The sequence below is a fragment of the Citrus sinensis genome, chromosome 3, assembly GCF_022201045.2.
Source record: "Citrus sinensis cultivar Valencia sweet orange chromosome 3, DVS_A1.0, whole genome shotgun sequence".
In the NCBI taxonomy this organism is placed as follows: domain Eukaryota; kingdom Viridiplantae; phylum Streptophyta; class Magnoliopsida; order Sapindales; family Rutaceae; genus Citrus; species Citrus sinensis.
In genome coordinates, this window is record NC_068558.1 from 30684500 (window position 1) to 30800081 (window position 115582).

At 33.3% G+C, this 115582-nt stretch overlaps 8 protein-coding genes, 2 long non-coding RNA genes, 1 other non-coding gene and 2 pseudogenes across 13 annotated transcripts; 7 read left to right on the plus strand and 6 right to left on the minus strand.

Annotated features, from left to right (window-relative positions):
- The first annotated feature begins 5010 nt into the window (after positions 1 to 5010).
- On the plus strand, positions 5011 to 9716 carry LOC102626499 (RING-H2 finger protein ATL7-like). Its single transcript, XM_006478285.4, has 4 exons — positions 5011 to 5941; positions 6037 to 6119; positions 8093 to 8517; positions 9210 to 9716. Exons 1-4 carry the CDS (start codon positions 5717 to 5719, stop codon positions 9230 to 9232), a joined length of 756 nt encoding a protein of 251 aa, XP_006478348.2. The 5' UTR covers positions 5011 to 5716; the 3' UTR covers positions 9233 to 9716.
- A 409-nt stretch (positions 9717 to 10125) lies between these two features.
- LOC102626801 (phytolongin Phyl1.1) lies at positions 10126 to 12173 on the plus strand. Its single transcript, XM_006478287.4, has 2 exons — positions 10126 to 10289; positions 10657 to 12173. Exon 2 carries the CDS (start codon positions 11024 to 11026, stop codon positions 11855 to 11857), a length of 834 nt encoding a protein of 277 aa, XP_006478350.2. The 5' UTR covers positions 10126 to 10289; positions 10657 to 11023; the 3' UTR covers positions 11858 to 12173.
- A 5047-nt stretch (positions 12174 to 17220) lies between these two features.
- On the minus strand, positions 17221 to 19764 carry LOC102627270 (putative anthocyanidin reductase). The gene is made up of 5 exons (XM_006478288.4): positions 19519 to 19764; positions 19255 to 19421; positions 18908 to 19123; positions 17877 to 18253; positions 17221 to 17483 (listed from the first exon to the last, which is right to left on the minus strand). The coding sequence occupies exons 1-5, from the start codon at positions 19640 to 19642 to the stop codon at positions 17342 to 17344; spliced, it is 1026 nt and encodes a 341-aa protein (XP_006478351.2). The 5' UTR covers positions 19643 to 19764; the 3' UTR covers positions 17221 to 17341.
- Positions 19765 to 22576: 2812 nt separating this feature from the next.
- On the minus strand, positions 22577 to 23655 carry LOC127900730 (monooxygenase 1-like). Its single transcript, XM_052435933.1, is given in 4 exon segments — positions 22577 to 22848; positions 22851 to 22950; positions 22952 to 23437; positions 23608 to 23655. Coding segments are annotated over 4 exon segments (777 nt in total). The 3' UTR covers positions 22577 to 22705.
- Positions 23656 to 24627: 972 nt separating this feature from the next.
- LOC102627555 (uncharacterized) lies at positions 24628 to 34907 on the minus strand. 2 transcript variants are annotated; one of them, XM_006478289.4, is made up of 18 exons: positions 33956 to 34907; positions 33773 to 33854; positions 33564 to 33674; positions 33289 to 33470; positions 32992 to 33187; positions 32186 to 32443; positions 31077 to 31223; positions 30339 to 30417; positions 28905 to 29012; positions 28640 to 28812; positions 28430 to 28548; positions 27418 to 27541; positions 27272 to 27343; positions 26966 to 27092; positions 26693 to 26807; positions 26202 to 26401; positions 25999 to 26111; positions 24628 to 25588 (listed from the first exon to the last, which is right to left on the minus strand). In XM_006478289.4, the coding sequence occupies exons 1-18, from the start codon at positions 34249 to 34251 to the stop codon at positions 25322 to 25324; spliced, it is 2769 nt and encodes a 922-aa protein (XP_006478352.2). In that variant the 5' UTR covers positions 34252 to 34907; the 3' UTR covers positions 24628 to 25321. The 2 variants fall into 2 exon arrangements, with proteins under 2 accessions (XP_006478352.2, XP_024954283.2); XM_025098515.2 differs by having other exon boundaries at positions 28640 to 28741; positions 28891 to 29012.
- Positions 34908 to 35030: 123 nt separating this feature from the next.
- On the plus strand, positions 35031 to 42033 carry LOC127901048 (probable beta-1,3-galactosyltransferase 8). The gene is made up of 5 exons (XM_052436915.1): positions 35031 to 36040; positions 36167 to 36254; positions 41418 to 41543; positions 41668 to 41777; positions 41867 to 42033. Exons 1-5 carry the CDS (start codon positions 35800 to 35802, stop codon positions 42013 to 42015), a joined length of 714 nt encoding a protein of 237 aa, XP_052292875.1. The 5' UTR covers positions 35031 to 35799; the 3' UTR covers positions 42016 to 42033.
- A 177-nt stretch (positions 42034 to 42210) lies between these two features.
- On the minus strand, positions 42211 to 51614 carry LOC127901049 (uncharacterized). Its single transcript, XR_008053012.1, has 4 exons — positions 51204 to 51614; positions 50772 to 50895; positions 42729 to 42974; positions 42211 to 42436 (listed from the first exon to the last, which is right to left on the minus strand). It is a non-coding gene; the product is annotated as an uncharacterized LOC127901049 (long non-coding RNA).
- An 11646-nt stretch (positions 51615 to 63260) lies between these two features.
- Positions 63261 to 72384, plus strand: LOC127900731 (probable beta-1,3-galactosyltransferase 8; annotated as a pseudogene).
- LOC127901613 (small nucleolar RNA R71) lies at positions 70113 to 70219 on the plus strand. The gene has a single exon (XR_008053857.1). It is a non-coding gene; the product is annotated as a small nucleolar RNA R71 (small nucleolar RNA).
- Positions 72385 to 76261: 3877 nt separating the features above from the next.
- LOC127900732 (F-box protein At2g26160-like) lies at positions 76262 to 77503 on the minus strand. The gene has a single exon (XM_052435934.1). It carries the CDS (start codon positions 77501 to 77503, stop codon positions 76367 to 76369), a length of 1137 nt encoding a protein of 378 aa, XP_052291894.1. The 3' UTR covers positions 76262 to 76366.
- Positions 77504 to 80165: 2662 nt separating this feature from the next.
- Positions 80166 to 82376, plus strand: LOC127901261 (uncharacterized). Of its 2 annotated transcripts, XR_008053407.1 has the most exons (3): positions 80197 to 80913; positions 81422 to 81464; positions 82117 to 82376. It is a non-coding gene; the product is annotated as an uncharacterized LOC127901261 (long non-coding RNA). The 2 variants fall into 2 exon arrangements; XR_008053406.1 differs by lacking the exon at positions 82117 to 82376 and having other exon boundaries at positions 80166 to 80913; positions 81422 to 81561.
- Positions 82377 to 83280: 904 nt separating this feature from the next.
- On the minus strand, positions 83281 to 86620 carry LOC102609661 (WD-40 repeat-containing protein MSI1-like; annotated as a pseudogene).
- A 3368-nt stretch (positions 86621 to 89988) lies between these two features.
- On the plus strand, positions 89989 to 93425 carry LOC102631056 (protein BEARSKIN2). The gene is made up of 3 exons (XM_025098513.2): positions 89989 to 90530; positions 91632 to 91903; positions 92570 to 93425. Exons 1-3 carry the CDS (start codon positions 90368 to 90370, stop codon positions 93206 to 93208), a joined length of 1074 nt encoding a protein of 357 aa, XP_024954281.2. The 5' UTR covers positions 89989 to 90367; the 3' UTR covers positions 93209 to 93425.
- Positions 93426 to 115582: the final 22157 nt, after the last annotated feature.

Here is a 115582-nt window from a genome sequence, read left to right on the forward strand (position 1 = left end):
GTTCCAAACAAGCATTATCAGCTTCTGTGTTGTTGGTGTCATAACCATGATCATCATAACTGCGGCACTCATTATTATGATATGGAGAGTAATGTTGCCCTAACGATATCTCTAATGGTAACACATTTTCTTCAACATCCACTAACGTAATGTCATTATCATCAATAGTGTCATTGTTTTCGTTGACTGGTGAGTAATGTTGCTGGAACGACATTTGTTGTGGTAACACCTCTTGTTAGAGTGTAATTTATGCACTAGTTTTGCATTGTTTACTTCCCTTAATATCGATGTTTTGCACTTAATAATAATGATTTACTTGTGTTTTCCTTTTGTAGGTGCAATTCTATTGATTTGTGATAAAATTGAGCTATAAGATGATGTTTAAATATGATTGTTTTCTTGGAGAAATTTAGAGCGTCAGAAGAACTTTGTTGATAAGGTGTGGGAGCGTGCTGTCAACTGCGGACCTGCAGTTTTTAGTTTAACGTGTTTTGTATTTTTGGTTATTTTTGTAATTACAAATTTAATATTTCAGATATTAGTATTTTATTTTAACTAGAACTCTAAAAGAGAAGAGAGAGAGAGTATTTAAGGGAGGACTCTATTGTGAAAAAAAAAAGCGAGAGATTGGAGAAAAGAAAGAAACTCTAGATCTAAACTTTTCTCTTCTCTTTATGAAGAACTAAACCTATTTTTCTGGTTGAAGGTTAATTAAGCTTTGATTCATCACTACTGTGAGATCTTTCTTATGCTTTAATTATTTTATTGCTTTTTGGGTATTTGTTTATTCTCTGAATTATTTTCATGATTATGTTTGTTAATTAGGTAATTGGCCACTATTTAATTATCAACTTATTCTATTGTCAATTAAAGGATTCATCGTATGAAGATTTTAATGTTTGTGACAAATAACATAGCAGAGAGTTGTGTTATGAGAATAAACAATCTAATTTAACTTAACCATCGTATGTGTTTGTTGATTAGGATTTTGGTCTCTCTGGTTTTTCAGGCTGTCAATTGATTAAATCCTATGATCGTATCTAGAGTTGTCTATTAATTAGGGAAATAACCAACGGTCGTACTTTGGTTATCGACTAGTTAAGAAGAGATTGGCTATTAGAGGGTCTCAGTAGCTATAACCGGTTTATTTATAAGTAATAATAATTTATATTTGAATCAATGATCAGTAGTCGAATCAAGCTGAGTTAATTCCTTCAACCAGAGCTTTCTCCAATTTGAATTACAACTTTAATTTGCATTCTAGTTATTTTAATTTGATTTCTATTATTGTCAACAATTCCCCCATTTTACGTTTTACATTTTAAAAGGATTTAAATAATTACCGATCTCTGTGGACACGACCCTGCTCAATCATTATACACAATTTATTTAGAGTAGGTATTTATTTTTGCTGGCTTCGACAACCATCACCTCTTCCTCAATATCAGGGATAGACTCGTTTGCTCTAAACGAAGTTTCACTTTCCACAAGTGGTTCAGGATTTTCGGCCGGAACTCGAGGATATATGGTGACAAATATAGGGAGGCATCCATAATTGACCACATCAGAGGCCATGTGCAGCACAACATTAACCATTTCATCATTAAATATGTCCATAGGTAGTGAACATGCACGATACATTGTGTTACTAGACCTCAAAGTTGTCTTCATCGTCAAACTATATTCATTAGGATTTATCTGTAAAATTTCATACACCCTTGCCAGAAATTGCTCAAACGTACAATCTTTCCGAACTAAAAATGTTGTATTCTTCGCATTCACATACTCCGTAAGACCATCTGCTAACGTCTCCCACCAACAGTCGTAACATAATTGAAGTGCAACGGAATCCATTAAACCTAAAAATTATTAAAAAAAAAAAGAGATAAGATTCCACGCTATAAAACCTAGTAAAGTGAATATGCAGTACATTTATATAGATGAAATAAAGTATACAATTTTGGATTTGCTTCATCTCATCGTAAGTTTCGAAACGATATATTATACACCTAAAACGGACACATGTAGCCCAAGTTATTACTTTCGGAAAATAACTCAAATTTAGTGAGACAGACAGTGGGACAGGTGCCTGTATCACATAAAACCAGTGGGAACAAGTGAGACAGACGCCTGTCCCACTTGCCTGTCTCACATAAAATTAGTGGTAACAAGTGAGACAAGCACCTGTCTCACATAAAACTAGTGGGTTTATATGTGCGACAAGAGCCTGTCTCACTTGCATGTCGCACATATTTTGGTGAGACAGGCAAGTGGGACAGGTGTCTGTCTCACATAAATCTGTTGGTTTTATGTGAGACAGACGCTTGTCTCACTTGTTCTGGGCTCATGTTTTGCCCGATTTTTCAAGGGTTTCAATGATTGATCTTCATTTCTCAACTCAAACTAACTACTTTAACAAGTCACATTGTTTTGTTAATGAAAAATAACAACGTTTGTAATAAAAACTCACTTCAATTTCGAACTCAAATGATAAAATCAATAGATTAAAAGTTTAGGTTATGGTAAGAGTATAAACTAACCTTAAGAAACTCTCTAATTGATAATTATATCTTCAATTATGTAATGCTTATTTGATGAAATTTATTAATTTATTGAGAGTGATGGAGTTTGTTGAGGGATGAAGTTTGTTAAGTTGAAAAGGGAAAAGTGACATGCCTTTGTAAATTTGATGAAAGTGATGAGGGTAATGTAGTAAAAAAATAGTGTTTAGCTAGTTATAATAAAAAAAATTTTGAGGGGTTAAAGTTGAAAACACGCTTAATTTTTTTTGTTATTTTTATAAATTTCCCGTAAAACACGAACAAGATAAATTAAAAGTCGTAATCAAAGAAGACTAGAAACTGGTCAATTAAATTAGATTCGTCTAAAGGCTGCTAAAAGAACTAAACAGAATAATGACAATGACTGAGACGTTTTATTTAATTTTAAATGTTAGGTTTAGGTCAGAAAGAAGGTTAATTTGATAATCCAACTGAAACAAATTTTATTTTTGTTTTTAAATGAAAATGATCACATCACCTAAATCTTCATTGCATCTTTTCATAAACTAAAATAATAACTTTGCAAGTGTAAAATGTGGCGGATCGATGGTGTATACGAGGGAATATAATTAGGGATATTCTTAAGTTTAACTAATTTTCTAACTCTATTAATTCAACACTAAATAATTGAAAATTGATTTTTATTTTTATTTTTTATTATTTAAAGGGATTTTGATGCAAAATATTTGGTGGTATTGTGCCATGCATCTCTTTACTTTATTTTTTAGAATGGGAGTTTAAATATTTTTATGTATTGTGAAAACTCGTTCTAAATCTAAATATTCATACTATGCTATTATATAGTTTATTTAAGAGTCTAAAAGTTAATTTTATATAGAGTGAAATTATTTGAACCCATTAAATATTCATTAAATTTATTTACTAAATAAACTCACTGCTAAAATTTAAACTTTTCAATTTTCACTCTAGAAACCTACCTAAGTACCTGATATAGTCTTACTGAACATAATTATAATTAAACAGAATTCAAGAAAGCCCACCATTTTGGTCTCTTCTTCTTTATTTATTTATTTGCTTTTTTATCCCGTATTTTGTATTCTTTAGTTATAGTTATGAATGGCCTAAAAAGGGAGTAATGGGATCAGCCACCATCGATTTGGTGTTTGCAACTATAATGGTATTGAAAGTGTTGTAAATCTATTGCAACACAAAGACTTGATAAGAATAGAGCACTGGTTACCAATCAAGCACCGTTTCAAATTAACCATACAAGGAATTACATAGCCTGGGCAAAAATGTTTATTGCTTGCATCACAACATCAGCGAAAGAAGAAATTCACATTATATTCATCAGGCCAATCATACAACATTAGTTTTCGTCCAAAAGAACAACAAAAGCAAGTACCCTTAATCTATATAATAGATCCTAAATGATCGAATAAAATTCATTTTTTAACTTGATTTTAATCATTTTTTGTTTTAGCAACTCTCATGATTCAAGAGTAGTATCTAAAAATCTATAATTATTAATTCTTTTTTTAGATTTTTTTATCCTTAAACATAATTGTGTTAACAGATATTTTAGTAATAAAAATCTTTATAAACTATTGGGTGCAGAGAGTATTTTGATGAGTTCGAATATTTCTATTCTTTTATATAGGTTGAATAAAATTAACATCCACGCAAAAACTATTGAGGAAAATCAATTATAAGAGTGAGTGTGACATTAATACCATTTTATTATATTGACTAGAGAGTCTTCTTTAATTGGATTTAACGTTTTATCCACAATAGTCTAAAAAATTACTGTACAGATTGACACAGAAGACAAAATAAATAAATATGACCAAAAAAACCTAAATCTCCAATGCATCACACGACACATGTGACATGTAATACTAACATTGAGCTAACAACACATGCAAGGGCCATCTCTCAAAATTAAGCATGCCGTAAATTGATACTGAAATAATACTCTACTATTGTTGCATATTATGGATGTGTTTGAGAGTGAAGTACTGTAGTTTTTAAGCTGCAGTTGCTGTGGAGTAAAAGTTACAGTTGTGAAATAGAAGTTAAGAAAAAAAAAATTATTAAGTTGTCAAAGCCTAACTATAAGTGTTACCAAACACCTTAATAGATAGACTTTAACAGCTCAACTACCTCACTACATTCCTAAACGAGCTATATAATATAAGGGTGAGATTATTTAAACTACTAGAATTATTTTATAAACTCAATTATTTTATAAATTTATTATTAAAATTTAAAAAATTACCTTTCAATCAATAAATCCAATTTAATACTAAAATACCTTTATTTAACTTAATATTGTGTTAACCCAAAGAAAAAAAGGGGGAAAAAAGAACTAAACCAAACTAATATTGGCCGTCTTTATCTCTTAAAGTTAAGCCTTTCTCTTTTAGCTCTTTCTGAATCGGGCTTTAATAACAACCTAAATCTATCTGTAATTCATGCTAAAAGCTAAAAAGACTGTCCTGGATCGTTTCTAGTTTGTCTCCACATACACATAGCATGTAAAAACAGTCTCATTTTATCTTTTTACCTACCAAAATACCTGCCTTAAACTTGTGATCAATCTTGTCCTTTTCACTTCAACATCAGTTCCTCACTCCCACATTTGCCTTCAAATTGTTTATCTAATTTGACTTTTCAATCTTAATATCTGATTCACTCATCTGGATTTTATATTTTAGAAGAAAAAAATCTCAAAATTTTTTCCCCATCTGGGGCCTCTTCAAAACTTGCATTTTCATGCTCTTTGCAGCCAAATTACCACATCATTCTGCAAAATTTCAAAATTTTCTCATCTGAGTCTGTCCGGAAACTTTCATTTGTTAATTGGTGCTGTCACCCTGTCAAATCGTCTTATTTGTGTAAATTATCGTGCAAATGGCCAAATAGAAAGCCACCTTCGGCTATTTCAGTACCTGTTTAAAGCCTTTCTGTACCTCATTGTCACATCACTACATTTGCATGACTTTTTGATTTGCGTTATTTTTTCTTGTAATCAAATGAAATCAATCTTAAAAATTTCATTTTCTCATCTGGGTTTCCTCCAAATATTTGAAAGCTTCGATCTTTGAGGAAATTTCCATTTTTTCGGTTGATTTATATGCATAACCGTGTGGTGAATTTGTGGGGTTTTTGGGTTGAATTGGAAACAATTGATTATGTCTTACTATACACCTAGCTGCTGCTCTTCACCACCAAAATCTTCATCTGTTTCAGCTGAGCTGAAGGTCTATCAAGCTTTCATTTTTTCTGTGCCAATTTTCTTCACTTTCATCCTTCTTTTGCTCTTCTACTTGTTCTATCTTCGCCGCCGGAGAGTTGATTGGTCTTCTCTTCGAATGAGAACTTCTTTGCATACCAACAATGTTGATGAGATCTCTAGAGTAAGATCATTCTTTGGCTTTCATTGATTTATTTTTTTTTTTTTTTAATTTTATTTCTGTGTGCCTATGCTTATGCTTGTTGTTGTCTTTTTAAGGCTGAATTGGGATTGAAAAAAGAGCTGAGGGAGATGTTACCCATTGTCATATACAAGGAAAGCTTCTCTATTAGAGATACGCAGTGAGTGAGCTTTCTGTGAATTTGTTTGAATTCTAATTTTGTTTCATTTAATTTTGGCTTAGATTTATTTAGTTTATAGAAAGTGTGGCATATCCTTGTTGCTATATCTATGGGCATGTAGGAATTTTAAGCTTTCTTGTTTGTTTATGTTTTGCTTACAGTGCATGTTAAACCCAGTAAAAATTTAAAGAAATTGTCAATATTGGTCCAATCAATTCAGTCTTTTTAAGTTTTGTGAACTCACCACAGTGATTCGGACAATATCTCAAAGATTTTGAGAAAAACAATTCAGAAAAGAAATCATTGTGAGAAATTTCCCGGTCAAATTTGGAGAAATCATATTCATTTTTTTTTTATATATTAATAATAAAAGGAAAAATGCAAACTATTTTGCTCAGTCAATGGCCTATTAGTTTTACATGATTTTATTTGCTTGGATAGTTTACTAATAAACTTTTGATTGGACTGACTGTTTTCCTTTTATCCAAGAAAGAATCACTGGTCAATGGTATTGGAATGAAGTCAAAAAAGAAAACTTGTGCTGAAAATAGAAGTAGAAAGTGTATCTTGACTGTATTTTGGTCGTTGTAGGTGACTGATGAATGCAATCATGTTGCATTCAGTTCAATTAGAATTTTCAGAATTTGCCCTTTTTTCACCTATTCATTGATTTATCTGGACACTGGGCTTCTCTAGTTTCCGGAAGGAATAAATTTGTGTTGTTGTTGGTTATCTAGAGGAATAATTAATATGGGTGTAATGAGACAGAAACTTCAGTGGAAATTGACATGCAAAATGTATCTTGACATTATTTTGTTTATTGTTTGGTTGACTTTTGAATCACGTAATCATATTGCACCCAGTTCAATTAGAGATTTCAGGATTTCAATTTTTTAATTTTATATTTAATCAATGACTTATCAGGGCACTGTTCTTCCCTAGTTTCAAGCAATATTTTTGTGGTGTTGTCGACTATCTATAGGAATAATTGATATGGAAAGTATAATGAGACAAAATTATTTTCTATATTGAGGTCCTGAAGCTGAAAGCAAATTTATATCAGAATCATTTTATGTGCACGGAGTACTGCAGCTAAATGGTTCTGTAATTAACTAGTGGATGGTGGTTTAATGAACTCTGAAGTGTGGTTTAATGATTCCGAAAGGGAGGGAATGGTTTACTAAAATATCATCATATACAGAATCGTGGGAGAGCTACTACTTTTGATAATTTGTGGTTAATGATGCACATCCCAAGACAAGTTAAGCTCCACAAGCGCGAGTAAGCGGACATAGGTTTCACAATAGGTTTGAGAAGTTCTTCATCGAACTTTTAATACGCCTGGCGGTACCCAAAATGGAAGATTTAATAATTGTAGTTAGCACCATTCCTGTTCTCAAGGAGGAAGAATTTGGTGATTCTCCAGGGCATTCTCCACGGCAATGAACCCAGTTTATTATGACATAATTCTAGTAGCCTACATACAATATGGATAAGCTTTTAGCCTGAATGCTGAATGTACATAACTTAAGAGTCTTATAAATCTTCATTTAGAGAGCCAAGAAAGACTAGAGTTAAGCAAGACTAGTTTTAAATACAGTTCCTACTCTAGATATAATGAAAATGTAGTTATCTATTTGCTGCAAACTAACAGTTCAACCCCGATTGTACGAAGTAAGAACTATCACATGTGTCTAGCCAGGAACTAATTTAGTCAATATTAAAAAATAGGAACAAAGAAAACAATTGAAGACTCTTCTTTTATCTTGTGATACTTGAGACTGCCCATGCTGACAAATTGAGCGTCCTCGTGTTATATCTTCATGATTAGATAATTGTTTCTTCAAATACTTTATGCAATCAGTTAGAGCTGTGACCTGTGGTAATTTGTCAAGAGTACAACATGTTCCACATATCATGAACTGGACTTCAATTCTTTCGTTTTGTCATGAGACACCTTGCTATATTTGCAGATGCTCTGTATGCCTTGCCGACTACCAAGCTGAAGATAAGCTTCAACAGATACCTGCATGTGGCCATGCATTTCACATGGATTGCATTGACCACTGGCTTACCACCCATACAACATGCCCACTCTGCCGCCTTTCTCTCCTTGCTCCTGCTAAAGCTTCCAGTGAATTATCTGACATCCAACAAGAAACAATTCAAGAATCTTCTGTCACAGAAAATGCTGATGGTGCATCTGATCAACAAAGGTCTGAGGCTTATGAAGAGCCACAGGCTGTAGAACATTCAGAGTCAAGGAATGAAGATGGGACTAATCTCCAAAATAGTCCAAAAGAACAAGGAAGAAGCTCTCATTCTCTTGATCATGAAAGGGAAGTTAGGGACACAACGAATGAAACCGGAGAGCATGAGCAGAGCAGAAGAATCCCAGGTAATTTGTAATTCTTATTGCGTACGCGTAACTGACTCCTTTGCCACAACTACTACTTTTGAAGATTTTTGTTTTTGTTTTATTTTTTCAGAAGCACAAATTTTCTATTATTATTAAATCAGTTAGTTTTGATTTATGACTTGCTACTTAATAGACATCTTTCTGTGTTCCTTTTATTTTGTTAAATTGTAAATATTTTGATGGCTGATGTGAAAAGTGTGGTTGTGGTTTAGAAGTAAAAAAACTGATTCTGAAGCTAAATGACGTTGAGATGTTGACATTATGGTGAAACCTTGCCAGTTCAAGATTCATGGGACTAATGTATACTGAATGGAAGTGGGATTCTTAGTTGCTAATATTTTTCTGCAATTATAAGCAAAGATCATCATGCAGAAACCTCGAGTTAGTGATTAATTAACCATATGCTTCTCATATCATAAGAAAGTTTTCATGTTTGTCGGTAAAGAATGGTAAATCATGAACACACCTGAGAAAAAGAAGTGGTGAATCATGAAGGCCATTTTCTCACTTTATTTAATTCTTCAGTCCATTTGTCGGGGATTCAAAAAGCCAAAGCCTTTTAATTTTATTTTTTAATTTAGTTACACACGTCAGTTATCATACACTGAAATATATAGTTATAATCTGTGGCACTTTGTGTTAATGACATGTTTTGCTTTTGTGTGAACCAGACTTGACACTGAAGTCCCCATGATGGATCCAAACACCATCGTGCATACCATTCTTTGCCCCGGCACTGGAACAGCATGAAGCTTCAGTAATAACAAAGTTTCGCAAGATTTCCATGTCTAATATTTGTTTAACTGGGAAATGTGAAATAAACATATCATCACCACGCAGCTGCTTCTTTTGCCTTTACCATCCCCATGCGCAACTGCTGGAGAAATGAGTCAATGGCAAGGAGTTATGGATGAAAATTAGTGTCCAAAATTAAAAGAAGATCCCAGATGAATGCTTAAATATGATTCTGGGTTACCAGTCTTCCTTTAATTCAGCATAGTGAGTGACTTGTAGTGTTGTGTTAGTGGAACCTCTTTTGGAGGCAGTAGGTGCATTCTACACTTTGTAATTTATATGTAACGTGAGCGCTATACATAATTAAATGAAAGTATAGACTGAACTTTCTTTTAGAACTTTGAAACTAGTTGGGAATTTATCAACTTCTTGCCTTCAATTCAGCTTATTTTATATAATTTTATTTTTTTTTATTTTTTGCATCAACCGTCCTATGATCCTACAATCAATTCTGTGAAAGTATTTACCAGTAATTTTTCTCATGGATTGTACAAACTTATATTTGGACAATGATTTTTTTAACATAAAATTTTACAAATTTTACATGTCATGTTAAAATTCTCACGCTAGGCTCAATACCTTATAAAAAAAATTAATTTTGTTCTTCATACATTAATTGCTACGCGTATTTTCCTTTTTATGTAAAACAAGAAAATAAAATGATTTTTTTTGCCAAAATAAAACTGACAACTAAAATTTAAAAATTGACAGCTAAAGTTTACTGATTGGTGAAGTCAAAGGGTCAACACAACACTCGAGCAATATTATCTATATTTTATTTTACAGTGTTAAATTTATTTAAGTACTGTATATCAAAGTCTTCTCTCGTTTGGAAGCTTTTTTGTTTCGTTGTTTGTACTCTGTAGTTTAGTTTAGCTTTGGTTTCGTTTCATTTTGTCTGATTCTCAAGATCAGTTTCTTTTATTTTGTCATTTTCGGAGCAGAGGCAGCAACAGGTAATGGTTCTTGCAAAACCCTTTTCAGGATCTGTTTGTTTGCTGATAAATTTGCATATAAAATGAACATTCAGCTTCTTTTCTTTGTTCGTACGGTCGATTTTGATTGTTTTTCCCCAAAAAAACTCGTTTTCTTTGCTTGCGTCACCATTGATTTTGCGTTTTTTATATCTGGATCTTTGATTTTACTTTGAATCTTATGTTTATTTTGATTTCTGGATGGTAATTCAAGGTGGGTTTGGGCGTTGATTTCAAAAGATTTTGAGTTTAGCTAGAAATTCAGCTGATAGATTATGATGGGTTTGTGCCAGATTTGAAGATGGTATCATTGGTTGTTTGATTTTTCTTTTAATTAATTGTTTTGCAGTGGCAGAAAAATGCAAAGTGGGTGTAGTTCAGTTGCTGTGTTTTATGTGGTTGATTGTGAGAAGCCCTAGAGAGGCATGAGGGACTTCATTCTTGAATTTGAAGGCTTAGCTGAAGGGCTTTGCTGGTATCTTCTAGGGGTGTTTGAATTTGTTGCTGATGAATTTATTGCATTTTGTTTAGTCTTGGGCATACTGATTGAGGAGCTACTCAGGTTCATTTTTTGCCAAATCTTTATATCAAAAAGCTGAACTATAGATTGAAGAAAAGAAAACTTTTGTTTTCAAAGATGAAATGAGTGAATTTGTGTAAAGAATCTTGTTTGTTCGACTGAATTGGTTGTAGACTTAGTTTTAGATATCGTAGTAATGGCTTCTATTCAGAATACTGTGCATTACTGTTCTGTATCTAGGGGTAACCGTTCTCTGTATGTATATAGTGGAGGCGATCATGAGATTGAGAATCTAGCTACCTTGTGCCTGGAAAGGACTCCGCCTTTCCACAAGTGGTATTTTGAGACCATTGGTAAAAGGATTTATGGTTTTTTAATTGAAGATGGGTATGCTTATTTTATGATTGCTGATGAGGGCCTAGGAAATCGGGGTGCTTTACAGTTTCTAGAGCATTTGAGAGATGAATTCAAGAAGGTAGCTAAAAAAGGTTCGAGAGGAAGCTTTTCAGGGATGAATGCGATTGGTGTACAAGAGCAGCTGGTGCCTGTTATTCGCCGATTGATTACTTCATTGGAAAATGTTTCCCAAAGCAGAGATGATTGGAAAGCTGAAACTCCCTTGTCTGATCGTGTGGGCCTCTCTCCGTCACCAAATAATGCCAATGGACAAACAGAAGTTGCCACTTCTACAAAAGCCCCATTGTTAGGAAAGCCTGGCAAGCAAGAGAAGAAGAAGGCAAAGGATCATGTGATTGCGATGAGAGATGTTGAGTTGGAGGAGCACCGGAAATCGACAGATAGAGTCAAATTTGATTCAGCAGCTTTGGAGTCTAATAGCCAGAATGGAGCGGGTTCTTCAATCTCATTGCAGAAGGATTTGGGTTCAATGAGGATAAGATCAAGTCCGCAGTGCATTCAAAAGAAGTGGTGGCGCCAAGTAAGGATTGTTCTCCTCATCGATGCCGCTGTCTGTTTGATATTATTTGTGATTTGGTTATCCATCTGTGGGGGTGTTGCGTGCTTTCGTTGATAATTCCAAATTAAAGTCGTCGGTTTGAAGTTTAATGACTCTGAAGACTGCATTCCCGTGAAGGAAGTACGGCAAGTTATCAATCTTTTGATGATTTAAAAATCCATCCGGAGGTATGTTCTTCAAATTTACGCATTCAGCAAGCATGATATCTAGGAAATTCACTGTATAGTTTCATCTTGTTAATGCATATGTACTCGGAAATCTTTGTGAGTTTATTAATATCTTGTTGAGATGTTCTGTGCTGCTTCCTACACTTGCGTGGATTGTGCTGTTGCCAATACATTGTGAGATTTCTGTGGTCTCTTTATCTCTATCTTATCTTGGTCTTTCTCTTTTCCATGTATAAAAATTTACACCTTCAAACATCCCTTGTATAACGTGTGTAATGTTTACCAAATCCTTAGTAGCTGTTTTAATCACTTATCATCGTTAACAATATGATTAACAGTATGATCAAATCTCCTTCAAATGTGGTTTTTTATTTTTATTCTTCTGGCCAAAGCCATAAAGGCATTTGTTTGCAGCGTGCCGTGTAAATCATCAGCGATCTTCAGTGAATAAGAGCACCATTGATATGCATAATAGCAAAGATAAATAGCATGCACACTCATGTATATCTCCGAATTTTTTATTTCCTAGTTTATTTACTCTCTCTCTCTCTCTCTCTTTAGTTCTTTATCTGTGTGTGTGTTTCGAATTTGTCTATCTCATGAGTCACGTGTCTAGCTCTGTAAATGGGTCGGATTCGAATTGAACGGTGGTTTTCTCAAACCCTTATCCACTAATGCCCATTACCTGTTAAATTTGGGTAAATACCAAACCCGTTAAATACCCGCCACTCGCTTGTTCAAGTTTTACCGTACGAATTTGTACATCGTTATATAGAAATCAACATCATAGAAATCGACATCAAGCATAACTCTCAACTTTAACCTTCACATATCTTGCATAAAGAAGATTAGAAAATTATGTGAAGAAAAACTCTCTTTGAAAAACCACCCCAAAAAAAAAGCCACATATTAAGATTTGTTTATTTCAAACGAATCAATGTATTGGTTCTTATGGTTTCTCTCATAAAATTAATTTTTTTTAAAAAAAATTATTAATTTTCTCTTAGTTCTTTCCGGGTTCCCGCCAAGAAACCTGAAAACTTGAATTTGTTCTTAACTCTTTCTGATATCTCATGAACAATAATATAACAGCACTTCTTTTTTTTTCATTAATTAATTAATTAAAAAGAAAGAGCCATAGAAGCCTCAATTAGAAAAACAAAAATAAAAAATAAATAAAACGATGTCTAATTAGATAAAAAAAATTGTTGGCATGCACTTATTAGAATGGTTGCTGTGGTTTTAGTACTATTCGGCACTGCCTCTTGGAAATCTCATCAATTTTCGCCTGCAATCCGTCCGCTTGTTTGAAGCATTCTCTCGAAGCTTTTCTATTTCCTTCATCCGAATGTTTGATAGCCTCTTCCGTCGTCTCACTCTTCTGCTTCTCGAGTTTCTTCTTGCTTCCCTCCAACGATTCAAACGTCTTTGGCTTGAAAATTTGTTTGAGCTTCTCCATGTTTGATTTTAACTGTGTTTCCCTTTTCCTTTGTTTATTTTGAAAGAAAAGATAAAAAATATATTGTTTGTATTATTATGTGCGTTCTTCAGTCAGTACAGTGTTGATTATTTTATTTATAATATATAGTAGCGGGATGAGTCCTCCTTATCGAACTAGGATAGATTTTAAACATTGCATTTAGATTTTGTTTAGGAAAAGTCATTATCTTCTTTAATGTCGTAATTTTTATTGTTAAAAATGAAAGATTGGTTTCCACAATTAGTGCAGTATTAAGGAAGCTGAATGTTTATAGAATTATTTTGTCTAGAATGGCCCCAAACAAAAAAAGTTAATATATCTTTTTGTTATTTAATGTTGTAATATTTATGTAAATGGGATTGCTGTTTAGGGAAAATAATAATTTTGTATTATTTAGCACAAGAATTTAGCTAGGCAACCATGCAACTAAATTAATGTTTATGTTTAATGTGCATGTGTAAGTCCTTTTTCACGCCCATCCTAATCCTGACATTAAAAAGCGGTCTTGGTGAATTATATAATTCAGTTAATGTGATAGAGCAAACTCAAAGTATTATATTACTATTAATGAGCTGAGTTGCGCTGAATTTTTTAATAGTAATTTATCACGCATGAATTTTTTTATTTTATTCAGTGAATTTAGAATATATTATAAAACATTTTCTACAAAATTCAACTTAATACCAAATCCAAATTCATAATAATTTACTTGTAAAATTGATTGCATTTCATGAAGTTTCCCCAAGACTATTAAGAGAATCGGTGCCAGATGAAGCCTCGGGCTGAGTTGTTTATCTAAATAATAATTGGACAATCCCATCAAGTGAGAATTTTATAATTTTTTTGATTAGTTTTGTTGTTATTTTTCTCAAATATTTGGCATAACTATTGGCAATTTATCATGCACATGACAAACAATGAAGGAATGAGAAATAATTTTGGAGCATTAAAGACTCTCTTAATATTCAAATCCAAATACTAAACACATAATAAAATATTTTGTTGATCAAAACATTAAAGACAGCAGAATTTACATTTTAAAAAGTGTATGCGTCCACACATAATACAATACTTTACGTTTTAAAAAGTGTATACATCCAAACACAATACAATACTTTTTAATAAAGGATCACTTATTTAAATATACTAATGACAATGCTAAAAAAATAAAAAATACAAATTCTAATGTGATACGAGATAAAATAACTATATTTAAAAATACCCTTTTAAATTTTTCTTAAGCAATATCTTCTTTTTTTATTTTCCCTCTCTTTTATGAGTTGTTAGAATCTATAAATATCATAATTTTAGATTTATTAGCGCAAGGGATTTAGCTGAATAGTTTTCAAACAGCTTTCTTTAGTTGACCACTAGTGTTTAATATTCTAGAGAAGGTATGGAGCTAAAAAATCAATCTGTGGCCTTTCGCACACCTCACACTACTACCTTTTTCTTTTGAAAAAAATTAAAAAATAATACGAGATTTAGGGTCCTAGGGATTTAGAATTCATAAGATTAAACTACAATCCAGAGATCATTGAGTTTAGCTCAAAAATTTGCAACAACTAGGGCTGAGACCTCTTGTACTCTACCCCACATGTACGGAAATATATCTATGCCATCCACATTTGTGGGAGGCGTATTAATTTACCTTCAACAACTATTAGGCCGAAAAACTCAAGTGAGCTAAGATCAGGAATTTCAAACTTATTCACCTTCAAATAGTCATTATGACAAGGAAAGGGGATGATTAAGAAGAGTATAAAATGTTTCATCATTGACGTCCTTGTAACCAGCAAAGCCATCTTCATTGAGTGGTGAAGATGAACTGGGCAGAATTTTCTCGACCACAGATGTGGTATTGACAGTCGTTCTAACTATAATTATCCTTTTTTTTTTTTAGGTGTTTGACTTTCTTGAAGCTTATGCACTCGGAAAAACCCAATACTAATTTTCAGATCTTTCAATAAAATATTCAATGGCGCTTATGTTATATAGATTGTAATATTATTGATGACAAAGAAAATTAGATTTTGTAATAAAGTAAACTATGGTTGATCAAATGGTGTCGTGAATTTGAATTCAAAACTTTCGAAGCGAATCATGCAATGAATTTTAATTTAAGGAATCAATTAATTTGTAATTGATTTTCCATGAGTTAAACTAAAATGAAGAGTTACAGTATTAGCTGAAGTACTATATACAGGACTTTAATTTCAGTTCATTAGTGCCAAGAGAAAAAAGTAAATCATTCCTTGATATTTGAAAGCATTTCCTTTCGCCCTCATTCCCAAAATAGCTTACATCTTCTTGCTCCCATGTGCGTGATCCTAGTGTTAAACATCAAAGTGTTCTTTTATCAAGAAATATGTGTATTTAAGGGAATTGGTGTCGAAGGAAGCCTTGGACAAATGACAACCCCATCAACAGTATTCTTTATCAAGAAATATGTGTGCATTTAAAGCTTATGAAAGTTTTGAACGGATAAAATAATCTAGGTTGTAGAGGTTCATACATTTTTATTTTATTTTGTTGTTTTTTCCCTTGTATATTTTGAATGGAACAACCTAGGTTGTAACAATAAATGAATTTAATAAATATTAAACACGAGTCAAACTGTTTGTTATGCAATCCTTAATATTTATATATTTTAACCAATCATCATAATATTTTTTTCAGGTACATTAAACATTGGTATCTGAAAATCACATTGTACTCTAATTAATCCAGAGATTTTGGTTAAGTTAGAACAGTTTCATACTAGTTAAGCTATGAACTCACTGGTATCATTATAATATTGATCATACATGTAGTAACCATTGAATGGATGAGTAATAATATAGTTGAAGCACCAAAGACTAGTTATACAGTTCCAAATATTAAACACATACGAGTGAATTTAATTATTATTAGGAATAATAAATATAGGAAGAGTAAAAATATTGTATTGATTAAAATATTAAAAGGATGAACGGATAAGATACTGAATCTGCATTTTAGAAGTGCAAACATGCAAAGTTGTTGATAACATCAGGAGGTCCATTCCAGCCAATAGAAAAACTTGTGCAATGTAAACGCAAATTCGCCAACTTGAGCCGCTTTTAAACATGTTTTAGGATATACAATTATTAAAGGGTTCGGTTATGTTGGAGTTCACTTATAGTGGAACATGAATTTCAACCACACACGTAAAATAATAAATAATAAATAATGAGTTATAATAAATTTTTTATTATTTATCATTTTATATGTGTGGTTGAAATTCGTACTCTACGATAGGTAAACTCCAACATTGCCACAACATAGCCATAGCCTTTATTAAAAATTTTTGTCCCTTTGCCTTAATTATCCTGCAGCTGCAGAATGTTACTATATTTTTTATTTTGGAGGCTACGATTGCCAGGCACGGGATCTATCGATAGATCACAGGTTGCAAAATGTCGAGGGTAATATAGTAAAATAATATTTATATTAAATCAATTCGAATGGTTAATGATCGTAAAAAAAAATAAAAAATTATTAAAAATATTTAATTGATTAATTGTATAAATATTTTTATTAAAAATAATATGAACTTATTGTAAATATTTTTAAGTGGTGGGTGGGTTTATAGAAACAGTGGGTGAAAATATCTCAACCTAGTCCAAAATCCAATTTTTTTTTTTTTTTTGGTGATCCTCTAGAATTCATATATATCACTAATAATTGGAAGATTCTAAATTCTAATTTAGCCAACAAAAATATAACTTCAACGGAACGAAGAAACACCGTAAGGGGAAAAAAATAATAATTATTTAGCACAAGGTCCTCTTTATGGGCAACAATTTTGCGCACTCCATCGATTATTCATTGTAATCCTTCACATTACATAGAAACAAATAGGAGACTTGATTATTGAGGGAGATAACCCGACTTCCTACCACACTTGATTGAATCATCTAATATCATTTTCAAATCATAATTGTATTCAAATCCCTTCTCTTCAAGCTTCGTTCCACCCCATTTAATTTCCCTTTTTGGCACATCCAAATACCTGAAACAAAATTAATTTTGTCAATTAAATGCTGCACTTAAGTGAAGTGAGACCTAAATGTCAATTCTTTGTGGACTAAATAAAAATGGTGATGTAACACAGAGGTCTATACTTTACAAAATAGAGACTTTTGCATAGTTGATTCCAGTTGGCCGCTAAATTGCTACAATTCAATGCTATATACTGCTAAGAGCTTTATTGGTAATATATACTTATAGGTTTTATATAATTGCCATACACCCACCCACCAAAGTCATTTAACATTGTATGAGGAGAATCAAATAATTTTTTATTGGCTTTATCTATCCAAGCAGGAAATTGGATATTGAGAGCTAAAGGGAAAATCAATTTTAATTTGCAGATATATGTGATAAAAATTAATTAGCTACTTACTCTTGTTTGATGTGAAACTCAGGATAATTCTGTTGGAGGCAAGAGGCTATTTCCGCTGATGAAACAAAGACGTTTGTACAAAAGAATCTACCACTCATTGAAGGTTTCTCCATGCAGAAGATGTGGGCTTCACAAACATCATCAATGTGTACAAGTGGAAGCTTTCCAAGTATCTCTTCTGTATCCCTGAGGGTTTGATAAACGTATTCATTGTTTGTAAGCTGACACAGGCCTCCAATTACACTTACTGGGGTGCTACTGTAGGGTAGATTTGTGTCCCCTGCAACAACCCCCAGTGCTAGGGCTACCACCTCCAATCCACTGCTTCCATAACTCAGTAGTTCCTTTTCTGATTTCATCTTTGACTCTATGTATACCTATGATGATAACAATATTCTCCAAAAGTTAAATCTAAATTGATCTCGCTTTTTGAAGTTCAAAAGTACAGAAGCAAAATTTTGTGTTTTAAATAAAAACAAAATCATAAATATTATAATCTAGAATTTAGTAGCCTCTTGGACTTGGCCGAGTGATTTTCAATCAGCTTTCTTTAACTGGCCACCCAAGTTCAAATCTAAAAATACTTAAAAAAATTAAATTGTGCTTTCCCACACCTAAATTTTCTTTTAAATAATAATAATAATAATAAGAATAACATGGGATTTAGAAAGTCAAAATTCATTTATTCATGATTTCAACCCAGAGATCTAATCTCAAGGTGTGGCCGTCTTCATTTTTCTCATATAGACAAATTATTAAGTCATATGATTTAATAGTGTGTCTACGTTAACTCTATTAAACCATATTACTTATTAACATATTCGCATGAAAATACAAATACGAGAGCGTCATATCTATCCATACCACATCTATGGGAGAAAGATTAATTTATTTTTTAATCTCCGTGAGGGGACTCACGTTGGTGCGTACAACAACCGTTAGGCCGAGGTCATCATGGCCCCTTAAGTAAAATATAAGCACAAAATCTTTAAGAACTCAGGAAAATTAAGATCTGTAGCAAACTTACGAACCCTCAAATACTCATTATGACAAGTAAGTGGATGATCAAGAGGAGTATAGCATGTTTCATCGATGGAGTCCTTGTAGCCAGCAGAGCCATCTTCCTTGAGTGGCGATGCGCACAATACGCTGGCAGTGTATATTAGTCGCTTCACAGTTCCTGATTTTACACAAAAGCTTGCAATCTTCTTGGCGGCACCCACGCAGGCTTCAACAACGTTTTTGTACTGTATGAAAAATCGTCATCAAATTTGACTAATTGTAACAGTTAGATTCCTAAAGTTTTATATAATTATTTTACAGTGGCAATATTGAGAATATTATTACTTGTGTGTGTTGCAGGAGGCAAGCTAATTACCTGGTAGCCGTCAATGTGTTGCAAGGGAGTGGCCACATGGAAAACAAAATCACAGCCTTGGATTGCATTTTCAAAAGTATCAGGATCATATATCTCAGCTTCAAAAAAAATTAATCTTGTCTCGGCACCAGGGAGGCTCTTAAGTAGATCAACTTTAGATTTATCTTCTGTGCAAATTAATATTGAAATTAAGTTTAATTTAACCAGGAATTAATGTAATTGATGAAAAAAAATTAAGAAAGAAAAATAAAAAAAGAGAGATACCCAAGTTTGGCCTCAGTGTTGTATGGACAATATAGCCTTTATCTAAAAGCTTTTTGATAAGCCAAGAGCCAACAAAACCTTCACCTCCAGTAACACAAACCTTGAAATTGCTTTTCTGATCCATTAATACTGCAAATTAATGATCTATTTGTGTGCTTCAGCAACACTCACGTTTAGAAGCTACAATTTAAATTATATATATACGAATTATTTCAAAGGGCCCATTACTTATGATCACCATGTTTGAAATTATTATATATAGGAGGTTCATGCATTCCATTTGCTCTTAATGGAAATGAAATATATTATTTTTATTTCTTGTACAATTTTGACAGAGAAAGCAAAAAGTAGTCTGTCCAAGTAATGAAATATTATAATCTTATATTAAAAAAAAAGGATAAATCAGCAAGCAACTTTATATAGTGTATTTTGGTGCTTACAATAAAAATGCATATCCTATTGGGTAGCAATCTTGACTTAGATGAAAGTAGCGGCATCTTAATTTTTGCGCTATCTTTTTTTAAGAGTGTGATTGCAAAATTTTTAGATAATAATAATGTAAATTTAACTGAAAGGAAGATGCCCTTAGTTACTGAATTTGAGATAGTTATTTAGTTTTATTTGTTTTGTTTATTTATTTTATGGGGAAGAGTGGGTAAAGTAGAAGTCATTTTTTTAGTCCCTGCGTTTTTTAAAATTTAGGTAGTGTTTACTTTTTGGATTGGATTGGGAATCCTGAGGAGTGGGAATTCTAGGATTGAGAGTGTGGAGTGGGAGTGGGAGTAGGTTGTTTACTTACACTGGAATGGAAGCATGGAATAGAGATCATAATCCAATTTATGTGTTTACTTTGTCTTGGATTGGGAGTAAATAGTTTCAAATTACAATTTTATCCTTATTTAAAGAATTATAGTTTTTAATTACAAAACTAATAAAAAATATATTTAATGAATAATATTTATTTTATTATATTTGTAAATTTATTATAATTATTAATATTCTTAATTATGAACAATAAATTATTATTTTAATTTTAATATAAAATGAAAACTTATTTTATTTTATTTAATATAATTTTATTTAATTTATTATTATATAAAATAATAATATAATATTATTTAGTACAAAATTAATATTTTCTTAGAATAAACTATTTATTATTATTAATATTAAATAAATATAGTACTATTATTTTTAAAATAAATATAATAATATTATATTTATTAATTCTCTATTAATATAATAATATTATTTTAAAATAATTTTAACTTAGAATGAATGCAAATTATTATTTAGTTAAATATAATATTATTATTCAAATAAATATAATATTATTTATTTTATTTTATTAATTATAAAATATTAAATTAAATTAAATAAAAAATAAAAGGGTAAAAAAGGGAGAGGTGGGGCCCTCGGAGTCCCACTCCCACTCCCACTCCCCACTCCAAAAATGGGTGGGGCCCTCGGAGTGGGATTCCCAATCCTTTCCCATTTTGAGGAAGTAAACGCTGGAGTGGGAGGAATCCACACTCCTCACTCCTACTCCAATAAGTAAACACAACCTTAAATCCAAATAATCAACTAAAAAATAAAGTTGCCTGAAAATTATTCAGTCAAAATCTTAACCATAACATGTTACTCAGTTAGTCCTTTTATTTTCATTTAAGCCTATTTAATTATTTTCCAAACTTTCACCTATTGCGATGCTCGCTCGTACTTCCACATCAATACCCACAAATAAGGCCCAAAAAGCTCTGATCCGTACAGAAACATAGATAGGGATGGCAAAAATCCCCACGGGGACGGGTACCCTCGGGGATTTTCCCTATTCGGGGAGGGTATGGGGATAATTTCATACCCAATTTCTTATTCGGGGAGGGGACGGGGAAATTTTTTTACCCAATTTCTTATTCGGGGAGGGGACGGGGATGAGGTGGAATCCCCATCCCCTACCCATTTCCCCATTTTAATTTTTAATTTAATTTTAATTTTTTAAAATTACTAGTAAATAAATTATAAAATTTAAATTATAAAATTATAAATATTGGTAAAAATAAAAAATATCAAAATATTTATATTATTAAACTTTTAGGCCTAATTAGCTAATTAAAGTTCTAAATTTTTATTTAGGACATTAAAAAGACTGAGTAGATCCTATTAGCCAAATTTTTTTTAATTTTGATATTCTTTAAATATTTTAAACTTAAATCTATTTTTTATTTAATTTTAGATGTTATAATTGCCCACAGCGAATCACAATTTTAATATCTAATCTAATCTAATCTAATATTTACTTTTGATTTGCTCCGATTTAACTATTGTGTTGTAAAGGGAATAGTCCACATTTATAAAGTGCCCACGCCACCATTGAAAAAGTTAATTTTGAATCTAAATTTGATTTTATTTGTAACAATTTTGTATTAGACTATTAATTTGTTCATGATAGTTTGTAAAATAAGTTTGTATCTCTTGTATGTTGCGTTACTTACTAATTTAATGTATGTGACTTTTGTAATAGATATTAATGTAAGATATATTTCGAACTTTACTTTTATTTGAATTTTTTATTTTAATATGATTAACTCAAAATCGAAAAAAAAATGTATTAGTTAATCGGGGATCGGGGACCCTCGGGGATCCCCTGTTATTATTCGGGGAGGGAATGGGGATTCTCTCAAGTAATTCTGACGGGGACGGGGAGGGGATGGGGACATACGTAAAATATCGGGGATGGGTACGGGGAGATCGGTCCCCTCCCCTCCCCTCCCCATTGCCATCCCTAAACATAGACATCTAGGGGCCAACTAAGTTCTAGAGCTTCACTTATGTCAAAATTAACTTTTAGTTAGCTACAGATCCTTTTTTTCTGTTTTCAAATAATGACGTACGTACAGTAATTAGTATAATCAAATAATCAATAGTAAGAGGAAAAAAACTCTTACAGTGAAATTTTCTTGTCCTACAGTAAAATTATTTTATTTTGATGGTGTACTAACCATAGTAACAATATTGTTACTATTATTTTTTCGATTTCAATCATATCAAGGCTCTTAATCTCAAACCAATCTAATAAAAAAAAAAGAGAGGGAACATTAATACTACTCTCACTTTCTCACATTACATTACTATTACATAACCATAACCGACGAAAGTTAACTTTAGTTCCAAGCAACAAGCTCTTAAGTTAGAGGCTGCCACAATTGTAGTGAGTATGACCAAAAGGGTCCCTATAGAGAACAGCCATAAGGCCAATAATAATGAGTTTCATTAACATTGATGAAGTTTCCTGAGGTGAACCAATAAGATAAGCTTGAGTAGCCAATCCAACAGCCTCATTCTTCTCTCCTTTATATATTCATCCAATGCTTCTCCAATTTTCTCATATTGCGGCATAGTATTTCGTGCCAAGCATCTAGCTAAAACAACTCCCATCTTCAATTCCGGCGGAGCCACCCCTGCCGAGAAACGGAGCCATCACATGCATGGAGCCTCCGGCCACCGTCACGGTACCTTTTCGGAGCCGGCCGAATAATATGTCCCATGGTGCGCGGTACCTAAAATGGGTCAATGACAATGAAGAAAGGTCACAGTTCTTTACCATTTCTAATTTTTCAACTGGAAAATTCTTGATTGTTTCTAAAGTCAAGCTTCTGATTAACTCTGGATCTCTCAAAGCCATTGAGTAATCTTTAGGATCCCATCGATGTACTACAAACCAAAATACCAGCTTATCATTAATTGGGATAGTTCCACACAAGACGTGGTCGTTTCTCATTCGGACAATTTCTTGGGGAAGTCCGTGGCCATTTGGGTAATCTGTAAATGCTCTCACGGCACATGATGCAAAAGCCTTCTTTGGCTTCAGCTTCAGAAAATCAGCAACTACTGAGCTGGCTCCATCACATCCGATCAGTATCTGTCACATGACTACAAAAATAAATCATGGATAGTACGGTCATACAATGTCCAATTATGAAAAAAATATTAAAGAGACAAAGGGGGTTGACAGAGTATTCGTAGAAACAAGGTAAAAACGATACTATCCGATTTATCTTAGTTAAGTGAATAAAATGTCATTAATTTGACCTTATTTTTGTCAACATTGTATCGAATTTTTTTCTGTGTAAATATCATTGATCAAATTACAAGTAAATAGTATAGTACTTCAGAAATGTTCTAATTCTTCAGAAACGTTCATTTCTCAGCTGATTGCACACTACTCCTGCTAGTTTTTCAATTTCACTTGTTTTTAATTTGCATGAGATTTTAAGGCAGCTAGCCTATATTTATATGACGATGATATATTATTGTATTGAGGATAGGTATGTGTGTGTTTCCTCGACACTTCTTACGCTTTCAATATCGTAAGCACCAAGTAACGACGTCCCTATCTTCCTCTCCACTTCAATACAATTTGTTTGATGAAAATGTATCGTCTTCCAACCTGAGATTTTGTCTTTTTTCTTTTTTCTTTTTTCTTTTTTTGTGAAAAGGCATGGGTCACAAACAATTTTAAATCGAAAAATAATAAATGAAAAGATAGGGGTGGGATGTCAGCATAACTCGATTGTATTTAAGCTTCTATTTTTTTATTATTCAAACCCGGATGGTTGGTCAAAAAACCTACTTGACTCGTCAATCGACCAGAAATTTGATTTAATTAATTTGGCTTACATGGAAAATTTTGATTGGTTTGATTATGTCATGTTACACATTTCTGTTTAATTTCTTTTTTGAATTTTTTTTTTATTTGTCAAAATATTTAAAATACTCAAAGCTGGCTGAGACAAGTTGAAAAAACAATAATAACATAAAAGTAGAATTTTTTTCATATAAAGTTGGCAATATATATCCTTATTACACAACAAATCAGCGTGTGATCTCATGTGCAATGGGGCGCTCTCATTGGAGATGCCAGCTTGTGAAGCCTATCGACTACCAATGAGAGCGGACCACGTTATAGTCGTTGTTATAGCGTGCAACGACGCGCATTGGATCGGTCTCGCAAGTCGCAACAAATCATTGATTAAAATAACATCAAGAATAATGTAGAAAAAACGAGATCTCTTTTGACTGTGGGTGTGATGAATCAATGGAACGCTCGTGTTTTGTAAGATGCAGCTGTTGGTCGACACGCTTACATTAAACTTGTTACATGAAACCATAAACTTTTTAAGTATATTACCATAGTAATACAATAAAAAAGAAAAAAAATTACAAGTATTACTCAAATCACTAGGAGCACCTTACTTCACGAACACTAGGGAGTTCTTCTCTAGTGCATTTGCTCCCACCATAATGACGATGCAGACAAGCTTCTTTGCACGATTCGTGAATTTTTGTCTTTACAAATTATTTGTACAAAGAAATCGATGGCCACAAGACAAGTCCTGATACAATTGTTACTACTAAGGATGAAATATAAAAAACAATTAAAGATGGACGGCTGATGTTCAAACTTCAGGTCTATAGGGGCCATCAATGCAAACACCAGCAAAATGGGATAAAGTCATAAAAGAAATAAAACTGATCCATATCACAATAGGCTAACACTGGGCTGAGTGCTGGAGCATAGGAAATTATTAACTGGGTTTGCTGTCTGCTTGTGCACTTGGGGTTCTTCCATACGAGGTTTTTCTGATAGCTATACTTCGTCGAGGGTTTCAAATGGTGGTTTGGCAAACTGGGTTTAGAAGCTAACTTCGAATGCAAATTGCATAATCAACAAAAAGAATATATCCAAGCAGGAAGGCAAGATACGCAAGCTAAACATGGTCAAAAGCTAACATAGTCAACTCTTTCAGAAAGTGCAATAATCTTTCAAGAGCTGCCTAGCTAGATCAACCGCTCCACTATTTTTGTAGATCAGGTGCAAATTGTAAGCAGCCTCTCTTTGAAGATCACAGTAACCAGATTCCCCACTTTCCATGAGGTCAGGTCTTTTATCATTATGTTTTGGGATCGGGTAATCTTTCTCTTTAATTGCAAGAACCTTTTCATAATATGAAGCTGCCAAAGAGACAAGTCCAACATGATGACATGCCCGAGCAATATTATACAGAGCCTCCTGAACAAAGTTTATTGAGGAGAATCAGTTAAGATTGAAAACAGCTGAAATAAAGTGCAGCAATCAATCCTCGCCTATGCTTAGCAAAATTAGAGAAAGACTATACAAAATAAAAATATAGATGAGCCCTGAGCAGACACAGGATAATCGATTACAAAAGATGGCATAATTCTGCAGTTATACCCCTAATGTGCCAAGAACTATCTAAACCCAACTTATAAGAAAATATGTTAGATTAAAAACAGATGAAAATTTATGCTGCTGATACCAAAGGGGGAACAGAGCAAATGCACAAAGTTCCTTATTTGAGAATCATTAAAAGCAGTGAAGTATGTGTTAGTGCATGATCAAATACAATAAATATAATAAAAATAAAAACAGAGAAGGAAACTATGAGAAGAAAAGCATACCTGGCTGTGTTCACAAAGCCGCAAATTATTGTAGAGAAAAGCGAAGCCTTGTGCAAGGCATTGATGCTTGTTTTGAAGTCTAAATCCAAGGGCTAAGTTAATTAAGGCGCTTCCTGCAGGGAATATTACAGATAAGCTATCAAATTGATTCAGTGAATTATACAAAGATGCATTCAATGAAACTAGAGGAAGAAGGAACGTACCCACACACAGGTTAATTAATGGATTCTCAGGCAACAATTTATAAGCTTCTAAATAACATCTTGCAGCATCCTGATGATGGCTAGCCATAGTAAACTGGTGCCCAGAAATGATAATGGGGGGTACACAATCTTTGTATTTGGCTCGCAGATAACGAATAAACTTAGAATGCTTGGAATGCTTGGAATTGATTTTTCCCACCCTACAGCATTAGAAGCAGCCCATATATTAAGTGTAAGAACAGAAGTTTAAAAAATCAACATGATTCTGCTCAATTTTTGACGATGCTCCTCAGCAAAGACCATTTATAATAACTTAGTCTAGATGCTATGTTTTTCCATGAAATCTCTATTTGAAGCAATTGCTACAAAAATACTCTCAAAAAATCCAAGTGAATGAAACTGGTCATGAAGTAAATAAATAGTGTTAAAATTATGAGACCCCTCAGGAAAGTACCAAGCTAGCTCAGAACAATGTATTCCTATACGTATACCTGGAGAGCACTTTATAATAGCAATTCCAGGCAGAAAGACTGTATGGATGCAGCTGAAGAATGTATTTTGCACAGTCAAATCCATGGTTCGGATCAGTGCTGTCATATGCCATTTCTGTCAAATCGCAGAAAAAACATTAAACACAAACAAGACCTCAAAGTTTCTCAACTTAATGAAGATAATGACGAAGCAAAAATAGAACTGTCTTTTAAGATGGAAGATGGGAAGGTAAAAGTAATGCAAAAGAATCAATAAGAAGATCCATGGATTACTGGCGCCAAGTGACCGAAGCTCCTCCTTTTTTTCAAGAGGCAGTATGTTGTAGGCCAATCTCATAGAAAGATTAATGATCTCTGATGCTTCCTCATATCTTTGCAAAGATGCCAACGCCTTGCACAGCTATTAAACATAGAATTAAAATTTCAGAAGCACAAAAAAGCATATGAAAAACATTAAAAAAAATTGTTGAAAGAAGCCAAAAAAAAAAACCATCAACACACTCAAATAATGAGGGGAAATACTATCATCGCATTACCAAGATACAAAGAAATAGTCGAGAGAAAGGAAATGGTACTGACATCTATGATGAGACATTGATTCTCTTCATTTTTCAAGAGATTAGGCAGGGGAGGTTCTCTGAATGCTTCTTGCTGAAGACATTTGAAATTTTGTCATGTTAGAAAATATTTGAAAAACAGAATGCTTACGATCGATCACAATTTACCTGAGATTCATCATCTGTATCATCACTATGCCACTCAACTCCTGCAGCCTTTGCCAAAGCTTTCTTTTCTTCCTTTAATGCTTCCTTCTTTTGAATCTTCTTTCTTGCTCTAGCAGCTACCAACCTTTTCAGAAAAGTAACCATCAACTAGTTGACAGTCCACAGCACGATACAAAAACAAAAAGAGATGAAATAAATGTTTTCCAACGAGACTAAGAAACAAATGAACATATGAAAGCAGTTAGATGATTAGTTCTGCCTTTTCTGTCACCTTATCATTATATGGCTTTCATCTTTCACTACATCATGACAACCAAATGTCGGAAAACATTTAAACACATACAAGAAAAAGGTGTTAAGACTTGTCTTTAATACTGTTGTTTGACCTTTACCAATTAGCTTAAGTTTTGGGTCAAAGGTTTATCAAACATGGTATCAGAGCCAAGGTCTCATGCTCAATTTCCCCCACGAGCAAGCGCTATTTGAAGTATTTCAATTTCTTCACTACTGGAGTCATCTCACAGCCAATCTACGAGCTTGTCTCATTCCACATTCCATGTGAGGTCTCAATCCAAATTTCACATGAGAGAGTCTATATTTAATACTATTGTTGGGCCATTACCCTTTACTTAAGCATTTGGGCAGTTTGTCTAACACGAGGTTGTATTAATCAGATGGTTCAGAGGAAGAAGCACTAGAAAGACTCAAAAGAGGTGGTAGTCTCAAGTAGACTATTCCAATAACTAAGATCTAAATTCAGAACTACACATCCCTTATGGGCGTGGTGGGTAATTCTTTGCTACCCTCTTCATGTAAACAACATAGATGATTCTGAAGAAGGTAGGGGAACAGAACCATTTTCTTTACACAAAATCATCAACCATATTTTCCCAAGGTTGATCCCAATATTAGTGACTGAAATAATGCTTTTGAAGTCAAAACCATCAAAACAATTGAATGCTGAGAGCTTTTACATTTAAGAGTCAACATAATAAAAATTAGTAAAACTCACAATTCTGATTTCGGAGCCGCTGGTCTAATTCCACACAGTATGCTATCAGTTGGCAGATTATTATATATTTTGGTTCGTTGTTGCAGGATACCTTTTGTTAGCCTTCTTTTCACTTTAACCTAAATCAAGTGCAGCAAAAACCACATAGATTGAGCTCAGAAAAACACACAAGACTTAAAACTAACATGGTTCCTTAGGAGCCTTTCTTACCTTTTGCCGAAGAGCTTCAACACAAAGTGATTCACAAACCAAGGGAAAGATTGCATCAACAAAGTCCTCAGGCATCCCTTTAGCTCTATAAATGTGGCAAAGCTTCATTATTATTTTTTCATTAAGCCACCAAGGATTAGATTTATCAGAATTCATATCAAGAGAATCTAGATCTGGAGGCCACACAAGAACAAAAAGGAAAAAAGTTAAATATACACAAATATAATTCAGCATAAAGGAGTGAAATATACAAGGATGCCTGAACCTTTTGGAGGTGATAGCAAAGTTATTGCTTCTTCTTCTTTAGCCTCTTCAAGCAGGAGAGATGCCAAAGTTAATCTAGCATCAATGTTATCCTCAAACCTATCCAAAGCTGAATTAAATGTCCAATTAAAGACCACAAATACAGGCTGATAATTAGAAGATGCATACATAACTTACTAAGTTAACCTACAGATCAATGAGCACCCAAATCCAAGTGTTTGCTGGATTATCTTAACTACAAGTCAATTCAAATACAGTTCATGATAGTAGCAAGACAAGATACAATTCAGTATACAAGAAATTTATCAAATAAACTTTCTATGCAAGTTGCTGCATATCAAAATATAATTTCTGTAGAACATTTTCACGAGAAAGTGAAGATAGCTGCCCTGATTCGCTATGCATAGGTATAAAATAAACGAAACTCAGTGAGTATGTTTTCCTTTGATAAACAAAAAATTCATGTAAAAACAAATCAAAAGGAGCCTCCTACAAGCACCAATCATCAAATTTTCTTTTCTTATTTACTTTTGGGTGTGTGTGGAATGAGAAACAAGAGAACATCATTAAAATCACAAACAAGGGTACTAGCAGTCCGGTAAACTTCATAATACAAGCAAGAACACAGTTCCCTATCTCTAAATTTCCCAGCAACAACCTTCCCGTAAACTCATTAGAAGCTCATACCCAAAGAGAACCCAAAAATTTTTGTCTGCACAGGTGACATCAGAGGAATACTACTTCGTAGCGATCAATGACTCGTGTGTAAAAAGCAATCAAATGGAAGTCCAACATATCAAATTCTGAACAAGCAGAATATCTGAGTAGAACCAGAACAAATTCAAAACTAATACCAGAGATTAATGCTCAGGCATAAGCTGCTGTAAAAAATAACAAAGTCAAGGGAAACCGCCGTAATGGTTGAAGACATAATAAGATACATGGAGAAGGGGAAAAAACAATACCTGCCATATATTATTTTGTAGCAGACTGGATATTTAGGACCTCAACTTATTAAAGATCAAGTACATAACCAATTCTAAGACCTCTAACGGGAGACATGATTGTGTTTGAACTAAATAAAACAAGGTTATGAGATGAAAGGAAATCATCATGAGTTTGTCAATTATTGAATGAACCCCGCCACTACTCTAATGTATCAATAAAAATCACTCTTCTACCATACAATTTTAAAAATTTGATTGATTTGCCAATCAAAGAGAGCCATTCATATTTATGTCAATTAGAACTCCTTTTTCCGGAATTCAAAGAACATATTACATTGGGCAGCTCATAGAGACCTGACATTCTTCATTTCCAATAGTTCTGCCTACATTAATATGATGCTAAAGATGATAATATCTACTAATTGTGTCAGTTTTAAATTGTGCATCAACTAATTTAGTAAGAACTCTATCTCAGGGGTGCGCATCACCTTTGTAGAAGAACATAATCGCATGTGCTGTTTCTTTCAAGAATAAGTAACACTCAGCAAGTTTTAGATATAAATAACCCTGTTAAGAGAGAAAATGCACCATTTGTCAGCAACTAATTTTACACCAGTGGTTATGTTTTATGTACAGCAAGCAAATACATTAGTTTTAAAAAAGGTGGGAAGAAACCCAAAATGAGAGAAGGAGAAACATTCTACAGAATTGTTATAATCCAATGGGGACACATTTCATACTGCTAAAGTTAAATGGAGCTTTACGAGTAACAAAGGTCCAACCCTTCATATCAAAACTGAATAGCTCTGAGCACGTCCATTCAAAACCTTGTTTTGAGAACAAACACTGTTAATAAAGTCAGAACAGCATCATACTTCTATATTGAGTCTAAGAGGACTTTTTATCCAAAAAAAGTGAGAGTCTTCCAAGATACAGAAATGAAACTGTACTGCAAGGCCTTTGTATGCAAGATATAACATGTGGAACCTGACAATACAGAAAACAAAATCCAGAATGTATACACTTATAATGGAACAAACTAGGCTGACAAGTGGTGTTCATTGTGTGGAACACAGGGTTTAATCATTGGATAACATAGTCTACCATAAATACCTAACATCACTTTCAACTAACATAAACATGAAGAGACATTACTAGATAAAGAGGATATTTTATTTCTGCAGTTAAGTAGAAAAAATCAATAGAAACATTACAGTTTGCCTTACATTGTCAGTTCCAGCATTCGTTTCCAAGAAATGATAGTACTTCAATGCAGAGTTAGAATGCCCAAGACTCATCAATGTGTCGGCAACTTCGGTAATCAGATCAGCATGATCAATTGCATTCTTCCATTGCAAATCAGCAAAGAGAATCTAGATATCATCAGAGAGAATATTTAATAACAAGAATGGTTAATGTAAAGTGAGGACAAGAAAGAATCGACATAATAACTGAGAGAACACTAATTATTTAAGGGGAAAAAGTTCACAAATTGAGATCACAGAGGAGACCACCAGCATCCCTTTTCAAAGGACATGCATTTATAGACATATTACCAAAAATAAAATAGAAAATAAATACACAGCAGCACCAAATTACCCATTCGCAAGTAATAACCTTAAAGGAAAAACTGAATAATTTAGTATAACTATACACCATCCACCAATGATTTGCAACGGAATTTACAATTGTTTATGAGGGCAATATATCTAAGATCATTTAAAACTAGAGATCATACGAGCAGGCAGCTAATGCCTCTAGGGCGTTAGCAAAACAATTTTAATAGCCAGAGATGCATTATGGAGTAAAGATAGTCGAACTGATACATTATGCAGAATTGTTACGTAATGAAGAAAATGTAAGCAAACAAAATCTGATCTTGCAGCAAAGACAAATCAAAATTAAGTGTGATCTTAATTATATTGGGCATCAAAAGAGTGCCCAGGAAACAGCCAGAAACTCAAAAGGATTAGCAGGCATTTTCCAGTTATATTGTTACAACATATCGAATAGAATGTGAGATGGACTCATCCGACACCTACTGAATCAGACCAACAAGCTAGGTTGCAAATATATTTTACATAGAAACAGCAAGGTATACGAAAAAGAATTAGAATTTCCAGCCAAATCAATTACAAAATCCAGGGTTTCTCCTTCAGGAAGCCATCATATTCCTATAAGCTCAGCAGCAAGCCATGCGCAATCCATAGATTGATAATAATCATAGTATAGGAATTTAAATATTCTTTAACACTATTCTTGAAACTAAATTCACGCCAGTTACAGCCTTCTCCATATTGAACAATTAGCAATTCAGTATATAGGCATGACAAACCTCAGCCTTCTCCATATTTCCAAGACGAAGGTAGCAGATTCCTGCTTTAACTTTCAATTTCAAAGGCAGTTCTTTTCCTGAAAAACGGACAATTTGCGCATGCTCAATATGTTGCAGAGTTTTCTCATATGCATTATTTTCCATGAGTATGGCAACCAGAAGATCAATCACACTCAAATCAGCATCAGATGGATGAACCTTAAGATATTCCTCCAATATGCCGATGGAGCGTGCAGTCTGACCACATTTTAAGAATAACTGCAATAGGATAAATGACCAATTAAGTTCCTCTTGACAAAAAGAAGAAAAGGCAGCTAATACCCAGTAAACTCCGATGAACGACCTGAACTAAATACTACATGTTTAACAATAACTGTATAACTAGTAACTTCAAGAGTACTTTGGTCGCCTAACAGGCCTGACCTAGGCCTAAGCCAGCTGAGTTAATTATACACAAACACTAGATTTGAGGACAAATCTTGAAAATGAGTTGAACAAGCTTTTGACAAGAAAAACTCAAACCAAGCTCACATAGCTCAATGTAGTATTCATGGTATGCGCTATCATTTTGCTAATACCATGGAGAAGCAATAACATATTAAACTGGCCAGCTTAGGCCAATTTGAAAACAACTTTCTAAGCACAATATCCTTAGAAAATAACCATGTTTCCTTGCAAGAAAACCTGTTAGACTAGAATTTCTATTACAGTACAGCATCACAAACAAATTTAAGTCACTACTAGAATCACAAAGAAAATGAAAAAAATAACTGTTACATCAAAGAAGGCAAAGATGAGAGCAAAACCTGTGCCCCTGTTTTGGTAGCATCAACATTGTCTGGAAATGATTTTTGTATCTGTTCATAGGACTCCGCAGCTTTCTCATAATCTCCAATCTCAACATAGAATGATGCGAGATGAATTCTTAGACTAATATCTTTAGGCTCTGCTCTAATTGCTTGACGAAGGTAATACATGGCTTGAGCTGTGTCCCCCTTTTGTCTGCATTTCAATTAACGTGAAGAATTCCATGATTGTAGTGAAAGTTTTTTCAATGTATGCATGCAAAGAAACAATTATGCCATGTATGACAAAAAACTTACACCGCAAAAGTTAAAAGCTGCTTCCACAAAGCTGAATCTTTGGGAGAAAGATGCGCAGCAATTACATAGAAAGCAAATGCTGATTTATGATTTCCAAGTGCACTGTGTGCAAGTCCAAGCGTGTTGTACGTTTCAGGCAAATTAGGTGATAACCGAACAACTTCTTTCAGCAAAGATATAGCCTACAAATCCAAAAGTACATCTAAGAAAATCAAGCACTTTATTAATTCCATTTATAAATGAACAAAAAAATAATGCATAAATGAAGAAATTACCTGTTCAAAATTACCATAAGCATACTGAAGACTAGCTTCACCAAGCAATTTCGTAACTCCGGGACTAAGTTTGTTCTTCGACCCCTTTCGTCTACCTCTTTTCTTATTCAGCTGAGAAAATTGCAGTATCAACATATAAATTACAACAAACATATTTATTAATTAACCAATTTGTTCAAAATTTATGTACGATAAAAATAAAATAAAACCTTTCTTGTTTTTCTACGATAACCGCCGTAATTGATCAATTCCATAATTGCATCCACGCTCGTTCCCGCTACATCTTCTTCACTATCATTAATTTAAGAGTTGACAAAACAATTATTCAATATTTTAAAAAAAGAAAACAAAATTATTAATAAGTAAATTATTTAGAGGAGAGGCACAGTTACGTGTTAGTGGCGGCGATTGCTTTCCGTTTGCGGTCGGCGAGGGCTTCGTACTCGAGGCGTTCGAATTGCTGGTAAGCTTCGAGACCTGATGTCTCGTTTTCCGTCCATTCTAAAGGATTCACGCCGCTTTTGAATCGAAACACGTACTCTTCTTCTTCTTCACCGTCACCATCGACTCTGCCTCCTGCTCCTGCTTCCTCTTCTTCTTCGTCTTCAACTTCGTTTTCATTATCGTTTTCGACTTCGTCGTTTTCTAGCTCTACTCCTTCTTCGTAATCATTCATTTCTTCTTCCATTGTCGTTTCGTTTCTGCCCAGCAGCAGAGACACTTCGGCGGGAGTAACTTATAAAAGTTCTTCGGGTGTAGTACAATTTGAGCTTAAATACTTATTATTTGCTTCCTTCCTATCAATTTAATTAAAATCTTTTTAATTATCTGACGCTCAACTTGTTATTGTTATAAAAAAAATTGTAAACGTGCGCGCTTCTAAGTGGTTCTGACTTATGTAGTAGTATTTGTACTAACGAGTTGGGCTAAAAAATGGTTTGTATGTATGCAAATTAAATATACATTTTAAAATATGTGGGTGTCTATATTAAAAAAGGCTCTTGTTAGTTTAGTAATAAGTTGCAGTGGTATTTGGCTGGAAAGAGAGAAAAGGAAAAAGGGAAAGTAATTTAAATTGTTTTCTTATTTTTTTTGTTTGATTTACCATAATTTATAAGAATTTAATTTCTATTAGAATTTAATATACATCACAATGTATAATGTAGACTCCACACCAAAAAGTAATGAATTTGAATTCTTCCTCTATTAGAAGCTAAAATATCCAAAATAACCCTTTAAAATTTTATTAACTTGTTTAATATTATCAAATTATTATTATTTAAAATTTTATTTTATCAATTTAATAATTTAAATAATTATTTTTGTATTAATAAAAGTTAAAGCAATGATTTAAATAATTTAATAAAATCATTTCATTTATTTAATTAATTTTAAAAAATAGAAATACAAATTTAGCAGTCGTCGGACTACTGTCGCTGAGAATTGCGCATGAGACATCACCGCCTGTACCGTTGGAGTCACCGGTTGACAATAAACACAGTTTTAATGTCACACAAGCGAAAAAATGGATCTATCTTCCTCAAATTCAGTTAGCAGAATTTGAAAACTTTCTAACTATCTCAGATCCGGACAAATATCAAATATTTCGACCAAATAAGTTGTTTCAATCTATAGATCGTCAAATTCTGATAATTTTCATTTAATTCTCAAGTTGAAATGACATGGTACAATGGTGGCCGGCAGCAAGACGCGGCGGCTCCGACTGTGGCAACTCTTTTTTTTAGTTGTTCAAATAAATTTTTAATATTATAAAACATTAATTAAGAAATTATTTTTATTATGTCATAATTTATTTAAAATAAAATAAAACTAATTTTAAAATAAAATTAGGTTAAAAAACTTTTTGAATAGAGTTTAATTATAAATATAATTATATTACTTAAAATAATTTTTATTAGTTATTTATATAGTATATTAAATAAATTGATTGTTTAATTTTTAAATTATATTTATGATAAATATCAAAAGTTTAACACTAAAGGGTGAAATTGTCCAAATTCAAGCTAAGGCATTTCCTTTCTTTATATAATTTTATAACAAATCAAACATTAGGAAAGAATTTCAATATACTCTCCTCTCCTTTCTTCCACTTTCCTCTCCTCTCTTGTCCTTAATTTTCTTCAAACCAAACACTATCTTAGAGTTTGATCAATATAATCACTATACATAGAATGAGTTATAACTTTTGGTTGTTGCAGGAGAAGAATTAAGAAGAATGGAGAAAGGGAAAGGGATAGTGATAAGGTTTGTAATAGGGCACAGTGCAACACCAGGAGGTGTACTTGATAAAGCAATTGATGCAGAAGATGCTGAGCATCAAGACTTTCTTAGGCTCAACCATGTGGAGGGATACCATCAACTCTCTACGAAGACCAGACTGTACTTCTCAACTGCTATTTCAATTTGGGATGCTGACTTCTATGTCAAGGTTGACGATGATGTCCATGTCAATCTAGGTCAGTACTTTATGATTTCAAATATATAAATGGGTACATCCTGGTTGTTTCAACTTATAAAATCCCGAACAAGTTTAATATACACTTAAAAATAATGATTTTATTTTTTATTTACTTTGTTTACAGGCATGCTAGTGAATACACTTGCAAATCACAAATCCAAACCTAGGATTTACATTGGATGCATGAAGTCAGGACCGGTCCTTTCTCAAAAGTGAGATCATACTTTTCTGCTTCTATCCGTTGTAAAAATAACAGAGATAATCTGTTTGGTTTAATGGAAAACCTCTGAGAAAATAAAACTATGAAAATTTTCCAGTATATTGAATTAATGAATATTGTTTACAAGCTCACGTTTTATATACAAAGTTTACACACGTGATTTCTACATGTAACTAACTAATTCTTCATAACGAACTATGAGCTGTATAACGGCATTTCAACCAACTCAGCTGAACTCCTTTATTTCACTATAATCTTCTGCTGATGTGGCTTCACTGAACTGCTTGAATAGTGAGCTTCCTTCACAGCCCCCCTCAAACTCAAGGGACATGGGAGGACGTTGAGTTTGGCTCTCAAATAGTTGAATTTTATGAATGAGAGTGGCTTTGTCATTATATCAGCTACTTGTTCCTCACTTGGTACATAATTGATATTCAATTCTCCAGCAAGTACTTTGTCTCTAACATAATGTATGTCAATCTCAATGTGTTTTGTTCTTGAGTGAAAAACTGGGTTGCGAGCTAATTCAGTTGCACTAAGATTGTCACACCAAATAGCAGGCTTTTCTGTGCATTGTAGCTTTAACTCAGAAAACAAAGACTGCAACCAGCTTATCTCTGCACTTGCTGCAGCTAGTGATCTATATTCACTCTCAGTGCTTGATCTAGCAATGACTGGTTGCTTCTTGGATGACCAAGACACCAGATTGTTACCCAAGTAGACACAGTAAGCACCAACTGACTTCCTGTCATCCAGGTCCCCTGCCCAATCTGCATCTGTGAAGCATGTCAACTTCATATCACCCTCTTTAATAAACTTGAGTCCATAGTTCTGTGTTGCTTTCAGATATCTCAACACACGTTTGCATGCCATGAGATGCTGCAAAGTTGGTGCCGAAACATATTGACTTAGTTTATGGACACTGAATGCAATCTCTGGTCTAGTCAGAACCAAATATTGCATTCCACCAACGATGCTTCTATAGTGTGTAACATCTTCAACATAATGACCAAGACTTCCTTGAGCTTCTTTCTGCAGTTTCAATCCTGTACTCATAGGAGTTTCAACATCCTTGCAGTTTATCATCTCAACCTTTGATAGCAAATCCCTTATATACTTCCTTTGTGATAAGTATACACAATCTGTGTCATACAAAACCTCAATTCCTAAGAAGTATGAGAGATCTCCAAGATCCTTTAGAGCAAACATTGTGCTAAACTCAGCAATGAAGCTTTCTAATTCAGAACTATTTGGTCCTGTTATTAGAATGTCATCGACATAAATGAGGATTAAGATCAGAGATGACTTACTCCTTCTTAGAAATAAAGAAGTGTCTGAACTAGAATTTACAAATCCCCACTGTAATAGGCATCCTCTCAACTTATCATACCCTTACAGTAGCTGGCTTTATGATAGGGCTGAATGTTTCAAAACAGTTGACTCCCATAACTTGTTGGAATCCCTTAGCTACTAACCTAGCTTTGTATTTGGCTACACTCCCATCAGTATTGTATTTCACCCTGTACACCCATTTATTCCCAACTACTTTCTGATCAGCCATCCTTGGTACTAGGGACCATGTACCATTTTGCATTAAAGCTGCATATTCTTCTTTCATGGCTGTAAGCCACTTTGGATTTTGTATGGCCTCATATACTGAATCTGGTTCTTTGTGAAGGAGGGTTGCAGTATAAAGTTTAGGTTTAAAGATACCAACTTTGCTTCTGGTTGTCATAGGATGGATATTAGGTTGAACAGAAGATGATGGATAAGGTATAGATTGTAGTGTTGGAATATTTGGTTCTGCAGGTAGTTCTGTGGATGGTTCTGTAGATGGTTCACTAGTTGATATGTGTTGTTGTAAAGGAAGGTTCTGATTATCAGTATGAGATGGATTGTCTGAACTCTGAGAGTTACTTCTAATTGAACTTGTAGAATGTGGATTGTATGAGCTATCATTGACTGAAACTAATAATGTTGACAAATGATATATTTGTTGAGGTGTGAAAGATTGTTTCAAGTGTGAAGATGATTCAGTAGAATGAAAAACTGAATCTGTGGAATAAGGAAAGATAGACTCATCAAAAATAATATGTCTAACTATGAATACTTGACCAGAAGGATGCATGCATTTGTATCCTTTATGAGATGGACTGTACCCAATGAAAATACACTTGCTTGAGTGATAATTGAATTTATGCTTATTGTAATCTCTTAAGTAAGGATAGCATATACAACCAAAGCACTTGAGCATACTATAATCAGGTTTGTGGTTGAATATTTTCTCATAAGGAGTAAGAAGTTTCAAGGTTGCAGATGGCAGTCTGTTGATGTGATACACAGCTGTATGAAATGCATCCCACCAAAATTTGAAAGGTAGCTTGGCTTGTGCCAATAAGGTGAGTCCTAACTCAACAGTATGTCTATGTTTCCTTTCAACTACTCCATTCTGGTGATGTGTGTAGGGACATGAGTGTCTAAAGGTGATTCCACACTGGTTTAGGAAATGAGTGAAAGCTCTATACTCTCCCCCCAGTCAGATTGCAAGTGTTTAATGGTGGTGCTAAGTTGGTTTTCAACCTGCAATTTGAATAGTTTGAAGACTTCTAAAGCCTCTGATTTCAGTTTGAGAGGATAAATCCAAGTATAACGACTGAAATCATCCACAAAGCTAATATAGTAAGTATATCCTTCTCTAGATGGGATTGGTGAGGGTCCCCACAAGTCTGTATGAATGAGTTCAAGAGCCTTAGTTGTTTTGATTTCTATACTGGAAAAATGAAGTTTATGAGATTTACCCATTTGGCAGGCTTCACAAATTTGATTCAGTGCTTGTTTTATGTTATTACTTGAGAGATTAACAGAAGCATCATTTTTTAGCAAGTGCATTAGTATTTGAGAGTTTGGATGACCAAAACGTCTATGGAGAAGAATTGCTTTATTATTCAATCCATTACAAGATGAATTTGGACTGGAAACTTTATTGTCTGATGCATTACAAAGAAAAACAGAACTGAAAGCATTATTCTGAGTGTTATTTAGAACATGAGAGTGAAGGGAACATGCAGACAACATAGACAATGGTTGAATATGAGAAGATTGGCACAGGAAAGAGGAAGGAACATACTCAGATGGCTTGAGTATCAGCTTATACAATCCTTTTTCAGCAAGTCCTTTCAGAAGCACTTGCCTCGTCAGAGAATCCTTCACATAGCAGACATCACCAACAAATTCAATGGACAAGTTATTGTCAGTGGTTAATTTTGATATGCTTAGTAAATTCTTTGTGATGTCAGGCACTAGCAACATATTTTTGAGCAAGATATGAGTTGGTTTATAAGCAGCATTAGATCCCTTATAAGTAAAACATGCATCACCAACATGAGTTATAGACAAACCTTGACCATTGCCGATAACAAGCTGATCTGACCCTTTGAATTCTTCTCTGATATTCATGTTAGCCATATTATTGGTCAAGTGATGTGTGGCACCACTGTCCAGATACCATCCATCATCAGCAGGCCCTTCATAGTTGGTAAGATAAGCTTTAGGAGTATTACATTCTGCAGATGAATACGATGATTGGTACATGGGATTTAGGCCAGAGTAAAAGGGAGCAGCATAGTTATCTTCCACTGTTGGAGCAGCATAGTTTGTAAATGAATCGAAATTAGCCATATAGGCAGCCTTTGATCCAAATGATCTACCCCTTCCAAAGTGTTTGGGTAATGGAGTAGGACTGTCATCATATTTGTGCCAGCATTCATCTGCTGTATGACCTGGCTTATGACATATCTGACATATTGGTGGTGACTCATCAGAAGGCATGTTAGCTGAAGGATGATAAGCTGGAGGAGGATAATTTGGTCTCACAGCTGGTCTTAGAAATTGCATGGATTGTCCTCTGCCATAGCCTCCAAAATTTGCAGCACAGTAGAAGGTCCTCTAGGATATGTATTATGAAAAACACCTCTTCCACCATTAAAACTTCTATTACCAAAGCGACCATAATATCCATTACCAAATGTGCCTCTTCTGAAATTTCCTCTCATGTAAGAGTTATTAGCATTCATTGAACTATAATTTGCATTAAGCATGGTTTTGGTACCTTGACTCTGTTCAAGTCTAGCTTCATGTGTCAGCAGTAAAGCATATGCATCATCATAGCTCATCTTATTTGCAGTAATAATTGAAGCTAGATCTAAATAGCCAGAACCTAAACCATTTAAAATCCTCATCAATAGATCTTTTTCAGTAATAATATCTCCAGCACAAGCAAGTTTGTTTGCGAGTAGCTTCATTTTTGCACAATATTCCTCAATATTCATTGAATCTTTCCTTAAAATGTTCATTTCATAACGAAGTTGCATGATCTTAGCTTCTGATTGAACTCCAAATTGTTTTTCAATAGATTTCCACACATCAAAAGAGGTATCATAGCTAAGGATTGAACTTAGAATACCTTCACTTATGGTTGATAGCAGCCAACCAAGGAGTGTTTGATCCAGTGCTCTCCAGTTGAGAAAAGCTGGATTTTCAATGTTCTCTCCAGATCCATCAGCTGTTGCATTCGACAGATATTGCTCAGGAATAATTTGTGGTTCTGAAATGAATTTTTCCAGACGATTGCCTCTTATCGAAGTCAGGACTTGTTTTCGCCAAAGTAGAAAATTCGATCGATCTAATTTCACAGTGGCTGTGAAGGTAAATGAAGTTTGTGATGGTTGAATTGAATTCATGATCGATTGATTTGAAGTTGCAGTGCTTGAGTTAGCCATTGTGGCTTTGATACCATGTAAAAATAACAGAGATAATCTGTTTGGTTTAATGGAAAACCTCTGAGAAAATAAAACTATGAAAATTTTCCAGTATATTGAATTAATGAATATTGTTTACAAGCTCACGTTTTATATACAAAGTTTACACACGTGATTTCTACATGTAACTAACTAATTCTTCATAACGAACTATGAGCTGTATAACGGCATTTCAACCAACTCAGCTGAACTCCTTTATTTCACTATAATCTTCTGCTGACGTGGCTTCACTGAACTGCTTGAATAGTGAGCTTCCTTCACATCCGTAGACATTTTGTTGTCTGTGAAATGATTTATTTAAGTTTATGATTTTTATTTATTTATTTTTGGGGAGGCAGAGGGGTGAAATATCATGAACCAGAGTATTGGAAATTTGGGGAAGAAGGAAACAAATATTTCAGGCATGCAACTGGCCAAATCTATGCCATCTCCAAGGATCTTGCTGCTTACATCTCTATTAACTTGTCAGTTCTCTGATGCGGACATTCATACTTTGTTTTCTAAAAAATAGAATATTAAGTTAACATTTTAGAATATTTAGTATAATATACGCTTTTCATTTTTTGGTTTTTAAATAATCTATGGCAGGCCAATATTGCATAGATATGTAAATGAGGATGTATCACTGGGTTCTTGGTTCATTGGCTTGGAAGTTGAACATGTAGATGATCGATCTATGTGCTGTGGGACACCTCCAGGTATGATCATAATTCAATCCCGACCCTTTGATTGATGATGGACCTTGATTAAATGATGATGTTATCACCTTTACTTATTGTATTTCTAGATTGTGAGTGGAAGGCAAAAGCAGGGAATGCATGCGTGGCATCATTCGATTGGTCGTGCAGTGGGATATGCAAATCAGTAGAGAGAATGAAGATTGTTCACAATTCTTGTGGGGAAGGAGACGATACTGTTTGGAATGTTGATTTTTGAGTTTTATATTTCCAATAACAGGGAATTAAAGAGGCACTAATATTATTACATGCATGGAATATTTTTTTCAAACTTGAGGGAAAAAAAAAAGTGTTTTCGTGTTCAAGAACTGATGACTTGAAGAGAGCATTCATTTTGATAGAAAAAAGTTGTGATATTAAAGGTCATGAGAAAATAGCACTGGATGCTACAGCATTGAAAATTAGCACTTCATAAACCATGCTTTCTATTCAGCTCTTACAAACTACCATGAGAAAATATAACATAAAGAATAAAAAAGGAAAACCGGCACAATAGAAAGTGCCCAGAAAGATGGCCATCTCAGGACACATATTCTGCATAGATTGAGACATTTGTCTACCTTACCACCTTTCAGTTTCGCCGTTTAATTGTGAATTCCCATGTCGATCTTGATCAAAACCTGCAAGTGCAAACGAAAAATTCAGATTAAACCCTATAAAGTTAGTCAAAAATGAAAACTGTAAACTCATAAGGCGAGAAAGCTACAAGCTACAACGTTTCTCTGTCCAGCATGTTTTAAAGTCATGAAACAGCTGTAAGCCTGTAACTAGATTGACTATGACAAACATTGTCTACTGAAATTTTTAAGTTTTCAAGTGATCAAATTTTGCTCATTTTTGTGATTTTATGAGAAGAAACAGCAAAAATAAGCGAGTGTAAACAGAGAAATTTGAACAAGAACAAATTTTTACCTCTTCATTCCTCTCTTTTACTATCGGTACTTGCACTTGTTTTAGTAGCAGGCTGTTTGAATGAGCTATTGTTTCCTTCAAAATGCAGAATAGGAGCGACTGTCATGGGCACCGAGACATGTCTAACAGCCCTGCAGAGATTTGTATATTTTCTTACCACATCCTTGTACACACTCAACAATTTCTCCACATCACCAGTTGTTAATTGACTGGCCTCAGCTTCCATAAAAGGGTATCCGTACCCACCTGATTCCATCATGGATAAGTCAATATCTGTGACAAAATCTTGCATACTGTTCCTCGTAAGAAACAGAAATATTTCACTGACTTGTCAAAAGGGGATTAGGGATCTAGAACAAAATATTCCTACTGCTGATAGATTAGTAATAATGTTTCTCATAAGGACTAAAATAATATTCATCTAGGAAACATAAGAATTTACTGGTGGTGAAGCCTCTTGAGTTGATACAAGTGCAGCCTGGGTTTTCGAACCCCACTTGCACGGGCGGGAAGAGATTGGATTTCCATTAGGCTATACATATATTTAAATAAATAACTTACAGAAAAAGATAGAATTTTTAAGGGGAGTTTAATATACCGCTAATAAATACATATAGTATATCTAATGAGTACTGATGTGGTCCAAGGTCCTTAATTTTATTAAAGTCCGAGAAAGTTATTACAACATATGGTATAATATAATATAATAACATTACACTCAGGCATGCAACTGGCCAAATCTATGCCATCTCCAAGGATCTTGCTGCTTACATCTCTATTAACTTGTCAGTTCTCTGATGCGGACATTCATACTTTGTTTTCTAAAAAATAGAATATTAAGTTAACATTTTAGAATATTTGGCATAATATATGCTTTTCATTTTTATTTTTTAAATAATCTATGTCGGCCAATATTGCATAGATATGCAAATGAGGATTTGTCACCTTTACTTACTAAATTTCTAGACCGTGAGTGGAAGGCAAAAGCAGGGAATGCATGCGTGGCATCATTCGATTGGTCTTGCAGTGGGATACGCAACTCAGTAGAGAGAATGAAGATTGTTCACAATTCTTGTGGGGAGGGAGATGGTGCGGCTCGGAATATTGATTTTTGAGCTCTGAGTTTTACACTTTTCTTGTTTCTTCAACTCATCATGTTTTGTTTACACAGTTTAACGACAAATTGAGGTTTTATATTTCCAATAATAGGGAATTAAAGGAGCACTAATATTATTTACATGCATGGAATATTTTTTTAAAACTTGAGGGACAAAAAAAATAAGGTGTTTTCCAGTTCAAGAGCTGATGACTTGAAGAAAGCATTCATTTTGATAGAAAAAGTTGTGATATTAAAGGTCATTGTTGAAAAGTTGACAAAACTTGGTGACAAATTGGCCAAAGTTGACACCGACCTTGGAAATTTGGATGAATCATGTTGTTGAAATCAACAAATTGTTGGTTGCAGCCAAGAATTGTAGAGAAGCAAAATCAAAATTGATTTTGTAGCCGAAAATAAAGAATTGACAAAGGGGATTTGAAAACTAATAATATTTTTAATTATTTTATTCTTTGCATAGTAATTCATTTCTCCTATAAATAGCTAAGTATTTCATTCATTTGAGATCATCCCAAAATTGTTAAATTTATAAGTTTCTAAGCTTTTGAGAGTTATGATAGTGTGAGCAATTGGAGAGTGTGTGTGAGAGTACTGAGTGTATTTGGGTTCTGAGAAAGTGAGATTTATTTACTCAAATTTGTATTCAAATAATTGTTAATAATACAATTATTTTTCTCTTGCTCCCGTGGACGTAGGCATATTGCCGAACCACATAAATTTTGTGTCCTTTATTTTTCTATGATTATTTGGTGCGCTTGATTCCGCATTCTGCGCACAACAAGTGGTACGATACTGTTCACATACGGTACTGTTCACGAATACGGTGGAGACGACCATTTGTATTTGAGAGACAGTCTATTGTAAGTAGTGCGTATTTTTGCATATCTAGGAAAGTTTTGTCAACAAAGACGATAAGAGTCTAAGAATTTTGGTTTTTAATTGGGATCGAGTTCCCATCCAGTCTCCTGGGAACTTTCCTAGAGCATTTATTCACGCGAAATTAACATCATAGAGACTGTTTTTCAAGTGTAAATAGTTCGTTAAGAAAATAATAGAAGGTGAAACTTCCAGAATTTGGGAGAGATCTACCGAGACTATTTCAGGAGACACTTCAGGTGGGAGGCGAGATTTGTCAAATCGCTATTCAACACCTGTTATAGGAGGCTAAAAGATCAATGTTGAAAAGTTTGATGGGAAAATCAACTTCGGCATGTGGAGGAGCGAAGTTACAGATGCCCTTATTCAAATCGATTTCGATGTTGTTCTAAAAAATAAAAGACACTTGTATGATGAAGAAATTTGGGATCGTATGAACAAGAAAGCTTATGGTTAGATCAGATCTTGTTTAACCAAGGAGGTGAAATAATTGGTGAAAGATGAGGAGTGTGCAGTGACTTTGTGGCGTACATTGGAGGAGAAGTACCTGCTGAAAAGTCCTGAAAATCATCTTCATACAATGAGCCAAGTATATGACTTTCGAATGAAGCACGGGGTGTCAATGCACGATCATATCTCAAAATTTAAAAAGTTACTTGCTGATTTGAAGAATCTTGATGAAGATATTAAGGATGAAGTTAAGGCTATGATTTTGTTACACTCACTACTAAAGGAATATAGCCATTTTGTGACTACCTTGATATATGGGAAGAGTGTGATTGTCTTCAAAGATGTTTGCACAACATTGACTAGCTTGGAGATTCGAAATAATGATAAAAATTCTGAACGAGCATCGTCTGAAGCTTTGGTGAGTAGAGATTGGGCGATGGAGAAACAGAAGAAGCGTGGTGGAAAGAATTCTCGATCCAAATCGAGAAGCAGAAATATAGCTCGAGACGAGTGTGCCTTTTGTCATGAAAAGGGCCATTGGAGGAAAGATTGTCTAAAGGCTCAAAAGAGAGATGTGAAGAAACCAGCAGTAGCAAACATGGCACGGAAAGATGAGGGCTCTGATTATTCACTAAGTATTACTCCTGCAGCATACGTCGCTAGTTCGAGTGAGTGGATACTTGATACTGGAGCAACCTATCATTTGTGTCCTATTAAGGAATGGTTTACGGATTTTCGTAATTTAAAATCCGGTGCAATTGTGATGGGGAATGATCAACCTTATCGCACAATGGGGTTAGGAACAATTCGGCTTAAAATATTTGATGGAATGGTCAGATAACTCAAAGAGGTTAGATTTGTACCAGCTTTAAAGAAAAATCTAATTTCTGTGGGTACTTTGGAAGCTAAAGGCTACAAGGTTACCATTGAAGATGGCACAATGAAATTTACACATGGGGCTATAGTGATTCTGCAAGGGGTTCGACGTCACAATCTGTACTATTTAAAGGGAGGTACAACTGATGAAGCAATTTTGTTGAGGCGCACAATGACACCACCAAGCTATGGCAGGTACGACTGGGACATGCTGACGATAAGTCTTTGCAAACTCTGATGAGGCACAGACTCTTAAAGGGTACCAAAACCTGTAAATTAAATTTCTGTGAGCATTGTGTAGTAGGCAAGAAAACAAGGGTTAAGTTTGGTACAACTAATCACTTCGTAAGATCCTTGAATATGTTCATAGAGATGTATGGGGACCAACCAAGACTGCATCAATTGGTGGAAGCCATTATTTTATTACTTTTGTTGATGATTTCTCTAGATGTGTGTGGGTGTACACCATCCGAGCAAAGGATGAGGTTCTAGAGATTTTCATGAAATGAAAAAAATTGGTGGAGACTCAAACTGACAGAAAGATCACAATATTACGATCTAATAATGGGGGTGAATATACTTCTGATCCATTCTTGCAAGTATGCCAGAACGAGGGTATTAAAAGATATTTCACGGTGATACATACTCCAGAACAGAACGGTGTGGCTGAGCGTATGAATTGTACTTTACTAGAGAAGGTACGGTGTATGTTATCTAATGCTGGTTTGATAAAAAGTTTTGGTCTGAAGCTGTGAGCTACGCAAGTCACTTGGTAAACCGGTTGCCTTCTGCTACAATTGGAGGTAAGACTCTTATGGAAATGTGGTTTGGAAAGCATGCACAAGACTATGATTCCCTTCGTATATTTGGGTGTCCAGCTTATTATCATGTCAAAGATGGTAAACTGGATCCTCGTGCTAGAAAAGCTATTTTTGTGGGATTCAAAGGTGGAGTAAAGGGCTTCAAACTTTGGGATCTCAAAGACAAAAAGTTTGTGTGTAGCAGAGATGTCACATTTGATGAAGCTTCAATGATAAAAGCTTCAAGTTCTCAGCAGGTGGAGAACAATACCAAAGAGGTATTGCAGCAGGTGGAGTTTGATGCAACTCTATATGTACCAGTTAGTTCTACATCAAAGAAGGGTTCAACTATGGAATGACACAGAGTTGAAGAAGATGTTGTTTCTTCCAATATCCCACAAATGAAGAAACAATTGATGATGTAGATAATGATGATTTTATAGCAACAAAGAGGCCAAGAAGAGAGATAAAGAAACCCAGATGGCTTACTAAAGATATGGTGGTAGCCTATGCATTCCAGTTATTGATGATGACATCCCCAACACTTTCGGTGAAGCATTACGCAGCAGTGAAATTGATTAGTGGAGTTAGCCATGGAGGAAGAGATGAAATCTCTCCATCAAAACCAGACTTGGGAACTTATAAAGTTACTAAAAAGGAAAAGGGCTATTGGCAATAAATGGGTCTACACCAAAAAGTAAGGATCTCCGAATCAATCAACTCCTCGATACAAGGCAAGGCTCGTGGTAAAAGGTTTTGCTCAAAAGGAAGGTATTGACTATAGTGAAGTTTTCTCTCCAATTGTAAAACATACTTCCATTCGTATCCTACTTGCCTTAGTTGTAGATTATGAGTTAGACTTGGCTCAATTGGATGTTAAGAGGACGTTCTTACATGGAAATTTGGAGGAGGAAATCTATATGATTCAGCCTTGTGGTTTCAGAGTAGCTAGAAAGGAGAATCATGTGTGTAGGTTGATTAAATATTTGCACGGACTAAAGCAATCGCCAAGGCAGTGGTACAAAAGATTTGATCAATTTATACAAGGGCAGAAATTCACCAGAAGTGAACACGATCATTGTGTTTACTTTAGAAGACTACCAGATGGAGCTTTCATCTATTTGTTACTCTATGTCGACGATATACTTATAGCTTCGAAGAATAGAGATGAGATCGAAAGATTAAAGAAGCAGCTGGCTTTTGAGTTCGAGATGAAAGACTTGGGTAATGCACAGAGAATACTTGGGATGGAGATTCGTAGAGACAAGAAAAATGAGAGCATATGGTTGACTTAAAAGTCTTATTCGAAGAAAGTACTAGAAAGATTCGGTATGGATGACAAAACTAAACCAATATGTACACATCTAGCTCCTCATTTCAAATTAAGCTCTTCTTCATGTCCTAGATCTCAAGAAGAACGCGATTACATGGCTCGTGTTCCATATGCTAGTGTTGTGGGTAGTCTTATGTATGTTATGATATGCACAATGCCCGATATATCTCAAGCAGTGAGCATGGTTAGTAGATACATGCACAATCCAGGTAAAAATCAATGGCTTGCGGTAAAGTGGATTCTCCGATATCTGTAAGGGAAAGTTGATGTTGGGTTATTGTTCAAGAAAGATTGTGGTCAATAATGTGTTGGGTATTGTGATTCTGATTTCGCTAGAGACCTTGACAAGTGAAGATCAACAACAGGCTACGTATTTACATTGGGTAGAGGTCCGGTTAACTGAAGGTTGATTCTACAATCGACAATTGCTTTGTCCACTATGGAAGCAGAGTATATTGCAGCAATTAAAGCTGTAAAAGAAGCTATCTGGTTGAAAGGCTTGTTAGGTGATTTATGAGTAATCCAGGAGAATATTGCGGTCTTTTGTGATAATCAAAGTGCGATATTCCTTGCGAAGAATCAAACATATTACGTTCGGACGAAGCATATAGATGTGAAATATCATTATGTAAGGGAGATTATCGAAGGTGGTGAAGTGTTGTTGAAGAAGATCGATACAAAAGATACTCCATCAGATATGTTGACAAAGATAGTTTCTGGAGTTAAGTTTCAATATTGCTTGAAACTAATTCAAATCCTTCGATTGTGTTAAGTTATGTCCTTCGGGAATTTTGAATTATGGTTAGCTTGATCCTAAATTTTGGGTACGTAGGCAGTCATAGAGATGCAGCCACTTTGGGGATGATAATCCGTTGGTAAGTCGGCTCACATTTGAACAAATCTTCGCCAAGGTGAAGAATTGATGAAAAGTTGACAAAACTTGGTGACAAATTGGCCAAAGTTAGCACCGACCTTGGAAATTTGGATAAAGCATGTTGTTGAAATCAACAAATTGTTGGTTGCAGCCAACAATTGTAGAGAAGCAAAATCAAAATTGATTTTGTAGCCGAAAAGAAAGAATTGACAAAGGAGATTTGAAAAATAATAATATTTTTAATTATTTTATTCTTTGCATAGTAATTCATTTCTCCTATAAATAGCTAAGGATTTCATTCATTTGAGATCATCCCAAAATTGTTAAGCTTATAAGGTTCTAAGCTTTTGAGAGTTCTGAGAGTGTGAGCAATTGGAGAGTGTGTGTGAGAGTACTGGATGTATTTGGGTTCTGGAAAAGTAAGATTTCTTTACTCAAATTTGTATTCAAATAATTGTTAATAATACAATTATTTATCTCTTGCTCCTGTGGACGTAGGCATATTGTCGAATCACGTAAATTTTGTGTCCTTTATTTTTCTGTGATTATTTGGTGCGCTGATTCTACATTCCGCGCACAACAAAAATAGCACTGGATGCTACAACATTGAAAATTAACACTTCATAAACCATGCTTTCTATTTAGCTCTTACAAACTACCATGAGAAAATGCAACATGACAAATGAAAAAGGAAAAGAGAAATTTTTGACATATTGTCTACTGAAATTTTTGAGTTTTTAAGTGATCAAATTTTGCTCATTTTTGTGATATTATGAGAACAAACAATAAATGTAAACGGGTCTGAACAGAAAAATTTGAACAAGAACAAATTTTTACCTCTTCATTCCTCTCTTTTACTATCAGTACTTGCACTCGTTCTGATAGTAGGCTGTTTGAATGAGATATTGTTTCCTTCAAAATGCAGAATTAAGGCGACTGTCTATGCCATCGAGACATGCCTAGTAGCCCTGCAGAGATTTGTATATTTTCTTACCACATCCTTGCACACACTTTACAATTTCTCCACATCACCAGTTGTATCTGTACCCACTTGATTCCATCATAGACAAGTCAACATATGTGATAAAATCTTGCACACTGTTCCTTGTAAGAAACAGAAATATCTCACTGACTTGTCAAAAGGGGATTAGGGATCTAGAATAAAATATTCCTACTGTTAGTAATGATGTTTCTCGTGAGGAATATAGTACTCATCTAAGAAACATAAGAATTTATTGGTGGTGAAGCCTCTTGAGTTGATATATACAAGCAGTCTGGGTTTCAACCCCACTCACAAGGGTGGGAAGAGATTGGATTGCTATTAGGTTATGCATATATTTAAATAATAACTTTTAAAAAAAAGAGAGAATTTTTAAGGAGAGTTTAAATACTTATTGTGTATCTAATGAGTACGAATTTAGTCTGAGCTCCTGGAATTTATTAAAGTTAATTACAACATATTTTATAATATAATATAATAACATTACACTATTACACCATAATAGCTTTTCTGAAGCTTAACATAGTCCAGGATCCTGGATTGGACAATTTCTAATATCTAATATATGTCTTAGATAAATGGATTCATAGATCTTTACCATTCCTCAATAGAAAAATAAGATATACCTACAACCTTAATTCCTGATGTAGTAATTTACTATTTAGAAAGATAGATTAAAAAGTCTAAGACCAACGATTTTTGGGGTTTGAAGCTCACCACTTGTAATTGTATTGTTGCCATATATTCTGTGAGATGGACCTAGACCTCTCTGCTCTTCAAAGGATGTTCTGTCATTTGACATGGCTGAGGCTAGCTTCTGTTCGTGTGACTTCATGACTCTCTGATTTGATCATTAACAAGTCAATAGTGTAATACAATCTAGCATAGTATTAATCTAAAGAAAACAATTATCCAAATGCTGCCAAAATATGTGGATTTGACATTAAAATAGAAGTCATATCAAGAAGTTTTAAAGTCGAACAATTTTGACCAGACACATTATCCGCCACATACTTTTCAAATTAACTCTATTTGTTAATCTCGTTGGTACAAAACATAATCTTTTTAATACGTCAAGACAATAAAGAGAGCAAGAAATAAAAGTTCACTAGACAATATAAGTTATTCTGTTTCACCATGTATTCTTACTAGAGTGTCTCTGCTCCCCTAAGGTTTTTATGTCATTTGAAGTGGTTGATTCTTCAATGAGAGTAACTTAGTTGGTTGATCTTGCAGCTTGCATACTTTTCTCAAACTCAGTTTCCTTCATAGAAAGTGATTTAGAATTTAAGTCAAGAATAAAGGTCTTGGCTGAGACAAGATTTCTGAAGTAATAAGCTGCTTCTGAAACAAGCATTGTCTGCCTCCGATACAACTGAATGAATTTGGTGTTTGAATGCAGCTGGGGAGGACTAGCCTGACAACGACAATATAAATTATCAGCACTTTATATTAAGATCAATCATTACTTCCGACAGGACTCAGGGGAAATAAATAATCAATAACCCAACATGAACATAAGTAGATAACACATACAAACATGATCAAAGCTGATCTGGAAGCTGATAACACCAAGAAACATGAACAAATACTTATAAGTGATTAATTCAAAGCAATTAATCTAAGAAAGATCCTACTAACATCATGTTGGAAATATATATATATAGGAATTTTGAGATCACCCATGAGGGAAGCATGACCAAAGGCAAGTGACCATTTTGAGTTAGAACTCTATTATATCTTAAATATTATATTGAAAGATATTAAATGATCATTAAGAAAATGATCACTCCAATAATTGTTTAAACTTATTTAGTTATCATTGAGAAGATTGTTATTACTCTTGAAATGCTATAAATAGAGTGCAAATTATAGAGAAAAGAAGTTAAGCAAAGAATAAGCAAAGTGCAATTTAGAGAAATTTCAAGTCAATAGAAGTTTAGAGGGTTCTTGCAACATGAATTGAGAGGATTTTCCGACTTTGTGATCATCCTTTGACTATAAATCAGTAGCGCAACCTTGATTTATCAATTTTTCGCATATAATCTGGATATGTGTTTAAATTCAAATTTACAAGTTTTTATGATAATTCTTGCTCGAAAATCAACATTAGTATCTGAGTTGAATAGGTTGCGTTCTGATTTAAGCATATAAAGCATGAGACCCAAGCATGTTCTTTAAGAAAGCTAATGTTTCCATAAAGAACACATATTAATGGCATGTTATAATTTACTTATTTTTGATGCCATGCAACTGGATTAATAAACATATAAAGGTGTATAGATTAATTCCTAGTTGCCATGAGGATTAATATGATCCATGTAACGAGTAAAATAAAAACCTAAGATATGAACCCGTAGGTTTATTTTACTCATATCTTTTATGATACATAACATATAAATATAAAATTGGTATAATTGGAAAGAGCATGAAAAGATCTTTCCAATGGTATATTATATGAAAAATTTCGATTGAGGGTTTTTAAATTTCTGGTTCGAAATCTAGAAAATTGTTGAGGTTGAAGAAAATGAACAGTGGTTCCATGCGCAAACCCACTCTCGGAAGGTGTGTTTATCAACATTGTTCATCCGATTTAAAATCCGAAATCGGATTCTGAATCAACACATCAAAAATAATCGGGATGCGTATTGGCGCTGAAAATTTTGCGAAAATCAGAGAGTGTGCTAAGGAGAGTAGTTACTGTAGTGAACACTTTAGCAGGCCAAACCAAACCGCTAAACCGAACCGGTTTGGAGTAGAACCAGTTTTTGGTTTTTTAAGTAAAGCCCACTCGAGGCAGTAGAGAGTGTAATCCACGCGCCACCTTCTTGACTGAATTTTGAGGCGTCATTTGCAACAACCATTTTAAATTTTTATTCTCTATTTTAATGAAATTTAAAAATTAATTTATAACATGTTTATATATTTAATTTCAATTTTAGTCAAATAAATAATTTAAAATTGGAGAATAATACTTTATGTAAGTATTAAAAATATGAAAAAAAATATTTTTTTGCATGTGATGATACATCCTTAAGAGAGTTGTGCTTTAGTGGGAGCATAACAAAATTACTTCAAATATAAAATGAGAATAGTCCTGGCGTAGTAATATGGATAAATTGCATGTCTAAAAAAATTCTGACAAAAAAGGCATGAGACTAAGGAATTTTGGCACTGAGAGAGATTTTTTAATTTCTGCCATCTTTCTGGGAATTTTCTTAGTGCACTATCCACGTGAACAAATGCATGATGGATGCATTCTTATGCCATATATTATGAATGAGAGTTCTATTATTGTTAAAATTTCGAGGGAATAAACAATAAATGAATTAATATTTTGCGCAATATACTAAAATTATGTTAACTTAATGTTTGGAAATGATGATGATTAGAAGCCTCGACAACTTTTCGAATCCAATTCTTACATTAAATTTATCATATTTTGGGCTATTTGTTTGCAGCAAAATAATTAAATGTGTGTAAATAAAATCAAGAAAGTTTTTTCTTATCTCCGTGTTTTGTGTTTTTTCTTAGAAAAAATGACAACAAACAATGTCGTGGCTGAATTAAACAAAGGAATTAAACTGAATGTAACAATTATGATATTTGGTACCGTAAAGTTCAAAACCTCCTTGAATTATAAGACTCACTACAGGTAATTACAAATATTATGATTGACCCACAAAATGGTAACTCTACTCAACATAAAAGAGATTTTGAAGCTTATGAAGCCTGGAAAATAAAAAATCATAGTGCGAGCATTTTGTTGCTGAGCATTAGAGAAGATGATTTTATGTGTGAATATGAGGAATACCAAATGGCTCACCAAATATGGAATGCCTTGAAAGATAAGTATGGTAGTACTTCTATACGCCTTGACCAAAATAACTCACAATTAAATTTTGACACTTACAAATTGTGCCCAAATACTTCGATGGAGCAGCATTTGAGAGAAATGTCACATTTAATAAAAGAGTTAAAAAATGCTGATAGCATTATAACTTATGAGCAATAAGTTCTAGCAGTTATTCGATCTCTTCCAGATGGTTTGGAGCATATAAAAGTTAACATGACACACAATAAGAGTGTCAAGATGTTTGAAGACATTCAATGTCACTTGGAGTTAGAAGATGAGCGTCTAGTGGCAGCTAAATCTCCTGCTTAACTTTATATGGCTGATACCAACTCGTGAAAAGTTTCGGGCTTTAAACACAAAAGATGAGGTAAAATCTCCTCTCATAATAAGAAGAAATCTAATCAAGGGCAATCCAGTTTGGGTAAGCACAAAAGAGGTAAATGCGCCGGTCAGAAGAAGGATATAAGCAAAGTGACATGTTACAATTGTAGCAAACTTGGCCATTTTACTCGTGATTGCATTGAGCCAAGAAAGGTGCACACTAAATCCACAAATTTACATAATATGTATGTAATAGGTTTCATTTATATGACTGACACTCATCCTTTATGGATTGTAGATTCAGGAGCAATAGAACATGTGGCCAATGAACGTGGAGCCTATATGGAATATCATTGGATTAGTAAAGGAACTAAGTGGATATACGTGGGGACCAACTCAAGGGTCGAAGCTAAAGAGATTGGCACTTGCAAATTACAGTTGCATGGTGGCCAAAGCTTGATCTCCACAATGTGTTATATGCACCAGAGATCCGACGAAACTTAGTGTCTGTCACTGTACTTCTGAACATGGGATATCATGTGATATTTCATGATGTTTGTATGCAATTAGTTCTTAATGAAACTCTAGTCGAAACTAGTTATTTACTTAATGGTTTTATGATTTTGAATGTAATTAATCAGAATTATAATCAAGATTGCTTTTCATTAATCACATCTTCTGAGTCTGTGGATGTTATTGTATGGCATGCCAAACTATGACATATGAGGTAAGACATAATGCATCGATTATTTAGGTAGAGTTATTTAGGCTCACCTGATAAAATAGAATTGCCTATATGTGAGAGTTGTCTAGCTAGAAAAATAACTAGAAAATCATTTAGTAAAAGAACTAGAGTTGAAAGTTCTTTACAAATCATCTATTTGAACATATGTGGTCTAGTGAGTGTAAGGGCCAGACATGGTGTCTTATATTTTATTATATTCATTAATGATTACTCACATTTTGGTCATGTCTATTTGATTTTTCATAAATATGAAGCATTAGATTGTTTTAAAAAAAATTTAAAATTAGTTGAAAATTAATTAGACAAAACTATCAAAATCCTAAGAACAGACCGTGGACGTGAATGTCTTTCTGAATGGTTCAAGAAATTATGTCAAGAGAAAGGTATTGAGAGACAGTTAATTATTCTTGGGGCTACACAACAAAATGGTGTTACGTAAAAGAGGAATAGGACATTACTTGGAATGGTTAGGTCTGTGATGGCGCAACTAAATCTCTCAATATCCTACTGGGGAGATGCATTATTGATTGTTACCTATATACTTAATCGAGTCCCAAGTGAGTCAATTAGCTCCACTCCATATGAGCTATGGATAAGTAGAAACTTGTTTTAACTCATTTGCGACCCTAGTGGTCTGCAACATATGTTCACAATCTTTCACATACACATGGAAAATTGGGTGCCAGAGGAAAAAACAATGTGTTCTTATAAGATATCCTGAGCACTCAAAATGGTATGTATTGATTGGTGAACGTGATGATGGAACTATAACTGAACTAGAATAACAAGATGTCACATTCTTAGAGAATGAATTTCCTAGTGTTACAGATGTTGACAAAGATATTTGTTTATATGAAATGAATGATCCATTGAGTATTGTCAATCGAATTAAGGAAACCCCATATTTATTTGGATTTCTGATCTTAGTGGGAGTTGACCATTTTATGGAATAACTTCACAGGATGCTTCAATTCAAAGGAGTAATCGTATTTCCATCCCACGTCGTCATTTTGAGATTGAAGATGAAGCATTTATGATTGCTTTACACGATAGGGATGAGCTAAGAGCTTTTAGTGAAGCTATTGCATCATCTGTTAAGGAATTAAAGATAAAAGCAATGAATGAAAAGATAGAGTCCATGAAATCAAATCAAGTCTCGGACTTGGTTGATTTACCGCCTAAACGAAGAACCATTGGAAATAAATAGGTCTATGTATAAAACGTAAGGTGGATGGCACAATTGAGAAATATAAGGCATGCTTGGTAGCGAAAGGATATATCCAACAAGAAGGTATAAACTATAAGGAAACATTTTCTCTTGTGGTAAGGTTTGGCTCAATACGATTGATTCTAGCAATCGTTGCATATATGGATCTTGAATTACATCAAATGGATGTTAAAACAACATTTCTCAATGAAGAATTAAAGGAAGAAATACACATGGATCAGCCTGAGGGTGATATATTGCAAAACCAAAAGCGCAAAGTTTGCAAGCTTAAAAGATCAATATATAGGTTGAAACAATCCTTCAGACAATAGTATCTTAGGTTTCATGAAACCATAAATTTTCATGTATTATTAATGACCGAGGAAGACCATTGTGTATATGTTAAAAGATCAAAAGATAACTTTGTTATCTTATCTCTATATGTGGACGATATTTTATTGGTTTGAAAAAATCTAGAGTTTGTCAAAATCATTAAAGAATGGTTATTCTCAAATTTTGAAATGAAAGATATAGGTGAAGCAGCTTATATTCTAGAAGTTAAAATTAATAAAGATTGTTCAAAAAGATTTTTATCTCTTTCATAAGAGATATACAGTAAAAGAATTCTTAAACGATTTAATATGTCAGATTGTAAACCTATGGATACTCCTATTTCAAAAGGACAAACTCTAAGCCTTGAAATGTACCTTAAGACTCCTGAAGAACTAAAAGCAATGGCACGAGTTCCGTACTCGAGTGTTATTGGCAGTCTTATGTACGCTATGATGTGTACTAGACCGTATATTTGTTATGCTGTGGGGAGTGAGCAAATACCAATCAAATTTAGGACGAAATTATTGAAATACAATCAAGAGGATTATTGCGTATCTAAAAGGCACTACCCGCTACTCTTTATGCTATCAAGGAGGTGAATTGCGCCTAATTGGTTATACAGATGTCGATTGGGGTGGCAATCTAGGTGAGTGAAAATCAACCTCCGGATATGCATTTTTACTTAGTCGTGGCGCGATTTCTTGGAGTAGCAAGAAACAAACATGCATTGCTCTATCCACAATAGAAGCTGAATATGAGGCATGTTCAATAACAGTACAATAAGTTGTATGGCTTAAAAGATTTATTAAAGTTCTCAAAATAATTATTGATTCTTCTAGACTAATAATTATATACTGTGATAGTCAAGCAGCTATATCTTTTGCAAAAGATGCCAAATACCATAGTAAATCAAAACACATAGAGACCAAATACAATTTTGTAAGAGAAAATTTAGTACAAAAAGAAGTGCTAATACAATACACATCTACACATTTTATGATAGCAGACTTGTTTACCAAAGCCATAACACGAGATGTTTAATTGAAACATACTCGATCATTGGGCTTACGTAGATTGTAAAATTGTACCTTATGAGATATTATTTTGAGTAATGGACATATGATAAATTTTTCATGTGATTAAATTCTTGTTATCGTTTGTCCATATAAAATTTTTTTGTGATTATACATTTTTAGAGCAAAGTTATGTCATCAGGTTTTGATCGGCATTTTTACACAAGCGATCGCCTCAGTTGTTAGAAAAGAAAGTTGAGATGAGACAATAGAGAGAATTAGATACTATGTACATTCTCATGCAGCATTTATAAATGTGTAACCTGACTGGGTCAAGATGAGGTTTATATATAATAAATATAAAACCGACTATGATATACTAAATAATCATGGAAACGTAATTAAAGTCAGATGTGAGTCTTTTAATTTGGCGCTTTAGATAAGTGAGCTTATTAAAAACTTAAATTAGGCGTTTGACTAGTGACTGAATTAAAATTTGTACAGTGAAATAATTTAGACATAAGCTCTCAAAAAAGAGAATTTATTGTAGAACGTATTTTATACAACGTGTGCTTTAAAAACAAATAAAGAAAATGAGAAATTTTCCTTTATTCCTTATTGTGTAAAGTTTCTTTAAGATATTATAAACCCCAATAGGTATCCTTACATACTATCAGCTATATTTTGAGGTGATAGATTAATGTTTGCTACTTTAAATTTGTTTTCTAAAGCTATGATATTATTCGGTTTATGAAACAAGTCTAGGAAAGTAGTTAATATGAAACTAAGAAATATGAGAGTGGTGAGAAGATTCATTACTTCCATTTACCTTATGTTTTTCACTGGTACCAATTGTACAATCTAGGATTGATACAATTGTGATTATATATAGTGTATATTGTCAACCATAACTTTTGATACGGGACTTAGTGTGCTTGAATTTGATGTAATAATATGGAATCTAGGATATATGATGAACAACTCTTTTTGTATAGAATACAATAGAAATTCAAAGCAATATAGCTCATGTTTATTGTTCATGGATCACACATTGCATTTGCTAGTATGATAATTGAGTTTTGAGACTTGAACAGATAGTTCACATTGTACCATAAACATCCCATCATGTATGAGTGGGAGATGTTGGAAATATATATATGGTTCTATCACTTTAAGGTCGCCCATGAGGGAAGCATGACCAAGAGCAAGTGATCATTTTGAGTTAGAACTCTATAATATCTTAAATATTATATTAAAAGATATTAAATGATCATTAAGAAGATGATCACTCCAATAATTGTTTGAGCTTATTTAGTAATCATTGAGAAGATGATCGCTACTCTTGGAATGATCACTAAATAAACTTAAACAATTGATCACTGAATAAGCTATTTATAACATTCCAAACTTCTTAATGATAACTTAATATCTTTCAATATAATATTTAAAATATTATAGAGTTCTAACTCAAAATAATCACTTGCTCTTGGTCATGCTTCCATCAAATAAACAATTATGGGGAAATAATTTTCTTTATCCAAGTTTCAATCTAATATACTAGAAGAAGTTGGCTTTCTAAATAAATTTTCATCAAAAGAACTTTGAAAATGACGTGTCATCAATTAATCAATTGAAATTCAATTACCAAGAGAAGATGACCAAATGGTGAATGTTCTAGAACCGACTTTCTCATTAGAGTTATCTAAAGAGATACTCTCAAAACAAACTAATGCAGATGAAAAGTTAGTACTTCCCTTTAGCTCATGTTCCTCAAGAATTCAAATTTTCAACTGCTAATAGGAAGTATAAGCCACCATATATCTAAATAAAGACAAAAAAAGGGAACTTAGTAAGCCTACAGAGACATGGAAACAACATGCTCGAAATAGACTCCCCAACCAACAATGTTTCATGAATTTAATTGTTTATCAGCAACCAACAAACTCCAGATGAAAACTTCAATATATGGTTAATACAGATTTCAATAAGAAAATCAGTTTGAAAACATGAAAATGTAAGAGTCTATCAGTGCAGATTGAAGAATACATTATTCTATCGTATGACTATGCATCATGTCGACAGTTCTTTTAACTTGCTTCTTTCTTACAAGGTTGAACAAAATGACCTCTAATATTTTCATAGCATTTCAAAGGTCGTAGCAAGCCACTAATTTAACCAAAATGTTGAATTTGAATGTTAATATGTGAATGTGGAAATATGATTTCAATTTAATATTCTTTAAGGTAAGAAATGAAGTCGCTGAAAACAAACAACATATTCACCAAAGAAAGATCTAAAAAAAAAAAAAAAGAAACATCTCAAGAAAAACTTTATCATGAGTGCAAACTTCAATATTTCAGACTAGATATAAACAATGGAGAACCATAACTCAAAATAAGGAAGTGATGATAGGCAGAATGGCAAATTACCAAGGAGACCTTGCCTCGATCGTGATCAAGATCACCAATTTTCGCATCTTAGAGCTTGTGGATGGCACATTTCCTTGTGTTCTGAGTACTGACCGACATACCTGAACAAACTGTGGCAAGTGCCGCATTCATATGGGATGAACAATTTTAAAATGGTGTCTAATTGCGGAAGGGGATTCAAAGGCGCACTTACACAGGTAGCATAGCGTGTCGCCCATGGCATTTTTTTTTTTTTTTGCCTTTTTTGGAATAGAAAACTAGAAAAAAGGAGTTTAGAGGTATGTTTGGATACCGAGAAAACTCGAGAAAATATTTGAGAGAAAAAGAGGAAGAGCAGAGAATATTATGAAGTAGCCGGTGTTTAACAAAATCTGTTTTGATATTCGCTCTGCATAACTGCAATCAACGTTAATTGGTTCACTCAGTGTTGGTGGGAAAATGCTCCCTTGATCTGCATGAAATAAATCTACGTCGTGTGATGTAAACGTCGATCAACGATAGAAAACTTATACATGTGTGACACATATTGGGCAAATATTGTATGATACGTCGTTTTTATGATAAACAGAAAGATGACCTGTCTTACATAAATTTTTCAAGAGCAAACTGTATATATGACATGCCATTGATAATTTGATCGCATAAATTACTTATATGGAACTTGTCTGACATATGAAACTCAAATAAAACACAACAATTATTCTTTCTATTTTTGATTTTAGTAGCATAGAGTTTGTTTCATGAAAACATTATGATTTTGCAACGAAAGAATAAAAAATTCAACACAAGAAATAGATTATGGAAGACAATTAAAGGATAGGAGGGGCCATTACCGTGAAGAAGAGCAGATAAGCTATTGGTGATAGTGGAGATGACAACAAAAGAGTCCAGATCTTGGTGAAGGGAGATGATGACAGTGGCTAGTTGAAAGTAGTGACAGCGGTGGGAGAGGTTTTGGGAGTGTTGGCAGTGTGGTGGATCTAGGGATTTTGTAAGTTATGTTTGCTATGTTTTAATTCACAATATTATGAATGAAGGGAAAGAGATGTGAGATGGTATTTATGTCTTTTGTTTTTTAATTGTTAACATAATATTTATGTCTTAGTGGCTTGCGAACCAAACTTAAGCATTTTCAATTTTAGAAGTCATAGGTTCGAGTTGGAAGATTTACAACTTCTAATAATTTTTTTTTAATCTCTGATACTTTAGTGTTAGTGATTTCTGATATTCAATTTACTGACACACTAAGAGCATCTCTAAAAGGCTATTTAGATTTTACTCTTTAAATTTTAATTTGTTTACTGATGTGGCAAATAAGTGTATAAAAAAATACAATTCCCTCCAAAAGACTCATCAAATAAGAATAAGTTAATATTATTTTAATTAAATCTTTCCCACTATCAAATTGAATTGTTGTTATGTTTTTAAAAGGAAACACAAATAATATTTATTGCAGTCTTATCTTTTCAATAAATAATAATAAAACATTAATAAAAGAGAAGAAACTCACTCGGCAATATTGAAGGGTGAGAAACAAATCTTATTTAAAGAATCTAAATTAACATGTCTTTTGGAGTATTTAATATTGATATGACTTTTCAAATAAGAAGTAGAATTTTATTTGAAAAGTCTTTTGGGGATGCTCTAATATCATTAATTTATTATACTTTTTGTTAAATAAGGTAAATAGTACAAATGTAAGTAATTACTGACACTTTTTACAAAGTGTCAGTAAATGTAATTTTTGTAGTAGTGTTCTTTCCCCATTTGCTCTTATTGAAGAAATTTGAATTCTTTTCTTTTTTTTTTTTTTCACAAGGAAAAATTTTCAAACGGCAGGGCACCAACAATAAGCTGCTGCTATCCGTTTTTGGAAGGTTTGACAAGAAAGGATGGCTGTGGTATCAGCTTCTTAAAAAGCGATTCTATGAAAATGAGGGGAAAGGCAGCAGCTTCTGGAAAAGCACTTTGGGCTCTTTGCATCGCTTGCTTTCTTGCAGGAACATTCTTCAGGACATGGCCTCTCACTTTCCTGAACAATAATCAACAAATTTCAATAAATTATTCGAATCATGTCACCAAGCTAGCTGATGAAGTCGCAAGTGATTGTGATCATGAAAAAAATAAGCCTTTGGTAGTTCATCATTATCGCGATGTTTTTGGACATTGCATATGTATTTGTTTCAACTAGATCAATATCGTAGCTATAGGGATTGTGATTATAGAATAATAATTTTGATCATTTGTACTAATCCTAATTAATAAACTCATCAATTGTGATTTGTTAACTTCGTTCTTTTTATATCAATTTGAAATATGTATATATATCAAAATGGTCTGCATGTGCATCGAAATCACACTAATTATTATTATTTTTGTTTTAATTTTAAGCAGAAATTGATTGGAGGAAAATCTGTAGATGTCATGGAAGAGGTCCTAAGGACTCACCAAGCACTTCAGGAAGATAAATATATATATAATTTCTTCCATATTTGATAAATCTTCTTGATAAATTTCTGTGTATTAATACAGGTCACTTGAGAAAACAATTTCAGCGTTGGAAAAGGAATTAGAGCCCGTTTGAGATTGCTTTTGGGAGATTTAAAAGTGATTTTAAAAATTTAAAAATTAATTTTAGTGTGTGGTAAAAAAAAACAAAATTACTTTTGCCAAAATAAGCCCCTCTTACAGCTGATTTTGGAATGCAATAAAAGAATAACTTTTAGATTCTGATTTTGAGAATTAATTTTATCCTTTAATATAATTCCATAGATATCCTTAAAATTATTACCTAAATTCAAAATTATCCTTATTCAAATTGGAAATAAAATTAATATTTTATTAAATTTTTATTATAATTCATCAATATAAATTTATTAATATCAATTTTTTGGTCAAATTATTGTTAAATTTGTTTCACTATATTATAAATTTAATTATCAATTGTTTTAAGATAAAAACTAAAAAATAAATCAATATATTTTAAATTTTATTTTTTTTAAATTATTATAATACACAATTAAAAATATTATCTATCATATTTATATATGCATAAGTAAATTTTGTCCTACATTATGTACATTTTAGTCATTTGTTTTCTCTTGGCAATTTAACATTAAAATTTATCAAACGTTCATAATTGCTTTCAAACTCATAATACTTTTGAAAACAAAATTTACCAAACACTTAACTAATTATATTCAAAGCTGGTTATTTTTACAGCACAGCTGACATCAATTATTCCCAAACTGCCCTTAGAAGTAGCTAGAGCAAGCCACATTGATAGGAAAAATTCACTAGGCATGGCCAGTAATCAAAGTTTACAAAAGGCTTTTATGGTTGTTGGAATCAACACAGCTTTTAGCAACAAGAAAAGGAGAGATGAAGTTAGTGCCTCATGGATGCCTACAAGTTTGAAAGCTCTTTCCAATGCATATCTATTTCTCTTTACCTAATTTTCAAATTTTAAGGATCTTAGTTTCTATGTGTATAGTGCAATTCGATCTAAAACACTATTATATGCATGCAATTTGTTAATTTAGACTATTCTTATTTAATTATTTTAGATATGATTATTTACTAGTTAAATTGTTAATCCAAATATGGCACTGATATGGTAGTATGATTTCTAAACAATTATGCACAACTGGTATTAGAAAACTAAATATATTTACGAAGTAGCGTTATATAGACTAAATGATTATTTTAAATATGCAAGCATTGACACATAAGATGGACTCTTATTTAAGCAAGTTGTTTGGATTAGAATATGTAGATCATACATGGAATCAATCATAACTTTTGGTTTTTACATGGGATGAAAATTCGCAATGCAGGAGAAGAATTAAGGATAATGGAGAAAGAGAAAGGGATAGTCATAAGATTTGTAATAGGGCACAGTACAAAACCAGGAGGTTGTACTTGATAAAGGAATTGATGCAGAAGATGCTGAGCATCAAGACTTTTTTAGTATCAATCTTATTGAGGGATATAATAAACTCTCTACAAAAACCAGAATGTATTTCTCAACTGCTTTTTCAATATGGGATGCTGAATTCTATGTCAAAGTTGATGATGATGTCCATGTCAATCTAGGTCTGCTCTTTGTTATGAAATTTTACTATCTGAATCTTTTATGGGTACTATTTACTTTAATAGATAAAATCTCGAATGAGTTTCAAAAATAAAATTTACAAATGATAACAAAATTTTATTTTGTTTTTAACTTTGTTGATTGATAGGCATGCTAGTGAATACACTTGCAAATCACAAGTCCAAACCTAGGATTTACATTGGTTGCATGAAGTCAGAACCAATCCTTTATGATGCCTTGTGCTTGAAGGGTTTTAACATGGTTTCCTGGTGTCATTGTAATCAAGATGCTGAGATTATCAAACTATTATTTTTGGATTGCCTGATGGTTAGACTGATTTGGTTGGTATTCTATATCTTCTTTTTTGATCTCCCAATGCTTTGCTTAATCACTGGCGATGGTTGATGGGTGTCGAAGCCAACAAAAATAAATTCCTACTCTAAATAAATTGTGTATAGTGATTGAGCAGGTTCGTGTCCACAGAGATCGGTAATTATTTAAATCCTTTTGAAACGTAAAACGTAAAATGGGGGAATTGTTGACAATAATAAAAATCAAATTAAAAATAACAAGAATGCAAATTAAAGTTGTAATTCAAATTGGAGAAAGCTCTGGTTGAAGGAATTAACTCAGCTTGATTCGACTACTGATCATTGATTCAAATATAGATTATTATTACTCATGAATAGACCGGTTATAGCTATTGAGACCCTCTAATAGCCAATCTCTCCTTAACTAGTCGATAACCAAGGTACGACCGTTGGTTATTTCCCTAATCAATAGACAACCCTAGATACGATCATAGAATTTAATCAATTGACAGCCTGAAAAACCAGAGAGACCCAAATCCTAATCAACACATATGATGATTCATTTAAATTAGATTGTTTATTCTCACAACACAACTCTCTGCTATGTTATTTGTCACAAACATTAAATTCTTCATACGATGAATCCTTTAATTGACAATAGATTAAGTTGATAATAAAATAGTGGCCAATTACCTAATTAACAAACATAATCATGAAAATAATTCAGAGAATAAACAAATACCCAAAAGTAATAAAACAATTAAAGCACAAGAAAGATCTCACAGTAGTGATGAATCAAAGCTTCATTAACCTTCAACCAGAAAAATGGGTTTAGTTCCTCATAGAGAGAAGAGAAAAATTAGATCTAGGGTTTCTTTTTCTCCAATCCAAAAATCCCCCTTTTTCACAATTGATTCCTCCCTTAAATACTCTCTCTCTCTTCTCTTTTAGAGTTCTATTTAAAATAAAATACTAATATCTAAAATATTAAATTCGTAATTACAAAAATAGCCAAAAATATAAAACACGTTAAACTAAAAACTGCAGGTCCGCAATTGACAGCACGCGCCCACGCCTTATCAACAAAGTTCTTCTGCCGCTCATAATTTCTCCAAGGGAACAATCATCCCTAAACATCATCTTGTAGCTCAATTTTATCACCAATCAATAGAATTGCACCTACAAAAGTAAATCACAGGTAAATCACTATTATTAAATGCAAAACATCGATATTAAGGGAAGTAAACAATGCAAAACTAGTGCATAAATTGCACTCTAACAAATTCCCCCACACCAAGATGATGCTTGTCCTCAAGCATATAACTCAAGATTAATCTCAAATTTCCACTCAATTCTCATCTCAACTCATCCAAAAACAATTTTAAGCAAGCATACCTCAAGAAATTAAGTCGTTCAACGTTCGAGAGACAAGGATTTTAAAGCATAGAATTTCGTAAGATAGAATAAGAACATTCAACCACCAAGAAGATCCATTCAAAACTCAAGTGCAGCAAGATTTAATAGCCCTCTCAATAACTTCACTCCATGCACTCAAAGTGTTTAGGGTGTCATTTATCCACTCAAATCAAATCAAAGAATGCTATTGCCATAAGCTTGCTCATATATCACATCTCAATCCACAAAACATGAATAAAATGCAAAAATCTAAGGGTCTTAAAAGGGTTGTAATGGGGTTAAATTGGAGAAATGAAAAAGAAAGGTTTATGAAAGAAAAAGAGATCAAAATGAGAAGAATGAATTCATTGAATGAACTTATGATATCAAAATGCTTATTTCTACTCAAGTCACCAAGAATGTAAATTTTTTTTTTTCGATTTTTCTTTTTCTTTTTCTTTCTTTTTTTTTCTTTTTTTTCTTTTTTTTCTTTTTTTTCTTTTTTTTTTGTTTTTGATTTTTTTTTTTGAATCAAACAAAAGAAACGAACCTTGCACAATTTAATTCAAGCATAATGCTTGTTGATCTAATTGAGAAACTTTAATACAAGGTAGAAAAAGCAACAAAATATATCCACACAATGAGTCCAAAAATTTCCTTAAATTGAGGCTCAAAAAGAAGAAAAATGGTTAAGTCGACGGAGAGAATTAGATGGGTAATGGTTAAGGCTCAAACAAAGGTAGCAAATAAAGGTCTTCGGGTAGAGAAGGAAAAAAAAATGCGAGAATAGAAAAATGGAATATGGTTTGCCCTTATCATTTTAATGCATAAAATCCCGTAATGTGGCTTCAACATGCATAACAAAGCAAGTTCTAGAATAAACAAACTAGGATTGATATTCACATAACAAAAATAATTAGAGCAAAGTGGTTGCTCATAGGCTCAAATCCTCACAAAGTTGGTAAATTTGCCATCAAATCATGTACACTCTTCAAATGAATCAACCATCAATAGTGGTGTAGAATGAGAAGAAGGTATGAGTGAGATATAAAAGGAAAGGTAAAAATGATAAGAAGTGAGAAAGATGTATGTAGTAATATGAAAAGTGAAAGATAAAATGTGAGTGATGAAAGAGTATGATAGAATAAAAATAGATGTAAATAATTTGAGATAGATGGGAAAAAAGTAGTGAGAAAGAAAAGAAAAGAAAAATAATAATATATGAAGCATACTAACTCCAAAATCATTTAAGGATGAGTAGAGTGAAAATAAATGAGTAGAGTGAAAATACTACTTCTACTTCCAGACATCAATAATGCAAAAAAATCCCTCCCCCACACCAAGAACTGACATTGTCCCCAATGTAAGATAATCAAAGCTCACATAAAAATTAAAGCGTAAGGATAAAAGATTAAGGGCAAAAACTTCCCTGAATTGTGAGCTTTGATCCTCATAACGTCTATGGGCTTGGCGGGAATGGTGGGATAAATCCCACACTCTTGAAGTATGCGGCCAAATTCTGCTCCATCTTGTCACGGATTTCGATTCACGGGCCTGGAATGCAGGTCGTAGGCTGGTTGCGTTGCGATTGCTGCTCGGCTGGAGCTTGCTTGATGGACGCGGGATGGCACTGATTGTGTTGCGCGCGCGCGCTGGGGCTGTTGGATCTGCGCGCTGCGTGGGCTGTGTTGTGCGCGAGAGCTAGGCTGACGCTGGTGCTGCGTTGCGTTGCGCGCGCGGGACTGATGCGCTGCGCGATGGTGATGGCTGGAGCTTGCTGCGTTGCGCGCGGCTGCTTTCGCTGGTGGGACTTCGTTGCGCGCTGCTGGGCTGCGAGACACGGGATGCTGGTGCTGCGCTCACGGGATGGTGCGTTTTCCGGCGGGCTGGTTTGCTGCTGGTGTGCTGCAAGCGGCTGGAGAAGAAAACAAGTTCTGGAAAATTAGGGATTTTGTGAACAGTGAATAGTGAACAGTGATTTTCGATTTTTGGTTTTTTTTTTTAATAAATAAATAAATAAAAAGAAAGAAAGGAACGAAAAAAGAAAAAGAAAAAAAAATAATAAATAATTTTTTTTTTTTTTTTTTAGTGATGAATCACTTTGAGACACTAAAAATTTCAGAAGTACTTTTCTAATAAGTACATGGGCACGCCTTATAAAAAATTTTCTTCTGACCAAAATAAGCAAACACATTAAATTTCAGAAGTACTTTTCTATTAAGTACGTGGGCACGCCTTAAAACTATGTTACTTTAAAAATTACAGAAGTACTTATTAGCTAAGACGTGGGCACGCCTTATCAAAAATTTTCTTCTGACCAAAATAAGCAAAATTTTTCTTTTTTTTTTCTTTTTTTTTGAATCAAAATTAAAAGAAGATATAACAAAAACCAAAACAAACAAATCATTTGGGTTGCCTCCCAAAAAAGCGCCTTTGTTTTATGTCTTTGGCTAGACACATTTATGCATCAATCTCCATAATTGGGACTCTCGAGAGCCACATCCTCCACAATATTCACCGAAAAACCTTCATAAAAAGGTTTTAAGCGATGACCATTAACCTTAAAAACTTTGTCAGAGGTCGGGCTCCGAATCTCAACTGCACCATAAGGAAAAACATTAGTAACAATAAAAGGTCCAACCCAACAAGAACGTAATTTACCCGGAAAAAGTTTAAGCTTAGAATGAAAAAGAAGAACTTTTTGACCAACAGAGAACTCCTTTCTCAAAATCATTCTATCATGAAATGTCTTCGTCTTTTCCTTGTAAAAAATTTCCTGCGCTATAGGGTTAATAACATCCACAGAAAATACCGAATGTTCCTCACTAGGATATTTCATGGCATCATTCATATTGAATTCTATAACCTCTCCATCAAACTCCATAGTGAGAGTCCCTTTATGTATATCCATTTTAGTCCTAGCAGTCTTAAGAAAAGGTCTTCCTAGCAAAATTGGGATAGAATTAGAGGAGTTATCATCTTCCATATCAAGTACATAAAAATCAGCAGGAAAAACCAACTCATTAACTTGTACTAAGACATCTTCTAATACCCCATCAGGATATGCATTAGACCTATCAGCTAGTTGAATTATCACACCAGTTTCTTTTAATGGACCAATATTCAAAGATGAATAAATGGAACGAGGCATGACATTAATAGAAGCTCCTAGATCTAATAAAGCCTTTTCAACTCTAACACTACCAATTTTACAAGGGATAGTAAACATACCTGGATCCTTGCACTTAGGAGGTAGTTTCTTTTGAAGAACTGCTGAAACATTCTCCCTCATGTGAACTTTTTCATCTCCTCTTAATTTTCTCTTGGAGGTGCACAGTTCCTTAAGGACTTTAGCATATCGAGGTATTTGTTTTATAGCATCTAATAAAGGAATATTTACCTCAACCTTGCGAAATGTCTCAAGGATGTCTTTCTCTTGTTCCTCCTTCTTAGATTTTGCAAATCGGCTTGGAAAAGGAGGAGGTATCACAATAGGTAGGGGTTTCGCTTTGGTGGGTTGCGCATCTTGAGATTTAGGTATCAATTCATTCTTCTCAAGCTCATCTTCTACATGCTTTGTCACTTTCTTACTAGGCTCTTGCAACTCCTTCCCACTTCTAAGGATGACAGCACTAACGTTTTGCTTTGGATTCACCTCAGATTGTGAAGGCAATCTTCCTAACACTTGAAACTCCAGACGGCTTACTGTAGTCGCCAATTGACTCATTTGGTTCTCCAAGTTCTGAATGCTTGTTGTAGTTGCTTGCTGAAATTGTTGAGTGTTAGTCGCAAGTGATTTAACAATTTCTTCAAGAGATATACCTGACTTAGAGTTTGACTGTGGAGGTGTTGGTTGTCTTGGTGGATACTGTTGTGGGAATCCTGACAGCCTAACGCCATAGCTGAAGTTCGGATGATCCTTCCATCCCGGATTGTATGTTTGTGCATAAGGATCATACCTCCTCTGAGGCATGCCTGGAAATCCTCCAACTGCATTGGCTTGTTCAACGGGTTCTTCTTGAAGTGTAGGACACATATCAGTTGAATGACCCATATTGTAACAAATACCACAAGTCTTCACCTGTTGCACATTACCTACAACAAACTTTTCCACAAGAGAAGTGAGTTTATCTAAACGTTGTTCAACAGAAGAAATATTTACCTCATTCACATTCCTTAAGGTGGCATCTTGTCTGCTGCCAAATTGTTGTGCATTGGCAGCCATATTTGATATCAACTCCCTTGCTTGAGTAGGAGTCTTGTTCACCAACACACCTCCACTAGCAGCATCTATCATACTCCTATCCATCAATGATAGTCCTTCGTAAAAATATTGAATAAGAAGTTGATCAGAAATCTGATGCTGAGGACAACTGGCACACAATTGTTTGAATCGCTCCCAATACTCATACAAAGTCTCCCCAGGAAGTTGTCTGATCCCACAAATATCTTTTCTGATGTTGGCAGCTCTTGAAGCAGGAAAGTACTTCTCGAGGAACTGCTTCTTCAAACCATTCCACGTTGTAATCGATCCAGGAGGCAAGTAGTACAACCAATCTTTAGCTAGCCCATCTACAGAGAACGGAAAAGCACGCAGCTTAATCTGCTCTTCAGTCACGCCTTGTGGCCTCATACTTGAGCACACAACATGAAACTCCTTGAGATGTTTATGAGGATCTTCACCTGCAAAACCATGAAACTTGGGTAATAAGTGAATAAGACCAGACTTTAATTCAAAATTTACCTCCAAGTCTACATATTGAATGCAGAGTGGTTGTTGATTCAAGTCTGGTTCAGCTAACTCTCTAAGAGTTCTTTCTACAGGTGCAGGTCTATCCATCACTTGTTCTTCTGAATCGCTAGATGATTCAACTAAATCAGGCACCGTATCTGTTTCAGAAAGCAAAGGCGACGAGGATCGTTGCTTAGCTCGCTTTGTCTGCTGTCTCAGCTGGCGAGCTGTCTTCTCAATTTCAGGATCAAACGAAAGTGTACCTGTACGAGAAGAACGAACCATACACCAAGTAAAACGTAAAAAGGATTAAATAAATGACACCAATCCCCGGCAACGGCGCCAAAATTTGATGGGTGTCGAAGCCAACAAAAATAAATTCCTACTCTAAATAAATTGTGTATAGTGATTGAGCAGGTTCGTGTCCACAGAGATCGGTAATTATTTAAATCCTTTTGAAACGTAAAACGTAAAATGGGGGAATTGTTGACAATAATAAAAATCAAATTAAAAATAACAAGAATGCAAATTAAAGTTGTAATTCAAATTGGAGAAAGCTCTGGTTGAAGGAATTAACTCAGCTTGATTCGACTACTGATCATTGATTCAAATATAGATTATTATTACTCATGAATAGACCGGTTATAGCTACTGAGACCCTCTAATAGCCAATCTCTCCTTAACTAGTCGATAACCAAGGTACGATCGTTGGTTATTTCCCTAATCAATAGACAACCCTAGATACGATCATAGAATTTAATCAATTGACAGCCTGAAAAACCAGAGAGACCCAAATCCTAATCAACACATATGATGATTCATTTAAATTAGATTGTTTATTCTCACAACACAACTCTCTGCTATGTTATTTGTCACAAACATTAAATTCTTCATACGATGAATCCTTTAATTGACAATAGATTAAGTTGATAATAAAATAGTGGCCAATTACCTAATTAACAAACATAATCATGAAAATAATTCAGAGAATAAACAAATACCCAAAAGTAATAAAACAATTAAAGCACAAGAAAGATCTCACAGTAGTGATGAATCAAAGCTTCATTAACCTTCAACCAGAAAAATGGGTTTAGTTCCTCATAGAGAGAAGAGAAAAATTAGATCTAGGGTTTCTTTTTCTCCAATCCAAAAATCCCCCTTTTTCACAATTGATTCCTCCCTTAAATACTCTCTCTCTCTTCTCTTTTAGAGTTCTATTTAAAATAAAATACTAATATCTAAAATATTAAATTCGTAATTACAAAAATAGCCAAAAATATAAAACACGTTAAACTAAAAACTGCAGGTCCGCAATTGACAGCACGCGCCCACGCCTTATCAACAAAGTTCTTCTGCCGCTCATAATTTCTCCAAGGGAACAATCATCCCTAAACATCATCTTGTAGCTCAATTTTATCACCAATCAATAGAATTGCACCTACAAAAGTAAAACACAAGTAAATCACTATTATTAAGTGCAAAACATCGATATTAAGGGAAGTAAACAATGCAAAACTAGTGCATAAATTGTACTCTAACAATGGTGTTTCTGTTCTTTGAAACATATTCGAGTCATCCTCCCATGCTTCATTATGTGGCATATTTCGAAGGCTCGAAACACTTTCAAGTTCGATTTTGTTGCCTTTAATGTGGACGTTGTTATTCTAGAGTGCTCATGGATATTAGGTTGGTCAATTATGCTTTTGGTTTCAAGCCATCTCAGTTGAGGTGTTTTGGATACTCAGATTGAAGAGGGATTATGGATTATCATGCCTCCCCGTAGGCCTCTTCAATTGATTTCTTGGATGAAATCGTCGCCGAGGGTACTAAAGTTGAGTGTAGATGGTTGTTCTAGGGGAAACCCTGATATGGCTGCTACTGTTGTTGTTTTGTGAGATCATCATGGAGTGGTGTTAGCTACTTTTGGTTCCTCTTTGGAGCACCAACGTATTCTTTTTGCTGAGTTGACGGCTTTGTTAGAGGGATTAGACCTTGCTACTCAACTTGGTTCTTCTGCTCTTGAGGTGGAATCTAATTCAACCATTGTGGTTTTTTGGGCTACTTCAAATAGATTTGTATAGAGGAATTTTACTTATCTTCTTATTAAGAGTTCGGGCATTGGCTTCTACCTCATCTATTATTATCAGACATGTTTTTCAAGAAGCTACATCTACTGCTGATTTTATTGCCAACTAGGCTTGTACTCATCAAACTTGTCAGTGATTTTTCAATCCTAGGGAACTTCCAGCTGGCTTATCTAGCATTCTTCATTTGGACACCCTCAAGACTCCATATATTTGATATTAATAACTTTGACTTGGACTGTTTGTATCTTGATCACTAAAACATTTGCTTCTCTTCGGAGGTTTTGGTTTACCTCCACCTCTTTATGTTCATTTATTGGTTGATTTATTCTACAGGTAGGGGGTCTGGCCTAACTCTCCACAATTTTGGTGGATTTTAATAATAAAAAAAGTTATCATTAATGAATAAAAATGATTAATATCCAACCATGCCAGAATTAATAGAGATAAAATCGTCTCTATAGAGTGCAATTATATACTTGGCAACCTTCCCAATTTTTTTACCTAAATTCAAGATTGATTAATATGGCATGATTCTGCACCAAAAAAGCTCATGTCCCAAAAGTTCAAGAAATCCAAGACCGCTCTTGCTATGCATTGGTCAGTCCATCAAAAGAAAATCTAATTACTTCAAAAGCAAGACTTTCACGGGGAAAAATATTAAATTTCTTTTACATTACAGTTTCACCAAACAAAAAAATTCCCAATCTCCAAAGGAATTGGACCTGTTATTTGATTCATTCCCAAATTCAAGACCCTCAGGCGTATGTTTCAACAAGCCCAACTCTTAGGGGCGCCCTTATTGTTTTTCATGCGAACACGCTTTTAAACTGTGAGTTTCACAGGTTTATTTTTAAAACAAATTATTAAGCCGAACTTAAACCAAACAACTTAAAAGTGTGTTCGTATAAAAAAATAATAATAATAAGGGCGCCATACTACACACACATATAATATTTTAACTTTGGAAATTTTTTAATTCAAAATTAAAATGCGAGATTAAAGTTCGAGATGAGTTTACAATATTATAAATTTATCCGGAATTTTGGTTCTCGGCTTGAAGCTTAATGACTGTAACTAGGAATGGCAAAAATCCCTACGAGGACGGGTACCCTCGGGGATTTTCCCCATTCGGGGAGGGTATGGAGATAATTTCATACCCAATTTCTTATTTGGGGAAGAGACGGAGAAATTTTTTTACCCAATTTCTTATTCGGGAAGGGGACGGGGATGAGGTAGAATCCCCATCCCCTACCCATTTCCCCATTTTAATTTTTAATTTTATTTTAATTTTTAAAATTACTAGTAAATAAATAATAAAATTATAAATATTGGTAAAAATAAAAAAAATCAAAAAATCAAAATATTTATATTATTAAACTTTTAGGCCTAATTAACTAATTAAAGCCCTAAATTTTTATTTAGGACATTAAAAAGACCGAGTAGATTCTATTAGCCTAATTTTTTTTATTTTAATATTCTTTAAATATTTTAAACTTAAATCTATTTTTTATTTATTTTTAGATGTTATAATTGCCCACAGCGAATCACAATTTTAATATCTAATCTAATCTAATATAATATTTGCTCTTGATTTGCTCCGATTTAACTATTGTGTTGTAAAGGGAATAGTCTACATTTATAAAATGCCCACGCCACCATTGAAAAAGTTAATTTTGAATCTAAATTCGATTTTATTTATAACAATTTTGCATTAGACTATTAATTTGTTCATGATAGTTTGTAAAAGAAGTTTGTATCCCTTGCATGCTGCGTTACTTACTAATTTAATGTATGTGAAATTTGTAATGGTATTAATGTAAGATATATTTCGAACTTTACTTTTATTTGAATTTTTTATTTTAATATGATTAACTCAAAATCGAAAACAAAAAAAATGTATTAGTTATTCGGGGATCGGGGACCCTCAGGGATCCCCTGTTATTATTCGGGGAGGGGATGAGGATTCTCTCAAGTAATTCTGATGGGGACGGGGACATACGCAAAATATCGGGGATAGGTACGGAGATTGGTCCCCTCCCCTCCCCTCCCCATTGCCATCCCTACCTGTAACTTACATGCAATGATTGTTCCTCTTTGCATCAGATTTCATAATACAAAATTGTCCACAATGAGTTTCCAAAAGCAAAACAACACAATTAGAATAAAAAAAGTTCCGACAGTTTATAACCAAACTAACCAAGACTTCATCAGTAATGAAACTTCAAATTCATCCAATATCAATGCAGTATAAAGCAATAACAGTTTATGGCTAGGGTGATGACAGATTGATAATAGCTGCAAAATTTCAATTAAAGGAGACAAAAACACTGGCTACGAACCATGCACGATTCATGAGTTGAGGCTATAACCTATATGAAACAAAAACTATAAACGATATTCCATGATTATTGACCTATATTTCAATCTGGAAAGAGGAAACTCATTATCTCAAACCCATCTACAACAAACATAAGTCTAAAAAATGTCATAGTTGTCTACATATAGTTATCCAGTTTTCATAAATTACACAGAACTATTAACAAATGAACTATTTTTCGTGTCACAAAATTGTGCATCTTAAAGCTCCTTTCACAACATCAACTCCAGTGTAGCCAAAAAAAAAAAAAAAATCTTCTTTTCAAGGAAAAACGACTAAAAGATCCATTAAATTTAGGGATCGCAATGGATTGGATCTGACCCAAGATCCACGTGATCCAAATCCAATCGGATCGAATTTGGGTCGATTTAAAATGAATTTGAATTAGATTTGGACATTGATATGCGGATCTGGAGCAAGTCTGAATCTATCTTAACATCTAAATCCATATCCATATTCACCCTTTTTTTTTTTTTTTTTTTAAAAGTTTCCTATCAATTGTGAAATTATAATGATAATACATTTTATTCATAGTATATTAGTGGTATTTACCATGCATTTAAACTCTTAAATCTTAAAGGTTAGTTTTGTAAATTTAGATGTCAGCCAGCCCCAAAACATGTATATGCAATATTCAAATTGCAAGCCAAGTAATATAACCTAGCAATTTATTTAATTATATTGGCCAAATAATTTTTAAGGAATATAAAGATTCATATATTTAGTCAAATATGGTCATAATCAAAATAATAAAGCACTGAATATAAAATCATATTTAATTTATATGTCATTATCTAATGTTGTAGGAGTGAGGGTGGATGTGTCATGGATATTATAATAATGAAGGAGATAGTAGAATATTAGATTGATCTTACTCCTACAATTACTTTTGAAGAATATTTTATTATCTTTCTTATTTGTTATTTTGATATAAAAGTATAAGATACAATATTTATTATATTTTTGAGAAAAATTATATAATTTAATTGTTATCAATACATTTTAGCCTTCAATTTTCATTCTAAAAAATTATTACTTTTTTATTGCTGAATTTTTAAAATTCATGACAGATTTAGAGTATATTTGGATTTTAATTTTTTCAGATTTGGAGCACATATAAATATTTATTTCTTTTTTTTTATCTGGATATAGAGCGAAAAATATGAATTCATAACAGATCTGGAGTAGATACGAAATTTTTATTATGGATATGAATCTGGAATATAGTAGATCCAACCCATATCTGACCCATTGTCATCCCTAATTAAAATACATCCCACCCCAAAATAACCCGAAAAGGACATAGTAACTGCTCACGACCCATCAACAAAACAAAATCACGAGCCATCTACAAAACAAAATAAACAATCTAAAAAATAGGAGAGTTTCACAAGTCAATTTTGGGTATTGTGTCTAATTGAAACTACGTTCAACCCACGTAGGTGGTGCAATACGGCTGCGATGGCGAAACTTACCCTTAAAATATGGGACCATACTACCATCTTGAATATTGTAGATTCCCATGTCTTTGCCTCCTCCTCTCCGTCGTCTAGCCATATACGAACGCCAAGAGTCATCGGTGAAGTAAATAGAATTAGGTATGCAAATGGAAGAGTCTAATACTTGAACAGATAAAGAAGAATTGTGACCCAAGAACAGAGCTCTATTTCCTATATCCTTGATCTCCATCCATGTATTTGCGAACAGGTCTACTTTAAAAACCTGAAATGCATAAGTTCCGCGGCAAGAATTGTAATTCTCACTGGGGTACGCTCTTCGTCGCCAGACGACCAATAATGTACCGTCTGATTCTACCAAATATAATTTCTCGAAAAGCATACCATCAACAATCTCAGATGGCATCTTAGCCACTAGTTCTCTAACACTAGGATCATCACCACTTAAATCCCAAGCCATTATCTCCCCAACAGCATCTACGGCATAAAACTTTTCTTTGTAATAGACAACATCGAAAACCCATGAAGACTTGTCCGCAGTGATCCAATTTTTTTGGCCACGTTTAAAATACGCCAATTTTCTTGGACTCCCATAAATAACCATTACGGCAAAATCCGATTCCAACAAATTACTCGTGGTTAAAACAAATTTTTCGATGAAATTTCCCTTGCCTGTAATATTTGAAAGATTAACGTACCAATCTTCAAATGCCTTTACATTCGGAAGTTCAATTTCAGCACGTGAAAAAGGATGCACAAGAGTTAAGCTCAAATCTCGAGCCATGCTTAGAAGCCAACCTTTTGAAGACAGGCATCTGTTATTGTCATCTGCTGCCGCTGCTTCTGGTAAGCAAAATTGACAAGTCATTGCATTTGCCGGATTGAAGAAACGGTGCCGATTGCCGTCGCCGTCGTCGTCTGGTGGAAGTAAAAGGAGAGGCATCTGATCAGACTTGTATCTAAAATTCTTGATATTTGTCGCTGATCGCCAAGAAGTGCAAACCCAACGAAAGGCCACAAAGTCTTGGTAGAATTTTATCCGCTCAGCGATTTCGACTACAAGGTCTTGATTAAGTTCTGACCAATTCGTCATTAGAAAACTGATAACCTTAGAGACGGAGAAGTGATAGAGAAACCCTAAAATAAGCCAATTTTAAGAGAAGGGGAGCTATCTATGCAAAATTCCACGACTCTCGCTAAAGCAGTAAATTAACAAAATCGCCCACTAAATCCTTATTATATATAGATAGTAGACCATACTTATTTATTATAGTTAAAAAAAAAAAAACACGTATCTTAAGTTGATCAGGAAACCTTATGTTAATTAGAAACACGTATCTTAAGTTGATCAGGAAACGTGCACTCATTGATTAGAGTCCTTCACACTTCCGAGTTCCAATAAGAAGTAAGAAAGACCGATTTACTAATAATATTTTGTAAGCAACGATTGTTAATGAATGAATGGTTTGTGTTTTTTTCAAAGCAGGCATTTGCTTTGTTTTTATATTACACTTAAATACTATTGTGTATTAAATTGTCAATTTTGCTCCCCAACATTGTGAACAATTACTGACTGGCTTTGCTTTGCTTGTGTCTGCCTGTCTGGACGGACGTACAAGTTCACCAACTGGTAGATAACTTTTAGTTCACGTCACCCACATCAACTAAAATGTGACAACTCAGGATCCACCAGATACGACATTACTTATGGCAATTGAAAAATCCTTAGCCTGCCACATATTAGAACGTTTTTGTGTTAGCTTCTACTCAAAATCATAATTGAAAAACGAATGGAAAATATATTCAAAGTTCAGAAGATTCATAGTCATACCCAATCAACTGAGTTCCAATTCACATTGCTTCTGGTATGTAAATTTGGAAGTACGAATGTAGCATCTTGGATGTCAAGTGTGTGCCGGAGTTCGCTGCTCTTGCAAGAATTGTCTTCCAACTTTCAAAAGCCAACGGCTGCAGTAGAAGCCAAAAGATGTTCCTAAAAACGTAGATGCTATGAAAGAAATGCTGTTTAAGAAGCAGAACTAAACCTTATCACGATTCCACTGTCCAAAATATAAATAAATAAATAACATTTGATAGATTCGTTTTGGCATGAATAAGCCAAAAGTGGCATCTTAAACACTCGTTCAATCACGTAGATTTAAATTGCTGGCATTATTATACTTGAAAATAAGAGAACAGACAAAGGCACTTGGGATAAGGATACCTTGGGAGAGAGTCTTCAGTAACATATACAGCACTAGAATTCGAATTCAACTCTGATATAGTCGTAAATGGTGGGTCAAGTTCTGTATGGAGATAACTGAGTCCACGAGCAATGCCTATAACAATTTTCAAATTCCGTGCCCAAGCGAGTTGGCATCGTCCTCCATCTGCAGCCACATTGGATGCTCAGGTTTAAAATAATGAAACATTGTAGATAAACTAATTCTGTAAAAAATAAACTTGACTTACAATGTAGATGCTCATATGGTGTTCCATTTGGTGCATAATTGAAAGCCAACATTCCTGTAAATGGGGAGCTCTCTCCACAATAGCAAAATAACTTTCATGTATTCTTGCGATTTATTCTTGCCAAGTCTGCCACCCGAAAGTCCATACAGCTGAAAACTTTACATTTCATTTTTCCAAGTTTATAACTTTGACTCGGTGTCAGGCTTTACATTTAAACTTCCTGTAGTTAAATAGAGCTCAAGATAGACAGCCCAATGTTCTTCATTAATGCAGATGGATATCAAAGCAATCTCAGGCCCACCAACCTTCATGGTGCCCTTGCAGATCAAACTGTCTGGTGAAGAGCCAATGATGTTGCTGAAGTCTTCATAGGCTACTTTCCAAATCTCAGAATCTGTACGACAATCCCACCGTTTTAATAAATATTTTGTTGGGTAATAAACTGAACTGGAACTGAGGCAGACATATTAATCGCCAAGTAATGAATACATGATCCTTCACACTGGCCAATTCCTTCCAAGGGATTATAGTAGAATGTTTGCATCTGCTTCTCTGAAGTGCGGTGACAGCAGCAATAAGAAAGAGAAAACCAAACATTCCACCAGTCACTATTTCAAGACCCAAAAGCCAGGCAGGTCTTGATGCAGACTGACGCTTGGATACATCTGCAGCTGCTCGATGCTTAGGGATTAACGCGGCATGGGTGCTGGCAGAAGGAAAACCACCTAGAAGAGAAATTTTTGTTATTTGAAATTGAATGGTAAAACCATGTCAAAAACCAGTATTGGAAACTTCAACTGGACAAGTAGTTGATGATATTTCACGATAAATACGTAAACTTTAAAATACATTCAATTGCAGAACTGAAATCAGCATTTCCACATCTGCAGAATTGTTCCGTAACGAAGAAACTGTAACCAAACGAAATCTGACCCTGCAGCAAGGAAAAATCAAAAGATGCATGATCTTAGTTTAATTGCCAGAGATATACTATGGAGTAAAGATAGTCCAACTGATACATTATGCAGAATTGTTACGTAATGAAGAAAATGTAAGCAAACAAAACCTGACCTTGAAGCAAAGACAAATCAAAATAAGTGTGATCTTAGTGATATTGCGCATTAAAAGAGTATCCAGGAAACAGCCAGAAACTCAAGAGGATTAACAGCCATTTTCCCGTTTTATTGTAACAACATTTTATAAAATGGAATATGAGGTGTACTCATCAAAAAGAAATAGAATTTCCAATCAAATCAATTATGAAATCCAAGGTTTCTCTTCTCCCTCAGGAAGCCATCATATTCCTATAAGCTCTGCAGCAAGCCATGTGCAACCCATAGATTGATCCTAACCATACTATATATAGCAATTTAAGATATTCTTTAACATTATATTTTGAAACCAAATTCATGCCAATTACAGCCTGCTCCATATTGAACAATTAGCAATTTAGCATACAGACATAACAAACCTTAGCCTTCTCCATATTTCCAAGACGAAGGTTGTACCCACACCTTTATAAAAAGAGAGAGAGACAGAGAGAACAAGCTGACCCGGTTTGACCGCGACCCGAACCGACCTGCGAACGTGACCCGGTTGGAACTCGCTATTCCTGCCACCGTTCGGACCAAACAAGGTGCCGATGTGAATCTTAGAGGCCGACCATCACATTCCCGCCGTCCTAGAAGCCTGAAAATTGTCGAAACGCCAGCAATCGAAGCTTGAAAACCCACGCCTCAACCACCTCCGTCGCCGTTGATTTCGCCAAAATTAGGCCGTGCCACAGCTTGGGTTTTGTTTCTCACATTTCCCTCTGTCATTTCCGACTATCCAATACCGTCGGGGACGTCATTTTGCCGCCGATCGACCACTTGAGCATTCGTGGTTTCCCAGCTAGATTCCAGTGTCGTCGCCGCACGTCGGAGGTCACCACCGATACCGTTGGCGTCAGGTCGGCCAGACGTGTGTAACTCGAGCTTCCCGTCGTCGTCGGTTGACTTTCGGTCACCGTTTACCGGCAAGGGCATTTCGGTAATTTCGCACTTAAGGGCAATTTTGTAATTTCAGACATTGTGGATATTTTAGTAATTGCTGAAATTGAGGATAAGTTGGTAATTTATGCTTTTGAGGTTAAAGTGGTAAATTGCGATTTTAGGGGTATTTTGGTAATTTTGAATTCAAAGGCATTTTGGTAATTTTTTAAAATTTGAAGGTAATTTTATAATTTGAGAATTTGTAGATATTTTGGTAATTGAGGATATTTAGTAATTTATAATTTTGGAATTTCGAGGTTAATTATGTAATTTATGATTTCAAGGATAATTTGGTAAATGATGATTTCAAGGATAATTTAGTAATTTATAATTTTGAGGATAATTTGATATATTATGATTTCGAGGGTATTTGGGCAATTTATGATTTAAACTGAGATTATTTGAGGTTAAATTTAGAATATGTGTAAATTGAGAAATTTGAAAATATTAGAGTTTATGGTTATGATTTAATTTTATTCTTATGAGAGTATTTTTATTGATTTTAGGTTGATGATATTGATACGCATTTATTTCTCGAGGTTGTTAAAGGTAAGTAAACTATATTTTTAAACAAATCATAATAAACAATATATATGTTTGTCATGTTTAAAAAGTTTATTTTGATATATACGGATATAGATTTATATGTTTTACCCATATATTTATGTGATGTGTTGTTATGTGTGTTTAACTGTTTATGGACATTGGCATATATATGTGTGAATGTTTTGTTTCATTGGTATGAGCTCGAAAATGCATTATGTTTTCTATAAAATGAGAAAGTGGATTTTAACAAAGAGAATTTGAAGAAAGAAAATATGTTTTACAATTTTAGCTTGGATGCTTGAATTCGTTACTCGCTTAGTGGAGGACACTCTGGGTGTTATATTATAGTTAAGAGATAAGTGAGCGAGTGACGTGTCGTCGCGAAGCCCAAAGTGTATGAAAGTTAAGGGAGTGTCCTACTAAGTGGGAATCGAATCAAGGTAACCCAAGTAAGTGATTTGAAAGAAAATGTAAAAGTTTGAAAATGACATAATGAGATTTCGATTATTTGTTTTACAATATTTTCGAATACCATGACACATCATCAATTTGCATTGTATGTATGTATGTATATATGTATGTATGTATGTATGATATATTGGTATATAACTAGTTTACTTACTGAGTTTCGTACTTATAGTTTATTGTAATTCAGTTTTCAAAAATCATGATTAATTCATGATGAGAGACAAAGAAGACTTGAATTAAGGATGGTCGATAGTTTGACATAAATTTTAAATTCTTCCACTTCAGTTTGTGTAATAAAATTACATTGAGACTAAAATTTGTGGCTTGTAAATGATTATTTATTTTTTAGTGTATATATATATTTGAGATGTAGTTAGATTTACTCTGTGGAGCTCGGGACGGGTCATTATAAAGGTAGCAGATTCCTGCTTTTACTTTTAATTTCAAAGGTAGTTCTTTCTTGAAAAACGGACAATTTGTGCACGTCCAATATGTTAGAGAGTTTTGTCATAAGCATTATTTTCCATGAGTATGGCAACTAGTAGATCAATCACACTCAAATCAGCATCAGATGCATGATGAAACTTAAGATGTTCCTCCAATATGCCAACATAGCGTGCACTCTGACCATATTTTAAGAATAACTGCAATAGGATAAATGACCAATTAAGTTTATCTTTACAATAACTTAGGAGAAACAATCAAGTACCAAACCGGTAGGATTTCTTAAATATTTTGGAACTTGTACGACATAGCGTATCTCTTTTCAGTAATTGTACGCTACGTCGCATATAAGTTACGGACTAGATAACATATCGTACAATTGTATAACTATATATGGTGCAATCTGACACTTCCATCCAGGACCCGTGCAAATATTGTGTGACTTGTCGTTTTTATTGTAAGCATCAAGATGACATGTGCTAAATAAATTTTCCTAGAGCAAAACTATATATGACATGTCGTTTAAAACTTGATCATATAAATTTACTTATGTGAAACTTGTTTGACATATGGTTTCTATTTTCAGAACATAAATTATGTAACTTTTTTTGTGAATTAAACATTGTATCATTTTTTTATTATGATTCATCACATTCAATGAAAATCGAAGTTTTAAAACTTATCTCATTAGTTTTTTTAATAAATATTGTTAATTTATTGCTTCAGAGCTTTAGAAATTTCACAAATATATCAAGAGTTACATAAGAATGCCAAATTTATGAAAAGAATGTAAAAAAATTGCACTTTTTTTTCCTTTGCATTAAAAGAGACTCCAAACTATTGAAGAGAGAGGAAAGGAGGAGGAGAAGAGGACAATTGGAAGCAGAGAGAAAAAGAGCAAGAAAAACATGCAACAAAAGAATGTGAATGCTTGTTACCAACAATTAGTTCAGCATATGTTTATCAAAAGAATACATTTGATGGAGGTAATGAATGGACAGTGAAATATATAGCATACATCAAAACTATACATGTAAAAAACAAAAATAAAAACTACAGCTTCATTCTGCCACAGACAATTTCTTTACAGCTCAATTAGTTAAGAACCTTTAGGGGAGTTATCTTCAGGAAGATCATCTTCATCCTCATCGTTGTAGATGTGATCAGCCATCTGCCATATTTGAATAATGTTGTCTTCAGCTACACTGGCAATAATCCAATCTTCGCAAGGGTTCCATGAAAAATCATAAATTTTACTCGTGTGACCACCACGGATAAAGAGCAACTCTGGTGGACCCTCAGCAGCTTCCTCTGGGGATTGTTCTTCACCAATCCTGCAAAAGACAAAAAAAATTAACAAGGATAAAGGGAAGTAGGAACACACAGCACATAATCAATCTTCCCACATCTAAATTTTGTTATTCATGATCCACTAGTTTCTGTAAAGGACCTCAGTATTGAATCGAAAATTATGAAACAATTCAACGGACTTGAAGCACAAACCTGCTTGGATCCTACACCAATACCCTTCTACCAGCACAAGAAGAAGCTAGGACGGTCTCATTCTGGGGGCTCCAACCAACTTGGGAAACTTCGTCCCTCTTGTGTACATATCATCCAATAACGAAAAAGGAGAAGTTCATTAGTAAGATTGAAGAAGAATAAAAGTGATCCAAATGCCAAACACACTCTCTCTCTCTCTCTCTCTCTCTCTCTATATATATATATATAATAGCATGATATGAATGTGCAAGGGGTGAACTCCTCTTGTGAGTATCAAATGTGTGGATTGGGTTGCCAATCAGATCAAAAAACTTAACAGTTGTATCAGAAGAATCAGTTTCCAATATCCATTCATTGTGGGGATTGAAAGCTAAGCAATTAACCTAACATAATATGACAATTACACTAAGTCACAGACGTAATTTTAACCTATCTCACAATGTTAATATGAACTTAACAAGTTAACACACAGGGGAGGCAAGATAACTTACATAAAATTAATTGAGGACTAAAAGATCCAAATTAATTTCATTTTCTTCTTGAATTACAAAATGATTTCATATTTTCAGGATTCTAGCTAAGCATGACAAGATGTATTACTTGACATGAATCAACCAAAACAAACAGACTCGTACATCTAAGTGATAATTTTGATTCTTACAGAAGGAGTTCCCTGTAATGCTACAGGAAATATGTATGCACCACACGATGATAAGAGACACTTAGCGCCCCCAGTTGAAGCAAAGTTGAAGATAGAGGGACAACTTTAGAGAAGCAATAAGTTATGTAGTTAAATATTGACTTTCCTGGTTACATTTCAGCAAATGGTGAAGCCTTTTCTATTTACATTTGTCTACATGCAACCACATCCGAATTCATGAGGGAGCTCGAAAATTTTAGATAGATATATCCACCTCCTTCTGGTGAGCAATAACATCTTGGATAGGATATTTCGCTGATGGCTGTTGTAGATCCCATACAAGCAGGTATTATCATCCCCAACAGAGCCAAACAAGTAATTATGCTTCATATGCCACGCTACATCCTCTACACCAGCATTGTTAACCTATTTTATCAATATCATTGTCAATACCTCATAATTACACAGCAATGCTTGCAGATATACACTTAATGAACTGTCTAGTTAATTGGGAATAAGAATTCTAAAAACTTTTAGCAGATCAGGAGCTTTATTCAGTCAAATGAATCACTAAGATCAGATTTTTGCAGCATGATACTCTGCATTCTGCATTCCTAACTCTGTTTCTACCATTAGGCATATAACACAAACTGCACAAGTTCATTATTCATGGAGAATTGTACCTTAAAAGTCCGCAAAGCATCAAGAGCCTTATTATTAGGAGCTGCAGCAATGTCGCACAACATATTTGAGAATCATAAGCACCACTGAGCAAATGGCCCTCCTTGAATTTGCTCCATGACAACCCAGATCCTTCCGAGGTGAGGCCCCTCAGCCTCAAGTCAGGACTGAATGCACTATCCAGAGGCTTAGATGGGTGCTCGCGAGAATTAAACAAATAGACATCTCCACTAAGACTCCTGGTGGCAATAGTAGATGGGTTTTGGGGCATAAAACGAGTCCGATTTACCTCTCCATGATGATTTATTAGCTTAATTACTTGCACCTACGATGGAAGACAAACATTTGCTATATTCACACTATTGAGGCCCCAGTCTTCAAAAATCAAGAGGATCACAAAGAAACATTAGTGCATAATCGACATATGCAAACCTAGACTTCCATTGAAATTGATCCATTCCAAAAATAGCTAGAATAAACCTGATACGGCGACCAAAACTTCATGAAATTAGTATATCATGAGTTACTCTCTCATTTAAATGTCCACAATTTTTTGAAATTAATTCATAGCAGCAACGTATTATACATAGAATTGCTCAAATATTGTTGTGCATTGCAGTTGACAATTTCTATTTTTAATTAACTTTTTTTAGTAAGAGTTAAAAGGACCAAATTTAAACAAGAGAATTTATACATTATTGTCTTATACTACTAATTAGCAAGATGCAATAAAATGAAAAGTTATGACTCAAGATTCATCATGCAATTATTAAATCTTTTTGATTTAATTGACTTAATTGTCTATTAATATTTTTTTTAACCTTAGCACTGGCGACACCGGACGAGCTGGCATATTCGGAGCGATTGCCATCAAGATCAAGAGATTGGATACCAATTTCGGTGTCTTGGAGACGAGGCTTCACTTGAGCAAGCATTAGATAATCAGGTGCTTGACCGCAAGTGTCCGTCCCAAGAATCACCTTCTGGACGGTGTAGTCTTGGCCGACCGGCTTCTCAGTTCCAGGAAACCACTCGACGGTCGGAGACGGCCACTGAAGCACGTGAATGATGATCAGATCGTATAGAAACGGTGTGTTCTCCTTCCATTGCTTGTTCTCTTCGAGTATCAGCCTCTGCTTTTCTATTCTGTCATCATTGTCTTTATCATTGTCGATTTTTCAAGAAATTGATTGAAACTGAAACAAGCAAAAATGAGGCGTGAAATTGTTAAATAAAAGTAAAAGGTTTATTGCAAAATGAGTGAAAGAACAAAGAATTTACCGGAGTCGGAGATTTGATCGGAGGGCGGAGGTTTTTTAGGGCTCTGGATCGGAGCAGATAGAGAGCGCGGTGGAGGGAGCACAATGGAGAGTGGGGGATTTGGCGGGAAAAAGGATTCTGAGTGAGCGAGACTTGAGGTCATGTGAGAGGGAGGGTGCGAGTTAGTTATATCGATTGGACATGAAATGGAATTTTTTTCTTTTTAATTATAAAAAATTATCATGATTTTGTTATCTCAAAATTTTTTTTTAACATTCCACATGATTGCGACAAAGTATTATTCATTCACTAGTAGATTCTTTTTACATGAATGGATCAAGATTTATGTTAAAATTTTAAATCTAAAAATTTAAGTTAAAGTATTCTAACACACACATACATGTGTGTGTGTGTGTGTGTGTGTGCGTATACACATACATATGTGTATGTAAGCACGATATTAAAAGACACCAACACACCAAGGTGTGATGAAATAATCACAGAAAACTCCGTGTTTTTAGAAATAATTACACAGACCCCTTATGTGCCACACAGGCTTCTTTTCTAAATAAGTTTGAGAGTCTAAATCAGTCTATAATTATTTCTAAACACGAAGAAGGGTTTATCTATCCCAAATAGATTTTGTATGATCATTTCTCGTAATAAAAAAGAGTCTGTGCATTTTAAAAAGAGGTCTTTGTAACTATTTTTTAAAACAAGGGGTCTCCATGATCTTTTTTTTTTGTCAAATTAAAGGGGATTTTGATGTCCTTTTACCTTAAATTTATTAGGAATGTATGATATTTTGATGGATAGTTTAGAAAAGGAAAGGGATTTTTCAACTTAAATTTTTAAATAGGGACATAAATGGTAAAACCGAAAAAAAATATAAACCTACGTATCATTCCCCTTTTATTTAAATTAAATGCATCTTATTTCATGATAAAAAATGTATTGTACAATTTGCCCAAAAATATTTTTTCCATAAACAATCAAGTGATAGTTTTATTGAGAAAATGAGTATGAAAATTTAAATTCCTTGTTAAGTCTTCAAATTTAAAAGAGCTCCGTTCATTGATTGAATAAATAAAAGGTTTTCAGAAATATGCATGCTTCATTAATCATTTGTATAACAATTTCTCATGTTGGTGTGTGCGCATACCAGATACCACACGGAGTTCACACTTGAACAAACGGCTAGCACTAATTGTCTTTAAACAATTACTCTTTGATTAATTAGACGAAATAATTAGATAACTTCAGGAAGTTATCCAGGCAATTAATGTTAAATCACAGTTGTCTTGCAGAAATAAATGAATAAATCCGTAAGTAAATTTCCATAAAACCGATTTTGACCACTGAATGAAGTCAAAGTTATGAGTCTTAACTTATAATCCTCTTAATTATCAAAACACGCCATTTATATTTGACATATGTGGGATAATTGCCTATGTAAAAGTATAACACAAAGGTCATTGTATGTTACATTATCAGTAATATACAATAAACCTTGAATCGTCACACAAAAATAAAATGTTGTAGTATGTGAAATAATTGAATTGTCACGTGTAACTACTTATGAGTTTGTGTATATTACACTATATGTAACTAAAAGTGAATTTTCTTTTTTCTAAAATAAGAGAAATAAAGTAAAATATGAAAATTGATGGGAAAAAAAAGGCTTGCCTCGATCAATCATGTTATAAGAAGATAATCCAACAATAATCAATTGAGAATAGGATTAGTTAAATATATAAGATTGAGACACTACAAGGAATTTGAAGGATGTTTTTTAAGTAACTTTTATTTAGTTAGTCAATTGAATTTAAATCTTGAGTAAGATTGGAGAAAATTAATTTGAACTTTGCTGGCTCCAACTTTTTTAATAATAAAAAAAAAGAAAACAGTAATAAATTTAATGTAACTACTTATTTTCGAGCTAAACTTTGAATAAATTAGTTTTAGCTCCCCCAAACTCCTATGATTAACTGTCACAAAACCCTTTTTTTTTTTCAAAAACAATATTATGGAAATGATACCAAAGTCAGTGAGTACCACTAGTTCATGAACTAGAATAAAGATGAATTTTCCATGAAATCTCCATCGTACAAATCATGCCATGTGGTTCCTATGTGTACAATTAATTCTAGATTCTAATTAAGGCTCGATCTTTATTATTCAATCCTCATCATCATCAATACCAAAAGAAACAGCTTAATTCATCAATCAAATCAAACTCACTCGTATTTTAAATGTAGTTAAGGGATAATTTAATTAATATTAACAACAACTTAAGAATTTTGAACAGGAAGAAAGCGTGCAATTGAATCAAGAAAATTAATCTGCAAGCTCTCAAAGTCGTAGCCGCATGTGCAAACCCTAGCAATTGCGACTGCGTCTCCAACTATTGTTGTTTATTATATTAATTTCTAACTCAATAATATCATAAATTAATGAACATAATATGAATTTAATAGAATAATTAAGATTATATTAGGTTATAAAATTAAGGCCGCCCAATAAAAAGTGAAAATCCCAAGAAGTTGTAGCTGTTTTTCCAAGCTCTTGCTTTGGGAACAATCAAATATCCACCATAATTAATATTATTTCTTATTTTATCGGGATCATTTATCTCTTTAAATACTTACGTTGAACTATAATTAACAATAGTGTCAAGGTGCTAGCCCAAGTGCGTGAAGCGCGTGCACGTTGTATACAAATTATTTGCATGCAAACGGAAAAGGTAAAAAAACAAAAAAACTCATTTGTGATCGGTTAGATATTAATGATTGAGTGAGGCTAAGGCTTAGCTCGAGTGGTGAAGAGCAGTTTTCTTAGAACTTATGTCATGAGCACGATCTTTCTTAGTGTGTGTATGTTAAATAACAAATAAAATAAAAAAGATATTATTAATTGAGTAATGTTAGTGATCTAAAAAAAATTATGCTAAATGATTAGAAATAGTTAAATTAAAATAAATGAATGATTCTACAAAATCACCATCCACTTTGTGAAAGTCACTTTACAAGGTAATTCATTGGAGATATATTTTTTTATAAATTTGAGATAACTAAAACTGCTGCTATTCATTATATCAGAACATATAAATAAGTAAATCTTCATAAAATAAAAATACCCACATATTTCTTTTTTTTTTCAATTATAGTCCGATCATAACACACATGACAGAGACATAAAAAAAATTATATATATTCTTGATGGTCACTCGATTCACTCGCCACTCATGTGAGCAGTGTTCAAACATTAAACTTTTTGTACTACCTCAAAAAATTTTACATTAAGTGAATTATTATCCACACGTATTAAAAATTCTCCAATTATTACATAAGTTCAAATTCAAATTCGGAGAATTAAGAAACTATACATCCTAAGTCGTCTTTTGTAATTATGTAACATGTGTCACTTTACAAAAACGATTTTATTCATCTTATGCATGTAATATAATCCACATAGCTAGCTTCTCAGCTCGGGAAACATCACTAGAGAATGTTATATTAATTTTTACCATAACAACATTGTTAGTACTACTCTGGAACCGTCTTTGAATGGAGAGTTTTAATTCTCACGCTCCAAAGCAGCATGTAGAGAAAAAGAATATGATGCAAGCTTAAACTTGCATTTTACGATAGCTAGCTTTAAGCATTCCCTCCGCCGTAGTCACCGGCTCTCAACTTTCTCACATCACCATATACACCGTTGACATCCACTCACCACCATCTTTCCTTCTTCATATTTATAACTTAATTTCCCACGTCCAAAATTTTATCACCACTAGCTTTGCATCATTTTTCTTACTGTCCATCGCTCAATTCTTCGAATTATTAGTATTGTTATTATTATTACCACTAAGTGTTGAACATTTAGTATAGTACTGCTTGGCACGGCGGCTATGGCTTCTTCTGGCGGCGGTGTACCTCCGGGGTTCCGGTTTCATCCAACGGACGAGGAGCTGCTTCATTACTACTTGAGGAAGAAGGTTTCGTTTCAAAAGTTTGATATGGAAGTCATTAGAGAGGTGGATTTGAACAAGATGGAACCTTGGGAGTTGCAAGGTACATAAATTTTAATTAAGTTTGCCTGATATCAGTTTTATTTAGTTGTTTAATTTTCATTTGAATTCCATTGGAAAATTTCCAACGCTTTTTAATGCTAATTATTGTGCTTGCTATCAATTAACATGGACAACTGTATACATGTTTCTTTTAGTAAAGCCAAACTTAAATAATAAGATTTGTTTTTAACTAAAAAGATTCAGACAAAAAATTCTTTTGAATGCCCATGTAAATCCAACTCTCTCTCTCTCTCTCTCTCTCTCCCTGTATTTTAATAACCCTACGTAAATTCATAATTGCATATAGTTTTTGACAATTTGGTACTATATAACTTTTAACAGTAGTTGGCATTACTCAACTTTTAATGCTACTTTAAAATGATCATGAAAATTTTTCTTTTGTCCATGGCATAATAATAATTAACCAATCACAATTCCAATTTCTTCAATATTTTTTTACCATTATTAGTTTCTTAGTTTTGATTCGATGTGATTTTATGCTTAATCTAGCATCCAATTGTCTTTTTATAGTAATTTATTATCCAATTGTCTGTTTAAGAGTCTCATTTATATTGAAAAATTCTTTGCCAAATTGAATTTCATCTATGAGTATAGCTGAAAGCATCATGGACATTTTAAATGTCGGCAGATTTCTGCTAATAGATTCCACATTAAGATTAAAATATATAGATTTATTAGATTATAATAGTACTCATATTTCTCAGCCTTCATCATATGAAATTTGCTTATAATTTCTATCTAATAAAACACAATTTGCAGTGCCAAATGATAGTTGAATTGACCAGTCGTTCAATATTCCTGACAATTCAGATTTATAAAACTTTTTAACTGATGAAGATTCGTAAATTATTTCTATTCGAAATAAAAAAGGTATAAACTCTGGAGATCATTGACCACTTTTCACAGATCCGTCTCCATCATGGGATCAGAATCGGCTCAGTCAACCAGCAATTAACTTAATGCAACGATCAAAATTTAATTTCCATCCCTTATTTGAGGGAAGAGTTTAAGTGTCACAATAATTAATACAAAGTTTATATCTCAATATTGACGTGACACGATATTCAATACGTGCATGCAGAGAGATGCAGGATTGGGTCAACGCCTCAAAACGAGTGGTACTTTTTCAGTCACAAGGACAGGAAGTACCCAACGGGGTCGAGAACGAACAGGGCAACAAATGCAGGGTTTTGGAAGGCAACAGGGAGAGACAAGTGCATTCGGAACAGCTACAAGAAAATTGGTATGAGAAAAACCCTAGTGTTCTACAGAGGAAGAGCACCCCACGGCCAAAAGTCTGACTGGATTATGCACGAGTATCGGCTTGAAGATGGCGATGATGCCCAATCAAACGTGAGTTCCCACTTTTCTTTTCATCATTTTGTGTCTTCATTAATTTTGATGATGTTGTGATTGTTATGACAACATCAAGTTAGAGGGTTTTAAGTATTCTGTTTGTGTGTAGATCAAAAGTCAAAACGAATTAATGCTTTGATTTCGTGCACCCCTGTGTTCCATTTGACCTATACTCTTCATATCTCTCTTTGAAGAATAATTCTCTGATATGAACTTCTTAATTGCCTGTATTCATGAATGAGTAACATTAGGCTTATAATTAATTAGGGTATAAAATCTGTATTGCAATTGATAATAATTTGATATTTATTGTTGACCTATTATCAAGGATATCGTATAGTCTCATCTTCATGGATGCTAATATAAAGCTTTTCACCACTATTTTAAGTTCATTGTTAATTCACATGACTAAAAGCACTGAGCACACACATATTGAAAAAAACTTTTCATATTAAGAGAAAATCTTAATTTGAATGAGAAAAATAATCATTTTTATTGAATGCTTATTAATTCTATTTTCAACCTATATCTTCCATTCACCTCAGGAGATAACATTCATTTACGATTTTCAGCATATGTCTCTGTACATTTTCCTTCGATGGAATTACTTTAAAAATTAATTCAGAAGATGTTGTTTTAATTTTCACATTTTATCTTTTGTAGGAAGATGGGTGGGTGATATGTAGGGTTTTCAAGAAGAAGAATCTATTCAAGATTGGAAATGAACAAAGCTCAAACATCAACTCATCATCATCCGATCACCATCATCATCAACAATTCAACAACACTTCAAGCAACAATCACCAGTCTCACACAAGTGCTTTCATGCAAAGAGAAAACCAATATCTTCTTCGCGGCCAACACCCTGAGCTGGCCCTACATTATTCAACATCTCAAATGCTACCAACACCTCAATATTGTCTCTTCCAACCACAAGCCCTAGTTCCAAACTATTCAACTATCCCGTCCACCGCGGACTCACCAGCGGCGATGGTGAAGCAACTCATGTCAAACACTAGCAGGGATTGCGAGAGTGGAAGTGAAAACCTTAGGTATCATCACCAACAAGCTTGTGAGCCGGGGTTAGAGGTTGGAACATGTGAACCAACGGCAACTCACCAAATGGTTGCTGCAACCACCGGAGGAAGAGACGGTCAAGGGCTGAATGATTGGACGATGCTTGATCGGCTTGTGACAGAGGATTCATCAAAAGGGGTGACGTTTGAGGATCCAAATGCTCAACACCAAATTAATCAGCTTTCATTGCGTGGAGAGATGAACTTTTGGGGCTATGAAAAATAGAGGGTCGTGCTCATTTTAAATAATTATATATTTATTTTCATGGTATGAAATTGATTATATGGATTTGCGATTGATAATTATTTTTAATTAGAACTGAATTTTTATACAAATTTAATTACTAAAACCCTTACAAAAGAAATCACTATCTAAATTGATAGTGACGGATTCCTGAATGTATTTAAATGAACTTTGATCCACGCATGCAAGTTTATATGAATTGCCTTATACTTTACATGTTTTTTTTTTTTACCTTTAAAATTCTTTTTTTAGCTTGTTCTCAGTAATACACTAAAATAAGGGATTTCTTATTAGAACAAGAATCATATAATCAAATATTTTCTGTTTGTCCGATGATATTCATAAGATTGAAAATATGTAATCGAATTATAAAATTGCTAATGTTCACTTGATTAAAACACATAAAAATAACTCGTAAAATTTGTTATGAAGCTAAAGATTAAAATTAGCTTTATTTTAATTTTAATATTTTCCTTTTCCATATTTTATTTCATTTAAAAAAACCGGGTGCATCTTGCTTGATACACAACTTCACAGTGGCTTAGATGTCTTACATTTATATGCTATATTGACAAGAAATTAGCTTTAATTACCTAATATTTTCTGCCGTTGATCAAAGCTAAGACTGCATGGTGAGGATTGATTTCACGTGGATCAATGACTTGGCAAGTACTTCTTTTAAGCAAAACTTTCCTGCCAATGCTGGTTAATTCATTATACACTATACACTGAGCTGACCTGCAACAATAGGTTTAATTGCTAGTTATGCATAAAAGAGAAGTTGAAACTAGATTTTGATAACTCCCTTGCTTACTTCACTGTGTTAAAATATTCTCTACCCTATATTGTTTTCCTTTAATATTTCCTTAATTTTCTCAGAAACCAATCACTACCTAATCTTGAATCTAAGTGTTTTTTTTTTCTAATTCGAGCAAAAACAAAAAAAATTAGAAAAAAAAAGTAAAAAATGCGATGGCTGACACAAAATATTATTTATGCGACGATACTTCTTTTAATTCCACTCCTACCATTAGAAGTCACTTCAAATGTACTCATCCAAAGATTTTCAAAGATTATGAGTTTGAATGTGGCTATTTGTAAGATTGTGGTTATAAACTCCAGTTTCTATAAGGATTCAAATGTGATGGGTAGTCGTGGTATACTAGTGGGGTAGTTGGGGTAAACCTCAAATAGAGGAGTGCTATGCAGAAAAGAAGAGGATTTTATAACCAACATATTGAGGGATATGTTGATTTTGACCATACATGACTGAGATGGAAGAAGGTTAATGATAGTGTATCTATTTAGGGTGAACACTAGTAAGTAAGTTAGAAGTCTACTTTGCAATATGTGGTCGCTCTATTTACAACCAAATTTGACTATACTATTTTAACAAAAGCAATTAAAGAGTCAATCTTGATCAAAGGAATGATTAGGGAGCTAGTGGTACATCTGAGCAATGTTTGTGTGTTTTTTCATAGCTAAAGTGTAGCAGATTTGAATAAAAATCAAGTGTACCACGAGAGAACAAAAGACATAAATATGAGAATACGTTTCATCTAAGATAAAATTAACAAAGAAATAAACGGCAAAAAAAGTTAGTGCCCAAACTTTTTGCAATCAAAATTTGATATATTGTGACGAATAATTTTAGCGACTAGAATAGTTTTAAGTTTCATCGCTAAAAATAATTTTAGTGAATAAATACGTTTCATCGCTAAAAATAGTTTTAGCGACAAATAAAATTTTCCACGAAAACTCTTTGATATGCTAGAAGAGCATGTTTTTGATAAAAATAAATTTTTTTCACTAAAAATCGTTTTAGTAACGAAATCTATTCATCGCTAAAACTCTTAATCTGCAAAAAAGTAAGTTTTGTAGATGAAAATAAATATGCATTGTTAAAACTTTTTCATACGCCAAAAGAGCATGTTTTAGTGACGAAAATAAACTTTCTTGCTAAAATAAAATTTTCGATAAAAATAAAACATGTTTTTGATAAAAAATAAAAAATTTCACTCAAAATCGTTTTAGCAATGAAATCTATTTATCGCTAAAACTCTTAATCTGCAAAAAAGTAAGTTTTGTAGATGAAAATAAATATGCATTGTTAAAACTTTTTGATATGCCAAAAGAGCATGTTTTAGCGACGAAAATAAACTTCCTCGTTAAAACTACAAATAAATTTCGTCGCTAAAACTCTTTGATATGTCAAAAGAGCATATTTTAATGACAAAAATATATTTCGTTGCAAAAAGTAGTTTTAGCGATGAACTCTATTCGTAGCTAAAACTCTTTGATATGTCAAAATATCATGTTTTAGCGAGAAAAATAAATTTTATATTTTAGCAACGAAATTTATCAGCTTAGTTACTTGCACCTACAATGGAAAACAAACATTTGCTATATCCACGCTATGAGGCCACATGCCTTGCAAATCAAGAAGCTCATAAAGAAACATTAGTGCATAATCGACGTATGCAAACCTAGACTTCCATTGAAATTGATCCATTCTAAAACTAGCTAGAATAAACTTGATTCAGTGATCAAAACTTCATGAACTAAGTAAATCAAGAGTTATTCTCTCGTTTAAATGTCCACTATTTGTTGAAATTAATTTATAGCAGCAATGTATTATACACATAATTGCTCAAATTTCTTGTGCATTGAAGTTGACAATTTCTATTTTTAAGTAAAAAGACCAGATTTTAACAAGAGAATTTATAATTGTCTTATACTACTAATCAGTAAGATGCTATAAAATGAAAAGTTATGACTGAAGATGTTGGGAAAATATGCTCTTTAAAAGCATATGTGTTTATTTAATTGTAATAAACTATTTTTCTGATTAATAAAATAAATGAGGTATTTTATTCAAATATCTTAATTGCATTAATACTTGTATTAAAGTCTATTTAATCATATTATATGTATTTATGTGATCACCATGTGGATTCACAGAAGACATAAATACAAGTTATCTTATGATTAAATAAATTTAGTTCGCAGTTGATAAATAAAGTTGGGCACTTTATTTAGGTATAGACTGTAATAAATTCATTGAATGGTTTGTCTTAATCATGTATGAATTTATTGATGTAGTACGACTACATTGAACAAGATCACATATGAGATTTAATTAACTTTGTAATAACTGTCAGACTTATTAAATCTCATAGGCGTTGATTTTACTGTAATCTTAATCTTGAGTTAATTATGATTTCATGATTGTGATTGTGATTTCATTTGAGTTACCAATGGGCACGACACATCCTTGTGGTCAAGATTACCCGGTATCTTGGTGGGAGCAATTATGAGTATTGGAGTTATGGATTAACAATATAGAATTTGTACAACACATCTCTTGATAGGTTTTCGGTACTTGATCATAGAATTCTCTGGTCAGAGTGTGTCAACATATTTAGTATGTTGAAAATAATCATTAGAGAAAATCAGTAAGGATCAAGGAATAAGATGTTATTAAATTGATTGGACAGTTGAGATATCAATTTAATTAACGATGTGGTACAAAGGATTGTGCAGTAAAGAAATCAATGTGGCTTGGGACGAATTATTATTCGAGCATACAATTATGGAAGTCAGTTCCAATCTTTTAGTGGAGTAGATTTGGAATTAAATAATTGGACTAGTTTAATTACAGGCCTAATTATTGTAGCCACTATTGTATGTTCCCAAATGATCCCCGGGTTAGCTCATTTAATTGACTGCACCACTACTGGACTAATAAGTAAGATAACTAGCTATTTGGGTCAAAAGCCTAAATATATCATTTAGTGGGAGGCTCCATTTAATTAGCTTTTGTATAAAGGGCCTTATGTTATTTTACAAGGTGGGTCCCCTATTGAAAAAGCAAATAAACGTGAGTTTTGTTTTTTGATTATTTGGAGCCTAGGGTTTTCACTAAAGGGTGATATAAAAGGCTTATTTTTCCCAAAAGAAAAGGGAGAAGGGAGAAGCCACTTTATACAGATCAGAGAATAAGATTTTTCTCTCTATTGTTGAGAGAAAAATTTTCTCGTGCTAGTTGCTTTGGTATTGATAAAGGCGCCCACACGTCAAGTGCAGATCGAACCTGAGTCATAACCTGGAAGATCATTGGAGACAGTTCGTGATCTAACAAGTGTGGTGGTGACGGATCGTGATCTAACAAGAGTGGTGGTGGCGGATCGTGATCTAGGAGCCTAAATCACTTCAGCGGAAAAAAGCCAACTCAGATTTTCAAGGTACGATTTCTGAATTACGTATTCCTATATATTATATGAGAGCGGTCCTTAAAAGGTTTTATAAAAATTTTAAAAACCTGATTTTTCCCCAACAATTGGTATCAGAGCCATCTCATATTAATATATAAGAATTTCGTATGAAATCATTCTTGAAATTTATGTATTAGAGTGGCACAATTTATTCAGATATATATTATTTGTTTAATATATGAATGAAGCATGTTTTGGTTTGTTTTAATTCATGGTTAGATTTTTCGTTGTATTTTTCTTTAGATCTGTAACAAGAGGGGTGGTTTTTTATCACCATGTTTCCCTTTTGATTTATTTTACTGTTATAGAATTTTTGTAAGCCAAAATTGGCCTAAGAAATTTGTAAATTAATCTCGGATTTTCAAGATCGGAGCTACGGAGGCCGAAAATTTTGACAGCGGCAGCAAACCAGGGCATGCTGCAGCAGCGCGTGCTGCGCTGCACGCAGCAAAGCAGCACGCGTGGCCAGCATTGGCCAGCGGCGCGCGCTGCGCTGTGCGCAGCAAGTAGCGTGCGCGGCCAGCGTGGCCAGCAGTGCGCGCTGCAGCTGCAAGCAACGCTGCCGAGGCCAGCAGCAAGTTGCGCGCGGGTTTGGTCGACTTCCGGTGACGCGGCGATGGTGGCTTCTCGTCGGAGATGTGACGGAGACTGGCCGGCGTCTCTGAACAGCGGCGATTGACCGGGAACAGCGGCTGGTGCTTTGTTGAAATGGCGGCTGGGAAGAAGAAAGAAAGAAAAATATGATTTTAGGGTTTCATGGTTTTTATCATGGAGGTCCCTATGGTTTCATAATTTTTCTTTAGGGCAGAAAATTTTAATTTTTTGCATTTAAGTTCAAACATAGTTTTGGGCTTGATCAATCCTAGTTTTAGGCCCAATTTCAATTGGGCTTAATGGATTAAAATGCATAGATAAAATTAAATATATTAAATTTATTTTTGGTCCAAAAGTTTTATTTTAATAAATTTTTTTAATTATTTATTTATTTCCTTTAATAATTAAAATTGGACCAATTATAAATTTAAAAGTCCAAATTCCCCTAGTCCATTAACAAAGACAAGCTTATGAAAGATGGACATTGACAAGAAGCCCAATGAAGATTAGGCTTAGGTTAATGTATTTTTTTCATTATTAGGAAAGCCATGAATTAAGATTATTTAATTATTTTTCTATATGTTATGTTTTGGATGATAACATGCCATGATAACATGTCATATAGAATAGGTAGTGCCACTCTATGCATAATGATACATGTCATTCATTAATTATGAATTTCATTATATTGTTTGAAATTTGCACATGCTTAATAATATTTGATATCATCTAGATAATATTATAGGAAGCATGCAATTAACAATATGTATGTTTTAAAAAGGAAAAACCAATTTTAAAATATTGAGTGGGAGAGGGAAAATTCAAGATAATTTTCCCACGGGCTCCATTGTTAGTTCAATAATAAAATTATATATATACCTCGACTTCATGATACGGTGATGCTCCCTTCGGAGGGTATATATATTAGATATTTTATTTGATGAACTTCTTCAAAGATAAAATTGAAATATTTTTCAATCGATTGTTCACCCCAACGGTGACTATTGATATGAAAAATACGTAGATTGAAACAATAGTTATACACTCAACTAAAGTTTGTTATTAATCTTCCCAACGAAGCTCTGTTAACAAATTTAGGTCCAAAGGGATAACGATAATTATTTATCATGTCTCTACATGAAAGTAAATAATCCAATGGATAATTGGGTCTAGTAAGTGAAGACATGACTTCCCCAACGGATAGCTTGTCAAAGCGGTACTAGATTATCGTTACAATAAATTAAAATGCATTTATGGTTTTTTGCATTTTTGTCATTTATTGTGAATATTATTTCAAAGTATTTATGCATGTATATTTTGTTTTTTTCAGAAAATGTCTTCCATCAACCCATTATTATTTATCCTTGTTAAAAATGAACTCACTGGCGAAAATTATTTAGATTGGAAACGCAATCTATTTAATATTCTCACTGCTAAGGGAAGCAAATATGTGTTGACCCTGCCTTGCCCTCCTGAACCATCGTTATACGATTATAGAAATCAGAGGGAGCCTTATGAGAAATGGTGCGAAGCTAACAAAATGGCTAAGCGCTATATAATGGCTTCGATTTCTGTGGAACTGCATAAGAAACATCGGAGCATGGAAACAGCCACTGAAATAATGGCTAGTCTTCATCAGATGTTTGGGCAAAATACCCATTTTGCCAGAGAAGCAGCATTAAAACGTATTACGGATACCCAGATGGAAGAGGGCACAAAAGTTCGTGATCATGTCCTCAAAATGATGGACTATTTGAATGAGGTAGAGATTCATGGTGTTCAAATCAATGATAAATCAAAGATTAACATGGTGATTGAATCTTTACCTGATACATTCAAAGAGTTTAAGGTCAGCTATATCTTAAACAATAAAGATATGACCTTAATTGAATTAATGCACGAACTACATGCTATAGAAGAATTCTATTATAGCAGAAAACTTCCTGAAAAAGGATTCTCTTCAAGGCTTAAGTCGAAAGACAAGAATGAGCAAGCAAGAGTTGGGATCGGCAAACTGTCCACTAAAAGAAGTGGCAAGCCAAAAGGCAAGTGTTACAAATGTGGACAGAAGGGTCACTGGCAAAAAGATTGTCCTAAGATTATTAAAATCAGGTATAGGAAATCTTTAAGCTTCCTAATTAGTTCAGATTTCTATTGATTCATACAATAATGAATTCTGAGATAACTAATCTTATTTATAATTCATTTATTTGGTTTTCAGGAAACCAAGAGATTAAGTGAAGAAAGCTTCAAACAGCAGTTGAGGACATGCTAGTTTATATCAATTGAAAGACTAGATCAATTTTACAAGACTTTAGTTTTGATATTTGTCTTTATTTTTCCAATTATTAGAGGAATATTAATTTCGGTGACTTGTTTTAATAAACAGGAGTACACTGTTATTTTTTGATCCTCTGTTTATTATTTATTTTGGTTATTTATAAAGACAATTTATATCATATAAGTCCATTGATCTATTCAAAGTAAGATATAATGATAAAGAGTATATGCATTTATCTAAGAAAAGAAATGTTTCTTCAAACCAAAATTACCTCTGATATTTATGCTTAAGTCATATAAACTATAATAAGATTTTAAGAAAATGATTAATGATAGACTTGTTGGCCTATTAAGATTGATCATTGTAACTCTATAAATCTTATTTAGAAAAGTAATATGACAAGGATGCTCTGTTTGAGCTAAAAGCATAACATTGTATTTGATGATTTAGCGCATACAAATGTATACGGACTAATCAGTTTACATGTTATAAGAGGTTGTGAGTATTCTATCAAACTTGTTGATGAATACTCATTTTATTTATGTTTGTCTAAGTGCGTCATGATTCCATTGCTTTTGAAATTCAAAAGAGTACATGGATAAGACAGAAGCAATTAGACAGGAACATAAAAGAACATCGATATGATCGAAACAAAGAATATCTCTATGGAGAATTCAAGTACTATTTGGTTGTCAATGAACACTATAATTCAATAGTGTAATTAAATGAAGAAACAAGATTCTTTTGGATAAGACAAGATATATACTAAGTGGTTTATCATTTACCTTTTTGATTCCAGATACTAGTATTTAAAACTATAAAGTTTATTGAACTTAGTTTCATCTATCTCGGTGTCTACTACTCTAAGAAATTATGAAAAAGTCACAAACATGGTTTGAGACACATTCGTATTTGGAGTTTACTAGTATTTCTACTAGAATCAGAGATAGAGAAGATGGATTCGTGTTCAGAAGCTTGCATGTTTTAGGTATCTTAAAGGAATAAGGGAAAGTCTGAATTATAGTCCTCAAGATAGGAATGTATTTATAGAAATATTCTTTACTTTCTTTGAGGAAGACTATATAATGACTTATAACCTAAGAGTAAGGTAAAACTAGAGAAATAAAAGAGATCAGGTTGATGCTCAGCTTTCAACACCTGTTATAAATAGGAAGAACAGCAACAACCAGCTGATCAGCACAGGATTATCCTTGAACAACCATCACTTTTAGAACCTTGTCGTAGTGGGAGGGTAACTAGGTTACCTGTGAGATACATATTTTTGGGAGAAACCTATATGGCTATCTCAGATGAACATGTATAAAATCCCACTAGTTACAACGAAGCTCTAATAGATAGAGATGTTAAATTTTGGAAAAAGGCCATGAATCAAGAAATGGAATCTGTGTATTCCAATAAAGTCTGGGAACTTGTAGAAGCACCAAATGGAGTAAAACCTATAGGCTGCAAGTGGATCTACAAGAGAAAAAGAGGAGTAGACGGAATGGTGGAAACATTTAAAGCAAGATTAGTAGCCGAAGGGTTTACTCAGAAAGAAGTAATCGATTATGAGGAAACCTTTTCCACGGTTGCTATGCTTAAATCCATCAGGATTCTGCTCTCCATTGCTGCAGTGCTAGATTATGAAATTTGACAAATGGATGTCAAGACTGCCTTTCTTAACGGGCATCTTGAAGAAAACATCTACATGCAGCAACCAGATGGATTTATACAAAAGGCCAAGAACACATGGTATGTAAGTTGCAGAGATCCATTTATGGATTGAAGCAAGCATCCCGGTCATGGAACATCAGATTTGATCAAGCGATTAAATCACTTGGATTCATTCAGAATATTGATGAACCATGTGTGTACAAGAAAATTCAGGAAAAATTTGTAGCCTTCCTAGTTCTTTGTGTAGACAATATTCTCCTGATTGGAAACGATATAGGAGTATTGACTACAATAAAGATTTGGTTAGCAAAATAATTTGATATGAAAGACCTGGGGGAGGCAAGTTATATTCTTGGTATCAAGTTACTACGAGACCGGAAGAATAAAACTTTAGCCTTGTCTCAAGCGGTCTATATCGATAAGATATTGGCTAGATTTAGCATGGAAAATTCCAAGATTGGTTTATTACCATTCAGACATGGAATTACATTCTCTAAGGATCAATCACCTAAAACATCTGAAGAGATAGAGAGAATGAGACGAGTTCCCTATGCAGACGCTGTGGGAAGTCTTGTGTATGCCATGCTTTGCACTAGGCCAGACATCTGTTTTGCGATAGGGATGGTTAGCAGATATCAATTTAATCCTGGACCTCAATACTGGACTGCAGTCAAGCATATTATAAAGTATCTGAAAAGAACTAAAAATTATATGCTTGTGTATTCTGGTGATGAACTCATTCCAGTGGGTTATACTGATTCTGACTTTATGTCAGATAAGGATTCCAGAAAATCAACTTCCGGCTATGTGTTTACATTGGGAAGTGGAGCTATTAGTTGGATGAGTGTGAAACAATCTTGTATCACAGACTCAACAACTAAAGCTGAATATGTGGCTACATCTGAAGCTGCAAAAGAAGCTATATGGCTCCGCAAGTTCCTACGAAATCTTGAGGTGGTACCTGTTGTAACTGCACCCCTTAAACTATTTATGTGATAATGGTGGTGCGGTAGCTCAATCTAAGGAACCACAAGAAACAAAACATATTGAAAGGAAGTATCATCTTATAAGAGAATAGTGTAGAAAGGTTATATGACAGTACCCCAAATGGCATTAGATGCTAAATGGCAGATCTTATTACAATGGCCATTAGTGGGAAACCTTTATAATCTGCACTTAGAGCCCTAGAGCATGTGCAATATGCCAGATATGCTTTGAGAGCTAGTGGGAGATTGTTGGGAAAATATGCTCTTTAAAAGCATATGTGTTTATTTAATTGTAATAAACTATTTTTCTGATTAATAAAATAAATGAGGTATTTTATTCAAATATCTTAATTGCATTAATACTTGTATTAAAGTCTATTTAATCATATTATATGTATTTATGTGATCACCATGTGGATTCACAGAAGACATAAATACAAGTTATCTTATGATTAAATAAATTTAGTTCGCAGTTGATAAATAAAGTTGGGCACTTTATTTAGGTATAGACTGTAATAAATTCATTGAATAGTTTGTCTTAATCATGTATGAATTTATTGATGTAGTATGACTACATTGAACAGGATCACATATGAGATTTAATTAACTTTGTAATAACTGTCAGACTTATTAAATCTCATAGGCGTTGATTTTACTGTAATCTTAATCTTGAGTTAATTATGATTTCATGATTGTGATTGTTATTTCATTTGAGTTACCAATGGGCATGACACATCCTTGTGGTCAAGATTACCCGGTATCTTGGTGGGAGCAATTATGAGTATTGGAGTTATGGATTAACAATATAGAATTTGTACAACACATCTCTTGATAGGTTTTCGGTACTTGATCATAGAATTCTCTGGTCAGAGTGTGTCAACATATTTAGTATGTTGAAAATAATCATTAGAGAAAATCAGTAAGGATCAAGGAATAAGATGTTATTAAATTGATTGGACAGTTGAGATATCAATTTAATTAACGATGTGGTACAAAGGATTGTGCAGTAAAGAAATCAATGTGGCTTGGGACGAATTATTATTCGAGCATACAATTATGGAAGTCAGTTCCAATCTTTTAGTGGAGTAGATTTGGAATTAAATAATTGGACTAGTTTAATTACAGGCCTAATTATTGTAGCCACTATTGTATGTTCCCAAATGATCCCCGGGTTAGCTCATTTAATTGACTGCACCACTACTGGACTAATAAGTAAGATAACTAGCTATTTGGGTCAAAAGCCTAAATATATCATTTAGTGGGAGGCTCCATTTAATTAGCTTTTGTATAAAGGGCCTTATGTTATTTTACAAGGTGGGTCCCCTATTGAAAAAGCAAATAAACGTGAGTTTTGTTTTTTGATTATTTGGAGCCTAGGGTTTTCACTAAAGGGTGATATAAAAGGCTTATTTTTCCCAAAAGAAAAGGGAGAAGGGAGAAGCCACTTTATACAGATCAGAGAATAAGATTTTTCTCTCTATTGTTGAGAGAAAAATTTTCTCGTGCTAGTTGCTTTGATAGTGATAAAGGCGCCCACACGTCAAGTGCAGATCGAACCTGAGTCATAACCTGGAAGATCATTGGAGACAGTTCGTGATCTAACAAGTGTGGTGGTGACGGATCGTGATCTAACAAGAGTGGTGGTGGCGGATCGTAATCTAGAAGCCTAAATCACTTCAGCGGAAAAAAGCCAACTCAGATTTTCAAGGTACGATTTCTGAATTACGTATTCCTATATATTATATGAGAGCGGTCCTTAAAAGGTTTTATAAAAATTTTAAAAACCTGATTTTTCCCCAACAGAAGATTCATCATGCAATTATTAAATCTTTTTATTTAATTGATTTAATTGTCTATTAAATCTTTTTGTTTTAACCTTGACACTGGCAACGCCAGACGATCTAGCATATTCAAAGCGATTGCGATCAAGATCAGAGATTGGATACCAATTTCGGTGTCTTGGAGAGGAAGCTTTACTTGAACAATCATTAGATAATCAGGCGCTTGACGGCAAGTGTCCGTCCCAAAAATCACCTTCTGGATGGGTTAGTCTGGACCAGCCGGCTTTTCAGTTTCAGGAAACCACTCGACGGTAAGAGACGGCCACTCAAGCACATGCATGATGATCAGATCATACAAAAACGGCGTGTTCCCCTTCCATTACTTGTTCTCTTCGAGGATCAAACTTTGCTTTTCTATTTTGTTGTCTTTGTCTTTGTCATTGTCCATTTTTCAAGAAATTGATTGAAACTAAAGCAAGAAAAAATTAGGCGTAAAATTGTTAAAATGAGTGAAAGAACAAAGAACTCACCGGAGTCAAAGATTTGATAGGAGGACAGAGCTCTTTTAGGGCACTGGATCGGAGCAGATAGAGAGCGCGGTGGAGAGAGGGGGATTTGGCGGGAAAAAGGATTGTAAGTGAGCGAGCCTTGAGGTGACGTGATAGGGAGAGTGCGAATTAGTTATCAAGAGATGAAATTTTTGCTTTTTAATTATCGAAAAGTATCATAAGTTTGTTATCTCAATTTTTTTTTTAACATTCCACATGTTTGCTACAAAGTAGTATTCATCCAATAGTAGATTTTTTTGCATTAATGGATCAAGATTTATGTTAAAATTTTATGTCAAAAATTTAAGTTAATATGTGATAAATATCTTATAAATCTAATGAATTATTAAAAAGATGTTACAGTGAATAAATTACTAGAACCTCTAACGAAAGATTTCAACCCTTTGATCTGATCAATGATTCAAACATGTGGAGAAATAATCAATTAAATTAAATGTCATTGTATTTATTAAATAAATTAGAAAACTCAAATTTGTCGATAAATGATATAGAAAGTGTAAATAAAATATTAGAAATTAATAATTTCAATGAAGAGAATATAAAATAAATTAAAAAGTTAAGAGATCCACTAAGTAAAGAATTTAAGTAAGTTAAACAATTTAAAAAAGAATTCAACATTGATGATCATGATACATTAAAATAAGAGATTATTAATATAATGAATAAATACTCAATAGATATAGGATTAAACAAGTTAGAGACTCAACTAAATAAAATAGAAAAAAAAATGTTGAGTAATTTGGTACTAAATTTGCTATAAATATAAATGCAGAACTTCAAAAAAATTAAAATATTTGCGGTACTGTTACCTAGCTGCAGCTTGAGGTGTAAAGTAAAACTTTAAAACTTAATGATCTTTTTAATGATTATTATCTTTTCTAAAGTTTAAAAAAAATTTAGCTGTAACATACAGCTAATGTAACGTAAACGATACATTGGTATATCATATATGATGCAATAAATTTATATGTACATTTTTTCTAGTTGAAAATGGTGCTATCATTCAGCGTGTTAAGGACAACTGTAAACGTCTATTTAAATTAAATTATTCAGAATTTTGATAATTATTTGAACTCGGCCTTTCTTTTATATCAAAATATAATTAAAATTAGCGATTATCCAGACTACTATAGTTAAAGCTTAGTGGTATGCGCCTCGTGATTAAGATTGAAGGTTTAAAGTCTCCTTGTGCATGTGTTTCTGGGTGTAACTTTTAGAGTAATTTTATTTTTTTTCATTTTTACGGAACAATAAAGCATATTTTCAAACTAAATTTCAAATATTTTCAGAGAAGCCGGTCCCAACAGGCTATGGGCGGAACTTTAGCAATTGACAAGGTTTGCTGATGCATCTATTATTCTATTATATTAGTGAATTTATCTTATAATAATAAAATTAATATTAATAAAAAAAATATGTTAAAGGAGAAATTTAGCAATTCCAATACCCAAAGAAATCTACCCACATTGCAATTGCTGACAAACAGACTATTTGCTTGATTACCTATTTGATAATATTTTGAAGCGCATTTATATAAATATATAAAAATAAAAATAAAATTTTGGGAAATTACTGACACGACCCAGTACATTTTACCTGAGCCCGGATCCAGGCCCAGCCTGATTTGGGCCTAAGCATTGTAAGACCGGGCCTGGCCCTCCGTCGACCTGGTCGAATCGAAGACCAAAGGAAGGTCATTTACTGGCAACTTGCTTATTCATCTGAGTCGCTCGCCAGATGCACGACGCTAATTCCAATAACTGGATGCGCAGTTGAGTTTTTATTATTATTTAATTTTTTTTTCTGGAAACTTCAAAATTTTCATTTCTCTGCAAAGGATACCTCCAACAACAAATATTCTGCACAAATCTGATTTGAGTGCAATTGGATATCTCCTGAACCCTTTTTCGTCATCCACTTTTAACTGGTTTCATTATATCAGTAGATATTGTTGTGAATTTTTTTATTAAGATCAATAGATTATAGCTTGAAATCCTCCACATACGAACCTTAAATCTTTAAGGAAAAAAAAAATGACACTACAATACATAAAACAAAATGAGAACACAGCCATAAACCACACCATAAATTGGAAGATCTAAGCGGGCGAAACCATCCTAAGTTTTAAAAGATCTCTTCTTACCACTAAGCAATTATTAGAGCTAACACTGGTTAGAATTTTATCTCTTGAAATTAAAGTTTGAACCCAAAACGTGAATTCTGTAGAGACCATTTCTTAACTATGTAGAGAATTTATTAACAAGCATAAAACTATTTTATAGTTAACTTGGGACTATAGAGCAATTCGAGAGGAAAAAATAGTGATGGTTGTCGAAGCCAACAAAAATAAATTTCTACTCTAAATAAATTGTGTGTAGTGAGTGAGCAGGGTCGTGTCCACAGAGATCGGTAATTATTTAAATTCTTTTGAAACGTAAAACGTAAAATTGGGGAATTGTTGACAATAATAAAAATCAAATTAAAATAACGAGAATGCAAATTAAAGTTGTAATTCAAATTGAAGAAAGCTCTGGTTGAAGGAATTAACTCAGCTTGATTCGACTACTGATCATTGATTCAAATATAGATTATTATTACTTATGAATAGACTGGTTATAGCTATTGAGACCCTCTAATAGCCAATCTCTCCTTAACTAGTTGATAACCAAGGTACGACTATTGGATATTTCCCTAATCAATAGACAACCCTAGATACGATCATAGGATTTAATCAATTGACAGCCTGAAAGACCAAAGAGACCCATATCTTAATCAACACATATGATAATTCATTTAAATTAGATTGTTTATTCTCATAACACAACTCACTGCTATGTTATTTGTCATAAACATTAAAATCTTCATACGATGAATCCTTTAATTGACAAAAGATTAAGTTGATAATTAAATAGTGGCCAATTACCTAATTAACAAACATAATCATGAAACTAGTTTTTTTCTTTTTCTGTCCTCCCCCATTTTCACAATAGATTCCTCTCTTAAATACTCTCTCTCTCCTCTCTTTTAGAATTCTATTTAAAATAAAATATTAATATCTGAAATATTAAATTCGTAATTACAAAAATAACCAAAAATACAAAACACGTTAAACTAAAAACTGTAGGTCCACAGTTGACAGCACGCGCCCACACCTTATCAACAAAGTTCTTTTGCCGCTCATAATTTCTCCAAGAGAACAATCATCCTTAAACATCATCTTATAGCTCAATTTTATCACCAATCAATAGAATTGCACCTACAAAAGTAAAACACAAGTAAATCACTATTATTAAGTGCAAAACATCGATATTAAGAGAAGTAAACAATGCAAAACTAGTGCATAAATTGCACTCTAACAAATAGTAAAGAGATTAAAGACTTTTAAAATTAACTATAAAATCGTATGGCGCCTTAACTATTTTATCTAATACCATATGGTGTTATAAATTTATTTTATCAGTATTTTGTTAGTTTTTCCAAACATCAGTGTGTTTTTGGAAGCAAACCAGCACGTGAAATCCAATCTGAATTTAGACACCATGCCTAATTTAGGATTAAAGAGGATTCATGCACGAAATATATTGGATAGCACGTGAAAGCACGATTCAAATTGAATAAGAATTATTCAAAATTGATTTAAAGGTAGATGTATATTCACGTACAGCAACTTTAAAGTATATCGATGTATATTCACGATGATAAAAGAACTGATTTTAATATAAATTCGAAATAAATAACTTGTTAAATTATACGAGTACATTTGAGAATTTGAAGTTAAATTATCCATTAAAATTTCAGACTTAAGATGAAAGTTAGAAATGCCTTAAATAAATGATTTTTTTTCTAGAAAATAAAAAATTTGATATTTGAAACGAAGAATTTGACAAACTAATAACAAAACAACAATAAAAACATATGATGTTATACTGTGATGGGTGTCGAAGCCAACAAAAATAAATTCCTACTCTAAATAAATTGTGTATAGTGATTGAGCAGGGTCGTGTCCACAGAGATCGGTAATTATTTAAATCCTTTTGAAACGTGAAACGTAAAATGGGGGAATTGTTGACAATAATAAAAATCAAATTGAAATAACAAGAATGCAAATTAAAGTTGTAATTCAAATTGGAGAAAGCTCTGGTTGAAGGAATTAACTCAGCTTGATTCGACTACTGATCATTGATTCAAATATAGATTATTATTACTCATGAATAGACCGGTTATAGCTACTGAGACCCTCTAATAGCCAATCTCTTCTTAACTAGTCGATAACCAAGGTACGACCGTTGGTTATTTCCCTAATCAATAGACAATCCTAGATACGATCATAGAATTTAATCAATTGACAGCCTGAAAAACCAGAGAGACCCAAATCCTAATCAACACATATGATGATTCATTTAAATTAGATTGTTTATTCTCACAACACAACTCTCTGCTATGTTATTTGTCACAAGCATTAAATTCTTCATACGATGAATCCTTTAATTGACAATAGATTAAGTTGATAATTAAATAGTGGCCAATTACCTAATTAACAAACATAATCATGAAACTAATTCAGAAAATAAACAAATACCCAAAAAGCAATAAAACAATTAAAGCACAAGAAAGATCTCACAGTAGTGATGAATCAAAGCTTCGTTATCCTTCAACCAGAAAAATAGGTTTAGTTCTTCATAGAGAGGAGAGAAAAATTAAATCTAGGGTTTCTTTCTTTTTCTCCAATCCAAAAATCCCCATTTTTTCACAATAGATTCCTCCCTTAAATCCTCCCTCTCTCTTCTCTTTTAGAATTCTATTTAAAATAAAATACTAATATCTGAAATATTAAATTCGTAATTACAAAAATAACCAAAAATACAAAACACGTTAAACTAAAAACTGCAGGTCCGCAGTTGACAGCACGCGCCCACGCCTTATCAACAAAGTTCTTCTAACGCTCATAATTTCTCCAAGAGAACAATCCTCCTTAAACATCATCTTTTAGCTCAATTTTATCACCAATCAATAGAATTGTACCTACAAAAGTAAAACACAAGTAAATCATTATTATTAAGTGCAAAACATAGATATTAAGGGAAGTAAACAATACAAAACTAGTGCATAAATTGCACTCTAACATACTGTTTATTTCAACATATATCCTAAATTAGGCAACAAATTAAGAAATATGATCTGGGGGCTGGGGGGCAGGATGACCTAAAGAAGCAAGATGAAATCAGGATTTGGCCGAAATTATGATCAAACTCAAAGCTTATGCAACTTTTCCAAGCGGTCGATCACACGAAACTCGAAAGATACAACCTTTCATCCACTTCTGATGATGGGGATACAAGATTAATAATACTATTTCTTTCTACAATTTGCTAGATCTCTATTACATTATTTTGCCAGATCTCTATTACATTATTACCATCAATTATCATTTAATATGTTAAATACTTCAGCATTATATAAGTCCCAATTTGAGTTTTAATTAATGTGGTAATTTATCAATAACTATCACACCCTGATGAGATAGTAGTTACAGTTAAAACTCAAATGTTAACATCTAAATGCTGAAATCCGTGGCTATTATTCAATTTACTAAAGGACAAGGATTATCTATTGATCAATTTACTAAATTAGATATTCCAACAGATGGATGATCTAAATTAAATCCTAAGATTCTATCTGAATATATTGTCAAAATAGTCTTCAACACTACACCAATTTTCTTATCAGATAAAAGTCAATCAGAGCCAATCCATTACGCAGCCGAAAGAATTCATAATGCTATTAAACAGATGGATGAAGGTCAGCCCTTGCTTACCTACAGCAACAGCTAACCTGATAAAACAATTGTGAGGCAAGAAGCCCACAATTTTTGTCCTAATCTCCTTACAACCAATTTGGCGGCCACGCTTGCCCACGATGCAAATTTTGGATAAGGCTGGCCAACGTTTGCCAGGTTTGTTAACCCAATTCTTCATGATGGGGTGGCAATTGTTTTACCAAGTCCGGCCGATGATGGCAATTGTTTTCTTTAATTATCACAGAATGTACGAACATCAAAGTATTGATGCTTGTAATTGAATTAAACGTAATCTGAAAGGTAAACACTGCGGTTTCGGTACATTACCAAAAGTCTCAAGCTTTTTATTATTATAGTTGAATTGCAAGTGTGCAATAAAGAACTTGAATGAGGAGAATGCATTCATTTTCTATACGTTTCCTTTATTTATAATTCATTCTCTTGTTGGAATGCGTGAAAATGTACAAATTGAAGCTTATAATGGAGCTGAAAGTCGTAATTTCAATTAAAGCATGTGTCTACAAAAGAAACTACGTTTATGAAAAAAGAAATTCTCACTGCAAATTTTCAATGGCCAAAGAAACCACTTTTCTTAAAGTCAATTTCTCTAATCTACTATTATCAACGGTAAAATGGTAAAAAAGAGGCATGTGTAATTGTCTGTCGATTTTTGAAGCCAAAGACTCCATTTATAGATTAGAACAAATCTTGAGAGTATGAAATGATGAAACGAAAACGTTGAAAGTAGATTGATAGAAAAAATAAAGGTTTCTAAATAATAAGTTTATTGAATAATTCTGAATAATATAAAATTAGGGTTTTAGATCTCTTTATATAATAATCCTAAATATCACAAATTTATCAAAATAGGCAAATCTAAAACATTATCTTATAATAAAATTCTACTAATCAAAATAAGAAAAGAAAAACAAATAGTATATTATAAATAGGAAAGAAATGGAATTTCGAGTTCAAGCACGGGATAGAATAGCACAAGCTATTCTGGGTTAGATTCTTCTCATTGTAAGATTCAAAATGGTATATTATACACAAAAAAACGGATACATGTAGCCCAAGTTATGCCCTTTGGATGGTAATAGACAACCATCCTCCGTCAGAATATATCTCTTTAGTAGATAAATATGCAACACCAACTTTGTCATTACTCTCATTGTCTTTTACATTTTTTCAACTTTCTTCTGCTAAGATTGTATGTCACAATTATGATAATGCTATCTTCTTTCATTGTTTCATCCTCTTTCAATTCAGGCAGAGCTGGTTGTTTAATAACTAACTCGTCGCTTAAATCTAAATTGTTTACAACTTGTGAAAACTCTATTAAGAGCTTCTTTTGACATTGAACAATTTTTTGTATTTTCCCTTTTCTTTAGTTTTTTCATATTCATATGCATATTTTCCTACATTTTTTCTAGTTGATATGTTTATAATTTGTACAAACATGTGGTTATAAATTTATGTGGCATGAAGTTATTGACGGGTTAAGGCAAACAAATTAATGGTTATATATTACAACAACGCACTCTCGTGCAAGCTAATTAGTTGAATGGAAATGTAAAGTAACAAAATTAATTCGTGTGTGTTCAAGGGTATGTTCATTCAGCAATGGTGCATTTCACTTCAGTTTGTATAATAATACTTCGTAAAAGAATTTATGATTGTATCATTAGTAACAAATTAGTACAAATAAAAATAATAATAGTGTAGGCCAAATGGTGATTTTATCTGACTAATAGCACCATCTCGTTTCTATCTATACACATGTTTGTATTTCCTGTTTGTACCTTTATCATTACTCTTAGTTAAAACATTTCATTTAATGTTAATTTTTTCAAACAAATAAAATATGTAAAATGAATCTTAATAAAATTCTAAGTTACATTCAACCTATTAGTAGGATATGCGAGGTCTTCTTAAACTTGTCAATAAAATATGTAACTTAAAAAATTCTTGAAATTTTGCGATTATAAATAGGAATTATAAAAGTATATGATTAAAAAATGTGTCCTTTCCAAAATATAGAGTTCTAGGCAACAGCCAAATTTGCCTTTGAGCCAACTTTGTGAGCAATCCATCCCATATGTAGATGATGACAACCGGGCTAGACTAGGCTAGGCTTGGCCATTTTTCACTCAAGCCCGAGCCCGCATGCTCGGCCCATTTGACTTTATAAAATTAAGATAACAGTGGAGCTATTGGAACCCTTCAAAATCCTTATAGAACCTTAGTTTACCATTTTAGTTATTGTTGAAAGTTCAATGAAGGACAACAATCATCTTTTTAGCAAAGAACATCGGATAATTGAGGATAAAAATAGCAACTACGCTCACTTTAATACTTAGTTCCTAATTATTTAAAAAAAAATTATGAACTCTTCAATACAGATGGATTCGGCAGCCTCATAATCTTATAAAATTATTTTTTAATGAAAATGGTCATATGGGTTTGAGTCTTGGGAATAATAGGTTGAAAAAAAGGGGAACATAAATATCAAAACGTGGGTTTTGTTTTTAAATTTTTATTGAATTTTTCTACCAAGTAAAATTCGTCAAGAAGAAAGGCCATTCTTGCCTTCTTGTTACAGCGTACTAATAAAATGAGGGATTTTTATTGGGGTAATGGGAGAAGATGGCATCAAGGGCATTGAAGGAATCAAGTGAGTGTTAACAAAAATCATAATTTATTTTAAGGATACGACTATTTGAACATGTCAAACTATTTACTAATTCCATCTTTAAAAATAATTTTTAATTATTAAAACATCCCTAAATGAAGTTACAATTATGAGAATTAAAAGATAATTAGAAAAAAAATTTACTCTTTCAACTTATCTTTATATGCAATGTTATCTTTTTTGTTAAATCCTAAATTGTATTCTTTATTTTTTATTCATCTTCAAACAAGCCTAAAGGATTACATGTCTTAATTCTTTAGATGCCTCTATGTTTGAAACTCCTGAAGTGGTTATTACAAGTTTTTCTACCTCCAAATATTTTAATATTCGGGCTGACACAAATCCTCTAGTTTTGGGCATTTCAATAATCTTAGATACATCATGAAGGGTATAGTCATCTCGCCAAATGGTAGGGTTATATATTTTTAAAGAACAAAATTTCAATCGATCTTACCATTTTTACCAAGGATTAAAAAGTAAGATCAATAAAAAAAAATTGACACTTGAAATGATTTTAATTTATTTTAAAATATTAGAGAGATTTCAATTAATTTTGTCAAACAACGGGAATATTTTATTATTTTTTCCCAAAAAAGTTTTCTCCTCCATATCGTCATACAAGTATAAAATAGCATCTCCTTTTATCCAGTGGAACTAAAGCCATTCATAAAGTATGTAATCATTCCATAAATTTTTTGTTTATTGATATTTTGATGCTTATCTCAAACTCAGTTTGACATCTAAATATTCAAATTAACATGCATCTTATATAAGGATGAAGCTATCTGTACTTTAAAAATTACTCTAAACACTTTAATTTTAATAAAAAATTTATTATAAAATTACATAACATGTGAATTACTATTAAGGATAGTTTATTATAAGTTAATATTGTATAATTACTTTGAATACCCACACACTCATTATTCAATGTATAATATTCTCGTATTTTAAATCCTATAACTTTTATTTACTATATCTTAGTCAATACTTAGATGAACAATGAAGAAATCAAGATTTTAATCTTCTTCTTCATCTTTTTATTACTATTCTCATTGCAAATTATTTTGTGTGTAAAATCAAATACTGAATTTTGGGTGCAAATCTAATATTGAATATAAATAAATAAAAATAATAACTAAAATTATGCTAAACAATTTATTTACAACTTGACTTAATTATATTATTATAAATAAGTGGTAAATTTCTTAGAATTAATTATGTTAAGTAGTTTTATAAATATTTTAAGTAAATAAAATTAATTAATTTAAATAGTTAGAATTTTAATAAAAAATTTTAAGAATGTACAAAATAAAATCTGTTTTTTAAAAATTAGTATATGAGTATATAAAATAATAAAATAGCCCATGCGGAAATTGAGAAATAATAAGGATTGACCTAATAATTGTATTATTGACCTAATAATTCTATGTACCGACTCGCAGTATGTCAAATTTGTCCCATGCGGAAATTCTCCATTTCCCGCTTCCCGCTTCCCACCTCCCACCTCCCACCCACTGAATTTATTAGTGACAGCGGAGGGTCAAAAGCATTGTGCGGGTGAAGGTAAACCCCACGCATTGACGCATAGTCGCATACCTGTTAAAGTGTTATTATTATTATTATTATTATTATTATTCTAAAGTGTGACAACTTTGGCGGCTGAGAGAATTTTGATAAGAAAATAATAATAATAATCTAATTTTAA

Bases quoted from the DNA above. Each gene is read 5' to 3' on its own strand.
- LOC102626499 (XM_006478285.4), top strand. From the start codon at position 5,717: ATGTCTTACTATACACCTAGCTGCTGCTCTTCACCACCAAAATCTTCA. The intron at 5,942-6,036 runs GTAAGATCATTC...TGTCTTTTTAAG, and splicing joins ATGTTGATGAGATCTCTAGA to GCTGAATTGGGATTGAAAAA. The intron at 8,518-9,209 runs GTAATTTGTAAT...TGTGTGAACCAG, and splicing joins GCAGAGCAGAAGAATCCCAG to ACTTGACACTGAAGTCCCCA.
- LOC102626801 (XM_006478287.4), top strand. From the start codon at position 11,024: ATGGCTTCTATTCAGAATACTGTGCATTACTGTTCTGTATCTAGGGGT.
- LOC102627270 (XM_006478288.4), bottom strand. From the start codon at position 19,642: ATGGATCAGAAAAGCAATTTCAAGGTTTGTGTTACTGGAGGTGAAGGT. The intron at 19,422-19,518 runs GTATCTCTCTTT...TAATTTGCACAG, and splicing joins AACACTGAGGCCAAACTTGG to AAGATAAATCTAAAGTTGAT. The intron at 17,484-17,876 runs GTAAGTAGCTAA...ATTTTGTTTCAG, and splicing joins GAGTTTCACATCAAACAAGA to GTATTTGGATGTGCCAAAAA.
- LOC102627555 (XM_006478289.4), bottom strand. From the start codon at position 34,251: ATGGAAGAAGAAATGAATGATTACGAAGAAGGAGTAGAGCTAGAAAAC. The intron at 33,471-33,563 runs GTAATTTCTTCA...TTGGATTTGTAG, and splicing joins CTTATGGTAATTTTGAACAG to GCTATATCTTTGCTGAAAGA. The intron at 27,344-27,417 runs GTAAATTGTGAT...AAATGTCTTCAG, and splicing joins ATACAGATGATGAATCTCAG to CAAGAAGCATTCAGAGAACC.
- LOC127901048 (XM_052436915.1), top strand. From the start codon at position 35,800: ATGGAGAAAGGGAAAGGGATAGTGATAAGGTTTGTAATAGGGCACAGT. The intron at 36,041-36,166 runs GTCAGTACTTTA...CTTTGTTTACAG, and splicing joins TGATGTCCATGTCAATCTAG to GCATGCTAGTGAATACACTT. The intron at 41,544-41,667 runs GTCAGTTCTCTG...AATCTATGGCAG, and splicing joins GCTTACATCTCTATTAACTT to GCCAATATTGCATAGATATG.
- LOC127900732 (XM_052435934.1), bottom strand. From the start codon at position 77,503: ATGACGAATTGGTCAGAACTTAATCAAGACCTTGTAGTCGAAATCGCT.
- LOC102631056 (XM_025098513.2), top strand. From the start codon at position 90,368: ATGGCTTCTTCTGGCGGCGGTGTACCTCCGGGGTTCCGGTTTCATCCA. The intron at 90,531-91,631 runs GTACATAAATTT...ACGTGCATGCAG, and splicing joins GGAACCTTGGGAGTTGCAAG to AGAGATGCAGGATTGGGTCA. The intron at 91,904-92,569 runs GTGAGTTCCCAC...TATCTTTTGTAG, and splicing joins GCGATGATGCCCAATCAAAC to GAAGATGGGTGGGTGATATG.